Below are 144,179 nucleotides of genomic sequence, written 5' to 3' on the forward strand. Positions count from 1 at the left end.
CGTCCACCGCGAATTTGTCCATCCTCACTATTTGCCTGTCAGCCAGTCGTACTTGGACACGGTCAACATTACTATGAAAGGAGATTTGGGACAAAATATTCCATTCACCAAAGGAAAAGTCACGGTGAAACTCCATTTTCGAAAACGGTTCTCTCACGACTCGTAAGTCATGTATCCAGTGTACCGAGGGGTTGCACGACAGCGAGGACACGGTTTAGGAGATATGTTAAAATCGGCCTTTCGTTCGGTGGCCCCGGTGTTGAAACCGATGGTGACACGCGGATTGCACGCATTGAAAGATGCGGCACTGACGCAAGGCAAAGAATTTCTCCAAAATGTCATCATCGACAAACAAAACCCTAAAGAAGCCTTCATGAGGGCAGGCAAAAATGTCTTGCTGCAAACGGGCAAAGACATTCTAGGCCGACGAGACACACCTATAAATGCCCTGCACGCTACCGAGTCAGGCATTCAGCAAGGACAAGGCAGAAAGAGACGACGAGGAAAACACCCTTTCACTAGACTTCAAGCTAGAAAGGCCAAGAAAAGAAGAACCGTTCGAGACTTAGACGTTTTCGATTATTGAGAAAAGAGACAAAAAAAATGATGCACCGAGAGTCTTGAGCTTGTTTTAAGATGGAACTGGATCTGTTTGCCATGCCCCCCACCATGATGACCATGCAAGAATCCCAGTGGGTGGAATTTCACCCCGTCTCCTCATTGACAGCCTCAGCTCCCATCGAGTTTGAAATCAAAGGACAGCCCGAAGATTACATCGATCTGAATAGCGGTTACTTGTACTTGAAAGTCAAAGTTGTCGATGAGGAAAATTCGACCCTAGATGGCGATGAGGTAATAGCTCCCGTCAACAATTTCATGCATTCCTTGTTTAGCGGAGTGGACTTGTACTTGAACAACAAACTGGTCAGCAGCAGCATGGATACTTACCCTTATCGAGCGTACCTGGAAAATCTCTTGACGTACGGAATAGACGCCAAGAACACTCATCTCAATGCCTGTGTGGTATGGGAAGCTGACGAAGCAGGCCAGTTTGAAACATTCGAAACTGATGCAACCAAAACACCAAGCAATGACGGATTTATAGAATGAAGAAACAAAATCAAAAACGGACAAAGTTTAGAACTGATGGATCGTTTGTATTTGGACATGTGGTTGCAAGAGAAATATTTGCTGAACGGGGTAAATGTTCGCCTGAGACTGAATCGTAGCAGTGCCACTTTCCATTTGATCGGTAGTACCGCTTGCAAAACTGTCATCGAGGAAGCCAGGCTCTACGTACGACGCGTGGAAGTGTTACCTAAAGTGATATACGACGTCAGTCAAACGTTGAGCAGAACGACCGCCATGTATCCGATCCGTCGCGTGGAAGTGAAAACCTTCACCATTCCCAAGGGACAGCGATCCATGATCGAAGATCATCTGTTCCAAGGACAGTTACCCAAACGTTTGATCGTTGGTATCGTCGAGAATACAGCCTTCAACGGAGAATTGGGTAAAAATCCTTTCTACTTTCAAAATTTTGGCGTGTCCAAAATCAAGTCAGTCGCGATGGCAAAACCTTGTGTACCCGACCTTTTGAAGCTGACTTTGAGAAGAAGAATTACTTGAGATCGTACTTGTCCCTGTACGAAGCCACCGGTCAGTTAGGAACCAACACCAGTCACGGTATTACGTACGAGGATTATGTAGGAGGCTACGCTTTGTGGGCTTTTGATTTCACTCCAGACCAAGGCAGCGACGAGGGACATTTCCACCCTATAAAATCCGGCCAGATTCGTGTGGAAATTCAGTTTAAAGACCGAATCCCTGATGAAACGGTGAACGTCATCCTGTATGCAGAATTCGATAATACCATAGAAATCAACAGTTTGAGAGAAGTCATTCTAGGTTACTAGAAACCATGGAAGACTGTTATCCCTCTTTACCTAGTGGAGAAACTTTGGACATGAAATGTGCGGAGACTGTGAAAGAAGAAGTGATCATGATGAAGTCAAGATGGCCAGAACAAGAAGCCCATTTAGTCTGCTGTTTTGCCAAACACTTGGTGGAAAAAATGACGGAATTGATCAAGAAAAATTGTTATGGATTTCAAAACGCTCATCCCAGTCAAATTCAACACGATAAAGGCCTGATGTTGAGTCAAGAAGAAAAATTGGACGAGTATCTGGACGAGGCTTGGAGTCTCATCTCGGACGAAGACGTGTTACACCAGTGGTATAAAGACTTGCGTGAACATTCTTGTCCACCATTAACCACTCAAGAGATCCATCGTATCGAAGCTCTCCTGAATCAGAGTGAGGAGACGAAACGAAGAAACGGTTATTTGTCAGACATTTTCAAGCAAAAAGTCAGGATCGAATTGACGACTTATTATTAAATGTGAAGAAGAAAAAACAACACAAATGGATACCTGGGAACTTTATTACCTTTTGAACCAAAGTTCGTATACGTCTTCTTGGAATCCTGTTGTCTGTGCTAAAGATGAACTCCCTCATCGCAAACCTAAAGACCATCTAGCTTACGTGATCAACACGGACGACAGTCATCTCCCAGGAACCCACTGGGTAGCCGTCTACTTTCCTCAAGAAGGATGTGTGGAATATTTCGATTCGTACGGATTGCCTCCTTTGGAAGACGATATCATTGACTTTATGAGAAGAAATGCCCAGACCACCCGATTCAATAATGTGAAATTACAAGGCACAGATTCCTTGGTGTGTGGACAGTACTGTGTGTATTTTCTGCATCATCGCAGCCTAGGTTGTACCTTAGAACATTTAGTGACTCATTTTGATCCTCGTTCTTCTTCTAGAAACGATGTGAAAGTAGATCGATGGTTTTGTGACCATTATGCTTATCTTTTGTCTCAAGCTAGGAAACGTAGTGTCCATCAATGGCCTAATGACTTCCAACAGTGGAAATCACAATTTTATTCACAACGTTGTCAGCCATGTTCAAAGTAGACTGTAAATTAAAAAAAATGTTTGTAATTTGAAACAATTGATTGATGTTATATTGTTGGATTATTGTTAAAAATGTTAGAGTTGTAGTTTAGTGTTAAGTGATTATTGAATAAAAAATGTTGTGTTTTGAAAAAAAATGCCTTTGTGGTTAGTTTAGCTATAAGAATGTTGGATTCATGCTCTTTCATTTCTTGCTATCCCTCTCATGACGCTCACTGAACGTTGCGACTCGAAAACCGTGTGGGGGATGTTTTTCTTCACGTCCGCGCTTTGACTTTAAGAACCGGGTTGTTTCCAGTCTAACCATCCATTGTCGACTCATCCTCCTACGAAGATGTGCTCCAAACTAGCTAAGCTCAACGAAGCCTACGTGAATTTGCATCGGGTCAGACAGTCTGATACCGAAGCCAGAAGAAATATGTTGTTGTTGTTGTGGGGTTTAACGCCATTTTTCAGCACACGATAGGCTATACATGGCGGCCAGTATTAATGGTGGAGGAAGAACCCGGGAAAGCCCCGGAAAGAACCACCGACCCTCGAGAAGCTACTGGCAAGCTTTCTCACATACCCACATTGGCCGAATCTTAGACTCGAACCGCCGCAGACAGAGGTGAGATGGCAGTGATCCGTAACGAAGAGCGCTTTAGACCACTCGGCCACTCGGGGCCCCCCAGAAGAAATAGAGAACGTGAGAATGTTAAAAGTCACTGAAGACCTGATAGAAGAGCTCTTCAGAGAAGAAGTGAACAGGGAGAAAGAAGAATGGACAGAGAAGTACAGACTTCAGAGACAGCAGCAACAACAACAGCAGCAGCAACCTGAACCTGACAGAGGCTTTGTCGATTGTCGTATCGACACCAAAGAGTTCTTCTTCTCTTTCCGAAGAAGCAGACCTATCGCCAGAAAGTCTATCCTCAGAGGACATCGCATTCTTAGAAACTAAAAAAGATTGCCATATCAAACAAAAAAAGACAAAAAAAACCCAGCCCTTTTCAGGGCTACCCGAATAGTCTAGAAAAGAAATAACTATCAATTTGCCAATGTGTGTGAGTAGGTAGAGTAGTGTGAATATAAACACTAACTCTTTTTTAAAAAATGTGAAGGTATGTGTTGGTGTATAAGATTGTGTGTTTGTAAGTGCTCAAGTACGTAGGTATGGATAGTAGATTAATATGATGTTTTTTTTCTGTTTGAGGTGTGGGGAGAGTAGATTTGGGGGTTGGATTGGATTGCTTTGCGTATTTGGATAGTCTATTGAAGTGATTAATGAAAAAAAAAATTAGAATAGGAATGGGTAGCATAAAAAAGTGAGTGAGTGTTTCTTTTAGGTCCGCGCGTTGTTTCTTTGGTCATGATCTAGGTAAGATCAATTTTATGTTTTTAGGGGGATGTTTTCCTTCACGTCCGCGCTTTCACTATAAATTGAAACTCGCTGGGCAGTCTAGCTACCCTTGTTGATTGATCAACACAAGAATGAATAGCAGAATAAGCAAACTTCTTGAACTCCAGATACATCTGGAATATGTCAGGCGCCTGTTAAATGAACTGGCCGCGGAGGCTATAGTAGAAGAGGAAAGAATAAAGAAGGAAGAGGAGGAGAGAAGACAGAGGGAAGAGGAGGAAAAGAAAATAGAAGAGAGGATGTCGTACAATATTCCCGAGACAGAGGATTGGGGTGCTGAAGCGAATCATCCTCCCTCTGCGCTCCCCAGAAGAAAGGTGAAAGGAGACTGGGGAAGAAGATGCGTGTGTGGCGCCAGGCCAGGAAGGTGCCATCATTAGATAGGTGAATCTGGAGTTAAAAAAAAAACAGCCCTTTTAAGGGCTACCCCAATCTCTAGAAAAGAAATAACCATCAATTTGCCAATGTGTGTAGGTAGAGTAGTGTGAATATAAACACTAACTCTTTATTCATAGTGAGAGTGTATGTGTTTGCGTGTTTGTGTTTGTGTTTGTAAATGCTCAAGTAAGTTTGTGTGAATAGTAGTTTCTTTATTGTTTCTTAGCGTATGTGGAGAATATAGTTTGGGTTTTATTACATGAAATGAGAAAAAGTGGGGATGTTTTCCTTCACGTTCGCGCGTTGTTGGGTCATGATCTAGGTAAGATTAATTTTATTTTTTTAGGGGGATGTTTTCCATCACGTCCGCGCTTTGACTATAAGAACCCACAAAGTTTGATGTTGGAACCATTCTAAGGAATAACTGAGACAAAATGACTCAAGTATCAGTTCTATTTAATCTATTGAGAGACATCTATTTCTGGATAATGGATGTAGAATATGTTTTAGGAAGAATAGAAGAGGAATGGAGGCATGGAGATATGAAAGACTTTGTAAAGAGTCAAGTTCAAGGCCTAAAGACAGCAAGAGATATCATAGCAGGGATGATTGAAGAAGAAGTCAATAAGTCAAGAGGCTTCATTAACCCACCTTACTTCAGAGTGGGAAGTTTGAAGGAAGCACTGGATAATGTCATCAAAGTCCGGTGCTTCCTAGAAAAAAATATTGTACTGGACAGAGTGGAGAAATGTAAAATGGGGATTGGAAAAGGTGAAGAAAGGGGAAGATCTGATGAGAAAAGTAATGGAGGAAGAAGTAGAGAAGATTAAAGAGAAATGGAGGGAAGAAAGAAAAGATGTGGAAAACAAAAAGAAACAGGCAGAGTTTGAGAGGTTGAATCAGAATTGGATAAAAGTTCAGGAAGAGTTTAGAGCTCTAGGTCATCCTGACTGGATGCCAGAAAAGGAGAAAAAGAAGACAGGAATAGTGACAAAAGTGAGAAGATGGTTGAAGAAGTGGAAGTGTTAGAAGAAACCCAAAGGCCCTTTTCAGGGCCACGCATATTTCTCGAAAAGAGAATGACTTTTCAATTGCCTACCCTTTTTATAAATTTTTTTTCAAAAAAAAAAAAAATCCCATGTTCAATTCTCCTTGTCCCTAAACAAGCCCAAACTCTATTCCCATGTTAAATTCGCCTTGTACGTAAAGTGGCCCACGATTTATTCCCATGTTAATTCCCCTTGTACGTAGATTTGCCCACGATTTTTCGCCATGTTAAATTTCCATTGTACGTAGATTTGCCCAGGGGGGTCTGTAATGCTAATTCCCATTGTACGTAGGGTGCCCCTATTCACTACTAACAAGGTAGCAGCTGAATAAAAACCATTCATGTCGATTGCTAGATTCGTTAGAATGTCACCGAAATGAGGGTTCAAGCTTACCCCTTTGTCATTTTATAAGCATAAATGCAAGAATGTTAATGCCATTACAAATATATATAATCAAATCACACATCACATTATTACTATATGTCAGAATAAGAGTAGGTTCAATACTTTCAGCAGAGATGTACTCGTATTTACGCGATCATGATAAAAGAAACAGACGACAACGACAATCAGCCTTCTTCTTTAAAATAATACGCGCCGTTTTACAAGGGCGACCTCTAGCGTGGAACTTCGCAGTAATTCTCGACCTGTACATGGTAACTTTCAAACTGTGTAAATGCATAAAAGGTAATGGCGCCTCACGACTGAATACACGAATTATAAATCTTACTACTCGATATTATTTTGAAATGTTCAGGCATACCATTTAACAATAAAAAATACGAATTCTGAGTAGCACTATGAAAGGTCCAACCACCGCTGTGTAATGTAACAGATACAATCTAAACTCACGACTTACGACATGGAACTTGCATCACAAAGAATGTGAATCAAGATGGTACATTGAAATTATCGACATACGACTTTAACATTTCAACAACCGCTGTGTTTTTCGATATACAGAATCTAAAAACTCGACATTGGACATCGAAATTTCAACAAACGCTGTGTAATCCAACAGATAAAATCTAAATGTCGATATATGAAATGGAACTTTCAACACAAACAGTTTAATTCAAGACGTGAATTCAAAATTCTCGACAAAGACACTGAAAGTTTAACTACCGCGGTGTAATTAAAATTATAAAATCTGAAACTTCGACAATGTACGTGTAACGTTCAACCATAAGTGTGTAATTTTCGATATAGAAACTGAAATGAAACTTTAATGACAAGCAGTTTGACGCAACACGTAAAATTTGAAGTCTCCACACATGACATTAACATTTCAAAAAACACTGGGTAATTCAAAAGATACAATACAAAAACTCGACACTGGACATCAAACTTTCAACAATTGCTGTGTAAATGAATCAACGAAATTTCAATATTCAACATAAAAAATGGAACTTTCAACACAAACAGTTAGATTCAACAAGTAGTATGAAAACTCTCGACATATGACATAAATTTCAACCGCTGCTGTGTAATTCAGACAACACAATCTAAAACCTCGAAAATGAAATACAATAATAAGGACAAGTGATTTGATTAAATAAATTAAATTAAGTGTATTTCTCGATATATGATAATAACATATAAACTCCAACGTTCTAGTTGGACCAGCTTTAGTCCGCTACGGCGTTGTAACTTAGTCTATTCAGTTACAACACAATTTAGTCTCCTTCTTTAGAATAGAGGACGGTTCCATCAAAGCAAGGCCTCGAGGATAAACTTCCTTAAACTTATATGACACTATATTAGGTTACTCAGAACATAGCAAACACTTACCACAAACGGATATTTAAGAAAATATATCCGGAAATTGTCAAAGGCACGAGATTTCATCCATAAAGGCATCCACCAACAACGCATATTTCACGATCTATATCTATGGTCCGATATATTACATATGTTATTATTAAAGTCAACATCAAAATCAGTGTTACTGGCCTTTAACAATACCGACTAATATAGTATGTCCTGCTATCAAATTATGGGATATATCTTTTGACACAAAATTACAGCATATGCAAAGAACATATTCATCCCCGCACACTAGCATTATGACACTAAAGAAAATAAATAGACAAATAACACCTGAAATCTTTCAAACTGTTCCTAGCTATATGTAAAACGCAACAATCCTTTTATATACACGTAGCTCTGACAACGTTTGGTATCAAACTGGTAGTTTCGGGATATTTAGGGGTCTAAGAATACCTGCTTCCTGCATGTACAGATGGATAAGCAGTGTTACGCAAAATAGTACATCCCTGGCGAGATTCGAACCCCCGACCTCTGGATTAGAAGTCCAGCGCACTATCCACTGCTCTACAGGGACGTTACATCCTACGTTTCTTCGTTCATTTATAGTTTATTTAGCGCCATAAAGATGAAGTAATAGAAAGTGACATGGTTAAAAGATGATTAGAGAGTTAAATCAATTTATACAACAAACTGAACTCATTTTTTTCCATCGAATGACTGTACGCTGGACCAGCTTTTGTCCGCTACTGAACTATAACTCAGTCTACTCAGTTGAAAGACAATTTAGTCTCCTTTATTAGAATAGAAGACGGTTCCATCAAAGCATGGCCTCAAGGATAAAACTTCTTAAACTTATATGACGCTATATTAGGTTACTAAGAACATAGCGGGCCCTGAGTGGCCGAGTGGTCTAAAGCGCTCACCGTTCCGGATCACTGCCATCTCACCTCTGTCTGCGTGGGTTCGAGTCCAAGGCTCGGCTAGCGTGGGAACGTGGGAAAGCCTGCCAGTAGCTTCTCGTGGGTCCGTGGTTCTTCCATGGGTTTTCCAGGATTCTTCTTCCACCAGTTATACTGGCCGCCATGTATAGCCCATCATGTGCTGAAAAATGGCGTTAAACCCAAGAACAACTAAGAACATAATAAACACTTATCACAAACGGATATTTAACAAAATATATCCGGAAATTGTTAAAGGCACGAGATTTTATTAATGAAAGCATCCGCAAACTACGCATATTTCACCATATATATATATATATATATATATATATATATATATATATATATATATATATATATATATATATATATAAGATATGTAAAACGTATTACATATCTTATTATTACAATCAACATCAAAATTAGTGTACTGGCCCGTAACAATATCGACAGCTACGATATGTCCTGCCTTACATATGCGTTATCTTGCGATCAAATTAAGGGATATACCTTTTGACGCAAAATTACAGCATAGGGAAAGAGGTGTATACACCCTCGCGTCACTAGCATCATGACACTGAAAAAGGAAATTGACAAATAACATCTGAAATCTTTCAAGCTGTTCCTAACTATGTGTAAAACACAACAATCCTTTCATACAAACGTAGCACTGACAACGTTTGGTATCCAACTGGTAGTTTCGGGAGATTTAGGGGCTTAAGAATACCTGCTTCCTGCATGCACAGATGGATATGTAGTGTGACGCAAAATGGTACATCCCTGGCGGGATTCGAAACCGCGACCTCTGGATTAGAAGTCCAGCGCGTTATCCACTGCACTACAGGGACGTTACAGCCAACGTGGATAAGATCATTTATAGTTTGTTTAGCGGCATAAACATGAAGTAATATCAAGTGACATGATGATTAGAGACATAAGACAATTTATAGAACTGATCCCTTATCATGTAATGGAGCAAGAAAAATCATGAATAAAGTCAGAAAAACAACTAGTGTAGAAATCTGCTACATCGGTATAATTATGTTGTGAAAGATGTTTGCTTATTTTGAATTTATTAAGCCCTTACACGATAAAATAAATTGGCATGGTTACACTAAACTCACCGTGTCCGCCATGACAGATAACACGAGACTGTCGTCGTGACCCCTTTGTAAGACCATATTTGGATATTCTATGCTATGTTATTATCAATCAAGAGGCGAATAATGGCTTCTTTTTGGAATTTCAAATTTCCCCGATCAACCGTATTAACTTTTAATGTGCAGAATGTTTGACTCAAACCGCGCCATATGTTCACAACGATTTGAATGCGTTTAAAAAATAAGGCCTCAATGTAATTATATGGCACACAAACAAACGAGGCTGACAATGGAAGTAATCATTATTTGAACGAATATTGCGGACGATCTCAACAAAAATATCGGATGAAAAGTTAAACGAGATTTTATAACTATTTATACAATGATTCACGATGCTTCCTATATTAAAAACGATAACTACTAAATTTATTGCATTATATGCAAAGAATATGTTCAAATTCTCGATATTAGGCTACAAGAGCGACGGGTGTGAATCACACCCAGCTTGCTCCATTGACACAAATGTATGCTCATGTAGGTACCCCGTCCATGAGGAAGGGGTAGTTGTACTACTATTAGTACTTGAAGTCACTGAATTCAAAGCACTCGGAGAAATCAAATCAAAACCATTCTCAAAGACACAACCCACACTCAAAAACAACATAAACACCAGACCAGGGATCGGCAACCTGTTTTACATAGCGTGCCACATTTTTCCGGATTAATTACAAAATAAACGAGTGCGTGCCACCAGTACGAGAGTAACACCGTTAAAATCGAGATTTCTGGCTGCCCTTTGCGTGCCACACCAAACCTCTTGACGTGCCATGTTGTGACACGAGTGACGTAGGTTTCCTACATCTGCATTATAATTTAACGTCAGTCTACAAAAATATCTTACACATATTTCAACAGCCCTTGAATTGAATTGCCCACTGAACATAGACACAAAGACAAAGTGATCACATTCAAGAGGGCTCTCAAAACTCACTTATTTCGACTGGAAGAACGAACTTAAAGACCTAATAATGTTTCCTACCTTAAATATTATCAGCATGTTTTTTTAATGTTTTCTAATTTCATGGTGTTTGTTTTTGTAATCATATCATTATATGTTTTTTTTTTATCTTATAGGCGTTGTCTAATGTTGTAAAGCGCTTAGAGCTTCTAAAGATTACGCGCTATACAAAGTCCTCATTATTATTATTGATATTGACTGTATCCACAGTGAGAGAAAGAGATTATAGCTTATTGTTCTTGAATCGAAGCTTTGTCAGAGATGTTTTTGAAAATGAAACTCACCATTTTGTACTACTGAAGAAGACATGCGCACTCTCTCATTCTATCTCTGTCTGTCTGTCTGTCTGTCTCTCTCTCTCTCTCTCTCTCTCTCTCTCTCTCTCGCTACCATTCTCCATGTAATGGGCGCATTTTTAAACCACGGCCGTCAAATATGGTATGACTAAGCTTCTATGTAAATTTTGAACATCAAAACGTTCACAATTGTCGTAAAAATTGAACATAAACAATAATCGATGACAGGATTGTTCCTCAGTTGCGATAATCGATTGACTTAAAATTATCTCGTTCAGCGCATGATCTCCAATGAAATTTCGTTCGTTAAACCGTTCACAGCTGAATTGCTTGTGCTTTGGGCCTCATTTTCTGGATATCAATCTTTCAACAAACGCTGTGTAAATGAATACAAAGATGTCAATACTCGGCATATATAATGAAATTTTCAACACAAACACAGAGATTCAAGAAGTGAATTAAGAATTCTAGACATATGACATTGAAATGTTAACGGCTCCTGTGTACTTCAAACAACACAATCTAGCACCTCGACCAGGAAAATGAAATAGAATTTTAAGGACAAGTAATTGGACTCAACACGTGAAAGTGGAATTTTCGACACATGACAATATAATTTCAACTGTAAGGTTCTCGTTGGACCATGGTTTGTCCGCTACGGAACTATAATTCAGTCTATTCCGTTTTAAGACAATTTAGTCACCTTTGTTACAATAGAGGACGGTTCCATCAAAGCAAGACCTCGAGGATAAACTTTCTTAAACTTATATGACGCTATATCAGGTTAGTAAGAAGTAAACACTTATCACAAACGGATATTTAACAAAATATAACCGGAAATTGTTAAAAACACGAGATATCATCAATGAAGGAATCCGCAAACTACGCATATTTCACCATATATATATATATATATATATATATATATATATATATATATATATATATATATATATATTTGACGCAAAAATTACAGCATACGCAAAAGGGATGTATTCATCCTCGCGTCATTAGCATCATTACACTGAAAAAAGAAATAGACAAATAACACCTGAAATCTTTCAAGCTGTTCCCAGCTATATGTAAAACACAACAATCCTTTCATATAAACTTCGAGGAGAATTGGACAAGGGGTCACTTAGCTACAATTTGGTAGCCTCAACGTGCTTTGTTGTGGTTGAGGCTACGAACTGATCCCATATCATCTAATATATCAAAAAAAATAAAATCATCAGTAAAGTAAGAAAGAGTAAAAGTGTAAAATTCTACTATATAAGTATAATCATACTGCGAAAGATGTTCGGCTTATTTTGAAATTATTAACCCATTAAACGAAAGGATAAATTTGCGTGGTTATACTAACATCACCGTGTCCGCCATGACAGAAAACGCGAGAATCTCGCCGTGACCCCTTTTCTATATAAGGCTTGCCATACAATATTTGGATATTCTACGCTATGTCATTATAAATCAAGTGGCGAATAAGGGCTTCTTAGTGGAATTTCAATGTTGCCGATAAAATGTATTTACTTTAAATGCGCTGAATTTCTGACTCACACCACGTTATATTCTGTAATGCGATTTGTTTACGTTTCAAAACAAGGCCTCAATGGTCTTGAAGGGCACACAAACAAGAGAGGCTGAGAACGGATGCAATTAGTTTTTGAACTAATATGGCGGACGATCTAAACGAAAATATATAATATATTAGGTAAACGACATTTTACAAATATTTCTAGAATGATTTGCCGTACTTTCGGCATTATAGAAGGGAACTACTCAACTTATTGCATCATATGCAAGAAATATCTTTAAAATCTTGCCTACCCCTACATTAAAATTTAACGTCTCTTCAAACGTATGTTACACATATTTCAACAATCCTTGACTCCATCCAGAGAGAGAGAGAGAAATGTCTTGAAATGAAGCTTTGACAGTTTTATGTTATTGAAAATAGAACTCACCATTTGTACTATTGAAGAAGACTTTCTCTCTCTCTCTCTCTCTCTCTCTCTCTGTGTTTTTGTGTGACAAACACATTTTAAAGTATAGCCGTCAAATTGAATATGACTGAGTTTCAATGTTATTTCTGAACATTTTAACGTTACAATATTGTCGTAAAAAATGAACATAAACCGTTACCGCTGACAGGATCATTCCCATTTCGATTGAATTAAATCGATTGACTTTCTATTATCTCCATCACCGCATGATCTCCAACGAAATTTCGTTCTAGTTCACAGCTAAATTGCTTGTGTTTTGGGCCTCAATCTCTGGGTATCGAACTTTCAACAAACGTTCTGCCAAATGAATAAACGAAATCTCAGTAATCGACATATAAAATGGAACTTGCAGCACAAAGAGTTAGATTCAAGAAGTGAATTAAGAATTCTCGACATACGACATTGAAATGTCAAACGCTGCTGTGTAATTCAAACAACATAATCTAAAATCTCGACCAGGAAAATGAAATAGAATTTTAAGGACAAGTAACTTGATTGAGCACGTGAAAGTGGAATTCTCGACATATGACAATACAATTTCAACTGCAACGTTCCCGTCAGACCATCGCTTTTCCGCTACGGCACTGTACCTCAGTCTATTCAGTCGAAAGACAATTTAGCCTCCTTTATTAGAATAGATGTCGGTTCCATCAAAGCAAGGCCTCGAGGATTAACTTTCCTAAAATTATATGACACTATATTAGGTTACTCAGAACATATCAAACACTTACCACAAACGGATATCTACATCAATATATCCTGAAATTGTTAAAGGCACGATATTTCATCCATGAAGGCATCCTCAAACTACGCATATTTCACCATATCTATACTAAAAAGTATTACATATCTTAGTGTTAAAATCAAGATCAAAATGAGTGCTACTGGCCCGTAACAATATCGACAGCCACGGTATGTCCTGCCTTATATATGCGTTATCTTGCGAAAAAAATTATTTGATATATCTTTTGACGCAAAATTACAGCATAGGGAAAGAGGTGTATACACCCTCGCGTCACTAGCATCATGACACTGAGAAAAGAAATTGACAAATAACATCTGAAATCTTTCAAGCTGTTCCTAACTATATGTAAAACACAACAATCCCTTCATACAAACGTAGCACTGACAACGTTTGGTATCCAACTGGTAGTTTCGGGAGATTTAGGGGCTTAAGAATACCTGTTTCCTGCATGCACAGATGGATATGTAGTGTGACGCAAAATGGTACATCCCTGGCGGGATTCGAACCCGCGACCTCTTCATTAGAAGTCCAGCGCGCTTTTTTTTCTTTCTTTATTTAAAAAACGTTTTGTACAGTATATAATTTAAAAGTATACAGTCAGTATGTACATAGTAGTTTGTAATGCTATTTTACAAAATAATGGTTCTTCAATATTATTTTGTAATGCTATATGACAAAGCAATGATTCCACAATAGTATTTTGTTAAGCTATATTACAGAACAATGATTCTAAAATAATATTTTGTAATGCTATAGTACAAAACAATGATTCTACAATGTAATAAACAGTTTATCCTCTTCTATTCTCATTAAAGGATTATCTTTTACAAAATACTGCGTAATCAAAGTCTGATTTTTGTCTTTGTAATGTTGATACGCATATAATATATATTTTCTAGTCAAATATTGGAACAATCTTTCGATGTCTATTTGTTTCCCTAATAACGACATAATGTTTCTTCTTTTGCAAATGCACAATCGAGCAATGCTCAGAATGTAGTTCAAAAAATAACTATTTACTGATTTTGTTTCTTTGTTATATCCTATCATGAGCATTTGTTCAAAAGAAGTGCTATTGAGAACACCAACTCTACAATTTTTAAAAAGAATCTCAACTATATATACAATATAATTCTTAAAAGAGCTTAATTCAGGACATTTCAAAAACATGTGAAATAAATCCTCTGTTTCCAACTGGCACACTGGACATAAGTCATTATCAATTTTGCCATAGTATTTTAGTCTCTCTTTTGTAAATATTCGATTGTGCATTATTCTGTAATCCAAATCTACACAATCTGGGGTCTTGAAAGGTAGGTGTATCAATTTCCAGTATTTATGCTTTTCCAAACTAAATATCTTACTCCAAAAGGAAACAGAAGCTGGTTCTTGAAAAATCAACGTACATAAAAGCTTGTAAAATAGTTGTGTTGTACATAAACAGAGGTCATATAATTTTGTATCAACTCTGAGAAACATATTATTTCTCCCATTGGTTACAGTGGGTTTTGATTCTGTTACAACAATATTTCTCCAGCCTAATGGTATACTTTCTATTATGCAATTATAGTCTTTTTTTATCTTATCTGTTTTGATCTCAGAATTTGTTTTGTATATCATTTCTTGAATAGCTCTATAAGGTAGTATTCCAGGTACAAATTCATATGTAATATCCTGAACACGAACAATTCCTGCTTCTATAAATTCTGCGAAAAACAACGTTTTACCAGCACATGTAATATTAGGATTTAAAAAGAGAGGTTGTTCAAAAACATTCCTCACATCAATATTTGTATCGATATTATTTCTAAGTTTTTTCCCATGCCTGAAACATTTCTCTGTAAAATATAGGTAGGGTATTCAATTGTTGCTTATTTAAAGACATGAGAAACAACTCTTTGGTCAACCTCATGTTCAGAACAGTAGATAAAAAGTGATCAAAGGTAGTTTTCCATATAGTATGGCAATTCACATCAAAGTATTTTTTTAAAAATTTTAGTCTGAATGCATACATTTTCATCTTTATATCAGTTAACTGTAGTCCGCCATTTCGCTTATCACCAATTATTGTATAATAGTGAACCAAATGGGACTTTCCTGACCAGATAAATCTGAGAAATGATTGCTTCAATTCATCAGCAATCATATCAGGAAGAGGCTGAACTGACACTATGTACAATACTCTAGAAACTAATAAGTTATTAACAGCTGTTACTTTTCCTTGTATTGTCAAATATCTCTGTGACCACAGTTGCAATAAGTTTTTAATTTTAGACAATCTATCATTCCAGTTAAGTTGCTCACATAACTTTGCACATTTTCCAACATAAGCTCCCAAAATTAAGATGACTTGATCACACATTTGAATTTGTAATTGTATGCAATAATCATCAGTAAGTTTACTAGATCCAATACACAGAAGTTCTGTCTTTTCCTTGTTCACCTTTGCACCAGATCCTTTACAATACAAGTCAAGTACATTAAAAGATTGATTAATGGATTGTGTGTCCGCTAATGTCAAGGTTGTATCATCTGCATGTTGAAAGACTTTACTTGTATTACTAGACAGTGGGAGTGGAATACCTTTGATAGTGGGATTTGCTTTGATAGCGAGACCTAAGGGTTCTGCTGCTAATACATATAACATTGCTGATATAGGACAACCTTGTCTGACTGAATTTTTAATTAAAAAGGGTTTCGTTAGATGACCATTGCATTTAACACTACTTTTAATTTCACTATAAAATATCTTTATCCACTGAATAAAATTGTCACCAAACCCGAACTTTCGTAAAACAGAAATCAAATATGAGTGGCAAACTCTGTCAAACGCTTTTTCTTGATCAATTTTTAAGATATATCCCTCAAGACTGTCTCTCTCAACCATATCTATAATATCTCTTACAGTGACTATAGTATCAGCAATATCTCTCCAAACTATACAACATGTCTGAGTTTGAGAAATAATTTTGGGTAATACCATTTTTAAACGTGTAGACAAAATCCTTGCCAAAATTTTATAATCTACATTAAGTAAACTGATAGGGCGCCAATTTTGCAACCTTCTATTATCCCCCTTATTTTTATAAATAAGTGATATAACCCCAAATCTCATTGATCTCGACATAATATTGTCATTCTTAACACTCTGAAAGATGTGCAACAGAATATCATATATACAATCATAAAATTAACAATACCACTCTACTGTCAATCCGTCCGGGCTGGGGCTTTTATTTTTAGCCATCCCTTTTATAGCTGTATGTATTTCATCAACTGCTATTATGGCATCACACATATCTTTATCCTCATCAGATACAGAACAGTTTACAAAATTTAAAAGTGAATCAGTACAATTATCATCAACAGTTACCGAAGAATATAAATGACTATAAAACTGATGTATTTCATCTAAGATTCCAGTTGTATTTGAAATAATTACACCATCATCATCTATCAATTCATTGATTACATTTTTGTTGTGTCGATATTTCTCAAGATTTAGAAAGTATTTAGTATTTCTATCGCTTTCAATTGCCCATTTCGCCTTAGATCTCAATATAGCACCCCGACAAAAATCAGTTTCATAGTCACTTAGCTGATGTTTTAGTTCTTCATATTTGTTAATGTCATATGATTCTTTATTTGCGACTTTTTCTGAAAATGATTTTAATTTATTTTGCAATGTAAAGTATTCTTGTAATCTTTCCTTATTTCTTCTTGTACAGTATACTTGGGAAAATTTTTTAATTTTGTATTTTACATTATCCCACCAAATGAGTGGTTCACTGAAATACATTTCGTCAGTTTTTCCTTCGGTAAGAATTGATTTCACTCTTTGTACATTTTTCCTCAAAAAGAACATTGTTATTTAGTATCCATAATCCGCGCCCTGTTTCCACTTTGCAGGTATTTAGTTTAAGGTATACAAAAGAATGATCACTAAAGGATGTATCTGCATAATAAATATTTTGCACATTGGAATGCAATTTTGAGGAAATCAAAAAATAATCTATTCTACTCTGCTTCATTTAGCCTAGTACAACTTGTTTTCTGGAGAAACTACGAGTACTAGGATTTCGTGATCTCCATAAATCGGTAATATTCCTATCATGAATAATTTTATAAAGTTCACGCACTGCTACATCATCAATATGTAAGGCTTTGTTATGTCGATCAATACCTGCTAAAGCTGTATTAAAATCACCAGCCAGGATAGTGCTATCACTAGTACTGTTATGCAAATATGTCTTTAGCTTCATGAAAAAGTTATACCTTTCCTTCACAACATTTGGAGCATAAATATTGATTAAATCAATCACTTTATCATCAATAGCTATTTTAATATGTAAAATCCTACCCTTTTCAATCATTTCTTGTGTCAATTTGTTGATTTCTCAATTCTCTCACTACTAAAACAGCAACACCTGCCCTCCTATTGTCAGCATTACTATAGAATATGTCACCATTCCAAATCTCATTTTCTCTAATACTTTCAGCAAACTCATCATCCCAAAAGGTTTCTTGCAATAATAAAATATGGCCTCTTTTCTCTTTAAATATTTCTAAAACAGACTTTAGTTTATTCAAATTACGCAAGCCGTTTACATTTAGAGATACAATATTTAAAGCCATGATTATGATGAGTGTATTGAAAGTATTAAAAAATGTTGAGTGTTCGATCATTTCTTAATAGGTGTTCGTCGCATACTATTCATTTTCAGGTTAGGTACTGGATTAAACCTTCTCCTCCTCCTTTGTACTACCTTGAAATTTTCGATATTAGTACCGTTTTCTTGACACGTACGTGATTCGTTTGATCTTTCAACAACTTCTGCAGCCATCTTCCTGTCATCATCTGAATCTGTCCCCGATCCATCACCAATTGTATGATTGTTGTTTACTTCCTCCTCAGATTCTATTTCTACATTGGTCATATCAACTCCGCTTCTTTCATTTTCTTCCCCACTTTCTCCACTCTCGTTATATTGTTTTACATTCTCAATTTCTTCCTTATCATCTTCGTCACTCGGTAACTCCAATATGTCTTCCCTCGTAGCATCATCAACTTGCGAATGAATGCCTGCAATGGCCTCTCTGTAACACATACATGTTTGCGCCTCTTTGTGGCATTTGTCGCATATCCTGCATGTACACATCAGAGGAAAACTTCCACAACTGTCACATCTTTGCCTTGTGCAATTTTTTGCTACATGGCCTTGCTCCCCACACTTGTAGCATACAAAATCAGGGCAGTCTTTCATAACATGTCCCGGATCTAGACATCTAGAAAATACCTTAACTTGGTTATCGTATAATACTCTAAAGTATTGTTGACCATTGACAGTCTGAAATTTCAGACTGTAAGGCAAGGATTTTACCTGCTGTGGAAATTTACATTTTACATAACGAGTCCCATCAGCCACACTAGTCCCAGGATAATATCTCCGTTGAATGGGAGAAAGAAGTTCTACTCCGTATTCACCGAGCTTCATACTTATATCATCATCGGTGATGTATGCTGGTAAATGAAGAATTGACACAATAATAGTGTCTGAATATAAGATAGTACAATCAAAGTGTTCACTTCCAATATCAATTCCACACAAGATATTATATGCTACTTCCTTGCTCGGTAGTGTGACGTCATACAAATTTGCACCTTTGGGCACAACTGCATAGACCGACATATCTCCGGTTAATTCTTCTACACTTCTAATAATATCACTTGCCTTTATTTTCTTCACATCCTTTACATCAATCACCACGGTACATTCTTTCCCAAAACGACGAGAAGCTCCTTTCTTTCTATCGATGTTACTCGACATGCCATTCTTATTGCTAGCTATTGAACTGGTGTCATTAGAATTTGAGTCCCCTCCCTGTGCTGCTCGTGCAGCACGACCAGGCTTTGAATTCATTGTCACAGAAAATAGTATTTTGTGTGGTGGATAAAGTTATCCACACACACAAAATATATCTAACTTCTATATGAATGCGATCACACGAATCTAAAAAACGTACCTGTAACAACTTAAAACAGAAAAAATGTCTTTTAAAGGAATACAACTTGAAAATTCACGGAGCGATCATCAAACGTGTTTTCCATCTGATGTCATAACCGGAAGTCCTCTGGATTAGAAGTCCAGCGCGCTGTCCACTGCGCTACAGGGACGTTACATCCTACGTTTCTTCGTTCATTTCTAGTTTATTTAGCTCCATAATGATGAAGTAATATGAAGTGACATGGTTAAAAGATGATGAGATAGTTAAGTCAATTTATAGAATAACACTGAACTCAATTTTTCATCGAATGACTGTACGCTGGAACATGATCACGGTAACGAGGGTTATAGGGATAAATGGGTACATATCATGTTGTCATATCGCTAGCATACACTGTATAAGGAGTAATGGAAATTAAAAAAGTGATTACAAATCTATAACTAAAGAAGCATTTCATGTGTAGGCAAGACTGGGAAAATAAATAGAGGTATAACTTTGGGTATAAAGGCATCCTACTGCTTCATGATCCGAAAGCCCCACCCAAGGACACAACACAGGGGTATGAGTGCCAATAGGACTATTAGAGAATATAAGTATATTATATTGTGAATCAGAGGTGAATTGGACAAGGGGTCACTTAGCTACGATGTCGTAGCATCAACTTGATTTATTATGGTTGAGGGTACGAACTGATCCCATATCATCTAATATATCAAAAAAATAAAATCATCAGTTCAGAAAGAGTAAAAGTGTAAAATTCTACTACATAGGTATAATTATGTTGTGAAAGATGTTTGGCTTATTTTGAATTTATTACGACCTTACACGATAAGGTAAATTGGCATGGTTATACTAACATCACCGTCTCCGCCATGACAGATAACGCGAGACTCTCGCCGTGACCCCTTTTCTATATAATGCGTTCCAGACAATATATGGATATTCTACGCTATGTTATGATAAATCAAGTGGCGAGTAATGGCTTCTTGGTGGAATTTCAATGTTGCCGATCAACTGTATTTACTTTAAATGCGCTGAATTTCTCACTCACACCACGTTATATTTTGTAATGCGATTCGTTTACGTTTCAAAACAAGGCCTCAATGGTCTTTAAGGGCACACAAACAAGAGAGGCTGAGAATGGATGTAATTGTTTTTTGAACTAATATGGCGGACGATCTAAACGAAAATATCGGATAAATAAGGTAAACGATATTTTACAAATATTTTTAGAATGATTTGCCTTGCTTTCGGTATTATATAAAAGAACTACTCAATTTATTACATCATATGCAAGAAATATGTTTAAAATCTTGCCTACCCCTACATTAAAATTTCACGTCTGTCTTCAAACGTATGTTCCAAATATTTCAAAATTCCTTGACTCAATTGACAGAGAGAGAGAGAGATATTATCACTTGTTTGTCTTGAAATGATCCTTTGACAGTTTTATGTTATTGAAAATAGAACTAACCATTTGTACTATTGAAGAAGACTCTCTCTCTCTCTCTCCCTCTCTCTCTCTCTGTTTTTGTGTGACGGACACATTTTAAAGTACAGCCGTCAAATGGAATATTACTGAGTTTCAATGTTATTTCTGAACATTTTAACTTTACAAAATTATCGTAAAATATGGACATAAACCGTAACCGCTGACAGGATCGTTCCCGTTTCGATTGAATTAAATCGACTGACTTTAAATTATCTCCATCACCGCATGATCTCCAATGAAATTTCGTTCTTTAAACAGTTCACAGCTAAATTGCTTGTGTTTTGTTCCTCAGTCTCTGGATATCGAACTTTCAACAAACGTTCTGCCAAATGAATAAACGAAATCTCAGTAATCGACATATAAAATGGAACTTGCAGCATAAAGAGTTAGATTCAAGAAGTGAATTAAGAATTCTCGACATACGACATTGAAATGTCAAACGCTGCTGTGTAATTCAAACAACATAATGTAAAAATTCGACCAGGAAAATGAAATAGAATTTTAAGGACAAGTAACTGGATTGAGCTCGTGAAAGTGGAATTCTCGACATATGACAATACAATTTCAACTGCAACGTTCCCGTCAGACCATCGTTTTTCCGCTACGGCACTGTACCTCAGTCTATTCAGTTGAAAGACAATTTAGCCTCCTTTATTAGAATAGATGTCGGTTCCATCAACGCAATTCCTCGCGGATAAACTTTCTTAAAATTATATGACATTATATTAGGTTACTCAGAACATATTAAACACTTACCACAAACGGATATCTACATCAATATATCCTGAAATTGTTAAAGGCACGATATTTCATGCATGAAGGCATCCTCAAACTACGCATATTTCACCATATATATACTAAAAACTATTACATATCTTAGAATTAAAATCAACATCAAAATTAGTGTTACTGGCCCGTAACAATATCGACAGCCACGGTATGTCCTGCCTTATATATGCGTTATCTTGCGAAAAAATTATTTGATATATCTTTTGACGCAAAATTACAGCATAGGGAAAGAGGTGTATACACCCTCGCGTCACTAGCATCATGACACTGAAAAAGGAAATTGACAAATAACATCTGAAATCTTTCAAGCTGTTCCTAACTATATGTAAAACACAACAATCCTTTCATACAAACGTAGCACTGACAACGTTTGGTATCCAACTGGTAGTTTCGGGAGATTTAGGGGCTTAAGAATACCTGCTTCCTGCATGCACAGATGGATATGTAGTGTGACGCAAAATGGTACATCCCTGGCGGGATTCGAACCCGCGACCTCTGGATTAGAAGTCCAGCGCGCTATCCACTGCGCTACAGGGACGTTACATCCTACTTTTCTTCGTTCATTTCTAGTTTATTTAGCGCCATAAAGATGAAGTAATATGAAGTGACATGGTTAAAAGATGATGAGAGAGTTAAGTCAATTTATAGAATAACACTGAACTCAATTTTTCCATCGAATGACTGTACGCTGGAACATGATCACGGTAACGAGGGTTATAGGGATAAATGGGTACATATCATGTTGTCATATCGCTAGCATACACTGTATAAGGAGTAATGGAAATTAAAAAAGTGATTACAAATCTATAACTAAAGAAGCATTTCATGTGTAGGCAAGACTGGGAAAATAAATAGAGGTATAACTTTGGATATAAAGGCATCCTACGGCTTCATGTTCCGAAAGCCCCACCCAAGGACACAACACAGGGGTATGAGTGCCAATAGGACTAGTAGAGAATATAAGTATATTATATTGTGAATCAGAGGTGAATTGGACAAGGGGTCACTTAGCTACGATGTCGTAGCATCAACTTGATTTATTATGGTTGAGGGTACGAACTGATCCCATATCATCTAATATATCAAAACAATAAAATCATCAGTAAATTCAGAAAGAGTCAAAGTGTAAAATTCTACTACATAGGTATAATCATGTTGTGACAGATGTTTGGCTTATTTTGAATTTATTACTACCTTACACGATAAGGTAAATTGGCATGGTTATACTAACATCACCGTGTCCGCCATGACAGATAACGCGAGACTCTCGCCGTGACCCCTTTTCTATATAATGCGTTCCAGACAATATATGGATATTCTACGCTATGTTATGATAAATTAAGTGGCGAGTAATGGCTTCTTGGTGGAATTTCAATGTTGCCGATCAACTGTATTTACTTTAAATGCGCTGAATTTCTCACTCACACCACGTTATATTTTGTAATGCGATTCGTTTACGTTTCAAAACAAGGCCTCAATGGTCTTTAAGGGCACACAAACAAGAGAGGCTGAGAATGGATGTAATTGTTTTTTGAACTAATATGGCGGACGATCTAAACGAAAATATCGGATAAATAAGGTAAACGATATTTTACAAATATTTTTAGAATGATTTGCCTTGCTTTCGGTATTATATAAAAGAACTACTCAATTTATTACATCATATGCAAGAAATATGTTTAAAATCTTGCCTACCCCTACATTAAAATTTCACGTCTGTCTTCAAACGTATGTTCCAAATATTTCAAAAATCCTTGACTAAATCGAGAGAGAGAGAGAGAGAGAGAGAGAGAGAGAGATATTATGACTGGTATGTCTTGAAATGAAGCTTTGACAGTTTTATGTTATTGAAAATAGAACTCACCATTTGTACTATTGAAGAATACTCTCTCTCTCTCTCTCTCTCTCTCTCTCTGTGTTTTTGTGTGACGGACACATTTTAAAGTACAGCCCTCAAATGGAATATGACTGAGTTTCAATGTTATTTCTGAACATTTTAGCGTTTCAAAATTATCGTAAAAGATGGACATAAACCGTAACCGCTGACAGGATCGTTCCCGTTTCGATTGAATTAAATCGACTGACTTTAAATTATCTCCATCACCGCATGATCTCCAATGAAATTTCGTTCTTTAAACAGTTCACAGCTAAATTGCTTGTGTTTTGTTCCTCAATCTCTGGATATCGAACTTTCAACAAACGTTCTGCCAAATGAATAAACGAAATCTCAGTAATCGACATATAAAATAGAACTTGCTGCATAAAGAGTTAGATTCAAGAAGTGAATTAAGAATTCTCGACATACGACATTGAAATGTCAAACGCTGCTGTGTAATTCAAACAACATAATGTAAAAATTCGACCAGGAAAATGAAATAGAATTTTAAGGACAAGTAACTGGATTGAGCTCGTGAAAGTGGAATTCTCGACATATGACAATACAATTTCAACTGCAACGTTCCCGTCAGACCATCGTTTTTCCGCTACGGCACTGTACCTCAGTCTATTCAGTCGAAAGACAATTTAGCCTCCTCTATTAGAATAGATGTCGGTTCCATCAACGCAATTCCTCGCGGATAAACTTTCTTAAAATTATATGACATTATATTAGGTTACTCAGAACATATTAAACACTTACCACAAACGGATATCTACATCAATATATCCTGAAATTGTTAAAGGCACGATATTTCATGCATGAAGGCATCCTCAAACTACGCATATTTCACCATATATATACTAAAAACTATTACATATCTTAGAATTAAAATCAACATCAAAATTAGTGTTACTGGCCCGTAACAATATCGACAGCCACGGTATGTCCTGCCTTATATATGCGTTATCTTGCGAAAAAATTATTTGATATATCTTTTGACGCAAAATTACAGCATAGGGAAAGAGGTGTATACACCCTCGCGTCACTAGCATCATGACACTGAAAAAGGAAATTGACAAATAACATCTGAAATCTTTCAAGCTGTTCCTAACTATATGTAAAACACAACAATCCTTTCATACAAACGTAGCACTGACAACGTTTGGTATCCAACTGGTAGTTTCGGGAGATTTAGGGGCTTAAGAATACCTACTTCCTGCATGCACAGATGGATATGTAGTGTGACGCAAAATGGTACATCCCTGGCGGGACTCGAACCCGCGACCTCTGGATTAGAAGTCCAGCGCGCTATCCACTGCGCTACAGGGACGTTACATCCTACTTTTCTTCGTTCATTTCTAGTTTATTTAGCGCCATAAAGATGAAGTAATATGAAGTGACATGGTTAAAAGATGATGAGAGAGTTAAGTCAATTTATAGAATAACACTGAACTCAATTTTTCCATCGAATGACTGTACGCTGGAACATGATCACGGTAACGAGGGTTATAGGGATAAATGGGTACATATCATGTTGTCATATCGCTAGCATACACTGTATAAGGAGTAATGGAAATTAAAAAAGTGATTACAAATCTATAACTAAAGAAGCATTTCATGTGTAGGCAAGACTGGGAAAATAAATAGAGGTATAACTTTGGATATAAAGGCATCCTACGGCTTCATGTTCCGAAAGCCCCACCCAAGGACACAACACAGGGGTATGAGTGCCAATAGGACTAGTAGAGAATATAAGTATATTATATTGTGAATCAGAGGTGAATTGGACAAGGGGTCACTTAGCTACGATGTCGTAGCATCAACTTGATTTATTATGGTTGAGGGTACGAATTGATCCCATATCATCTAATATATCAAAAAAATAAAATCATCAGTTCAGAAAGAGTAAAAGTGTAAAATTCTACTACATAGGTATAATCATGTTGTGAAAGATGTTTGGCTTATTTTGAATTTATTACGACCTTACACGATAAGGTAAATTGGCATGGTTATACTAACATCACCGTGTCCGCCATGACAGATAACGCGAGACTCTCGCCGTGACCCCTTTTCTATATAATGCGTTCCAGACAATATATGGATATTCTACGCTATGTTATGATAAATCAAGTGGCGAGTAATGGCTTCTTGGTGGAATTTCAATGTTGCCGATCAACTGTATTTACTTTAAATGCGCTGAATTTCTCACTCACACCACGTTATATTTTGTAATGCGATTCGTTTACGTTTCAAAACAAGGCCTCAATGGTCTTTAAGGGCACACAAACAAGAGAGGCTGAGAATGGATGTAATTGTTTTTTGAACTAATATGGCGGACGATCTAAACGAAAATATCGGATAAATAAGGTAAACGATATTTTACAAATATTTCTAGAATGATTTGCCTTGCTTTCGGTATTATATAAAAGAACTACTCAATTTATTACATCATATGCAAGAAATATGTTTAAAATGTTGCCGACCCCTACATTACAATTTCACGTCTGTCTTCAAACGTATGTTCCAAATATTTCAAAATTCCTTGACTCAATTGACAGAGAGAGAGAGAGATATTATGACTTGTTTGTCTTGAAATGATGCTTTGACAGTTTTATGTTATTGAAAATAGAACTCACCATTTGTACTATTGAAGAGGACTCTCTCTCTCTCTCGCCCTCTCTCTCTCTCTCTGTTTTTGTGTGACGGACACATTTTAAAGTACAGCCCTCAAATGGAATATTACTGAGTTTCAATGTTATTTCTGAACATTTTAACGTTACAAAATTATCGTAAAATATGGACATAAACCGTAACCGCTGACAGGATCGTTCCCGTTTCGATTGAATTAAATCGACTGACTTTAAATTATCTCCATCACCGCATGATCTCCAATGAAATTTCGTTCTTTAAACAGTTCACAGCTAAATTGCTTGTGTTTTGTTCCTCAGTCTCTGGATATCGAACTTTCAACAAACGTTCTGCCAAATGAATAAACGAAATCTCAGTAATCGACATATAAAATGGAACTTGCAGCATAAAGAGTTAGATTCAAGAAGTGAATTAAGAATTCTCGACATACGACATTGAAATGTCAAACGCTGCTGTGTAATTCAAACAACATAATGTAAAAATTCGACCAGGAAAATGAAATAGAATTTTAAGGACAAGTAACTGGATTGAGCTCGTGAAAGTGGAATTCTCGACATATGACAATACAATTTCAACTGCAACGTTCCCGTCAGACCATCGTTTTTCCGCTACGGCACTGTACCTCAGTCTATTCAGTTGAAAGACAATTTAGCCTCCTTTATTAGAATAGATGTCGGTTCCATCAACGCAATTCCTCGCGGATAAACTTTCTTAAAATTATATGACATTATATTAGGTTACTCAGAACATATTAAACACTTACCACAAACGGATATCTACATCAATATATCCTGAAATTGTTAAAGGCACGATATTTCATGCATGAAGGCATCCTCAAACTACGCATATTTCACCATATATATACTAAAAACTATTACATATCTTAGAATTAAAATCAACATCAAAATTAGTGTTACTGGCCCGTAACAATATCGACAGCCACTGTATGTCCTGCCTTATATATGCGTTATCTTGCGAAAAAATTATTTGATATATCTTTTGACGCAAAATGACAGCATAGGGAAAGAGGTGTATACACCCTCGCGTCACTAGCATCATGACACTGAAAAAGGAAATTGACAAATAACATCTGAAATCTTTCAAGCTGTTCCTAACTATATGTAAAACACAACAATCCTTTCATACAAACGTAGCACTGACAACGTTTGGTATCCAACTGGTAGTTTCGGGAGATTTAGGGGCTTAAGAATACCTACTTCCTGCATGCACAGATGGATATGTAGTGTGACGCAAAATGGTACATCCCTGGCGGGATTCGAACCCGCGACCTCTGGATTAGAAGTCCAGCGCGCTATCCACTGCGCTACAGGGACGTTACATCCTACTTTTCTTCGTTCATTTCTAGTTTATTTAGCGCCATAAAGATGAAGTAATATGAAGTGACATGGTTAAAAGATGATGAGAGAGTTAAGTCAATTTATAGAATAACACTGAACTCAATTTTTCCATCGAATGACTGTACGCTGGAACATGATCACGGTAACGAGGGTTATAGGGATAAATGGGTACATATCATGTTGTCATATCGCTAGCATACACTGTATAAGGAGTAATGGAAATTAAAAAAGTGATTACAAATCTATAACTAAAGAAGCATTTCATGTGTAGGCAAGACTGGGAAAATAAATAGAGGTATAACTTTGGATATAAAGGCATCCTACTGCTTCATGTTCCGAAAGCCCCACCCAAGGACACAACACAGGGGTATGAGTGCCAATAGGACTAGTAGAGAATATAAGTATATTATATTGTGAATCAGAGGTGAATTGGACAAGGGGTCACTTAGCTACGATGTCGTAGCATCAACTTGATTTATTATGGTTGAGGGTACGAACTGATCCCATATCATCTAATATATCAAAACAATAAAATCATCAGTAAATTCAGAAAGAGTCAAAGTGTAAAATTCTACTACATAGGTATAATCATGTTGTGACAGATGTTTGGCTTATTTTGAATTTATTACTACCTTACACGATAAGGTAAATTGGCATGGTTATACTAACATCACCGTGTCCGCCATGACAGATAACGCGAGACTCTCGCCGTGACCCCTTTTCTATATAATGCGTTCCAGACAATATATGGATATTCTACGCTATGTTATGATAAATTAAGTGGCGAGTAATGGCTTCTTGGTGGAATTTCAATGTTGCCGATCAACTGTATTTACTTTAAATGCGCTGAATTTCTCACTCACACCACGTTATATTTTGTAATGCGATTCGTTTACGTTTCAAAACAAGGCCTCAATGGTCTTTAAGGGCACACAAACAAGAGAGGCTGAGAATGGATGTAATTATTTTTTGAACTAATATGGCGGACGATCTAAACGAAAATATCGGATAAATAAGGTAAACGATATTTTACAAATATTTCTAGAATGATTTGCCCTGCTTTCGGTATTATATAAAAGAACTACTCAATTTATTACATCATATGCAAGAAATATGTTTAAAATCTTGCCTACCCCTACATTAAAATTTCACGTCTGTCTTCAAACGTATGTTCCAAATATTTCAAAAATCCTTGACTAAATCGAGAGAGAGAGAGAGAGAGATATCATGACTTGTATGTCTTGAAATGAAGCTTTGACAGTTTTATGTTATTCAAAATAGAACTCACCATTTGCACTATTGAAGAATACTCTCTCTCTCTCTCTCTCTGTGTTTTTGTGTGACGGATACATTTTAAAGTACATCCGTCAAATGGAATATGACTGAGTTTCAATGTTATTTCTGAACATTTTAGCGTTTCAAAATTATCGTAAAAGATGGACATAAACCGTAACCGCTGACAGGATCGTTCCCGTTTCGATTGAATTAAATCGACTGACTTTAAATTATCTCCATCACCGCATGATCTCCAATGAAATTTCGTTCTTTAAACAGTTCACAGCTAAATTGCTTGTGTTTTGTTCCTCAATCTCTGGATATCGAACTTTCAACAAACGTTCTGCCAAATGAATAAACGAAATCTCAGTAATCGACATATAAAATGGAACTTGCAGCATAAAGAGTTAGATTCAAGAAGTGAATTAAGAATTCTCGACATACGACATTGAAATGTCAAACGCTGCTGTCTAATTCAAACAACATAATGTAAAAATTCGACCAGGAAAATGAAATAGAATTTTAAGGACAAGTAACTGGATTGAGCTCGTGAAAGTGGAATTCTCGACACATGACAATACAATTTCAACTGCAACGTTCCCGTCAGACCATCGTTTTTCCGCTACGGCACTGTACCTCAGTCTATTCAGTTGAAAGACAATTTAGCCTCCTTTATTAGAATAGATGTCGGTTCCATCAACGCAATTCCTCGCGGATAAACTTTCTTAAAATTATATGACATCATATTAGGTTACTCAGAACATATTAAACATTTACCACAAAGGGATATCTACATCAATATATCCTGAAATTGTTAAAGGCACGATATTTCATGCATGAAGGCATCCTCAAACTACGCATATTTCACCATATATATACTAAAAACTATTACATATCTTAGTATTAAAATCAACATCAAAATTAGTGTTACTGGCCCGTAACAATATCGACAGCCACGGTATGTCGTGCCTTATATATGCGTTATCTTGCGAAAAAATTATTTGATATATCTTTTGACGCAAAATTACAGCATAGGGAAAGAGGTGTATACACCCTCGCGTCACTAGCATCATGACACTGAAAAAGGAAATTGACAAATAACATCTGAAATCTTTCAAGCTGTTCCTAACTATATGTAAAACACAACAATCCTTTCATACAAACGTAGCACTGACAACGTTTGGTATCCAACTGGTAGTTTCGGGAGATTTAGGGGCTTAAGAATACCTGCTTCCTGCATGCACAGATGGATATGTAGTGTGACGCAAAATGGTACATCCCTGGCGGGATTCGAACCCGCGACCTGTGGATTAGAAGTCCAGCGCGCTATCCACTGCGCTAAAGGGACGTTACATCCTACTTTTCTTCGTTCATTTCTGGTTTATTTAGCGCCATAAAGATGAAGTAATATGAAGTGACATGGTTAAAAGATGATGAGAGAGTTAAGTCAATTTATAGAATAACACTGAACTCAATTTTTCCATCGAATGACTGTACGCTGGAACATGATCACGGTAACGAGGGTTATAGGGATAAATGGGTACATATCATGTTGTCATATCGCTAGCATACACTGTATAAGGAGTAATGGAAATTAAAAAAGTGATTACAAATCTATAACTAAAGAAGCATTTCATGTGTAGGCAAGACTGGGAAAATAAATAGAGGTATAACTTTGGATATAAAGGCATCCTACGGCTTCATGTTCCGAAAGCCCCACCCAAGGACACAACACAGGGGTATGAGTGCCAATAGGACTAGTAGAGAATATAAGTATATTATATTGTGAATCAGAGGTGAATTGGACAAGGGGTCACTTAGCTACGATGTCGTAGCATCAACTTGATTTATTATGGTTGAGGGTACGAACTGATCCCATATCATCTAATATATCAAAAAAATAAAATCATCAGTAAATTCAGAAAGAGTCAAAGTGTAAACTTCTACTACATAGGTATAATCATGTTGTGACAGATGTTTGGCTTATTTTGAATTTATTACGACCTTACACGATAAGGTAAATTGGCATGGTTATACTAACATAACCGTGTCCGCCATGACAGATAACGCGAGACTCTCGCCGTGACCCCTTTTCTATATAATGCGTTCCAGACAATATATGGATATTCTACGCTATGTTATGATAAATTAAGTGGCGAGTAATGGCTTCTTGGTGGAATTTCAATGTTGCCGATCAACTGTATTTACTTTAAATGCGCTGAATTTCTCACTCACACCACGTTATATTTTGTAATGCGATTCGTTTACGTTTCAAAACAAGGCCTCAATGGTCTTTAAGGGCACACAAACAAGAGAGGCTGAGAATGGATGTAATTATTTTTTGAACTAATATGGCGGACGATCTAAACGAAAATATCGGATAAATAAGGTAAACGATATTTTACAAATATTTCTAGAATGATTTGCCCTGCTTTCGGTATTATATAAAAGAACTACTCAATTTATTACATCATATGCAAGAAATATGTTTAAAATCTTGCCTACCCCTACATTAAAATTTCACGTCTGTCTTCAAACGTATGTTCCAAATATTTCAAAAATCCTTGACTAAATCGAGAGAAAGAGAGAGAGAGAGATATTATGACTTGTATGTCTTGAAATGAAGCTTTGACAGTTTTATGTTATTGAAAATAGAACTCACCATTTGTACTATTGAAGAATACTCTCTCTCTCTCTCTCTCTCTCTCTGTCTCTCTCTCTCTCTCTGTGTGTGTTTTTGTGTGACGGACACATTTTAAAGTACAGCCCTCAAATGGAATATGACTGAGTTTCAATGTTATTTCTGAACATTTTAGCGTTTCAAAATTATCGTAAAAGATGGACATAAACCGTAACCGCTGACAGGATCGTTCCCGTTTCGATTGAATTAAATCGACTGACTTTAAATTATCTCCATCACCGCATGATCTCCAATGAAATTTCGTTCTTTGAACAGTTCACAGCTAAATTGCCTGTGTTTTGTTCCTCAATCTCTGGATATCGAACTTTCAACAAACGTTCTGCCAAATGAATAAACGAAATCTCAGTAATCGACATATAAAATGGAACTTGCAGCATAAAGAGTTAGATTCAAGAAGTGAATTAAGAATTCTCGACATACGACATTGAAATGTCAAACGCTGCTGTGTAATTCAAACAACATAATGTAAAAATTCGACCAGGAAAATGAAATAGAATTTTAAGGACAAGTAACTGGATTGAGCTCGTGAAAGTGGAATTCTCGACACATGACAATACAATTTCAACTGCAACGTTCCCGTCAGACCATCGTTTTTCCGCTACGGCACTGTACCTCAGTCTATTCAGTTGAAAGACAATTTAGCCTCCTTTATTAGAATAGATGTCGGTTCCATCAACGTAATTCCTCGCGGATAAACTTTCTTAAAATTATATGACATTATATTAGGTTACTCAGAACATATTAAACATTTACCACAAAGGGATATCTACATCAATATATCCTGAAATTGTTAAAGGCACGATATTTCATGCATGAAGGCATCCTAAAACTACGCATATTTCACCATATATATACTAAAAAGTATTACATATCTTAGTATTAAAATCAACATCAAAATTAGTGTTACTGGCCCGTAACAATATCGACAGCCACGGTATGTCCTGCCTTATATATGCGTTATCTTGCGAAAAAATTATTTGATATATCTTTTGACGCAAAATGACAGCATAGGGAAAGAGGTGTATACACCCTCGCGTCACTAGCATCATGACACTGAAAAAGGAAATTGACAAATAACATCTGAAATCTTTCAAGCTGTTCCTAACTATGTGTAAAACACAACAATCCTTTCATACAAACGTAGCACTGACAACGTTTGGTATCCAACTGGTAGTTTCGGGAGATTTAGGGGCTTAAGAATACCTGCTTCCTGCATGCACAGATGGATATGTAGTGTGACGCAAAATGGCACATCCCTGGCGGGATTCGAACCCGCGACCTCTGGATTAGAAGTCCAGCGCGCTATCCACTGCGCTACAGGGACGTTACATCCTACTTTTCTTCGTTCATTTCTAGTTTGTTTAGCGCCATAAAGATGAAGTAATATGAAGTGACATGGTTAAAAGATGATGAGAGAGTTAAGTCAATTTATAGAATAACACTGAAGTCAATTCTTCCATCGAATGACTGTACGCTGGAACATGATCACGGTAACGAGGGTTATAGGGATAAATGGGTACATATGATGTTGTCATATAGCTAGCATACACTGTATAAGGAGTAATGGAAATTAAAAAAGTGATTACAAATCTATAACTAAAGAAGCATTTCATGTGTAGGCAAGACTGGGAAAATAAATAGAGGTATAACTTTGGATATAAAGGCATCCTACGGCTTCATGTTCCGAAAGCCCCACCCAAGGACACAACACAGGGGTATGAGTGCCAATAGGACTAGTAGAGAATATAAGTATATTATATTGTGAATCAGAGGTGAATTGGACAAGGGGTCACTTAGCTACGATGTCGTAGCATCAACTTGATTTATTATGGTTGAGGGTACGAACTGATCCCATATCATCTAATATATCAAAAAAATAAAATCATCAGTTCAGAAAGAGTAAAAGTGTAAAATTCTACTACATAGGTATAATCATGTTGTGAAAGATGTTTGGCTTATTTTGAATTTATTACGACCTTACACGATAAGGTAAATTGGCATGGTTATACTAACATCACCGTGTCCGCCATGACAGATAACGCGAGACTCTCGCCGTGACCCCTTTTCTATATAATGCGTTCCAGACAATATATGGATATTCTACGCTATGTTATGATAAATCAAGTGGCGAGTAATGGCTTCTTGGTGGAATTTCAATGTTGCCGATCAACTGTATTTACTTTAAATGCGCTGAATTTCTCACTCACACCACGTTATATTTTGTAATGCGATTCGTTTACGTTTCAAAACAAGGCCTCAATGGTCTTTAAGGGCACACAAACAAGAGAGGCTGAGAATGGATGTAATTGTTTTTTGAACTAATATGGCGGACGATCTAAACGAAAATATCGGATAAATAAGGTAAACGATATTTTACAAATATTTCTAGAATGATTTGCCTTGCTTTCGGTATTATATAAAAGAACTACTCAATTTATTACATCATATGCAAGAAATATGTTTAAAATCTTGCCTACCCCTACATTAAAATTTCACGTCTGTCTTCAAACGTATGTTCCAAATATTTCAAAAATCCTTGACTCAATTGACAGAGAGAGAGAGAGATATTATGACTTGTTTGTCTTGAAATGATTCTTCGACAGTTTTATGTTATTGAAAATAGAACTCACCATTTGTACTATTGAAGAAGACTCTCTCTCTCTCTCTCCCTCTCTCTCTCTCTCTGTTTTTGTGTGACGGACACATTTTAAAGTACAGCCCTCAAATCGAATATGACTGAGTTTCAATGTTATTTCTGAACATTTTAACGTTACAAAATTATCGTAAAATATGGACATAAACCGTAACCGCTGACAGGATCGTTCCCGTTTCGATTGAATTAAATCGAGTGACTTTAAATTATCTCCATCACCGCATGATCTCCAATGAAATTTCGTTCTTTAAACAGTTCACAGCTAAATTGCTTGTGTTTTGTTCCTCAATCTCTGGATATCGAACTTTCAACAAACGTTCTGCCAAATGAATAAACGAAATCTCAGTAATCGACATATAAAATGGAACTTGCAGCATAAAGAGTTAGATTCAAGAAGTGAATTAAGAATTCTCGACATACGACATTGAAATGTCAAATGCTGCTGTGTAATTCAAACAACATAATGTAAAAATTCGACCAGGAAAATGAAATAGAATTTTAAGGACAAGTAACTGGATTGAGCTCGTGAAAGTGGAATTCTCGACACATGACAATACAATTTCAACTGCAACGTTCCCGTCAGACCATCGTTTTTCCGCTACGGCACTGTACCTCAGTCTATTCAGTTGAAAGACAATTTAGCCTCCTTTATTAGAATAGATGTCGGTTCCATCAACGCAATTCCTCGCGGATAAACTTTCTTAAAATTATATGACATTATATTAGGTTACTCAGAACATATTAAACACTTACCACAAACGGATATCTACATCAATATATCCTGAAATTGTTAAAGGCACGATATTTCATGCATGAAGGCATCCTCAAACTACGCATATTTCACCATATATATACTAAAAGCTATTACATATCTTAGAATTAAAATCAACATCAAAATTAGTGTTACTGGCCCGTAACAATATCGACAGCCACGGTATGTCCTGCCTTATATATGCGTTATCTTGCGAAAAAATTATTTGATATATCTTTTGACGCAAAATGACAGCATAGGGAAAGAGGTGTATACACCCTCGCGTCACTAGCATCATGACACTGAAAAAGGAAATTGACAAATAACATCTGAAATCTTTCAAGCTGTTCCTAACTATATGTAAAACACAACAATCCTTTCATACAAACGTAGCACTGACAACGTTTGGTATCCAACTGGTAGTTTCGGGAGATTTAGGGGCTTAAGAATACCTACTTCCTGCATGCACAGATGGATATGTAGTGTGACGCAAAATGGTACATCCCTGGCGGGATTCGAACCCGCGACCTCTGGATTAGAAGTCCAGCGCGCTATCCACTGCGCTACAGGGACGTTACATCCTACTTTTCTTCGTTCATTTCTAGTTTATTTAGCGCCATAAAGATGAAGTAATATGAAGTGACATGGTTAAAAGATGATGAGAGAGTTAAGTCAATTTATAGAATAACACTGAACTCAATTTTTCCATCGAATGACTGTACGCTGGAACATGATCACGGTAACGAGGGTTATAGGGATAAATGGGTACATATCATGTTGTCATATCGCTAGCATACACTGTATAAGGAGTAATGGAAATTAAAAAAGTGATTACAAATCTATAACTAAAGAAGCATTTCATGTGTAGGCAAGACTGGGAAAATAAATAGAGGTATAACTTTGGATATAAAGGCATCCTACTGCTTCATGTTCCGAAAGCCCCACCCAAGGACACAACACAGGGGTATGAGTGCCAATAGGACTAGTAGAGAATATAAGTATATTATATTGTGAATCAGAGGTGAATTGGACAAGGGGTCACTTAGCTACGATGTCGTAGCATCAACTTGATTTATTATGGTTGAGGGTACGAACTGATCCCATATCATCTAATATATCAAAACAATAAAATCATCAGTAAATTCAGAAAGAGTCAAAGTGTAAAATTCTACTACATAGGTATAATCATGTTGTGACAGATGTTTGGCTTATTTTGAATTTATTACTACCTTACACGATAAGGTAAATTGGCATGGTTATACTAACATCACCGTGTCCGCCATGACAGATAACGCGAGACTCTCGCCGTGACCCCTTTTCTATATAATGCGTTCCAGACAATATATGGATATTCTACGCTATGTTATGATAAATTAAGTGGCGAGTAATGGCTTCTTGGTGGAATTTCAATGTTGCCGATCAACTGTATTTACTTTAAATGCGCTGAATTTCTCACTCACACCACGTTATATTTTGTAATGCGATTCGTTTACGTTTCAAAACAAGGCCTCAATGGTCTTTAAGGGCACACAAACAAGAGAGGCTGAGAATGGATGTAATTATTTTTTGAACTAATATGGCGGACGATCTAAACGAAAATATCGGATAAATAAGGTAAACGATATTTTACAAATATTTCTAGAATGATTTGCCCTGCTTTCGGTATTATATAAAAGAACTACTCAATTTATTACATCATATGCAAGAAATATGTTTAAAATCTTGCCTACCCCTACATTAAAATTTCACGTCTGTCTTCAAACGTATGTTCCAAATATTTCAAAAATCCTTGACTAAATCGAGAGAGAGAGAGAGAGAGATATCATGACTTGTATGTCTTGAAATGAAGCTTTGACAGTTTTATGTTATTCAAAATAGAACTCACCATTTGCACTATTGAAGAATACTCTCTCTCTCTCTCTCTCTGTGTTTTTGTGTGACGGATACATTTTAAAGTACATCCGTCAAATGGAATATGACTGAGTTTCAATGTTATTTCTGAACATTTTAGCGTTTCAAAATTATCGTAAAAGATGGACATAAACCGTAACCGCTGACAGGATCGTTCCCGTTTCGATTGAATTAAATCGACTGACTTTAAATTATCTCCATCACCGCATGATCTCCAATGAAATTTCGTTCTTTAAACAGTTCACAGCTAAATTGCTTGTGTTTTGTTCCTCAATCTCTGGATATCGAACTTTCAACAAACGTTCTGCCAAATGAATAAACGAAATCTCAGTAATCGACATATAAAATGGAACTTGCAGCATAAAGAGTTAGATTCAAGAAGTGAATTAAGAATTCTCGACATACGACATTGAAATGTCAAACGCTGCTGTCTAATTCAAACAACATAATGTAAAAATTCGACCAGGAAAATGAAATAGAATTTTAAGGACAAGTAACTGGATTGAGCTCGTGAAAGTGGAATTCTCGACACATGACAATACAATTTCAACTGCAACGTTCCCGTCAGACCATCGTTTTTCCGCTACGGCACTGTACCTCAGTCTATTCAGTCGAAAGACAATTTAGCCTCCTTTATTAGAATAGATGTCGGTTCCATCAACGCAATTCCTCGCGGATAAACTTTCTTAAAATTATATGACATCATATTAGGTTACTCAGAACATATTAAACATTTACCACAAAGGGATATCTACATCAATATATCCTGAAATTGTTAAAGGCACGATATTTCATGCATGAAGGCATCCTCAAACTACGCATATTTCACCATATATATACTAAAAACTATTACATATCTTAGTATTAAAATCAACATCAAAATTAGTGTTACTGGCCCGTAACAATATCGACAGCCACGGTATGTCGTGCCTTATATATGCGTTATCTTGCGAAAAAATTATTTGATATATCTTTTGACGCAAAATTACAGCATAGGGAAAGAGGTGTATACACCCTCGCGTCACTAGCATCATGACACTGAAAAAGGAAATTGACAAATAACATCTGAAATCTTTCAAGCTGTTCCTAACTATATGTAAAACACAACAATCCTTTCATACAAACGTAGCACTGACAACGTTTGGTATCCAACTGGTAGTTTCGGGAGATTTAGGGGCTTAAGAATACCTGCTTCCTGCATGCACAGATGGATATGTAGTGTGACGCAAAATGGTACATCCCTGGCGGGATTCGAACCCGCGACCTGTGGATTAGAAGTCCAGCGCGCTATCCACTGCGCTAAAGGGACGTTACATCCTACTTTTCTTCGTTCATTTCTGGTTTATTTAGCGCCATAAAGATGAAGTAATATGAAGTGACATGGTTAAAAGATGATGAGAGAGTTAAGTCAATTTATAGAATAACACTGAACTCAATTTTTCCATCGAATGACTGTACGCTGGAACATGATCACGGTAACGAGGGTTATAGGGATAAATGGGTACATATCATGTTGTCATATCGCTAGCATACACTGTATAAGGAGTAATGGAAATTAAAAAAGTGATTACAAATCTATAACTAAAGAAGCATTTCATGTGTAGGCAAGACTGGGAAAATAAATAGAGGTATAACTTTGGATATAAAGGCATCCTACGGCTTCATGTTCCGAAAGCCCCACCCAAGGACACAACACAGGGGTATGAGTGCCAATAGGACTAGTAGAGAATATAAGTATATTATATTGTGAATCAGAGGTGAATTGGACAAGGGGTCACTTAGCTACGATGTCGTAGCATCAACTTGATTTATTATGGTTGAGGGTACGAACTGATCCCATATCATCTAATATATCAAAAAAATAAAATCATCAGTAAATTCAGAAAGAGTCAAAGTGTAAACTTCTACTACATAGGTATAATCATGTTGTGACAGATGTTTGGCTTATTTTGAATTTATTACGACCTTACACGATAAGGTAAATTGGCATGGTTATACTAACATAACCGTGTCCGCCATGACAGATAACGCGAGACTCTCGCCGTGACCCCTTTTCTATATAATGCGTTCCAGACAATATATGGATATTCTACGCTATGTTATGATAAATTAAGTGGCGAGTAATGGCTTCTTGGTGGAATTTCAATGTTGCCGATCAACTGTATTTACTTTAAATGCGCTGAATTTCTCACTCACACCACGTTATATTTTGTAATGCGATTCGTTTACGTTTCAAAACAAGGCCTCAATGGTCTTTAAGGGCACACAAACAAGAGAGGCTGAGAATGGATGTAATTATTTTTTGAACTAATATGGCGGACGATCTAAACGAAAATATCGGATAAATAAGGTAAACGATATTTTACAAATATTTCTAGAATGATTTGCCCTGCTTTCGGTATTATATAAAAGAACTACTCAATTTATTACATCATATGCAAGAAATATGTTTAAAATCTTGCCTACCCCTACATTAAAATTTCACGTCTGTCTTCAAACGTATGTTCCAAATATTTCAAAAATCCTTGACTAAATCGAGAGAAAGAGAGAGAGAGAGATATTATGACTTGTATGTCTTGAAATGAAGCTTTGACAGTTTTATGTTATTGAAAATAGAACTCACCATTTGTACTATTGAAGAATACTCTCTCTCTCTCTCTCTCTCTCTCTGTCTCTCTCTCTCTCTCTGTGTGTGTTTTTGTGTGACGGACACATTTTAAAGTACAGCCCTCAAATGGAATATGACTGAGTTTCAATGTTATTTCTGAACATTTTAGCGTTTCAAAATTATCGTAAAAGATGGACATAAACCGTAACCGCTGACAGGATCGTTCCCGTTTCGATTGAATTAAATCGACTGACTTTAAATTATCTCCATCACCGCATGATCTCCAATGAAATTTCGTTCTTTGAACAGTTCACAGCTAAATTGCCTGTGTTTTGTTCCTCAATCTCTGGATATCGAACTTTCAACAAACGTTCTGCCAAATGAATAAACGAAATCTCAGTAATCGACATATAAAATGGAACTTGCAGCATAAAGAGTTAGATTCAAGAAGTGAATTAAGAATTCTCGACATACGACATTGAAATGTCAAACGCTGCTGTGTAATTCAAACAACATAATGTAAAAATTCGACCAGGAAAATGAAATAGAATTTTAAGGACAAGTAACTGGATTGAGCTCGTGAAAGTGGAATTCTCGACACATGACAATACAATTTCAACTGCAACGTTCCCGTCAGACCATCGTTTTTCCGCTACGGCACTGTACCTCAGTCTATTCAGTTGAAAGACAATTTAGCCTCCTTTATTAGAATAGATGTCGGTTCCATCAACGTAATTCCTCGCGGATAAACTTTCTTAAAATTATATGACATTATATTAGGTTACTCAGAACATATTAAACATTTACCACAAAGGGATATCTACATCAATATATCCTGAAATTGTTAAAGGCACGATATTTCATGCATGAAGGCATCCTAAAACTACGCATATTTCACCATATATATACTAAAAAGTATTACATATCTTAGTATTAAAATCAACATCAAAATTAGTGTTACTGGCCCGTAACAATATCGACAGCCACGGTATGTCCTGCCTTATATATGCGTTATCTTGCGAAAAAATTATTTGATATATCTTTTGACGCAAAATGACAGCATAGGGAAAGAGGTGTATACACCCTCGCGTCACTAGCATCATGACACTGAAAAAGGAAATTGACAAATAACATCTGAAATCTTTCAAGCTGTTCCTAACTATGTGTAAAACACAACAATCCTTTCATACAAACGTAGCACTGACAACGTTTGGTATCCAACTGGTAGTTTCGGGAGATTTAGGGGCTTAAGAATACCTGCTTCCTGCATGCACAGATGGATATGTAGTGTGACGCAAAATGGCACATCCCTGGCGGGATTCGAACCCGCGACCTCTGGATTAGAAGTCCAGCGCGCTATCCACTGCGCTACAGGGACGTTACATCCTACTTTTCTTCGTTCATTTCTAGTTTGTTTAGCGCCATAAAGATGAAGTAATATGAAGTGACATGGTTAAAAGATGATGAGAGAGTTAAGTCAATTTATAGAATAACACTGAACTCAATTCTTCCATCGAATGACTGTACGCTGGAACATGATCACGGTAACGAGGGTTATAGGGATAAATGGGTACATATGATGTTGTCATATAGCTAGCATACACTGTATAAGGAGTAATGGAAATTAAAAAAGTGATTACAAATCTATAACTAAAGAAGCATTTCATGTGTAGGCAAGACTGGGAAAATAAATAGAGGTATAACTTTGGATATAAAGGCATCCTACGGCTTCATGTTCCGAAAGCCCCACCCAAGGACACAACACAGGGGTATGAGTGCCAATAGGACTAGTAGAGAATATAAGTATATTATATTGTGAATCAGAGGTGAATTGGACAAGGGGTCACTTAGCTACGATGTCGTAGCATCAACTTGATTTATTATGGTTGAGGGTACGAACTGATCCCATATCATCTAATATATCAAAAAAATAAAATCATCAGTTCAGAAAGAGTAAAAGTGTAAAATTCTACTACATAGGTATAATCATGTTGTGAAAGATGTTTGGCTTATTTTGAATTTATTACGACCTTACACGATAAGGTAAATTGGCATGGTTATACTAACATCACCGTGTCCGCCATGACAGATAACGCGAGACTCTCGCCGTGACCCCTTTTCTATATAATGCGTTCCAGACAATATATGGATATTCTACGCTATGTTATGATAAATCAAGTGGCGAGTAATGGCTTCTTGGTGGAATTTCAATGTTGCCGATCAACTGTATTTACTTTAAATGCGCTGAATTTCTCACTCACACCACGTTATATTTTGTAATGCGATTCGTTTACGTTTCAAAACAAGGCCTCAATGGTCTTTAAGGGCACACAAACAAGAGAGGCTGAGAATGGATGTAATTGTTTTTTGAACTAATATGGCGGACGATCTAAACGAAAATATCGGATAAATAAGGTAAACGATATTTTACAAATATTTCTAGAATGATTTGCCTTGCTTTCGGTATTATATAAAAGAACTACTCAATTTATTACATCATATGCAAGAAATATGTTTAAAATCTTGCCTACCCCTACATTAAAATTTCACGTCTGTCTTCAAACGTATGTTCCAAATATTTCAAAAATCCTTGACTCAATTGACAGAGAGAGAGAGAGATATTATGACTTGTTTGTCTTGAAATGATTCTTCGACAGTTTTATGTTATTGAAAATAGAACTCACCATTTGTACTATTGAAGAAGACTCTCTCTCTCTCTCTCCCTCTCTCTCTCTCTCTGTTTTTGTGTGACGGACACATTTTAAAGTACAGCCCTCAAATCGAATATGACTGAGTTTCAATGTTATTTCTGAACATTTTAACGTTACAAAATTATCGTAAAATATGGACATAAACCGTAACCGCTGACAGGATCGTTCCCGTTTCGATTGAATTAAATCGAGTGACTTTAAATTATCTCCATCACCGCATGATCTCCAATGAAATTTCGTTCTTTAAACAGTTCACAGCTAAATTGCTTGTGTTTTGTTCCTCAATCTCTGGATATCGAACTTTCAACAAACGTTCTGCCAAATGAATAAACGAAATCTCAGTAATCGACATATAAAATGGAACTTGCAGCATAAAGAGTTAGATTCAAGAAGTGAATTAAGAATTCTCGACATACGACATTGAAATGTCAAATGCTGCTGTGTAATTCAAACAACATAATGTAAAAATTCGACCAGGAAAATGAAATAGAATTTTAAGGACAAGTAACTGGATTGAGCTCGTGAAAGTGGAATTCTCGACACATGACAATACAATTTCAACTGCAACGTTCCCGTCAGACCATCGTTTTTCCGCTACGGCACTGTACCTCAGTCTATTCAGTTGAAAGACAATTTAGCCTCCTTTATTAGAATAGATGTCGGTTCCATCAACGCAATTCCTCGCGGATAAACTTTCTTAAAATTATATGACATTATATTAGGTTACTCAGAACATATTAAACACTTACCACAAACGGATATCTACATCAATATATCCTGAAATTGTTAAAGGCACGATATTTCATGCATGAAGGCATCCTCAAACTACGCATATTTCACCATATATATACTAAAAGCTATTACATATCTTAGAATTAAAATCAACATCAAAATTAGTGTTACTGGCCCGTAACAATATCGACAGCCACGGTATGTCCTGCCTTATATATGCGTTATCTTGCGAAAAAATTATTTGATATATCTTTTGACGCAAAATGACAGCATAGGGAAAGAGGTGTATACACCCTCGCGTCACTAGCATCATGACACTGAAAAAGGAAATTGACAAATAACATCTGAAATCTTTCAAGCTGTTCCTAACTATGTGTAAAACACAACAATCCTTTCATACAAACGTAGCACTGACAACGTTTGGTATCCAACTGGTAGTTTCGGGAGATTTAGGGGCTCAAGAATACCTGCTTCCTGCATGCACAGATGGATATGTAGTGTGACGCAAAATGGTACATCCCTGGCGGGATTCGAACCCGTTACCTCTGGATTAGAAGTCCAGCGCGCTATCCACTGCGCTACAGGGACGTTACATCCTACTTTTCTTCGTTCATTTCTAGTTTATTTAGCGCCATAAAGATGAAGTAATATGAAGTGACATGGTTAAAAGATGATGAGAGAGTTAAGTCAATTTATAGAATAACACTGAACTCAATTTTTCCATCGAATGACTGTACGCTGGAACATGATCACGGTAACGAGGGTTATAGGGATAAATGGGTACATATCATGTTGTCATATCGCTAGCATACACTGTATAAGGAATAATGGAAATTAAAAAAGTGATTACAAATCTATAACTAAAGAAGCATTTCATGTGTAGGCAAGACTGGGAAAATAAATAGAGGTATAACTTTGGGTATAAAGGCATCCTACTGCTTCATGTTCCGAAAGCCCCACCCAAGGACACAACACAGGGGTATGAGTGCCAATAGGACTAGTAGAGAATATCAGTATATTATATTGTGAATCAGAGGTGAATTGGACAAGGGGTCACTTAGCTACGATGTCGTAGCATCAACTTGATTTATTATGGTTGAGGGTACGAACTGATCCCATATCATCTAATATATCAAAAAAATAAAATCATCAGTAAATTCAGAAAGAGTCAAAGTGTAAAATTCTACTACATAGGTATAATCATGTTGTGAAAGATGTTTGGCTTATTTTGAATTTATTACTACCTTACACGATAAGGTAAATTGGCATGGTTATACTAACATCACCGTGTCCGCCATGACAGATAACGCGAGACTCTCGCCGTGACCCCTTTTCTATATAATGCGTTCCAGACAATATATGGATATTCTACGCTATGTTATGATAAATTAAGTGGCGAGTAATGGCTTCTTGGTGGAATTTCAATGTTGCCGATCAACTGTATTTACTTTAAATGCGCTGAATTTCTCACTCACACCACGTTATATTTTGTAATGCGAGTCGTTTACGTTTCAAAACAAGGCCTCGATGGTCTTTAAGGGCACACAAACAAGAGAGGCTGAGAATGGATGTAATTATTTTTTGAACTAATATGGCGGACGATCTAAACGAAAATATCGGATAAATAAGGTAAACGATATTTTACAAATATTTCTAGAATGATTTGCTCTGCTTTCGGTATTATATAAAAGAACTACTCAATTTATTACATCATATGCAAGAAATATGTTTAAAATCTTGCCTACCCCTACATTAAAATTTCACGTCTGTCTTCAAACGTATGTTCCAAATATTTCAAAAATCCTTGACTAAATCGAGAGAGAGAGAGAGAGAGAGAGAGAGATAGTATGACTTGTATGTCTTGAAATGAAGCTTTGACAGTTTTATGTTATTGAAAATAGAACTCACCATTTGTACTATTGAAGAATACTCTCTCTCTCTCTCTCTCTCTCTCTCTCTCTGTGTTTTTGTGTGACGGACACATTTTAAAGTACAGCCCTCAAATGGAATATGACTGAGTTTCAATGTTATTTCTGAACATTTTAGCGTTTCAAAATTATCGTAAAAGATGGACATAAACCGTAACCGCTGACAGGATCGTTCCCGTTTCGATTGAATTAAATCGACTGACTTTAAATTATCTCCATCACCGCATGATCTCCAATGAAATTTCGTTCTTTAAACAGTTCACAGCTAAATTGCTTGTGTTTTGTTCCTCAATCTCTGGATATAGAACTTTCAACAAACGTTCTGCCAAATGAATAAACGAAATCTCAGTAATCGACATATAAAATGGAACTTGCAGCATAAAGAGTTAGATTCAAGAAGTGAATTAAGAATTCTCGACATACGACATTGAAATGTCAAACGCTGCTGTGTAATTCAAACAACATAATGTAAAAATTTGACCAGGAAAATGAAATAGAATTTTAAGGACAAGTAACTGGATTGAGCTCGTGAAAGTGGAATTCTCGACACATGACAATACAATTTCAACTGCAACGTTCCCGTCAGACCATCGTTTTTCCGCTACGGCACTGTACCTCAGTCTATTCAGTTGAAAGACAATTTAGCCTCTTTTATTAGAATAGATGTCGGTTCCATCAACGCAATTCCTCGCGGATAAACTTTCTTAAAATTATTTGACATTATATTAGGTTACTCAGAACATATTAAACATTTACCACAAAGGGATATCTACATCAATATATCCTGAAATTGTTAAAGGCACGATATTTCATGCATGAAGGCATCCTCAAACTACGCATATTTCACCATATATATACTAAAAAGTATTACATATCTTAGTATTAAAATCAACATCAAAATTAGTGTTACTGGCCCGTAACAATATCGACAGCCACGGTATGTCGTGCCTTATATATGCGTTATCTTGCGAAAAAATTATTTGATATATCTTTTGACGCAAAATGACAGCATAGGGAAAGAGGTGTATACACCCTCGCGTCACTAGCATCATGACACTGAAAAAGGAAATTGACAAATAACATCTGAAATCTTTCAAGCTGTTCCTAACTATGTGTAAAACACAACAATCCTTTCATACAAACGTAGCACTGACAACGTTTGGTATCCAACTGGTAGTTTCGGGAGATTTAGGGGCTCAAGAATACCTGCTTCCTGCATGCACAGATGGATATGTAGTGTGACGCAAAATGGTACATCCCTGGCGGGATTCGAACCCGTTACCTCTGGATTAGAAGTCCAGCGCGCTATCCACTGCGCTACAGGGACGTTACATCCTACTTTTCTTCGTTCATTTCTAGTTTATTTAGCGCCATAAAGATGAAGTAATATGAAGTGACATGGTTAAAAGATGATGAGAGAGTTAAGTCAATTTATAGAATAACACTGAACTCAATTTTTCCATCGAATGACTGTACGCTGGAACATGATCACGGTAACGAGGGTTATAGGGATAAATGGGTACATATCATGTTGTCATATCGCTAGCATACACTGTATAAGGAATAATGGAAATTAAAAAAGTGATTACAAATCTATAACTAAAGAAGCATTTCATGTGTAGGCAAGACTGGGAAAATAAATAGAGGTATAACTTTGGGTATAAAGGCATCCTACTGCTTCATGTTCCGAAAGCCCCACCCAAGGACACAACACAGGGGTATGAGTGCCAATAGGACTAGTAGAGAATATCAGTATATTATATTGTGAATCAGAGGTGAATTGGACAAGGGGTCACTTAGCTACGATGTCGTAGCATCAACTTGATTTATTATGGTTGAGGGTACGAACTGATCCCATATCATCTAATATATCAAAAAAATAAAATCATCAGTAAATTCAGAAAGAGTCAAAGTGTAAAATTCTACTACATAGGTATAATCATGTTGTGAAAGATGTTTGGCTTATTTTGAATTTATTACTACCTTACACGATAAGGTAAATTGGCATGGTTATACTAACATCACCGTGTCCGCCATGACAGATAACGCGAGACTCTCGCCGTGACCCCTTTTCTATATAATGCGTTCCAGACAATATATGGATATTCTACGCTATGTTATGATAAATTAAGTGGCGAGTAATGGCTTCTTGGTGGAATTTCAATGTTGCCGATCAACTGTATTTACTTTAAATGCGCTGAATTTCTCACTCACACCACGTTATATTTTGTAATGCGAGTCGTTTACGTTTCAAAACAAGGCCTCGATGGTCTTTAAGGGCACACAAACAAGAGAGGCTGAGAATGGATGTAATTATTTTTTGAACTAATATGGCGGACGATCTAAACGAAAATATCGGATAAATAAGGTAAACGATATTTTACAAATATTTCTAGAATGATTTGCTCTGCTTTCGGTATTATATAAAAGAACTACTCAATTTATTACATCATATGCAAGAAATATGTTTAAAATCTTGCCTACCCCTACATTAAAATTTCACGTCTGTCTTCAAACGTATGTTCCAAATATTTCAAAAATCCTTGACTAAATCGAGAGAGAGAGAGAGAGAGAGAGAGAGAGAGAGAGATAGTATGACTTGTATGTCTTGAAATGAAGCTTTGACAGTTTTATGTTATTGAAAATAGAACTCACCATTTGTACTATTGAAGAATACTCTCTCTCTCTCTCTCTCTCTCTCTCTCTCTCTCTCTCTGTGTGTTTTTGTGTGACGGACACATTTTAAAGTACAGCCCTCAAATGGAATATGACTGAGTTTCAATGTTATTTCTGAACATTTTAGCGTTTCAAAATTATCGTAAAAGATGGACATAAACCGTAACCGCTGACAGGATCGTTCCCGTTTCGATTGAATTAAATCGACTGACTTTAAATTATCTCCATCACCGCATGATCTCCAATGAAATTTCGTTCTTTAAACAGTTCACAGCTAAATTGCTTGTGTTTTGTTCCTCAATCTCTGGATATAGAACTTTCAACAAACGTTCTGCCAAATGAATAAACGAAATCTCAGTAATCGACATATAAAATGGAACTTGCAGCATAAAGAGTTAGATTCAAGAAGTGAATTAAGAATTCTCGACATACGACATTGAAATGTCAAACGCTGCTGTGTAATTCAAACAACATAATGTAAAAATTTGACCAGGAAAATGAAATAGAATTTTAAGGACAAGTAACTGGATTGAGCTCGTGAAAGTGGAATTCTCGACACATGACAATACAATTTCAACTGCAACGTTCCCGTCAGACCATCGTTTTTCCGCTACGGCACTGTACCTCAGTCTATTCAGTTGAAAGACAATTTAGCCTCTTTTATTAGAATAGATGTCGGTTCCATCAACGCAATTCCTCGCGGATAAACTTTCTTAAAATTATTTGACATTATATTAGGTTACTCAGAACATATTAAACATTTACCACAAAGGGATATCTACATCAATATATCCTGAAATTGTTAAAGGCACGATATTTCATGCATGAAGGCATCCTCAAACTACGCATATTTCACCATATATATACTAAAAAGTATTACATATCTTAGTATTAAAATCAACATCAAAATTAGTGTTACTGGCCCGTAACAATATCGACAGCCACGGTATGTCGTGCCTTATATATGCGTTATCTTGCGAAAAAATTATTTGATATATCTTTTGACGCAAAATGACAGCATAGGGAAAGAGGTGTATACACCCTCGCGTCACTAGCATCATGACACTGAAAAAGGAAATTGACAAATAACATCTGAAATCTTTCAAGCTGTTCCTAACTATATGTAAAACACAACAATCCTTTCATACAAACGTAGCACTGACAACGTTTGGTATCCAACTGGTAGTTTCGGGAGATTTAGGGGCTTAAGAATACCTGCTTCCTGCATGCACAGATGGATATGTAGTGTGACGCAAAATGGTACATCCCTGGCGGGATTCGAACCGCGACCTCTGGATTAGAAGTCCAGCGCGCTATCCACTGCGCTACAGGGACGTTACATCCTACTTTTCTTCGTTCATTTCTAGTTTATTTAGCGCCATAAAGATGAAGTAATATGAAGTGACATGGTTAAAAGATGATGAGAGAGTTAAGTCAATTTATAGAATAACACTGAACTCAATTCTTCCATCGAATGACTGTACGCTGGAACATGATCACGGTAACGAGGGTTATAGGGATAAATGGGTACATATGATGTTGTCATATAGCTAGCATACACTGTATAAGGAGTAATGGAAATTAAAAAAGTGATTACAAATCTATAACTAAAGAAGCATTTCATGTGTAGGCAAGACTGGGAAAATAAATAGAGGTATAACTTTGGATATAAAGGCATCCTACGGCTTCATGTTCCGAAAGCCCCACCCAAGGACACAACACAGGGGTATGAGTGCCAATAGGACTAGTAGAGAATATAAGTATATTATATTGTGAATCAGAGGTGAATTGGACAAGGGGTCACTTAGCTACGATGTCGTAGCATCAACTTGATTTATTATGGTTGAGGGTACGAACTGATCCCATATCATCTAATATATCAAAAAAATAAAATCATCAGTTCAGAAAGAGTAAAAGTGTAAAATTCTACTACATAGGTATAATCATGTTGTGAAAGATGTTTGGCTTATTTTGAATTTATTACGACCTTACACGATAAGGTAAATTGGCATGGTTATACTAACATCACCGTGTCCGCCATGACAGATAACGCGAGACTCTCGCCGTGACCCCTTTTCTATATAATGCGTTCCAGACAATATATGGATATTCTACGCTATGTTATGATAAATTAAGTGGCGAGTAATGGCTTCTTGGTGGAATTTCAATGTTGCCGATCAACTGTATTTACTTTAAATGCTCTGAATTTCTCACTCACACCACGTTATATTTTGTAATGCGATTCGTTTACGTTTCAAAACAAGGCCTCAATGGTCTTTAAGGGCACACAAACAAGAGAGGCTGAGAATGGATGTAATTATTTTTTGAACTAATATGGCGGACGATCTAAACGAAAATATCGGATAAATAAGGTAAACGATATTTTACAAATATTTCTAGAATGATTTGCCCTGCTTTCGGTATTATATAAAAGAACTACTCAATTTATTACATCATATGCAAGAAATATGTTTAAAATCTTGCCTACCCCTACATTAAAATTTCACGTCTGTCTTCAAACGTATGTTCCAAATATTTCAAAAATCCTTGACTAAATCGACAGAGAGAGAGAGAGAGAGAGAGATATTATGACTTGTATGTCTTGAAATGAAGCTTTGACAGTTTTATGTTATTGAAAATAGAACTCACCATTTGTACTATTGAAGAATACTCTCTCTCTCTCTCTCTCTCTCTCTCTGTGTTTTTGTGTGACGGACACATTTTAAAGTACAGCCCTCAAATGGAATATGACTGAGTTTCAATGTTATTTCTGAACATTTTAGCGTTTCAAAATTATCGTAAAAGATGGACATAAACCGTAACCGCTGACAGGATCGTTCCCGTTTCGATTGAATTAAATCGACTGACTTTAAATTATCTCCATCACCGCATGATCTCCAATGAAATTTCGTTCTTTAAACAGTTCACAGCTAAATTGCTTGTGTTTTGTTCCTCAATCTCTGGATATCGAACTTTCAACAAACGTTCTGCCAAATGAATAAACGAAATCTCAGTAATCGACATAGAAAATGGAACTTGCAGCATAAAGAGTTAGATTCAAGAAGTGAATTAAGAATTCTCGACATACGACATTGAAATGTCAAACGCTGCTGTGTAATTCAAACAACATAATGTAAAAATTCAACCAGGAAAATGAAATAGAATTTTAAGGACAAGTAACTGGATTGAGCTCGTGAAAGTGGAATTCTCGACACATGACAATACAATTTCAACTGCAACGTTCCCGTCAGACCATCGTTTTTCCGCTACGGCACTGTACCTCAGTCTATTCAGTTGAACGACAATTTAGCCTCCATTATTAGAATAGATGTCGGTTCCATCAACGCAATTCCTCGCGGATAAACTTTCTTAAAATTATTTGACATTATATTAGGTTACTCAGAACATATTAAACATTTACCACAAAGGGATATCTACATCAATATATCCTGAAATTGTTAAAGGCACGATATTTCATGCATGAAGGCATCCTCAAACTACGCATATTTCACCATATATATACTAAAAAGTATTACATATCTTAGTATTAAAATCAACATCAAAATTAGTGTTACTGGCCCGTAACAATATCGACAGCCACGGTATGTCCTGCCTTATATATGCGTTATCTTGCGAAAAAATTATTTGATATATCTTTTGACGCAAAATTACAGCATAGGGAAAGAGGTGTATACACCCTCGCGTCACTGGCATCATGACACTGAAAAAGGAAATTGACAAATAACATCTGAAATCTTTCAAGCTGTTCCTAACTATATGTAAAACACAACAATTCTTTCATACAAACGTAGCACTGACAACGTTTGGTATCCAACTGGTAGTTTCGGGAGATTTAGGGGCTTAAGAATACCTGCTTCCTGCATGCACAGATGGATATGTAGTGTGACGCAAATGGTACATCCCTGGCGGGATTCGAACCCGCGACCTCTGGATTAGAAGTCCAGCGCGCTATCCACTGCGCTACAGGGACGTTACATCCTACTTTTCTTCGTTCATTTCTAGTTTATTTAGCGCCATAAAGATGAAGTAATATGAAGTGACATGGTTAAAAGATGATGAGAGAGTTAAGTCAATTTATAGAATAACACTGAACTCAATTCTTCCATCGAATGACTGTACGCTGGAACATGATCACGGTAACGAGGGTTATAGGGATAAATGGGTACATATGATGTTGTCATATAGCTAGCATACACTGTATAAGGAGTAATGGAAATTAAAAAAGTGATTACAAATCTATAACTAAAGAAGCATTTCATGTGTAGGCAAGACTGGGAAAATAAATAGAGGTATAACTTTGGATATAAAGGCATCCTACGGCTTCATGTTCCGAAAGCCCCACCCAAGGACACAACACAGGGGTATGAGTGCCAATAGGACTAGTAGAGAATATAAGTATATTATATTGTGAATCAGAGGTGAATTGGACAAGGGGTCACTTAGCTACGATGTCGTAGCATCAACTTGATTTATTATGGTTGAGGGTACGAACTGATCCCATATCATCTAATATATCAAAAAAATAAAATCATCAGTTCAGAAAGAGTAAAAGTGTAAAATTCTACTACATAGGTATAATCATGTTGTGAAAGATGTTTGGCTTATTTTGAATTTATTACGACCTTACACGATAAGGTAAATTGGCATGGTTATACTAACATCACCGTGTCCGCCATGACAGATAACGCGAGACTCTCGCCGTGACCCCTTTTCTATATAATGCGTTCCAGACAATATATGGATATTCTACGCTATGTTATGATAAATTAAGTGGCGAGTAATGGCTTCTTGGTGGAATTTCAATGTTGCCGATCAACTGTATTTACTTTAAATGCGCTGAATTTCTCACTCACACCACGTTATATTTTGTAATGCGATTCGTTTACGTTTCAAAACAAGGCCTCAATGGTCTTTAAGGGCACACAAACAAGAGAGGCTGAGAATGGATGTAATTATTTTTTGAACTAATATGGCGGACGATCTAAACGAAAATATCGGATAAATAAGGTAAACGATATTTTACAAATATTTCTAGAATGATTTGCCCTGCTTTCGGTATTATATAAAAGAACTACTCAATTTATTACATCATATGCAAGAAATATGTTTAAAATCTTGCCTACCCCTACATTAAAATTTCACGTCTGTCTTCAAACGTATGTTCCAAATATTTCAAAAATCCTTGACTAAATCGACAGACAGAGAGAGAGAGAGAGAGAGAGAGAGAGAGAGAGAGAGAGAGAGAGAGACATTATGACTTGTATGTCTTGAAATGAAGCTTTGACAGTTTTATGTTATTGAAAATAGAACTCACCATTTGTACTATTGAAGAATACTCTCTCTCTCTCTCTCTCTCTCTCTCTGTGTTTTTGTGTGACGGACACATTTTAAAGTACAGCCCTCAAATGGAATATGACTGAGTTTCAATGTTATTTCTGAACATTTTAGCGTTTCAAAATTATCGTAAAAGATGGACATAAACCGTAACCGCTGACAGGATCGTTCCCGTTTCGATTGAATTAAATCGACTGACTTTAAATTATCTCCATCACCGCATGATCTCCAATGAAATTTCGTTCTTTAAACAGTTCACAGCTAAATTGCTTGTATTTTGTTCCTCAATCTCTGGATATCGAACTTTCAACAAACGTTCTGCCAAATGAGTAAACGAAATCTCAGTAATCGACATAGAAAATGGAACTTGCAGCATAAAGAGTTAGATTCAAGAAGTGAATTAAGAATTCTCGACATACGACATTGAAATGTCAAACGCTGCTGTGTAATTCAAACAACATAATGTAAAAATTCGACCAGGAAAATGAAATAGAATTTTAAGGACAAGTAACTGGATTGAGCTCGTGAAAGTGGAATTCTCGACACATGACAATACAATTTCAACTGCAACGTTCCCGTCAGACCATCGTTTTTCCGCTACGGCACTGTACCTCAGTCTATTCAGTTGAACGACAATTTAGCCTCTTTTATTAGAATAGATGTCGGTTCCATCAACGCAATTCCTCGCGGATAAACTTTCTTAAAATTATTTGACATTATATTAGGTTACTCAGAACATATTAAACATTTACCACAAAGGGATATCTACATCAATATATCCTGAAATTGTTAAAGGCACGATATTTCATGCATGAAGGCATCCTCAAACTACGCATATTTCACCATATATATACTAAAAAGTATTGCATATCTTAGTATTAAAATCAACATCAAAATTAGTGTTACTGGCCCGTAACAATATCGACAGCCACGGTATGTCCTGCCTTATATATGGTATCACGGTACCAATTGTTTTTCCATATACCTCAATGCTAATGTTTTGTGAAATAAATATACTTTCTGTCCTACTTGGGCATGCATGTCACACGCTGTCATATAGAACAATGCTAGATTGTCAATTTGACAATGACATAACTAGGTACTCCATTGCATTTAAGAGAGATAACTCTACTGGAACTAGACAGGGGTAAGAGTTATCTAGTCACAACAAGCACATTTTCAGTCATGTGTACCATATTTTAAAAAAATCATAAAAAATACAAAATATGATCTAGATAGAAATTAACACAAACTCACATGTTGCCAAGAGGCTCAACTTTTTTTAAAGCCAAACAGAAAGCACAAGTCTTACATAATGCACCAATCACAGCTAGTTTTGTTCTTTAATTCTGAATACAATGTTCCATACACCTTAAGCTCCGCCCACCTGGACTTGCGCAATTGGTACCGTTATACCTATAGCAAACCTTAATTTTTCCAATAATCTGTGAAATAGTTCGGGACTGTATAAGTAACAAATATACTTAGTCTCACTTGTGAAAAACAATTTGATGAGGTACTAACCTATGTCTTATATGAATGTGTATAGAAATGTCATTGAGCTGTTTGAACTATTGTTTTCATACTTTTGCTTCACCATCAAAATCATCTTTTGAAATAAAATGAATTCTTTCAACTATGAGTTCTATCTTATTCATATCAGCAATTATTGAACTTCACATAGGTGATATGGGATAAATCACATTATATCATATTATGTAATAACTAGGTCAAAGGTCAATGTACCAAATAGTATGCACCTGTCCTACTTCAAAATGTACAATTCACCTAAAAGAAAGGAATTTATATTTGTTTGGTAGGTGCAGAACTTAACATCAGAGACAGGTGGACATGACCCAATCTTATTATAAAGTATAAGCTTTGACCACTTTACACTATCTACAGATACAAGAGGTCACTAACCACCAGTCCTCACACAAAGGTCCACCTACCCATCCTCTTTGTAACACAAATAGTAAGCTTTCCTCCTTTGTAATGTGAATAAAATTGTTTCAATAAGCCAGTCAGTCACCAAATATAGTAAATCGCAGCTTCTAAGTGGTTATGTTTGGATTGGGAGGTGAAATTAGGGGAATAAAATACAGAAAAATGCCAAATATAAACACTAAGTATAGCACATCAAATGGAGTTAAAAACAGGAGGAAAGTGTTTATCTAAAAGGGAGTGGTAGCTTATGATAAAGGAATTAAAGGTGGCAAAGTCAGCAATGCGAAAAATGAGAAGTGAAAGTTTGATGACCTTACCTTGGACAAATATATGGGGCAGGGCCCAACAGGTCCAAGGACAGCCCAAAGGCAACTGTGCTATAACATCCCTTACAGGACCCAAATTTCAAGTGAAGTTGTGTTCATTTCCATCTAATATAAAAGGGTGAATAATTTAGATAATATAGATACATATAAAGTATATTTCTTCTACATAAGAATTTAATAATAATTGGCATAAGATAGAGAGAAACTTATCTCAGAGCCAAGCAGAACATACCTTATCAGTTTTTAAACTTGTAAACTTTACTGTGAGAAATTATCAAATTGCTTCTACTTACATTTGCATCAAGATTGAGGGCTAATATAATACTTCACAAATCTTCTCTTTATTTTCATAATCAGTCACTGAAAATGTGAGATTTTATTTCCTTGAAATGTTATGACTGGTGTAAGGGAGATAACTGAATGATATACATAAGGTGTGGTAACCTTGAATACATTATCCATGTAATATAGATGAGTTCATCAACAACCTGTATTAACTTCATTGCAATTAAATTATCTCAAAATACATTACTGACAAAGAGAGAACCTAACATTTAGACTCCTATGTTTAGTGGAGACCTCAAGAGTCATGTAATTTTAATTTCTAAGATGACGCAGCTCTTTCATATCACATAGTTCATATTTTCTACAATGCCGGCATGTAGAGTGCAGCCTTCCATAACCATGCAGATATCATCTCATGCCAATTTGGATTCTTGCGATGGGATGCAAAGTTTCAAGAACAGTGTGGATTTGAATGGAATGAATACGCACTGTGTGACTAAAATGGTTATCATTCTGTAATGTTGGACCAAACATGGAAATTCCACAGGAGCAGCTTGACAGAAAGAAATAGGATTAATTGAAAGTCAATAGTAGATTATAATTGGGCTTATATAAGTGCCAATGGGAAATGCTGACTTAAGGAAACTGTTCTTGTTTGTTGGTATTCACTGCTACTTCAACAAAAGGGAATGCAAGAGAACTGAACTAACTACATGAACAATTTCAAAGCAGGAGAGTGTAAAAAAAAAAAAGGGACAATTAGAGCAGGACAATTCAAATCAAAATGGGAAGGAATACCAAATCCTTAATAAATTACCTAAAACTTACTCATGCCAGAACATCCCACATGATACAAGTGATCTATTTACAAGTGTACTTAGAATGTTCTCTATCCTGGTTTATGGCATGCCTTACAAGAACAAGATAGTTGTTTTTGTACACATGATTTTTCATCTTTTGCAGGTACAATAGCCAATATTTGGCCAAAATCAACTATATTATGTTTCCATAACTTATTTTGTTGCATGCATTCCAATCTAGGAGGTAACAGCACATACATAAAGGCATCAGGTAACACAAGTCTATATCTATCATAGCTATAGTTATCAAAAGTCCCCATCCAAAGCCATCTTGTGCTATTTTCTAAAGATTTCATACATTTTATTCTTAAAGAACTTTCAATATTTGACCAAAAGTGTTCAGCATACATTTGTTTTCCTACATCAAACTAGTATAGTTCATAAATGCCGCCCACATGTATGCGTTTCTATGGAAACACTGTGAGGCTATTCTTTCCTTTAGGTATCACGGTACCAATTGTTTTTCCATATACCTCAATGCTAATGTTTTGTGAAATAAATATACTTTCTGTCCTACTTGGGCATGCATGTCACACGCTGTCATATAGAACAATGCTAGATTGTCAATTTGACAATGACATAACCAGGTACTCCATTGCATTTAAGAGAGATAACTCTACTGGAACTAGACAGGGGTAAGAGTTATCTAGTCACAACAAGCACATTTTCAGTCATGTGTACCATATTTTAAAAAAATCATAAAAAATACAAAATATGATCTAGATAGAAATTAACACAAACTCACATGTTGCCAAGAGGCTCAACTTTTTTTTAAGCCAAACAGAAAGCACAAGTCTTACATAATGCACCAATCACAGCTAGTTTTGTTCTTTAATTCTGAATACAATGTTCCATACACCTTAAGCTCCGCCCACCTGGACTTGCGCAATTGGTACCGTTATACCATATGCGTTATCTTGCGAAAAAATTATTTGATATATCTTTTGACGCAAAATTACAGCATAGGGAAAGAGGTGTATACACCCTCGCGTCACTAGCATCATGACACTGAAAAAGGAAATTGACAAATAACATCTGAAATCTTTCAAGCTGTTCCTAACTATATGTAAAACACAACAATCCTTTCATACAAACGTAGCACTGACAACGTTTGGTATCCAACTGGTAGTTTCGGGAGATTTAGGGGCTTAAGAATACCTGCTTCCTGCATGCACAGATGGATATGTAGTGTGACGCAAATGGTACATCCCTGGCGGGATTCGAACCCGCGACCTCTGGATTAGAAGTCCAGCGCGCTATCCACTGCGCTACAGGGACGTTACATCCTACTTTTCTTCGTTCATTTCTAGTTTATTTAGCGCCATAAAGATGAAGTAATATGAAGTGACATGGTTAAAAGATGATGAGAGAGTTAAGTCAATTTATAGAATAACACTGAACTCAATTCTTCCATCGAATGACTGTACGCTGGAACATGATCACGGTAACGAGGGTTATAGGGATAAATGGGTACATATGATGTTGTCATATAGCTAGCATACACTGTATAAGGAGTAATGGAAATTAAAAAAGTGATTACAAATCTATAACTAAAGAAGCATTTCATGTGTAGGCAAGACTGGGAAAATAAATAGAGGTATAACTTTGGATATAAAGGCATCCTACGGCTTCATGTTCCGAAAGCCCCACCCAAGGACACAACACAGGGGTATGAGTGCCAATAGGACTAGTAGAGAATATAAGTATATTATATTGTGAATCAGAGGTGAATTGGACAAGGGGTCACTTAGCTACGATGTCGTAGCATCAACTTGATTTATTATGGTTGAGGGTACGAACTGATCCCATATCATCTAATATATCAAAAAAATAAAATCATCAGTTCAGAAAGAGTAAAAGTGTAAAATTCTACTACATAGGTATAATCATGTTGTGAAAGATGTTTGGCTTATTTTGAATTTATTACGACCTTACACGATAAGGTAAATTGGCATGGTTATACTAACATCACCGTGTCCGCCATGACAGATAACGCGAGACTCTCGCCGTGACCCCTTTTCTATATAATGCGTTCCAGACAATATATGGATATTCTACGCTATGTTATGATAAATCAAGTGGCGAGTAATGGCTTCTTGGTGGAATTTCAATGTTGCCGATCAACTGTATTTACTTTAAATGCGCTGAATTTCTCACTCACACCACGTTATATTTTGTAATGCGATTCGTTTACGTTTCAAAACAAGGCCTCAATGGTCTTTAAGGGCACACAAACAAGAGAGGCTGAGAATGGATGTAATTATTTTTTGAACTAATATGGCGGACGATCTAAACGAAAATATCGGATAAATAAGGTAAACGATATTTTACAAATATTTCTAGAATGATTTGCCCTGCTTTCGGTATTATATAAAAGAACTACTCAATTTATTACATCATATGCAAGAAATATGTTTAAAATCTTGCCTACCCCTACATTAAAATTTCACGTCTGTCTTCAAACGTATGTTCCAAATATTTCAAAAATCCTTGACTAAATTGACAGAGAGAGAGAGAGAGATATTATGACTTGTTTGTCTTGAAATGATGCTTTGACAGTTTTATGTTATTGAAAATAGAACTCACCATTTGTACTATTGAAGAAGACTCTCTCTCTCTCTCTCCCTCTCTCTCTCTCTGTTTTTGTGTGACGGACACATTTTAAAGTACAGCCCTCAAATGGAATATGACTGAGTTTCAATGTTATTTCTGAACATTTTAACGTTACAAAATTATCGTAAAATATGGACATAAACCGTAACCGCTGACAGGATCGTTCCCGTTTCGATTGAATTAAATCGAGTGACTTTAAATTATCTCCATCACCGCATGATCTCCAATGAAATTTCGTTCTTTAAACAGTTCACAGCTAAATTGCTTGTGTTTTGTTCCTCAATCTCTGGATATCGAACTTTCAACAAACGTTCTGCCAAATGAATAAACGAAATCTCAGTAATCGACATATAAAATGGAACTTGCAGCATAAAGAGTTAGATTCAAGAAGTGAATTAAGAATTCTCGACATACGACATTGAAATGTCAAACGCTGCTGTGTAATTCAAACAACATAATGTAAAAATTCGACCAGGAAAATGAAATAGAATTTTAAGGACAAGTAACTGGATTGAGCTCGTGAAAGTGGAATTCTCGACACATGACAATACAAATTCAACTGCAACGTTCCCGTCAGACCATCGTTTTTCCGCTACGGCACTGTACCTCAGTCTATTCAGTTGAAAGACAATTTAGCCTCCTTTATTAGAATAGATGTCGGTTCCATCAACGCAATTCCTCGCGGATAAACTTTCTTAAAATTATATGACATTATATTAGGTTACTCAGAACATATTAAACACTTACCACAAACGGATATCTACATTAATATATCCTGAAATTGTTAAAGGCACGATATTTCATACATGAAGGCATCCTCAAACTACGCATATTTCACCATATATATACTAAAAAGTATTACATATCTTAGTATTAAAATCAACATCAAAATAAGTGTTACTGGCCCGTAACAATATCGACAGCCACGGTATGTCCTGCCTTATATATGCGTTATCTTGCGAAAAAATTATTTGATATATCTTTTGACGCAAAATTACAGCATAGGGAAAGAGGTGTATACACCCTCGCGTCACTAGCATCATGACACTGAAAAAGGAAATTGACAAATAACATCTGAAATCTTTCAAGCTGTTCCTAACTATATGTAAAACACAACAATCCTTTCATACAAACGTAGCACTGACAACGTTTGGTATCCAACTGGTAGTTTCGGGAGATTTAGGGGCTTAAGAATACCTGCTTCCTGCATGCACAGATGGATATGTAGTGTGACGCAAAATGGTACATCCCTGGCGGGATTCGAACCCGCGACCTCTGGATTAGAAGTCCAGCGCGCTATCCACTGCGCTACAGGGACGTTACATCCTACTTTTCTTCGTTCATTTCTAGTTTATTTAGCGCCATAAAGATGAAGTAATATGAAGTGACATGGTTAAAAGATGATGAGAGAGTTAAGTCAATTTATAGAATAACACTGAAGTCAATTCTTCCATCGAATGACTGTACGCTGGAACATGATCACGGTAACGAGGGTTATAGGGATAAATGGGTACATATGATGTTGTCATATAGCTAGCATACACTGTATAAGGAGTAATGGAAATTAAAAAAGTGATTACAAATCTATAACTAAAGAAGCATTTCATGTGTAGGCAAGACTGGGAAAATAAATAGAGGTATAACTTTGGATATAAAGGCATCCTACGGCTTCATGTTCCGAAAGCCCCACCCAAGGACACAACACAGGGGTATGAGTGCCAATAGGACTAGTAGAGAATATAAGTATATTATATTGTGAATCAGAGGTGAATTGGACAAGGGGTCACTTAGCTACGATGTCGTAGCATCAACTTGATTTATTATGGTTGAGGGTACGAACTGATCCCATATCATCTAATATATCAAAAAAATAAAATCATCAGTTCAGAAAGAGTAAAAGTGTAAAATTCTACTACATAGGTATAATCATGTTGTGAAAGATGTTTGGCTTATTTTGAATTTATTACGACCTTACACGATAAGGTAAATTGGCATGGTTATACTAACATCACCGTGTCCGCCATGACAGATAACGCGAGACTCTCGCCGTGACCCCTTTTCTATATAATGCGTTCCAGACAATATATGGATATTCTACGCTATGTTATGATAAATCAAGTGGCGAGTAATGGCTTCTTGGTGGAATTTCAATGTTGCCGATCAACTGTATTTACTTTAAATGCGCTGAATTTCTCACTCACACCACGTTATATTTTGTAATGCGATTCGTTTACGTTTCAAAACAAGGCCTCAATGGTCTTTAAGGGCACACAAACAAGAGAGGCTGAGAATGGATGTAATTATTTTTTGAACTAATATGGCGGACGATCTAAACGAAAATATCGGATAAATAAGGTAAACGATATTTTACAAATATTTCTAGAATGATTTGCCCTGCTTTCGGTATTATATAAAAGAACTACTCAATTTATTACATCATATGCAAGAAATATGTTTAAAATCTTGCCTACCCCTACATTAAAATTTCACGTCTGTCTTCAAACGTATGTTCCAAATATTTCAAAAATCCTTGACTAAATTGACAGAGAGAGAGAGAGATATTATGACTTGTTTGTCTTGAAATGATGCTTTGACAGTTTTATGTTATTGAAAATAGAACTCACCATTTGTACTATTGAAGAAGACTCTCTCTCTCTCTCTCCCTCTCTCTCTCTCTGTTTTTGTGTGACGGACACATTTTAAAGTACAGCCCTCAAATGGAATATGACTGAGTTTCAATGTTATTTCTGAACATTTTAACGTTACAAAATTATCGTAAAATATGGACATAAACCGTAACCGCTGACAGGATCGTTCCCGTTTCGATTGAATTAAATCGAGTGACTTTAAATTATCTCCATCACCGCATGATCTCCAATGAAATTTCGTTCTTTAAACAGTTCACAGCTAAATTGCTTGTGTTTTGTTCCTCAATCTCTGGATATCGAACTTTCAACAAACGTTCTGCCAAATGAATAAACGAAATCTCAGTAATCGACATATAAAATGGAACTTGCAGCATAAAGAGTTAGATTCAAGAAGTGAATTAAGAATTCTCGACATACGACATTGAAATGTCAAACGCTGCTGTGTAATTCAAACAACATAATGTAAAAATTCGACCAGGAAAATGAAATAGAATTTTAAGGACAAGTAACTGGATTGAGCTCGTGAAAGTGGAATTCTCGACACATGACAATACAAATTCAACTGCAACGTTCCCGTCAGACCATCGTTTTTCCGCTACGGCACTGTACCTCAGTCTATTCAGTTGAAAGACAATTTAGCCTCCTTTATTAGAATAGATGTCGGTTCCATCAACGCAATTCCTCGCGGATAAACTTTCTTAAAATTATATGACATTATATTAGGTTACTCAGAACATATTAAACACTTACCACAAACGGATATCTACATTAATATATCCTGAAATTGTTAAAGGCACGATATTTCATACATGAAGGCATCCTCAAACTACGCATATTTCACCATATATATACTAAAAAGTATTACATATCTTAGTATTAAAATCAACATCAAAATAAGTGTTACTGGCCCGTAACAATATCGACAGCCACGGTATGTCCTGCCTTATATATGCGTTATCTTGCGAAAAAATTATTTGATATATCTTTTGACGCAAAATTACAGCATAGGGAAAGAGGTGTATACACCCTCGCGTCACTAGCATCATGACACTGAAAAAGGAAATTGACAAATAACATCTGAAATCTTTCAAGCTGTTCCTAACTATATGTAAAACACAACAATCCTTTCATACAAACGTAGCACTGACAACGTTTGGTATCCAACTGGTAGTTTCGGGAGATTTAGGGGCTTAAGAATACCTGCTTCCTGCATGCACAGATGGATATGTAGTGTGACGCAAAATGGTACATCCCTGGCGGGATTCGAACCCGCGACCTCTGGATTAGAAGTCCAGCGCGCTATCCACTGCGCTACAGGGACGTTACATCCTACTTTTCTTCGTTCATTTCTAGTTTATTTAGCGCCATAAAGATGAAGTAATATGAAGTGACATGGTTAAAAGATGATGAGAGAGTTAAGTCAATTTATAGAATAACACTGAAGTCAATTCTTCCATCGAATGACTGTACGCTGGAACATGATCACGGTAACGAGGGTTATAGGGATAAATGGGTACATATGATGTTGTCATATAGCTAGCATACACTGTATAAGGAGTAATGGAAATTAAAAAAGTGATTACAAATCTATAACTAAAGAAGCATTTCATGTGTAGGCAAGACTGGGAAAATAAATAGAGGTATAACTTTGGATATAAAGGCATCCTACGGCTTCATGTTCCGAAAGCCCCACCCAAGGACACAACACAGGGGTATGAGTGCCAATAGGACTAGTAGAGAATATAAGTATATTATATTGTGAATCAGAGGTGAATTGGACAAGGGGTCACTTAGCTACGATGTCGTAGCATCAACTTGATTTATTATGGTTGAGGGTACGAACTGATCCCATATCATCTAATATATCAAAAAAATAAAATCATCAGTTCAGAAAGAGTAAAAGTGTAAAATTCTACTACATAGGTATAATCATGTTGTGAAAGATGTTTGGCTTATTTTGAATTTATTACGACCTTACACGATAAGGTAAATTGGTATGGTTATACTAACATCACCGTGTCCGCCATGACAGATAACGCGAGACTCTCGCCGTGACCCCTTTTCTATATAATGCGTTCCAGACAATATATGGATATTCTACGCTATGTTATGATAAATTAAGTGGCGAGTAATGGCTTCTTGGTGGAATTTCAATGTTGCCGATCAACTGTATTTACTTTAAATGCGCTGAATTTCTCACTCACACCACGTTATATTTTGTAATGCGATTCGTTTACGTTTCAAAACAAGGCCTCAATGGTCTTTAAGGGCACACAAACAAGAGAGGCTGAGAATGGATGTAATTATTTTTTGAACTAATATGGCGGACGATCTAAACGAAAATATCGGATAAATAAGGTAAACGATATTTTACAAATATTTCTAGAATGATTTGCCCTGCTTTCGGTATTATATAAAAGAACTACTCAATTTATTACATCATATGCAAGAAATATGTTTAAAATCTTGCCTACCCCTACATTAAAATTTCACGTCTGTCTTCAAACGTATGTTCCAAATATTTCAAAAATCCTTGACTAAATCGACAGAGAGAGAGAGAGAGAGAGATATTATGACTTGTATGTCTTGAAATGAAGCTTTGACAGTTTTATGTTATTGAAAATAGAACTCACCATTTGTACTATTGAAGAATACTCTCTCTCTCTCTCTCTCTCTCTCTCTCTCTCTGTGTTTTTGTGTGACGGACACATTTTAAAGTACAGCCCTCAAATGGAATATGACTGAGTTTCAATGTTATTTCTGAACATTTTAGCGTTTCAAAATTATCGTAAAAGATGGACATAAACCGTAACCGCTGACAGGATCGTTCCCGTTTCGATTGAATTAAATCGACTGACTTTAAATTATCTCCATCACCGCATGATCTCCAATGAAATTTCGTTCTTTAAACAGTTCACAGCTAAATTGCTTGTATTTTGTTCCTCAATCTCTGGATATCGAACTTTCAACAAACGTTCTGCCAAATGAATAAACGAAATCTCAGTAATCGACATATAAAATGGAACTTGCAGCATAAAGAGTTAGATTCAAGAAGTGAATTAAGAATTCTCGACATACGACATTGAAATGTCAAACGCTGCTGTCTAATTCAAACAACATAATGTAAAAATTCGACCAGGAAAATGAAATAGAATTTTAAGGACAAGTAACTGGATTGAGCTCGTGAAAGTGGAATTCTCGACACATGACAATACAATTTCAACTGCAACGTTCCCGTCAGACCATCGTTTTTCCGCTACGGCACTGTACCTCAGTCTATTCAGTTGAAAGACAATTTAGCCTCCTTTATTAGAATAGATGTCGGTTCCATCAACGCAATTCCTCGCGGATAAACTTTCTTAAAATTATATGACATTATATTAGGTTACTCAGAACATATTAAACATTTACCACAAAGGGATATCTACATCAATATATCCTGAAATTGTTAAAGGCACGATATTTCATGCATGAAGGCATCCTCAAACTACACATATTTCACCATATATATACTAAAAAGTATTACATATCTTAGTATTAAAATCAACATCAAAATTAGTGTTACTGGCCCGTAACAATATCGACAGCCACGGTATGTCCTGCCTTATATATGCGTTATCTTGCGAAAAAATTATTTGATATATCTCTTGACGCAAAATTACAGCATAGGGAAAGAGGTGTATACACCCTCGCAACACTAGCATCATGACACTGAAAAAGGAAATTGACAAATAACATCTGAAATCTTTCAAGCTGTTCCTAACTATATGTAAAACACAACAATCCTTTCATACAAACGTAGCACTGACAACGTTTGGTATCCAACTGGTAGTTTCGGGAGATTTAGGGGCTTAAGAATACCTGCTTCCTGCATGCACATATGGATATGTAGTGTGACGCAAAATGGTACATCCCTGGCGGGATTCGAACCCGCGACCTCTGGATTAGAAGTCCAGCGCGCTATCCACTGCGCTACAGGGACGTTACATCCTACTTTTCTTCGTTCATTTCTAGTTTATTTAGCGCCATAAAGATGAAGTAATATGAAGTGACATGGTTAAAAGATGATGAGAGAGTTAAGTCAATTTATAGAATAACACTGAAGTCAATTCTTCCATCGAATGACTGTACGCTGGAACATGATCACGGTAACGAGGGTTATAGGGATAAATGGGTACATATGATGTTGTCATATAGCTAGCATACACTGTATAAGGAGTAATGGAAATTAAAAAAGTGATTACAAATCTATAACTAAAGAAGCATTTCATGTGTAGGCAAGACTGGGAAAATAAATAGAGGTATAACTTTGGATATAAAGGCATCCTACGGCTTCATGTTCCGAAAGCCCCACCCAAGGACACAACACAGGGGTATGAGTGCCAATAGGACTAGTAGAGAATATAAGTATATTATATTGTGAATCAGAGGTGAATTGGACAAGGGGTCACTTAGCTACGATGTCGTAGCATCAACTTGATTTATTATGGTTGAGGGTACGAACTGATCCCATATCATCTAATATATCAAAAAAATAAAATCATCAGTTCAGAAAGAGTAAAAGTGTAAAATTCTACTACATAGGTATAATCATGTTGTGAAAGATGTTTGGCTTATTTTGAATTTATTACGACCTTACACGATAAGGTAAATTGGTATGGTTATACTAACATCACCGTGTCCGCCATGACAGATAACGCGAGACTCTCGCCGTGACCCCTTTTCTATATAATGCGTTCCAGACAATATATGGATATTCTACGCTATGTTATGATAAATTAAGTGGCGAGTAATGGCTTCTTGGTGGAATTTCAATGTTGCCGATCAACTGTATTTACTTTAAATGCGCTGAATTTCTCACTCACACCACGTTATATTTTGTAATGCGATTCGTTTACGTTTCAAAACAAGGCCTCAATGGTCTTTAAGGGCACACAAACAAGAGAGGCTGAGAATGGATGTAATTATTTTTTGAACTAATATGGCGGACGATCTAAACGAAAATATCGGATAAATAAGGTAAACGATATTTTACAAATATTTCTAGAATGATTTGCCCTGCTTTCGGTATTATATAAAAGAACTACTCAATTTATTACATCATATGCAAGAAATATGTTTAAAATCTTGCCTACCCCTACATTAAAATTTCACGTCTGTCTTCAAACGTATGTTCCAAATATTTCAAAAATCCTTGACTAAATCGACAGAGAGAGAGAGAGAGAGAGAGATATTATGACTTGTATGTCTTGAAATGAAGCTTTGACAGTTTTATGTTATTGAAAATAGAACTCACCATTTGTACTATTGAAGAATACTCTCTCTCTCTCTCTCTCTCTCTCTCTCTCTCTCTGTGTTTTTGTGTGACGGACACATTTTAAAGTACAGCCCTCAAATGGAATATGACTGAGTTTCAATGTTATTTCTGAACATTTTAGCGTTTCAAAATTATCGTAAAAGATGGACATAAACCGTAACCGCTGACAGGATCGTTCCCGTTTCGATTGAATTAAATCGACTGACTTTAAATTATCTCCATCACCGCATGATCTCCAATGAAATTTCGTTCTTTAAACAGTTCACAGCTAAATTGCTTGTATTTTGTTCCTCAATCTCTGGATATCGAACTTTCAACAAACGTTCTGCCAAATGAATAAACGAAATCTCAGTAATCGACATATAAAATGGAACTTGCAGCATAAAGAGTTAGATTCAAGAAGTGAATTAAGAATTCTCGACATACGACATTGAAATGTCAAACGCTGCTGTCTAATTCAAACAACATAATGTAAAAATTCGACCAGGAAAATGAAATAGAATTTTAAGGACAAGTAACTGGATTGAGCTCGTGAAAGTGGAATTCTCGACACATGACAATACAATTTCAACTGCAACGTTCCCGTCAGACCATCGTTTTTCCGCTACGGCACTGTACCTCAGTCTATTCAGTTGAAAGACAATTTAGCCTCCTTTATTAGAATAGATGTCGGTTCCATCAACGCAATTCCTCGCGGATAAACTTTCTTAAAATTATATGACATTATATTAGGTTACTCAGAACATATTAAACATTTACCACAAAGGGATATCTACATCAATATATCCTGAAATTGTTAAAGGCACGATATTTCATGCATGAAGGCATCCTCAAACTACACATATTTCACCATATATATACTAAAAAGTATTACATATCTTAGTATTAAAATCAACATCAAAATTAGTGTTACTGGCCCGTAACAATATCGACAGCCACGGTATGTCCTGCCTTATATATGCGTTATCTTGCGAAAAAATTATTTGATATATCTCTTGACGCAAAATTACAGCATAGGGAAAGAGGTGTATACACCCTCGCAACACTAGCATCATGACACTGAAAAAGGAAATTGACAAATAACATCTGAAATCTTTCAAGCTGTTCCTAACTATATGTAAAACACAACAATCCTTTCATACAAACGTAGCACTGACAACGTTTGGTATCCAACTGGTAGTTTCGGGAGATTTAGGGGCTTAAGAATACCTGCTTCCTGCATGCACATATGGATATGTAGTGTGACGCAAAATGGTACATCCCTGGCGGGATTCGAACCCGCGACCTCTGGATTAGAAGTCCAGCGCGCTATCCACTGCGCTACAGGGACGTTACATCCTACTTTTCTTCGTTCATTTCTAGTTTATTTAGCGCCATAAAGATGAAGTAATATGAAGTGACATGGTTAAAAGATGATGAGAGAGTTAAGTCAATTTATAGAATAACACTGAAGTCAATTCTTCCATCGAATGACTGTACGCTGGAACATGATCACGGTAACGAGGGTTATAGGGATAAATGGGTACATATGATGTTGTCATATAGCTAGCATACACTGTATAAGGAGTAATGGAAATTAAAAAAGTGATTACAAATCTATAACTAAAGAAGCATTTCATGTGTAGGCAAGACTGGGAAAATAAATAGAGGTATAACTTTGGATATAAAGGCATCCTACGGCTTCATGTTCCGAAAGCCCCACCCAAGGACACAACACAGGGGTATGAGTGCCAATAGGACTAGTAGAGAATATAAGTATATTATATTGTGAATCAGAGGTGAATTGGACAAGGGGTCACTTAGCTACGATGTCGTAGCATCAACTTGATTTATTATGGTTGAGGGTACGAACTGATCCCATATCATCTAATATATCAAAAAAATAAAATCATCAGTTCAGAAAGAGTAAAAGTGTAAAATTCTACTACATAGGTATAATCATGTTGTGAAAGATGTTTGGCTTATTTTGAATTTATTACGACCTTACACGATAAGGTAAATTGGCATGGTTATACTAACATCACCGTGTCCGCCATGACAGATAACGCGAGACTCTCGCCGTGACCCCTTTTCTATATAATGCGTTCCAGACAATATATGGATATTCTACGCTATGTTATGATAAATCAAGTGGCGAGTAATGGCTTCTTGGTGGAATTTCAATGTTGCCGATCAACTGTATTTACTTTAAATGCGCTGAATTTCTCACTCACACCACGTTATATTTTGTAATGCGATTCGTTTACGTTTCAAAACAAGGCCTCAATGGTCTTTAAGGGCACACAAACAAGAGAGGCTGAGAATGGATGTAATTGTTTTTTGAACTAATATGGCGGACGATCTAAACGAAAATATCGGATAAATAAGGTAAACGATATTTTACAAATATTTCTAGAATGATTTGCCCTGCTTTCGGTATTATATAAAAGAACTACTCAATTTATTACATCATATGCAAGAAATATGTTTAAAATCTTGCCTACCCCTACATTAAAATTTCACGTCTGTCTTCAAACGTATGTTCCAAATATTTCAAAAATCCTTGACTAAATCGACAGAGAGAGAGAGAGAGAGAGAGAGAGAGAGAGAGACATTATGACTTGTATGTCTTGAAATGAAGCTTTGACAGTTTTATGTTATTGAAAATAGAACTCACCATTTGTACTATTGAAGAATACTCTCTCTCTCTCTCTCTCTCTCTCTGTGTTTTTGTGTGACGGACACATTTTAAAGTACAGCCCTCAAATGGAATATGACTGAGTTTCAATGTTATTTCTGAACATTTTAGCGTTTCAAAATTATCGTAAAAGATGGACATAAACCGTAACCGCTGACAGGATCGTTCCCGTTTCGATTGAATTAAATCGACTGACTTTAAATTATCTCCATCACCGCATGATCTCCAATGAAATTTCGTTCTTTAAACAGTTCACAGCTAAATTGCTTGTGTTTTGTTCCTCAATCTCTGGATATCGAACTTTCAACAAACGTTCTGCCAAATGAATAAACGAAATCTCAGTAATCGACATAGAAAATGGAACTTGCAGCATAAAGAGTTAGATTCAAGAAGTGAATTAAGAATTCTCGACATACGACATTGAAATGTCAAACGCTGCTGTGTAATTCAAACAACATAATGTAAAAATTCGACCAGGAAAATGAAATAGAATTTTAAGGACAAGTAACTGGATTGAGCTCGTGAAAGTGGAATTCTCGACACATGACAATACAATTTCAACTGCAACGTTCCCGTCAGACCATCGTTTTTCCGCTACGGCACTGTACCTCAGTCTATTCAGTTGAACGACAATTTAGCCTCTTTTATTAGAATAGATGTCGGTTCCATCAACGCAATTCCTCGCGGATAAACTTTCTTAAAATTATTTGACATTATATTAGGTTACTCAGAACATATTAAACATTTACCACAAAGGGATATCTACATCAATATATCCTGAAATTGTTAAAGGCACGATATTTCATGCATGAAGGCATCCTCAAACTACGCATATTTCACCATATATATACTAAAAAGTATTGCATATCTTAGTATTAAAATCAACATCAAAATTAGTGTTACTGGCCCGTAACAATATCGACAGCCACGGTATGTCCTGCCTTATATATGGTATCACGGTACCAATTGTTTTTCCATATACCTCAATGCTAATGTTTTGTGAAATAAATATACTTTCTGTCCTACTTGGGCATGCATGTCACACGCTGTCATATAGAACAATGCTAGATTGTCAATTTGACAATGACATAACCAGGTACTCCATTGCATTTAAGAGAGATAACTCTACTGGAACTAGACAGGGGTAAGAGTTATCTAGTCACAACAAGCACATTTTCAGTCATGTGTACCATATTTTAAAAAAATCATAAAAAATACAAAATATGATCTAGATAGAAATTAACACAAACTCACATGTTGCCAAGAGGCTCAACTTTTTTTTAAGCCAAACAGAAAGCACAAGTCTTACATAATGCACCAATCACAGCTAGTTTTGTTCTTTAATTCTGAATACAATGTTCCATACACCTTAAGCTCCGCCCACCTGGACTTGCGCAATTGGTACCGTTATACCTATAGCAAACCTTAATTTTTCCAATAATCTGTGAAATAGTTCGGGACTGTATAAGTAACAAATATACTTAGTCTCACTTGTGAAAAACAATTTGATGAGGTACTAACCTATGTCTTATATGAATGTGTATAGAAATGTCATTGAGCTGTTTGAACTATTGTTTTCATACTTTTGCTTCACCATCAAAATCATCTTTTGAAATAAAATGAATTCTTTCAACTATGAGTTCTATCTTATTCATATCAGCAATTATTGAACTTCACATAGGTGATATGGGATAAATCACATTATATCATATTATGTAATAACTAGGTCAAAGGTCAATGTACCAAATAGTATGCACCTGTCCTACTTCAAAATGTACAATTCACCTAAAAGAAAGGAATTTATATTTGTTTGGTAGGTGCAGAACTTAACATCAGAGACAGGTGGACATGACCCAATCTTATTATAAAGTATAAGCTTTGACCACTTTACACTATCTACAGATACAAGAGGTCACTAACCACCAGTCCTCACACAAAGGTCCACCTACCCATCCTCTTTGTAACACAAATAGTAAGCTTTCCTCCTTTGTAATGTGAATAAAATTGTTTCAATAAGCCAGTCAGTCACCAAATATAGTAAATCGCAGCTTCTAAGTGGTTATGTTTGGATTGGGAGGTGAAATTAGGGGAATAAAATACAGAAAAATGCCAAATATAAACACTAAGTATAGCACATCAAATGGAGTTAAAAACAGGAGGAAAGTGTTTATCTAAAAGGGAGTGGTAGCTTATGATAAAGGAATTAAAGGTGGCAAAGTCAGCAATGCGAAAAATGAGAAGTGAAAGTTTGATGACCTTACCTTGGACAAATATATGGGGCAGGGCCCAACAGGTCCAAGGACAGCCCAAAGGCAACTGTGCTATAACATCCCTTACAGGACCCAAATTTCAAGTGAAGTTGTGTTCATTTCCATCTAATATAAAAGGGTGAATAATTTAGATAATATAGATACATATAAAGTATATTTCTTCTACATAAGAATTTAATAATAATTGGCATAAGATAGAGAGAAACTTATCTCAGAGCCAAGCAGAACATACCTTATCAGTTTTTAAACTTGTAAACTTTACTGTGAGAAATTATCAAATTGCTTCTACTTACATTTGCATCAAGATTGAGGGCTAATATAATACTTCACAAATCTTCTCTTTATTTTCATAATCAGTCACTGAAAATGTGAGATTTTATTTCCTTGAAATGTTATGACTGGTGTAAGGGAGATAACTGAATGATATACATAAGGTGTGGTAACCTTGAATACATTATCCATGTAATATAGATGAGTTCATCAACAACCTGTATTAACTTCATTGCAATTAAATTATCTCAAAATACATTACTGACAAAGTGAGAACCTAACATTTAGACTCCTATGTTTAGTGGAGACCTCAAGAGTCATGTAATTTTAATTTCTAAGATGACGCAGCTCTTTCATATCACATAGTTCATATTTTCTACAATGCCGGCATGTAGAGTGCAGCCTTCCATAACCATGCAGATATCATCTCATGCCAATTTGGATTCTTGCGATGGGATGCAAAGTTTCAAGAACAGTGTGGATTTGAATGGAATGAATACGCACTGTGTGACTAAAATGGTTATCATTCTGTAATGTTGGACCAAACATGGAAATTCCACAGGAGCAGCTTGACAGAAAGAAATAGGATTAATTGAAAGTCAATAGTAGATTATAATTGGGCTTATATAAGTGCCAATGGGAAATGCTGACTTAAGGAAACTGTTCTTGTTTGTTGGTATTCACTGCTACTTCAACAAAAGGGAATGCAAGAGAACTGAACTAACTACATGAACAATTTCAAAGCAGGAGAGTGTAAAAAAAAAAAAGGGACAATTAGAGCAGGACAATTCAAATCAAAATGGGAAGGAATACCAAATCCTTAATAAATTACCTAAAACTTACTCATGCCAGAACATCCCACATGATACAAGTGATCTATTTACAAGTGTACTTAGAATGTTCTCTATCCTGGTTTATGGCATGCCTTACAAGAACAAGATAGTTGTTTTTGTACACATGATTTTTCATCTTTTGCAGGTACAATAGCCAATATTTGGCCAAAATCAACTATATTATGTTTCCATAACTTATTTTGTTGCATGCATTCCAATCTAGGAGGTAACAGCACATACATAAAGGCATCAGGTAACACAAGTCTATATCTATCATAGCTATAGTTATCAAAAGTCCCCATCCAAAGCCATCTTGTGCTATTTTCTAAAGATTTCATACATTTTATTCTTAAAGAACTTTCAATATTTGACCAAAAGTGTTCAGCATACATTTGTTTTCCTACATCAAACTAGTATAGTTCATAAATGCCGCCCACATGTATGCGTTTCTATGGAAACACTGTGAGGCTATTCTTTCCTTTAGGTATCACGGTACCAATTGTTTTTCCATATACCTCAATGCTAATGTTTTGTGAAATAAATATACTTTCTGTCCTACTTGGGCATGCATGTCACACGCTGTCATATAGAACAATGCTAGATTGTCAATTTGACAATGACATAACCAGGTACTCCATTGCATTTAAGAGAGATAACTCTACTGGAACTAGACAGGGGTAAGAGTTATCTAGTCACAACAAGCACATTTTCAGTCATGTGTACCATATTTTAAAAAAATCATAAAAAATACAAAATATGATCTAGATAGAAATTAACACAAACTCACATGTTGCCAAGAGGCTCAACTTTTTTTTAAGCCAAACAGAAAGCACAAGTCTTACATAATGCACCAATCACAGCTAGTTTTGTTCTTTAATTCTGAATACAATGTTCCATACACCTTAAGCTCCGCCCACCTGGACTTGAGCAATTGGTACCGTTATACCATATGCGTTATCTTGCGAAAAAATTATTTGATATATCTTTTGACGCAAAATTACAGCATAGGGAAAGAGGTGTATACACCCTCGCGTCACTAGCATCATGACACTGAAAAAGGAAATTGACAAATAACATCTGAAATCTTTCAAGCTGTTCCTAACTATATGTAAAACACAACAATCCTTTCATACAAACGTAGCACTGACAACGTTTGGTATCCAACTGGTAGTTTCGGGAGATTTAGGGGCTTAAGAATACCTGCTTCCTGCATGCACAGATGGATATGTAGTGTGACGCAAAATGGTACATCCCTGGCGGGATTCGAACCCGCGACCTCTGGATTAGAAGTCCAGCGCGCTATCCACTGCGCTACAGGGACGTTACATCCTACTTTTCTTCGTTCATTTCTAGTTTATTTAGCGCCATAAAGATGAAGTAATATGAAGTGACATGGTTAAAAGATGATGAGAGAGTTAAGTCAATTTATAGAATAACACTGAAGTCAATTCTTCCATCGAATGACTGTACGCTGGAACATGATCACGGTAACGAGGGTTATAGGGATAAATGGGTACATATGATGTTGTCATATAGCTAGCATACACTGTATAAGGAGTAATGGAAATTAAAAAAGTGATTACAAATCTATAACTAAAGAAGCATTTCATGTGTAGGCAAGACTGGGAAAATAAATAGAGGTATAACTTTGGATATAAAGGCATCCTACGGCTTCATGTTCCGAAAGCCCCACCCAAGGACACAACACAGGGGTATGAGTGCCAATAGGACTAGTAGAGAATATAAGTATATTATATTGTGAATCAGAGGTGAATTGGACAAGGGGTCACTTAGCTACGATGTCGTAGCATCAACTTGATTTATTATGGTTGAGGGTACGAACTGATCCCATATCATCTAATATATCAAAAAAATAAAATCATCAGTTCAGAAAGAGTAAAAGTGTAAAATTCTACTACATAGGTATAATCATGTTGTGAAAGATGTTTGGCTTATTTTGAATTTATTACGACCTTACACGATAAGGTAAATTGGCATGGTTATACTAACATCACCGTGTCCGCCATGACAGATAACGCGAGACTCTCGCCGTGACCCCTTTTCTATATAATGCGTTCCAGACAATATATGGATATTCTACGCTATGTTATGATAAATCAAGTGGCGAGTAATGGCTTCTTGGTGGAATTTCAATGTTGCCGATCAACTGTATTTACTTTAAATGCGCTGAATTTCTCACTCACACCACGTTATATTTTGTAATGCGATTCGTTTACGTTTCAAAACAAGGCCTCAATGGTCTTTAAGGGCACACAAACAAGAGAGGCTGAGAATGGATGTAATTATTTTTTGAACTAATATGGCGGACGATCTAAACGAAAATATCGGATAAATAAGGTAAACGATATTTTACAAATATTTCTAGAATGATTTGCCCTGCTTTCGGTATTATATAAAAGAACTACTCAATTTATTACATCATATGCAAGAAATATGTTTAAAATCTTGCCTACCCCTACATTAAAATTTCACGTCTGTCTTCAAACGTATGTTCCAAATATTTCAAAAATCCTTGACTAAATTGACAGAGAGAGAGAGAGAGATATTATGACTTGTATGTCTTGAAATGATGCTTTGACAGTTTTATGTTATTGAAAATAGAACTCACCATTTGTACTATTGAAGAAGACTCTCTCTCTCTCTCTCCCTCTCTCTCTCTCTGTTTTTGTGTGACGGACACATTTTAAAGTACAGCCCTCAAATGGAATATGACTGAGTTTCAATGTTATTTCTGAACATTTTAACGTTACAAAATTATCGTAAAATATGGACATAAACCGTAACCGCTGACAGGATCGTTCCCGTTTCGATTGAATTAAATCGACTGACTTTAAATTATCTCCATCACCGCATGATCTCCAATGAAATTTCGTTCTTTAAACAGTTCACAGCTAAATTGCTTGTGTTTTGTTCCTCAATCTCTGGATATCGAACTTTCAACAAACGTTCTGCCAAATGAATAAACGAAATCTCAGTAATCGACATATAAAATGGAACTTGCAGCATAAAGAGTTAGATTCAAGAAGTGAATTAAGAATTCTCGACATACGACATTGAAATGTCAAACGCTGCTGTGTAATTCAAACAACATAATGTAAAAATTCGACCAGGAAAATGAAATAGAATTTTAAGGACAAGTAACTGGATTGAGCTCGTGAAAGTGGAATTCTCGACACATGACAATACAAATTCAACTGCAACGTTCCCGTCAGACCATCGTTTTTCCGCTACGGCACTGTACCTCAGTCTATTCAGTTGAAAGACAATTTAGCCTCCTTTATTAGAATAGATGTCGGTTCCATCAACGCAATTCCTCGCGGATAAACTTTCTTAAAATTATATGACATTATATTAGGTTACTCAGAACATATTAAACACTTACCACAAACGGATATCTACATTAATATATCCTGAAATTGTTAAAGGCACGATATTTCATACATGAAGGCATCCTCAAACTACGCATATTTCACCATATATATACTAAAAAGTATTACATATCTTAGTATTAAAATCAACATCAAAATAAGTGTTACTGGCCCGTAACAATATCGACAGCCACGGTATGTCCTGCCTTATATATGCGTTATCTTGCGAAAAAATTATTTGATATATCTTTTGACGCAAAATTACAGCATAGGGAAAGAGGTGTATACACCCTCGCGTCACTAGCATCATGACACTGAAAAAGGAAATTGACAAATAACATCTGAAATCTTTCAAGCTGTTCCTAACTATATGTAAAACACAACAATCCTTTCATACAAACGTAGCACTGACAACGTTTGGTATCCAACTGGTAGTTTCGGGAGATTTAGGGGCTTAAGAATACCTGCTTCCTGCATGCACAGATGGATATGTAGTGTGACGCAAATGGTACATCCCTGGCGGGATTCGAACCCGCGACCTCTGGATTAGAAGTCCAGCGCGCTATCCACTGCGCTACAGGGACGTTACATCCTACTTTTCTTCGTTCATTTCTAGTTTATTTAGCGCCATAAAGATGAAGTAATATGAAGTGACATGGTTAAAAGATGATGAGAGAGTTAAGTCAATTTATAGAATAACACTGAAGTCAATTCTTCCATCGAATGACTGTACGCTGGAACATGATCACGGTAACGAGGGTTATAGGGATAAATGGGTACATATGATGTTGTCATATAGCTAGCATACACTGTATAAGGAGTAATGGAAATTAAAAAAGTGATTACAAATCTATAACTAAAGAAGCATTTCATGTGTAGGCAAGACTGGGAAAATAAATAGAGGTATAACTTTGGATATAAAGGCATCCTACGGCTTCATGTTCCGAAAGCCCCACCCAAGGACACAACACAGGGGTATGAGTGCCAATAGGACTAGTAGAGAATATAAGTATATTATATTGTGAATCAGAGGTGAATTGGACAAGGGGTCACTTAGCTACGATGTCGTAGCATCAACTTGATTTATTATGGTTGAGGGTACGAACTGATCCCATATCATCTAATATATCAAAAAAATAAAATCATCAGTTCAGAAAGAGTAAAAGTGTAAAATTCTACTACATAGGTATAATCATGTTGTGAAAGATGTTTGGCTTATTTTGAATTTATTACGACCTTACACGATAAGGTAAATTGGCATGGTTATACTAACATCACCGTGTCCGCCATGACAGATAACGCGAGACTCTCGCCGTGACCCCTTTTCTATATAATGCGTTCCAGACAATATATGGATATTCTACGCTATGTTATGATAAATCAAGTGGCGAGTAATGGCTTCTTGGTGGAATTTCAATGTTGCCGATCAACTGTATTTACTTTAAATGCGCTGAATTTCTCACTCACACCACGTTATATTTTGTAATGCGATTCGTTTACGTTTCAAAACAAGGCCTCAATGGTCTTTAAGGGCACACAAACAAGAGAGGCTGAGAATGGATGTAATTATTTTTTGAACTAATATGGCGGACGATCTAAACGAAAATATCGGATAAATAAGGTAAACGATATTTTACAAATATTTCTAGAATGATTTGCCCTGCTTTCGGTATTATATAAAAGAACTACTCAATTTATTACATCATATGCAAGAAATATGTTTAAAATCTTGCCTACCCCTACATTAAAATTTCACGTCTGTCTTCAAACGTATGTTCCAAATATTTCAAAAATCCTTGACTAAATTGACAGAGAGAGAGAGAGAGATATTATGACTTGTATGTCTTGAAATGATGCTTTGACAGTTTTATGTTATTGAAAATAGAACTCACCATTTGTACTATTGAAGAAGACTCTCTCTCTCTCTCTCCCTCTCTCTCTCTCTGTTTTTGTGTGACGGACACATTTTAAAGTACAGCCCTCAAATGGAATATGACTGAGTTTCAATGTTATTTCTGAACATTTTAACGTTACAAAATTATCGTAAAATATGGACATAAACCGTAACCGCTGACAGGATCGTTCCCGTTTCGATTGAATTAAATCGACTGACTTTAAATTATCTCCATCACCGCATGATCTCCAATGAAATTTCGTTCTTTAAACAGTTCACAGCTAAATTGCTTGTGTTTTGTTCCTCAATCTCTGGATATCGAACTTTCAACAAACGTTCTGCCAAATGAATAAACGAAATCTCAGTAATCGACATATAAAATGGAACTTGCAGCATAAAGAGTTAGATTCAAGAAGTGAATTAAGAATTCTCGACATACGACATTGAAATGTCAAACGCTGCTGTGTAATTCAAACAACATAATGTAAAAATTCGACCAGGAAAATGAAATAGAATTTTAAGGACAAGTAACTGGATTGAGCTCGTGAAAGTGGAATTCTCGACACATGACAATACAAATTCAACTGCAACGTTCCCGTCAGACCATCGTTTTTCCGCTACGGCACTGTACCTCAGTCTATTCAGTTGAAAGACAATTTAGCCTCCTTTATTAGAATAGATGTCGGTTCCATCAACGCAATTCCTCGCGGATAAACTTTCTTAAAATTATATGACATTATATTAGGTTACTCAGAACATATTAAACACTTACCACAAACGGATATCTACATTAATATATCCTGAAATTGTTAAAGGCACGATATTTCATACATGAAGGCATCCTCAAACTACGCATATTTCACCATATATATACTAAAAAGTATTACATATCTTAGTATTAAAATCAACATCAAAATAAGTGTTACTGGCCCGTAACAATATCGACAGCCACGGTATGTCCTGCCTTATATATGCGTTATCTTGCGAAAAAATTATTTGATATATCTTTTGACGCAAAATTACAGCATAGGGAAAGAGGTGTATACACCCTCGCGTCACTAGCATCATGACACTGAAAAAGGAAATTGACAAATAACATCTGAAATCTTTCAAGCTGTTCCTAACTATATGTAAAACACAACAATCCTTTCATACAAACGTAGCACTGACAACGTTTGGTATCCAACTGGTAGTTTCGGGAGATTTAGGGGCTTAAGAATACCTGCTTCCTGCATGCACAGATGGATATGTAGTGTGACGCAAAATGGTACATCCCTGGCGGGATTCGAACCCGCGACCTCTGGATTAGAAGTCCAGCGCGCTATCCACTGCGCTACAGGGACGTTACATCCTACTTTTCTTCGTTCATTTCTAGTTTATTTAGCGCCATAAAGATGAAGTAATATGAAGTGACATGGTTAAAAGATGATGAGAGAGTTAAGTCAATTTATAGAATAACACTGAAGTCAATTCTTCCATCGAATGACTGTACGCTGGAACATGATCACGGTAACGAGGGTTATAGGGATAAATGGGTACATATGATGTTGTCATATAGCTAGCATACACTGTATAAGGAGTAATGGAAATTAAAAAAGTGATTACAAATCTATAACTAAAGAAGCATTTCATGTGTAGGCAAGACTGGGAAAATAAATAGAGGTATAACTTTGGATATAAAGGCATCCTACGGCTTCATGTTCCGAAAGCCCCACCCAAGGACACAACACAGGGGTATGAGTGCCAATAGGACTAGTAGAGAATATAAGTATATTATATTGTGAATCAGAGGTGAATTGGACAAGGGGTCACTTAGCTACGATGTCGTAGCATCAACTTGATTTATTATGGTTGAGGGTACGAACTGATCCCATATCATCTAATATATCAAAAAAATAAAATCATCAGTTCAGAAAGAGTAAAAGTGTAAAATTCTACTACATAGGTATAATCATGTTGTGAAAGATGTTTGGCTTATTTTGAATTTATTACGACCTTACACGATAAGGTAAATTGGCATGGTTATACTAACATCACCGTGTCCGCCATGACAGATAACGCGAGACTCTCGCCGTGACCCCTTTTCTATATAATGCGTTCCAGACAATATATGGATATTCTACGCTATGTTATGATAAATCAAGTGGCGAGTAATGGCTTCTTGGTGGAATTTCAATGTTGCCGATCAACTGTATTTACTTTAAATGCGCTGAATTTCTCACTCACACCACGTTATATTTTGTAATGCGATTCGTTTACGTTTCAAAACAAGGCCTCAATGGTCTTTAAGGGCACACAAACAAGAGAGGCTGAGAATGGATGTAATTATTTTTTGAACTAATATGGCGGACGATCTAAACGAAAATATCGGATAAATAAGGTAAACGATATTTTACAAATATTTCTAGAATGATTTGCCCTGCTTTCGGTATTATATAAAAGAACTACTCAATTTATTACATCATATGCAAGAAATATGTTTAAAATCTTGCCTACCCCTACATTAAAATTTCACGTCTGTCTTCAAACGTATGTTCCAAATATTTCAAAAATCCTTGACTAAATTGACAGAGAGAGAGAGAGATATTATGACTTGTTTGTCTTGAAATGATGCTTTGACAGTTTTATGTTATTGAAAATAGAACTCACCATTTGTACTATTGAAGAAGACTCTCTCTCTCTCTCTCCCTCTCTCTCTCTCTGTTTTTGTGTGACGGACACATTTTAAAGTACAGCCCTCAAATGGAATATGACTGAGTTTCAATGTTATTTCTGAACATTTTAACGTTACAAAATTATCGTAAAATATGGACATAAACCGTAACCGCTGACAGGATCGTTCCCGTTTCGATTGAATTAAATCGACTGACTTTAAATTATCTCCATCACCGCATGATCTCCAATGAAATTTCGTTCTTTAAACAGTTCACAGCTAAATTGCTTGTGTTTTGTTCCTCAATCTCTGGATATCGAACTTTCAACAAACGTTCTGCCAAATGAATAAACGAAATCTCAGTAATCGACATATAAAATGGAACTTGCAGCATAAAGAGTTAGATTCAAGAAGTGAATTAAGAATTCTCGACATACGACATTGAAATGTCAAACGCTGCTGTGTAATTCAAACAACATAATGTAAAAATTCGACCAGGAAAATGAAATAGAATTTTAAGGACAAGTAACTGGATTGAGCTCGTGAAAGTGGAATTCTCGACACATGACAATACAAATTCAACTGCAACGTTCCCGTCAGACCATCGTTTTTCCGCTACGGCACTGTACCTCAGTCCATTCAGTTGAAAGACAATTTAGCCTCCTTTATTAGAATAGATGTCGGTTCCATCAACGCAATTCCTCGCGGATAAACTTTCTTAAAATTATATGACATTATATTAGGTTACTCAGAACATATTAAACACTTACCACAAACGGATATCTACATTAATATATCCTGAAATTGTTAAAGGCACGATATTTCATACATGAAGGCATCCTCAAACTACGCATATTTCACCATATATATACTAAAAAGTATTACATATCTTAGTATTAAAATCAACATCAAAATAAGTGTTACTGGCCCGTAACAATATCGACAGCCACGGTATGTCCTGCCTTATATATGCGTTATCTTGCGAAAAAATTATTTGATATATCTTTTGACGCAAAATTACAGCATAGGGAAAGAGGTGTATACACCCTCGCGTCACTAGCATCATGACACTGAAAAAGGAAATTGACAAATAACATCTGAAATCTTTCAAGCTGTTCCTAACTATATGTAAAACACAACAATCCTTTCATACAAACGTAGCACTGACAACGTTTGGTATCCAACTGGTAGTTTCGGGAGATTTAGGGGCTTAAGAATACCTGCTTCCTGCATGCACATATGGATATGTAGTGTGACGCAAAATGGTACATCCCTGGCGGGATTCGAACCCGCGACCTCTGGATTAGAAGTCCAGCGCGCTATCCACTGCGCTACAGGGACGTTACATCCTACTTTTCTTCGTTCATTTCTAGTTTATTTAGCGCCATAAAGATGAAGTAATATGAAGTGACATGGTTAAAAGATGATGAGAGAGTTAAGTCAATTTATAGAATAACACTGAAGTCAATTCTTCCATCGAATGACTGTACGCTGGAACATGATCACGGTAACGAGGGTTATAGGGATAAATGGGTACATATGATGTTGTCATATAGCTAGCATACACTGTATAAGGAGTAATGGAAATTAAAAAAGTGATTACAAATCTATAACTAAAGAAGCATTTCATGTGTAGGCAAGACTGGGAAAATAAATAGAGGTATAACTTTGGATATAAAGGCATCCTACGGCTTCATGTTCCGAAAGCCCCACCCAAGGACACAACACAGGGGTATGAGTGCCAATAGGACTAGTAGAGAATATAAGTATATTATATTGTGAATCAGAGGTGAATTGGACAAGGGGTCACTTAGCTACGATGTCGTAGCATCAACTTGATTTATTATGGTTGAGGGTACGAACTGATCCCATATCATCTAATATATCAAAAAAATAAAATCATCAGTTCAGAAAGAGTAAAAGTGTAAAATTCTACTACATAGGTATAATCATGTTGTGAAAGATGTTTGGCTTATTTTGAATTTATTACGACCTTACACGATAAGGTAAATTGGTATGGTTATACTAACATCACCGTGTCCGCCATGACAGATAACGCGAGACTCTCGCCGTGACCCCTTTTCTATATAATGCGTTCCAGACAATATATGGATATTCTACGCTATGTTATGATAAATTAAGTGGCGAGTAATGGCTTCTTGGTGGAATTTCAATGTTGCCGATCAACTGTATTTACTTTAAATGCGCTGAATTTCTCACTCACACCACGTTATATTTTGTAATGCGATTCGTTTACGTTTCAAAACAAGGCCTCAATGGTCTTTAAGGGCACACAAACAAGAGAGGCTGAGAATGGATGTAATTATTTTTTGAACTAATATGGCGGACGATCTAAACGAAAATATCGGATAAATAAGGTAAACGATATTTTACAAATATTTCTAGAATGATTTGCCCTGCTTTCGGTATTATATAAAAGAACTACTCAATTTATTACATCATATGCAAGAAATATGTTTAAAATCTTGCCTACCCCTACATTAAAATTTCACGTCTGTCTTCAAACGTATGTTCCAAATATTTCAAAAATCCTTGACTAAATCGACAGAGAGAGAGAGAGAGAGAGATATTATGACTTGTATGTCTTGAAATGAAGCTTTGACAGTTTTATGTTATTGAAAATAGAACTCACCATTTGTACTATTGAAGAATACTCTCTCTCTCTCTCTCTCTCTCTCTCTCTCTCTGTGTGTTTTTGTGTGACGGACACATTTTAAAGTACAGCCCTCAAATGGAATATGACTGAGTTTCAATGTTATTTCTGAACATTTTAGCGTTTCAAAATTATCGTAAAAGATGGACATAAACCGTAACCGCTGACAGGATCGTTCCCGTTTCGATTGAATTAAATCGACTGACTTTAAATTATCTCCATCACCGCATGATCTCCAATGAAATTTCGTTCTTTAAACAGTTCACAGCTAAATTGCTTGTATTTTGTTCCTCAATCTCTGGATATCGAACTTTCAACAAACGTTCTGCCAAATGAATAAACGAAATCTCAGTAATCGACATATAAAATGGAACTTGCAGCATAAAGAGTTAGATTCAAGAAGTGAATTAAGAATTCTCGACATACGACATTGAAATGTCAAACGCTGCTGTCTAATTCAAACAACATAATGTAAAAATTCGACCAGGAAAATGAAATAGAATTTTAAGGACAAGTAACTGGATTGAGCTCGTGAAAGTGGAATTCTCGACACATGACAATACAATTTCAACTGCAACGTTCCCGTCAGACCATCGTTTTTCCGCTACGGCACTGTACCTCAGTCTATTCAGTTGAAAGACAATTTAGCCTCCTTTATTAGAATAGATGTCGGTTCCATCAACGCAATTCCTCGCGGATAAACTTTCTTAAAATTATATGACATTATATTAGGTTACTCAGAACATATTAAACATTTACCACAAAGGGATATCTACATCAATATATCCTGAAATTGTTAAAGGCACGATATTTCATGCATGAAGGCATCCTCAAACTACACATATTTCACCATATATATACTAAAAAGTATTACATATCTTAGTATTAAAATCAACATCAAAATTAGTGTTACTGGCCCGTAACAATATCGACAGCCACGGTATGTCCTGCCTTATATATGCGTTATCTTGCGAAAAAATTATTTGATATATCTCTTGACGCAAAATTACAGCATAGGGAAAGAGGTGTATACACCCTCGCAACACTAGCATCATGACACTGAAAAAGGAAATTGACAAATAACATCTGAAATCTTTCAAGCTGTTCCTAACTATATGTAAAACACAACAATCCTTTCATACAAACGTAGCACTGACAACGTTTGGTATCCAACTGGTAGTTTTGGGAGATTTAGGGGCTTAAGAATACCTGCTTCCTGCATGCACATATGGATATGTAGTGTGACGCAAAATGGTACATCCCTGGCGGGATTCGAACCCGCGACCTCTGGATTAGAAGTCCAGCGCGCTATCCACTGCGCTACAGGGACGTTACATCCTACTTTTCTTCGTTCATTTCTAGTTTATTTAGCGCCATAAAGATGAAGTAATATGAAGTGACATGGTTAAAAGATGATGAGAGAGTTAAGTCAATTTATAGAATAACACTGAAGTCAATTCTTCCATCGAATGACTGTACGCTGGAACATGATCACGGTAACGAGGGTTATAGGGATAAATGGGTACATATGATGTTGTCATATAGCTAGCATACACTGTATAAGGAGTAATGGAAATTAAAAAAGTGATTACAAATCTATAACTAAAGAAGCATTTCATGTGTAGGCAAGACTGGGAAAATAAATAGAGGTATAACTTTGGATATAAAGGCATCCTACGGCTTCATGTTCCGAAAGCCCCACCCAAGGACACAACACAGGGGTATGAGTGCCAATAGGACTAGTAGAGAATATAAGTATATTATATTGTGAATCAGAGGTGAATTGGACAAGGGGTCACTTAGCTACGATGTCGTAGCATCAACTTGATTTATTATGGTTGAGGGTACGAACTGATCCCATATCATCTAATATATCAAAAAAATAAAATCATCAGTTCAGAAAGAGTAAAAGTGTAAAATTCTACTACATAGGTATAATCATGTTGTGAAAGATGTTTGGCTTATTTTGAATTTATTACGACCTTACACGATAAGGTAAATTGGCATGGTTATACTAACATCACCGTGTCCGCCATGACAGATAACGCGAGACTCTCGCCGTGACCCCTTTTCTATATAATGCGTTCCAGACAATATATGGATATTCTACGCTATGTTATGATAAATCAAGTGGCGAGTAATGGCTTCTTGGTGGAATTTCAATGTTGCCGATCAACTGTATTTACTTTAAATGCGCTGAATTTCTCACTCACACCACGTTATATTTTGTAATGCGATTCGTTTACGTTTCAAAACAACGCCTCAATGGTCTTTAAGGGCACACAAACAAGAGAGGCTGAGAATGGATGTAATTGTTTTTTGAACTAATATGGCGGACGATCTAAACGAAAATACCGGATAAATAAGGTAAACGATATTTTACAAATATTTCTAGAATGATTTGCCTTGCTTTCGGTATTATATAAAAGAACTACTCAATTTATTACATCATATGCAAGAAATATGTTTAAAATCTTGCCTACCCCTACATTAAAATTTCACGTCTGTCTTCAAACGTATGTTCCAAATATTTCAAAAATCCTTGACTAAATCGACAGAGAGAGAGAGAGAGAGAGATATTATGACTTGTATGTCTTGAAATGAAGCTTTGACAGTTTTATGTTATTGAAAATAGAACTCACCATTTGTACTATTGAAGAATACTCTCTCTCTCTCTCTCTCTCTGTGTGTTTTTGTGTGACGGACACATTTTAAAGTACAGCCCTCAAATGGAATATGACTGAGTTTCAATGTTATTTCTGAACATTTTAGCGTTTCAAAATTATCGTAAAAGATGGACATAAACCGTAACCGCTGACAGGATCGTTCCCGTTTCGATTGAATTAAATCGACTGACTTTAAATTATCTCCATCACCGCATGATCTCCAATGAAATTTCGTTCTTTAAACAGTTCACAGCTAAATTGCTTGTATTTTGTTCCTCAATCTCTGGATATCGAACTTTCAACAAACGTTCTGCCAAATGAATAAACGAAATCTCAGTAATCGACATATAAAATGGAACTTGCAGCATAAAGAGTTAGATTCAAGAAGTGAATTAAGAATTCTCGACATACGACATTGAAATGTCAAACGCTGCTGTCTAATTCAAACAACATAATGTAAAAATTCGACCAGGAAAATGAAATAGAATTTTAAGGACAAGTAACTGGATTGAGCTCGTGAAAGTGGAATTCTCGACACATGACAATACAATTTCAACTGCAACGTTCCCGTCAGACCATCGTTTTTCCGCTACGGCACTGTACCTCAGTCTATTCAGTTGAAAGACAATTTAGCCTCCTTTATTAGAATAGATGTCGGTTCCATCAACGCAATTCCTCGCGGATAAACTTTCTTAAAATTATATGACATTATATTAGGTTACTCAGAACATATTAAACATTTACCACAAAGGGATATCTACATCAATATATCCTGAAATTGTTAAAGGCACGATATTTCATGCATGAAGGCATCCTCAAACTACGCATATTTCACCATATATATACTAAAAAGTATTACATATCTTAGTATTAAAATCAACATCAAAATTAGTGTTACTGGCCCGTAACAATATCGACAGCCACGGTATGTCCTGCCTTATATATGCGTTATCTTGCGAAAAAATTATTTGATATATCTCTTGACGCAAAATTACAGCATAGGGAAAGAGGTGTATACACCCTCGCAACACTAGCATCATGACACTGAAAAAGGAAATTGACAAATAACATCTGAAATCTTTCAAGCTGTTCCTAACTATATGTAAAACACAACAATCCTTTCATACAAACGTAGCACTGACAACGTTTGGTATCCAACTGGTAGTTTTGGGAGATTTAGGGGCTTAAGAATACCTGCTTCCTGCATGCACATATGGATATGTAGTGTGACGCAAAATGGTACATCCCTGGCGGGATTCGAACCCGCGACCTCTGGATTAGAAGTCCAGCGCGCTATCCACTGCGCTACAGGGACGTTACATCCTACTTTTCTTCGTTCATTTCTAGTTTATTTAGCGCCATAAAGATGAAGTAATATGAAGTGACATGGTTAAAAGATGATGAGAGAGTTAAGTCAATTTATAGAATAACACTGAAGTCAATTCTTCCATCGAATGACTGTACGCTGGAACATGATCACGGTAACGAGGGTTATAGGGATAAATGGGTACATATGATGTTGTCATATAGCTAGCATACACTGTATAAGGAGTAATGGAAATTAAAAAAGTGATTACAAATCTATAACTAAAGAAGCATTTCATGTGTAGGCAAGACTGGGAAAATAAATAGAGGTATAACTTTGGATATAAAGGCATCCTACGGCTTCATGTTCCGAAAGCCCCACCCAAGGACACAACACAGGGGTATGAGTGCCAATAGGACTAGTAGAGAATATAAGTATATTATATTGTGAATCAGAGGTGAATTGGACAAGGGGTCACTTAGCTACGATGTCGTAGCATCAACTTGATTTATTATGGTTGAGGGTACGAACTGATCCCATATCATCTAATATATCAAAAAAATAAAATCATCAGTTCAGAAAGAGTAAAAGTGTAAAATTCTACTACATAGGTATAATCATGTTGTGAAAGATGTTTGGCTTATTTTGAATTTATTACGACCTTACACGATAAGGTAAATTGGCATGGTTATACTAACATCACCGTGTCCGCCATGACAGATAACGCGAGACTCTCGCCGTGACCCCTTTTCTATATAATGCGTTCCAGACAATATATGGATATTCTACGCTATGTTATGATAAATTAAGTGGCGAGTAATGGCTTCTTGGTGGAATTTCAATGTTGCCGATCAACTGTATTTACTTTAAATGCGCTGAATTTCTCACTCACACCACGTTATATTTTGTAATGCGATTCGTTTACATTTCAAAACAAGGCCTCAATGGTCTTTAAGGGCACACAAACAAGAGAGGCTGAGAATGGATGTAATTATTTTTTGAACTAATATGGCGGACGATCTAAACGAAAATATCGGATAAATAAGGTAAACGATATTTTACAAATATTTCTAGAATGATTTGCCCTGCTTTCGGTATTATATAAAAGAACTACTCAGTTTATTACATCATATGCAAGAAATATGTTTAAAATCTTGCCTACCCCTACATTAAAATTTCACGTCTGTCTTCAAACGTATGTTCCAAATATTTCAAAAATCCTTGACTAAATCGACAGAGAGAGAGAGAGAGAGAGATATTATGACTTGTATGTCTTGAAATGAAGCTTTGACAGTTTTATGTTATTGAAAATAGAACTCACCATTTGTACTATTGAAGAATACTCTCTCTCTCTCTCTCTCTCTCTCTCTCTCTGTGTGTTTTTGTGTGACGGACACATTTTAAAGTACAGCCCTCAAATGGAATATGACTGAGTTTCAATGTTATTTCTGAACATTTTAGCGTTTCAAAATTATCGTAAAAGATGGACATAAACCGTAACCGCTGACAGGATCGTTCCCGTTTCGATTGAATTAAATCGACTGACTTTAAATTATCTCCATCACCGCATGATCTCCAATGAACTTTCGTTCTTTAAACAGTTCACAGCTAAATTGCTTGTGTTTTGTTCCTCAATCTCTGGATATCGAACTTTCAACAAACGTTCTGCCAAATGAATAAACGAAATCTCAGTAATCGACATATAAAATGGAACTTGCAGCATAAAGAGTTAGATTCAAGAAGTGAATTAAGAATTCTCGACATACGACATTGAAATGTCAAACGCTGCTGTGTAATTCAAACAACATAATGTAAAAATTCGACCAGGAAAATGAAATAGAATTTTAAGGACAAGTAACTGGATTGAGCTCGTGAAAGTGGAATTCTCGACACATGACAATACAAATTCAACTGCAACGTTCCCGTCAGACCATCGTTTTTCCGCTACGGCACTGTACCTCAGTCTATTCAGTTGAAAGACAATTTAGCCTCCTTTATTAGAATAGATGTCGGTTCCATCAACGCAATTCCTCGCGGATAAACTTTCTTAAAATTATATGACATTATATTAGGTTACTCAGAACATATTAAACACTTACCACAAACGGATATCTACATTAATATATCCTGAAATTGTTAAAGGCACGATATTTCATACATGAAGGCATCCTCAAACTACGCATATTTCACCATATATATACTAAAAAGTATTACATATCTTAGTATTAAAATCAACATCAAAATAAGTGTTACTGGCCCGTAACAATATCGACAGCCACGGTATGTCCTGCCTTATATATGCGTTATCTTGCGAAAAAATTATTTGATATATCTTTTGACGCAAAATTACAGCATAGGGAAAGAGGTGTATACACCCTCGCGTCACTAGCATCATGACACTGAAAAAGGAAATTGACAAATAACATCTGAAATCTTTCAAGCTGTTCCTAACTATATGTAAAACACAACAATCCTTTCATACAAACGTAGCACTGACAACGTTTGGTATCCAACTGGTAGTTTCGGGAGATTTAGGGGCTTAAGAATACCTGCTTCCTGCATGCACAGATGGATATGTAGTGTGACGCAAAATGGTACATCCCTGGCGGGATTCGAACCCGCGACCTCTGGATTAGAAGTCCAGCGCGCTATCCACTGCGCTACAGGGACGTTACATCCTACTTTTCTTCGTTCATTTCTAGTTTATTTAGCGCCATAAAGATGAAGTAATATGAAGTGACATGGTTAAAAGATGATGAGAGAGTTAAGTCAATTTATAGAATAACACTGAAGTCAATTCTTCCATCGAATGACTGTACGCTGGAACATGATCACGGTAACGAGGGTTATAGGGATAAATGGGTACATATGATGTTGTCATATAGCTAGCATACACTGTATAAGGAGTAATGGAAATTAAAAAAGTGATTACAAATCTATAACTAAAGAAGCATTTCATGTGTAGGCAAGACTGGGAAAATAAATAGAGGTATAACTTTGGATATAAAGGCATCCTACGGCTTCATGTTCCGAAAGCCCCACCCAAGGACACAACACAGGGGTATGAGTGCCAATAGGACTAGTAGAGAATATAAGTATATTATATTGTGAATCAGAGGTGAATTGGACAAGGGGTCACTTAGCTACGATGTCGTAGCATCAACTTGATTTATTATGGTTGAGGGTACGAACTGATCCCATATCATCTAATATATCAAAAAAATAAAATCATCAGTTCAGAAAGAGTAAAAGTGTAAAATTCTACTACATAGGTATAATCATGTTGTGAAAGATGTTTGGCTTATTTTGAATTTATTACGACCTTACACGATAAGGTAAATTGGCATGGTTATACTAACATCACCGTGTCCGCCATGACAGATAACGCGAGACTCTCGCCGTGACCCCTTTTCTATATAATGCGTTCCAGACAATATATGGATATTCTACGCTATGTTATGATAAATCAAGTGGCGAGTAATGGCTTCTTGGTGGAATTTCAATGTTGCCGATCAACTGTATTTACTTTAAATGCGCTGAATTTCTCACTCACACCACGTTATATTTTGTAATGCGATTCGTTTACGTTTCAAAACAAGGCCTCAATGGTCTTTAAGGGCACACAAACAAGAGAGGCTGAGAATGGATGTAATTATTTTTTGAACTAATATGGCGGACGATCTAAACGAAAATATCGGATAAATAAGGTAAACGATATTTTACAAATATTTCTAGAATGATTTGCCCTGCTTTCGGTATTATATAAAAGAACTACTCAATTTATTACATCATATGCAAGAAATATGTTTAAAATCTTGCCTACCCCTACATTAAAATTTCACGTCTGTCTTCAAACGTATGTTCCAAATATTTCAAAAATCCTTGACTAAATTGACAGAGAGAGAGAGAGATATTATGACTTGTTTGTCTTGAAATGATGCTTTGACAGTTTTATGTTATTGAAAATAGAACTCACCATTTGTACTATTGAAGAAGACTCTCTCTCTCTCTCTCCCTCTCTCTCTCTCTGTTTTTGTGTGACGGACACATTTTAAAGTACAGCCCTCAAATGGAATATGACTGAGTTTCAATGTTATTTCTGAACATTTTAACGTTACAAAATTATCGTAAAATATGGACATAAACCGTAACCGCTGACAGGATCGTTCCCGTTTCGATTGAATTAAATCGACTGACTTTAAATTATCTCCATCACCGCATGATCTCCAATGAAATTTCGTTCTTTAAACAGTTCACAGCTAAATTGCTTGTGTTTTGTTCCTCAATCTCTGGATATCGAACTTTCAACAAACGTTCTGCCAAATGAATAAACGAAATCTCAGTAATCGACATATAAAATGGAACTTGCAGCATAAAGAGTTAGATTCAAGAAGTGAATTAAGAATTCTCGACATACGACATTGAAATGTCAAACGCTGCTGTGTAATTCAAACAACATAATGTAAAAATTCGACCAGGAAAATGAAATAGAATTTTAAGGACAAGTAACTGGATTGAGCTCGTGAAAGTGGAATTCTCGACACATGACAATACAAATTCAACTGCAACGTTCCCGTCAGACCATCGTTTTTCCGCTACGGCACTGTACCTCAGTCCATTCAGTTGAAAGACAATTTAGCCTCCTTTATTAGAATAGATGTCGGTTCCATCAACGCAATTCCTCGCGGATAAACTTTCTTAAAATTATATGACATTATATTAGGTTACTCAGAACATATTAAACACTTACCACAAACGGATATCTACATTAATATATCCTGAAATTGTTAAAGGCACGATATTTCATACATGAAGGCATCCTCAAACTACGCATATTTCACCATATATATACTAAAAAGTATTACATATCTTAGTATTAAAATCAACATCAAAATAAGTGTTACTGGCCCGTAACAATATCGACAGCCACGGTATGTCCTGCCTTATATATGCGTTATCTTGCGAAAAAATTATTTGATATATCTTTTGACGCAAAATTACAGCATAGGGAAAGAGGTGTATACACCCTCGCGTCACTAGCATCATGACACTGAAAAAGGAAATTGACAAATAACATCTGAAATCTTTCAAGCTGTTCCTAACTATATGTAAAACACAACAATCCTTTCATACAAACGTAGCACTGACAACGTTTGGTATCCAACTGGTAGTTTCGGGAGATTTAGGGGCTTAAGAATACCTGCTTCCTGCATGCACAGATGGATATGTAGTGTGACGCAAAATGGTACATCCCTGGCGGGATTCGAACCCGCGACCTCTGGATTAGAAGTCCAGCGCGCTATCCACTGCGCTACAGGGACGTTACATCCTACTTTTCTTCGTTCATTTCTAGTTTATTTAGCGCCATAAAGATGAAGTAATATGAAGTGACATGGTTAAAAGATGATGAGAGAGTTAAGTCAATTTATAGAATAACACTGAAGTCAATTCTTCCATCGAATGACTGTACGCTGGAACATGATCACGGTAACGAGGGTTATAGGGATAAATGGGTACATATGATGTTGTCATATAGCTAGCATACACTGTATAAGGAGTAATGGAAATTAAAAAAGTGATTACAAATCTATAACTAAAGAAGCATTTCATGTGTAGGCAAGACTGGGAAAATAAATAGAGGTATAACTTTGGATATAAAGGCATCCTACGGCTTCATGTTCCGAAAGCCCCACCCAAGGACACAACACAGGGGTATGAGTGCCAATAGGACTAGTAGAGAATATAAGTATATTATATTGTGAATCAGAGGTGAATTGGACAAGGGGTCACTTAGCTACGATGTCGTAGCATCAACTTGATTTATTATGGTTGAGGGTACGAACTGATCCCATATCATCTAATATATCAAAAAAATAAAATCATCAGTTCAGAAAGAGTAAAAGTGTAAAATTCTACTACATAGGTATAATCATGTTGTGAAAGATGTTTGGCTTATTTTGAATTTATTACGACCTTACACGATAAGGTAAATTGGTATGGTTATACTAACATCACCGTGTCCGCCATGACAGATAACGCGAGACTCTCGCCGTGACCCCTTTTCTATATAATGCGTTCCAGACAATATATGGATATTCTACGCTATGTTATGATAAATTAAGTGGCGAGTAATGGCTTCTTGGTGGAATTTCAATGTTGCCGATCAACTGTATTTACTTTAAATGCGCTGAATTTCTCACTCACACCACGTTATATTTTGTAATGCGATTCGTTTACGTTTCAAAACAAGGCCTCAATGGTCTTTAAGGGCACACAAACAAGAGAGGCTGAGAATGGATGTAATTATTTTTTGAACTAATATGGCGGACGATCTAAACGAAAATATCGGATAAATAAGGTAAACGATATTTTACAAATATTTCTAGAATGATTTGCCCTGCTTTCGGTATTATATAAAAGAACTACTCAATTTATTACATCATATGCAAGAAATATGTTTAAAATCTTGCCTACCCCTACATTAAAATTTCACGTCTGTCTTCAAACGTATGTTCCAAATATTTCAAAAATCCTTGACTAAATCGACAGAGAGAGAGAGAGAGAGAGATATTATGACTTGTATGTCTTGAAATGAAGCTTTGACAGTTTTATGTTATTGAAAATAGAACTCACCATTTGTACTATTGAAGAATACTCTCTCTCTCTCTCTCTCTCTCTCTCTCTCTCTGTGTGTTTTTGTGTGACGGACACATTTTAAAGTACAGCCCTCAAATGGAATATGACTGAGTTTCAATGTTATTTCTGAACATTTTAGCGTTTCAAAATTATCGTAAAAGATGGACATAAACCGTAACCGCTGACAGGATCGTTCCCGTTTCGATTGAATTAAATCGACTGACTTTAAATTATCTCCATCACCGCATGATCTCCAATGAAATTTCGTTCTTTAAACAGTTCACAGCTAAATTGCTTGTATTTTGTTCCTCAATCTCTGGATATCGAACTTTCAACAAACGTTCTGCCAAATGAATAAACGAAATCTCAGTAATCGACATATAAAATGGAACTTGCAGCATAAAGAGTTAGATTCAAGAAGTGAATTAAGAATTCTCGACATACGACATTGAAATGTCAAACGCTGCTGTCTAATTCAAACAACATAATGTAAAAATTCGACCAGGAAAATGAAATAGAATTTTAAGGACAAGTAACTGGATTGAGCTCGTGAAAGTGGAATTCTCGACACATGACAATACAATTTCAACTGCAACGTTCCCGTCAGACCATCGTTTTTCCGCTACGGCACTGTACCTCAGTCTATTCAGTTGAAAGACAATTTAGCCTCCTTTATTAGAATAGATGTCGGTTCCATCAACGCAATTCCTCGCGGATAAACTTTCTTAAAATTATATGACATTATATTAGGTTACTCAGAACATATTAAACATTTACCACAAAGGGATATCTACATCAATATATCCTGAAATTGTTAAAGGCACGATATTTCATGCATGAAGGCATCCTCAAACTACACATATTTCACCATATATATACTAAAAAGTATTACATATCTTAGTATTAAAATCAACATCAAAATTAGTGTTACTGGCCCGTAACAATATCGACAGCCACGGTATGTCCTGCCTTATATATGCGTTATCTTGCGAAAAAATTATTTGATATATCTCTTGACGCAAAATTACAGCATAGGGAAAGAGGTGTATACACCCTCGCAACACTAGCATCATGACACTGAAAAAGGAAATTGACAAATAACATCTGAAATCTTTCAAGCTGTTCCTAACTATATGTAAAACACAACAATCCTTTCATACAAACGTAGCACTGACAACGTTTGGTATCCAACTGGTAGTTTTGGGAGATTTAGGGGCTTAAGAATACCTGCTTCCTGCATGCACATATGGATATGTAGTGTGACGCAAAATGGTACATCCCTGGCGGGATTCGAACCCGCGACCTCTGGATTAGAAGTCCAGCGCGCTATCCACTGCGCTACAGGGACGTTACATCCTACTTTTCTTCGTTCATTTCTAGTTTATTTAGCGCCATAAAGATGAAGTAATATGAAGTGACATGGTTAAAAGATGATGAGAGAGTTAAGTCAATTTATAGAATAACACTGAAGTCAATTCTTCCATCGAATGACTGTACGCTGGAACATGATCACGGTAACGAGGGTTATAGGGATAAATGGGTACATATGATGTTGTCATATAGCTAGCATACACTGTATAAGGAGTAATGGAAATTAAAAAAGTGATTACAAATCTATAACTAAAGAAGCATTTCATGTGTAGGCAAGACTGGGAAAATAAATAGAGGTATAACTTTGGATATAAAGGCATCCTACGGCTTCATGTTCCGAAAGCCCCACCCAAGGACACAACACAGGGGTATGAGTGCCAATAGGACTAGTAGAGAATATAAGTATATTATATTGTGAATCAGAGGTGAATTGGACAAGGGGTCACTTAGCTACGATGTCGTAGCATCAACTTGATTTATTATGGTTGAGGGTACGAACTGATCCCATATCATCTAATATATCAAAAAAATAAAATCATCAGTTCAGAAAGAGTAAAAGTGTAAAATTCTACTACATAGGTATAATCATGTTGTGAAAGATGTTTGGCTTATTTTGAATTTATTACGACCTTACACGATAAGGTAAATTGGCATGGTTATACTAACATCACCGTGTCCGCCATGACAGATAACGCGAGACTCTCGCCGTGACCCCTTTTCTATATAATGCGTTCCAGACAATATATGGATATTCTACGCTATGTTATGATAAATCAAGTGGCGAGTAATGGCTTCTTGGTGGAATTTCAATGTTGCCGATCAACTGTATTTACTTTAAATGCGCTGAATTTCTCACTCACACCACGTTATATTTTGTAATGCGATTCGTTTACGTTTCAAAACAACGCCTCAATGGTCTTTAAGGGCACACAAACAAGAGAGGCTGAGAATGGATGTAATTGTTTTTTGAACTAATATGGCGGACGATCTAAACGAAAATACCGGATAAATAAGGTAAACGATATTTTACAAATATTTCTAGAATGATTTGCCTTGCTTTCGGTATTATATAAAAGAACTACTCAATTTATTACATCATATGCAAGAAATATGTTTAAAATCTTGCCTACCCCTACATTAAAATTTCACGTCTGTCTTCAAACGTATGTTCCAAATATTTCAAAAATCCTTGACTAAATCGACAGAGAGAGAGAGAGAGAGAGATATTATGACTTGTATGTCTTGAAATGAAGCTTTGACAGTTTTATGTTATTGAAAATAGAACTCACCATTTGTACTATTGAAGAATACTCTCTCTCTCTCTCTCTCTCTGTGTGTTTTTGTGTGACGGACACATTTTAAAGTACAGCCCTCAAATGGAATATGACTGAGTTTCAATGTTATTTCTGAACATTTTAGCGTTTCAAAATTATCGTAAAAGATGGACATAAACCGTAACCGCTGACAGGATCGTTCCCGTTTCGATTGAATTAAATCGACTGACTTTAAATTATCTCCATCACCGCATGATCTCCAATGAAATTTCGTTCTTTAAACAGTTCACAGCTAAATTGCTTGTATTTTGTTCCTCAATCTCTGGATATCGAACTTTCAACAAACGTTCTGCCAAATGAATAAACGAAATCTCAGTAATCGACATATAAAATGGAACTTGCAGCATAAAGAGTTAGATTCAAGAAGTGAATTAAGAATTCTCGACATACGACATTGAAATGTCAAACGCTGCTGTCTAATTCAAACAACATAATGTAAAAATTCGACCAGGAAAATGAAATAGAATTTTAAGGACAAGTAACTGGATTGAGCTCGTGAAAGTGGAATTCTCGACACATGACAATACAATTTCAACTGCAACGTTCCCGTCAGACCATCGTTTTTCCGCTACGGCACTGTACCTCAGTCTATTCAGTTGAAAGACAATTTAGCCTCCTTTATTAGAATAGATGTCGGTTCCATCAACGCAATTCCTCGCGGATAAACTTTCTTAAAATTATATGACATTATATTAGGTTACTCAGAACATATTAAACATTTACCACAAAGGGATATCTACATCAATATATCCTGAAATTGTTAAAGGCACGATATTTCATGCATGAAGGCATCCTCAAACTACGCATATTTCACCATATATATACTAAAAAGTATTACATATCTTAGTATTAAAATCAACATCAAAATTAGTGTTACTGGCCCGTAACAATATCGACAGCCACGGTATGTCCTGCCTTATATATGCGTTATCTTGCGAAAAAATTATTTGATATATCTCTTGACGCAAAATTACAGCATAGGGAAAGAGGTGTATACACCCTCGCAACACTAGCATCATGACACTGAAAAAGGAAATTGACAAATAACATCTGAAATCTTTCAAGCTGTTCCTAACTATATGTAAAACACAACAATCCTTTCATACAAACGTAGCACTGACAACGTTTGGTATCCAACTGGTAGTTTTGGGAGATTTAGGGGCTTAAGAATACCTGCTTCCTGCATGCACATATGGATATGTAGTGTGACGCAAAATGGTACATCCCTGGCGGGATTCGAACCCGCGACCTCTGGATTAGAAGTCCAGCGCGCTATCCACTGCGCTACAGGGACGTTACATCCTACTTTTCTTCGTTCATTTCTAGTTTATTTAGCGCCATAAAGATGAAGTAATATGAAGTGACATGGTTAAAAGATGATGAGAGAGTTAAGTCAATTTATAGAATAACACTGAAGTCAATTCTTCCATCGAATGACTGTACGCTGGAACATGATCACGGTAACGAGGGTTATAGGGATAAATGGGTACATATGATGTTGTCATATAGCTAGCATACACTGTATAAGGAGTAATGGAAATTAAAAAAGTGATTACAAATCTATAACTAAAGAAGCATTTCATGTGTAGGCAAGACTGGGAAAATAAATAGAGGTATAACTTTGGATATAAAGGCATCCTACGGCTTCATGTTCCGAAAGCCCCACCCAAGGACACAACACAGGGGTATGAGTGCCAATAGGACTAGTAGAGAATATAAGTATATTATATTGTGAATCAGAGGTGAATTGGACAAGGGGTCACTTAGCTACGATGTCGTAGCATCAACTTGATTTATTATGGTTGAGGGTACGAACTGATCCCATATCATCTAATATATCAAAAAAATAAAATCATCAGTTCAGAAAGAGTAAAAGTGTAAAATTCTACTACATAGGTATAATCATGTTGTGAAAGATGTTTGGCTTATTTTGAATTTATTACGACCTTACACGATAAGGTAAATTGGCATGGTTATACTAACATCACCGTGTCCGCCATGACAGATAACGCGAGACTCTCGCCGTGACCCCTTTTCTATATAATGCGTTCCAGACAATATATGGATATTCTACGCTATGTTATGATAAATTAAGTGGCGAGTAATGGCTTCTTGGTGGAATTTCAATGTTGCCGATCAACTGTATTTACTTTAAATGCGCTGAATTTCTCACTCACACCACGTTATATTTTGTAATGCGATTCGTTTACATTTCAAAACAAGGCCTCAATGGTCTTTAAGGGCACACAAACAAGAGAGGCTGAGAATGGATGTAATTATTTTTTGAACTAATATGGCGGACGATCTAAACGAAAATATCGGATAAATAAGGTAAACGATATTTTACAAATATTTCTAGAATGATTTGCCCTGCTTTCGGTATTATATAAAAGAACTACTCAGTTTATTACATCATATGCAAGAAATATGTTTAAAATCTTGCCTACCCCTACATTAAAATTTCACGTCTGTCTTCAAACGTATGTTCCAAATATTTCAAAAATCCTTGACTAAATCGACAGAGAGAGAGAGAGAGAGAGATATTATGACTTGTATGTCTTGAAATGAAGCTTTGACAGTTTTATGTTATTGAAAATAGAACTCACCATTTGTACTATTGAAGAATACTCTCTCTCTCTCTCTCTCTCTCTCTCTCTCTGTGTGTTTTTGTGTGACGGACACATTTTAAAGTACAGCCCTCAAATGGAATATGACTGAGTTTCAATGTTATTTCTGAACATTTTAGCGTTTCAAAATTATCGTAAAAGATGGACATAAACCGTAACCGCTGACAGGATCGTTCCCGTTTCGATTGAATTAAATCGACTGACTTTAAATTATCTCCATCACCGCATGATCTCCAATGAACTTTCGTTCTTTAAACAGTTCACAGCTAAATTGCTTGTGTTTTGTTCCTCAATCTCTGGATATCGAACTTTCAACAAACGTTCTGCCAAATGAATAAACGAAATCTCAGTAATCGACATATAAAATGGAACTTGCAGCATAAAGAGTTAGATTCAAGAAGTGAATTAAGAATTCTCGACATACGACATTGAAATGTCAAACGCTGCTGTGTAATTCAAACAACATAATGTAAAAATTCGACCAGGAAAATGAAATAGAATTTTAAGGACAAGTAACTGGATTGAGCTCGTGAAAGTGGAATTCTCGACACATGACAATACAATTTCAACTGCAACGTTCCCGTCAGACCATCGTTTTTCCGCTACGGCACTGTACCTCAGTCTATTCAGTTGAAAGACAATTTAGCCTCCTTTATTAGAATAGATGTCGGTTCCATCAACGCAATTCCTCGCGGATAAACTTTCTTAAAATTATATGACATTATATTAGGTTACTCAGAACATATTAAACATTTACCACAAAGGGATATCTACATCAATATATCCTGAAATTGTTAAAGGCACGATATTTCATGCATGAAGGCATCCTCAAACTACGCATATTTCACCATATATATACTAAAAAGTATTACATATCTTAGAATTAAAATCAACATCAAAATTAGTGTTACTGGCCCGTAACAATATCGACAGCCACGGTATGTCCTGCCTTATAAATGCGTTATCTTGCGAAAAAATTATTTGATATATCTCTTGACGCAAAATTACAGCATAGGGAAAGAGGTGTATACACCCTCGCAACACTAGCATCATGACACTGAAAAAGGAAATTGACAAATAACATCTGAAATCTTTCAAGCTGTTCCTAACTATATGTAAAACACAACAATCCTTTCATACAAACGTAGCAATGACAACGTTTGGTATCCAACTGGTAGTTTTGGGAGATTTAGGGGCTTAAGAATACCTGCTTCCTGCATGCACATATGGATATGTAGTGTGACGCAAAATGGTACATCCCTGGCGGGATTCGAACCCGCGACCTCTGGATTAGAAGTCCAGCGCGCTATCCACTGCGCTACAGGGACGTTACATCCTACTTTTCTTCGTTCATTTCTAGTTTATTTAGCGCCATAAAGATGAAGTAATATGAAGTGACATGGTTAAAAGATGATGAGAGAGTTAAGTCAATTTATAGAATAACACTGAACTCAATTCTTCCATCGAATGACTGTACGCTGGAACATGATCACGGTAACGAGGGTTATAGGGATAAATGGGTACATATGATGTTGTCATATAGCTAGCATACACTGTATAAGGAGTAATGGAAATTAAAAAAGTGATTACAAATCTATAACTAAAGAAACATTTCATGTGTAGGCAAGACTGGGAAAATAAATAGAGGTATAACTTTGGATATAAAGGCATCCTACGGCTTCATGTTCCGAAAGCCCCACCCAAGGACACAACACAGGGGTATGAGTGCCAATAGGACTAGTAGAGAATATAAGTATATTATATTGTGAATCAGAGGTGAATTGGACAAGGGGTCACTTAGCTACGATGTCGTAGCATCAACTTGATTTATTATGGTTGAGGGTACGAACTGATCCCATATCATCTAATATATCAAAAAAATAAAATCATCAGTTCAGAAAGAGTAAAAGTGTAAAATTCTACTACATAGGTATAATCATGTTGTGAAAGATGTTTGGCTTATTTTGAATTTATTACGACCTTACACGATAAGGTAAATTGGCATGGTTATACTAACATCACCGTGTCCGCCATGACAGATAACGCGAGACTCTCGCCGTGACCCCTTTTCTATATAATGCGTTCCAGACAATATATGGATATTCTACGCTATGTTATGATAAATCAAGTGGCGAGTAATGGCTTCTTGGTGGAATTTCAATGTTGCCGATCAACTGTATTTACTTTAAATGCGCTGAATTTCTCACTCACACCACGTTATATTTTGTAATGCGATTCGTTTACGTTTCAAAACAACGCCTCAATGGTCTTTAAGGGCACACAAACAAGAGAGGCTGAGAATGGATGTAATTATTTTTTGAACTAATATGGCGGACGATCTAAACGAAAATATCGGATAAATAAGGTAAACGATATTTTACAAATATTTCTAGAATGATTTGCCCTGCTTTCGGTATTATATAAAAGAACTACTCAATTTATTACATCATATGCAAGAAATATGTTTAAAATCTTGCCTACCCCTACATTAAAATTTCACGTCTGTCTTCAAACGTATGTTCCAAATATTTCAAAAATCCTTGACTAAATCGACAGAGAGAGAGAGAGAGAGAGAGAGATATTATGACTTGTATGTCTTGAAATGAAGCTTTGACAGTTTTATGTTATTGAAAATAGAACTCACCATTTGTACTATTGAAGAATACTCTCTCTCTCTCTCTCTCTCTCTCTCTCTCTCTCTGTGTTTTTGTGTGACGGACACATTTTAAAGTACAGCCCTCAAATGGAATATGACTGAGTTTCAATGTTATTTCTGAACATTTTAGCGTTTCAAAATTATCGTAAAAGATGGACATAAACCGTAACCGCTGACAGGATCGTTCCCGTTTCGATTGAATTAAATCGACTGACTTTAAATTATCTCCATCACCGCATGATCTCCAATGAAATTTCGTTCTTTAAACAGTTCACAGCTAAATTGCTTGTGTTTTGTTCCTCAATCTCTGGATATCGAACTTTCAACAAACGTTCTGCCAAATGAATAAACGAAATCTCAGTAATCGACATATAAAATGGAACTTGCAGCATAAAGAGTTAGATTCAAGAAGTGAATTAAGAATTCTCGACATACGACATTGAAATGTCAAACGCTGCTGTGTAATTCAAACAACATAATGTAAAAATTCGACCAGGAAAATGAAATAGAATTTTAAGGACAAGTAACTGGATTGAGCTCGTGAAAGTGGAATTCTCGACACATGACAATACAATTTCAACTGCAACGTTCCCGTCAGACCATCGTTTTTCCGCTACGGCACTGTACCTCAGTCTATTCAGTTGAAAGACAATTTAGCCTCCTTTATTAGAATAGATGTCGGTTCCATCAACGCAATTCCTCGCGGATAAACTTTCTTAAAATTATATGACATTATATTAGGTTACTCAGAACATATTAAACATTTACCACAAAGGGATATCTACATCAATATATCCTGAAATTGTTAAAGGCACGATATTTCATGCATGAAGGCATCCTCAAACTACGCATATTTCACCATATATATACTAAAAAGTATTACATATCTTAGTATTAAAATCAACATCAAAATTAGTGTTACTGGCCCGTAACAATATCGACAGCCACGGTATGTCCTGCCTTATATATGCGTTATCTTGCGAAAAAATTATTTGATATATCTCTTGACGCAAAATTACAGCATAGGGAAAGAGGTGTATACACCCTCGCAACACTAGCATCATGACACTGAAAAAGGAAATTGACAAATAACATCTGAAATCTTTCAAGCTGTTCCTAACTATATGTAAAACACAACAATCCTTTCATACAAACGTAGCAATGACAACGTTTGGTATCCAACTGGTAGTTTTGGGAGATTTAGGGGCTTAAGAATACCTGCTTCCTGCATGCACATATGGATATGTAGTGTGACGCAAAATGGTACATCCCTGGCGGGATTCGAACCCGCGACCTCTGGATTAGAAGTCCAGCGCGCTATCCACTGCGCTACAGGGACGTTACATCCTACTTTTCTTCGTTCATTTCTAGTTTATTTAGCGCCATAAAGATGAAGTAATATGAAGTGACATGGTTAAAAGATGATGAGAGAGTTAAGTCAATTTATAGAATAACACTGAAGTCAATTCTTCCATCGAATGACTGTACGCTGGAACATGATCACGGTAACGAGGGTTATAGGGATAAATGGGTACATATGATGTTGTCATATAGCTAGCATACACTGTATAAGGAGTAATGGAAATTAAAAAAGTGATTACAAATCTATAACTAAAGAAGCATTTCATGTGTAGGCAAGACTGGGAAAATAAATAGAGGTATAACTTTGGATATAAAGGCATCCTACGGCTTCATGTTCCGAAAGCCCCACCCAAGGACACAACACAGGGGTATGAGTGCCAATAGGACTAGTAGAGAATATAAGTATATTATATTGTGAATCAGAGGTGAATTGGACAAGGGGTCACTTAGCTACGATGTCGTAGCATCAACTTGATTTATTATGGTTGAGGGTACGAACTGATCCCATATCATCTAATATATCAAAAAAATAAAATCATCAGTTCAGAAAGAGTAAAAGTGTAAAATTCTACTACATAGGTATAATCATGTTGTGAAAGATGTTTGGCTTATTTTGAATTTATTACGACCTTACACGATAAGGTAAATTGGCATGGTTATACTAACATCACCGTGTCCGCCATGACAGATAACGCGAGACTCTCGCCGTGACCCCTTTTCTATATAATGCGTTCCAGACAATATATGGATATTCTACGCTATGTTATGATAAATCAAGTGGCGAGTAATGGCTTCTTGGTGGAATTTCAATGTTGCCGATCAACTGTATTTACTTTAAATGCGCTGAATTTCTCACTCACACCACGTTATATTTTGTAATGCGATTCGTTTACGTTTCAAAACAAGGCCTCAATGGTCTTTAAGGGCACACAAACAAGAGAGGCTGAGAATGGATGTAATTGTTTTTTGAACTAATATGGCGGACGATCTAAACGAAAATATCGGATAAATAAGGTAAACGATATTTTACAAATATTTCTAGAATGATTTGCCTTGCTTTCGGTATTATATAAAAGAACTACTCAATTTATTACATCATATGCAAGAAATATGTTTAAAATCTTGCCTACCCCTACATTAAAATTTCACGTCTGTCTTCAAACGTATGTTCCAAATATTTCAAAAATCCTTGACTAAATTGACAGAGAGAGAGAGAGATATTATGACTTGTTTGTCTTGAAATGATGCTTTGACAGTTTTATGTTATTGAAAATAGAACTCACCATTTGTACTATTGAAGAAGACTCTCTCTCTCTCTCTCCCTCTCTCTCTCTCTGTTTTTGTGTGACGGACACATTTTAAAGTACAGCCCTCAAATGGAATATGACTGAGTTTCAATGTTATTTCTGAACATTTTAACGTTACAAAATTATCGTAAAATATGGACATAAACCGTAACCGCTGACAGGATCGTTCCCGTTTCGATTGAATTAAATCGAGTGACTTTAAATTATCTCCATCACCGCATGATCTCCAATGAAATTTCGTTCTTTAAACAGTTCACAGCTAAATTGCTTGTGTTTTGTTCCTCAATCTCTGGATATCGAACTTTCAACAAACGTTCTGCCAAATGAATAAACGAAATCTCAGTAATCGACATATAAAATGGAACTTGCAGCATAAAGAGTTAGATTCAAGAAGTGAATTAAGAATTCTCGACATACGACATTGAAATGTCAAACGCTGCTGTGTAATTCAAACAACATAATGTAAAAATTCGACCAGGAAAATGAAATAGAATTTTAAGGACAAGTAACTGGATTGAGCTCGTGAAAGTGGAATTCTCGACACATGACAATACAATTTCAACTGCAACGTTCCCGTCAGACCATCGTTTTTCCGCTACGGCACTGTACCTCAGTCTATTCAGTTGAAAGACAATTTAGCCTCCTTTATTAGAATAGATGTCGGTTCCATCAACGCAATACGTCGCGGATAAACTTTCTTAAAATTATATGACATTATATTAGGTTACTCAGAACATATTAAACACTTACCACAAACGGATATCTACATTAATATATCCTGAAATTGTTAAAGGCACGATATTTCATACATGAAGGCATCCTCAAACTACGCATATTTCACCATATATATACTAAAAAGTATTACATATCTTAGTATTAAAATCAACATCAAAATAAGTGTTACTGGCCCGTAACAATATCGACAGCCACGGTATGTCCTGCCTTATATATGCGTTATCTTGCGAAAAAATTATTTGATATATCTTTTGACGCAAAATTACAGCATAGGGAAAGAGGTGTATACACCCTCGCGTCACTAGCATCATGACACTGAAAAAGGAAATTGACAAATAACATCTGAAATCTTTCAAGCTGTTCCTAACTATATGTAAAACACAACAATCCTTTCATACAAACGTAGCACTGACAACGTTTGGTATCCAACTGGTAGTTTCGGGAGATTTAGGGGCTTAAGAATACCTGCTTCCTGCATGCACAGATGGATATGTAGTGTGACGCAAAATGGTACATCCCTGGCGGGATTCGAACCCGCGACCTCTGGATTAGAAGTCCAGCGCGCTATCCACTGCGCTACAGGGACGTTACATCCTACTTTTCTTCGTTCATTTCTAGTTTATTTAGCGCCATAAAGATGAAGTAATATGAAGTGACATGGTTAAAAGATGATGAGAGAGTTAAGTCAATTTATAGAATAACACTGAAGTCAATTCTTCCATCGAATGACTGTACGCTGGAACATGATCACGGTAACGAGGGTTATAGGGATAAATGGGTACATATGATGTTGTCATATAGCTAGCATACACTGTATAAGGAGTAATGGAAATTAAAAAAGTGATTACAAATCTATAACTAAAGAAGCATTTCATGTGTAGGCAAGACTGGGAAAATAAATAGAGGTATAACTTTGGATATAAAGGCATCCTACGGCTTCATGTTCCGAAAGCCCCACCCAAGGACACAACACAGGGGTATGAGTGCCAATAGGACTAGTAGAGAATATAAGTATATTATATTGTGAATCAGAGGTGAATTGGACAAGGGGTCACTTAGCTACGATGTCGTAGCATCAACTTGATTTATTATGGTTGAGGGTACGAACTGATCCCATATCATCTAATATATCAAAAAAATAAAATCATCAGTTCAGAAAGAGTAAAAGTGTAAAATTCTACTACATAGGTATAATCATGTTGTGAAAGATGTTTGGCTTATTTTGAATTTATTACGACCTTACACGATAAGGTAAATTGGCATGGTTATACTAACATCACCGTGTCCGCCATGACAGATAACGCGAGACTCTCGCCGTGACCCCTTTTCTATATAATGCGTTCCAGACAATATATGGATATTCTACGCTATGTTATGATAAATTAAGTGGCGAGTAATGGCTTCTTGGTGGAATTTCAATGTTGCCGATCAACTGTATTTACTTTAAATGCGCTGAATTTCTCACTCACACCACGTTATATTTTGTAATGCGATTCGTTTACGTTTCAAAACAAGGCCTCAATGGTCTTTAAGGGCACACAAACAAGAGAGGCTGAGAATGGATGTAATTATTTTTTGAACTAATATGGCGGACGATCTAAACGAAAATATCGGATAAATAAGGTAAACGATATTTTACAAATATTTCTAGAATGATTTGCCCTGCTTTCGGTATTATATAAAAGAACTACTCAATTTATTACATCATATGCAAGAAATATGTTTAAAATCTTGCCTACCCCTACATTAAAATTTCACGTCTGTCTTCAAACGTATGTTCCAAATATTTCAAAAATCCTTGACTAAATCGACAGAGAGAGAGAGAGAGAGAGAGAGATATTATGACTTGTATGTCTTGAAATGAAGCTTTGACAGTTTTATGTTATTGAAAATAGAACTCACCATTTGTACTATTGAAGAATACTCTCTCTCTCTCTCTCTCTCTCTCTCTCTCTCTGTGTTTTTGTGTGACGGACACATTTTAAAGTACAGCCCTCAAATGGAATATGACTGAGTTTCAATGTTATTTCTGAACATTTTAGCGTTTCAAAATTATCGTAAAAGATGGACATAAACCGTAACCGCTGACAGGATCGTTCCCGTTTCGATTGAATTAAATCGACTGACTTTAAATTATCTCCATCACCGCATGATCTCCAATGAAATTTCGTTCTTTAAACAGTTCACAGCTAAATTGTTTGTATTTTGTTCCTCAATCTCTGGATATCGAACTTTCAACAAACGTTCTGCCAAATGAATAAACGAAATCTCAGTAATCGACATATAAAATGGAACTTGCAGCATAAAGAGTTAGATTCAAGAAGTGAATTAAGAATTCTCGACATACGACATTGAAATGTCAAACGCTGCTGTCTAATTCAAACAACATAATGTAAAAATTCGACCAGGAAAATGAAATAGAATTTTAAGGACAAGTAACTGGATTGAGCTCGTGAAAGTGGAATTCTCGACACATGACAATACAATTTCAACTGCAACGTTCCCGTCAGACCATCGTTTTTCCGCTACGGCACTGTACCTCAGTCTATTCAGTTGAAAGACAATTTAGCCTCCTTTATTAGAATAGATGTCGGTTCCATCAACGCAATTCCTCGCGGATAAACTTTCTTAAAATTATATGACATTATATTAGGTTACTCAGAACATATTAAACATTTACCACAAAGGGATATCTACATCAATATATCCTGAAATTGTTAAAGGCACGATATTTCATGCATGAAGGCATCCTCAAACTACGCATATTTCACCATATATATACTAAAAAGTATTACATATCTTAGTATTAAAATCAACATCAAAATTAGTGTTACTGGCCCGTAACAATATCGACAGCCACGGTATGTCCTGCCTTATATATGCGTTATCTTGCGAAAAAATTATTTGATATATCTCTTGACGCAAAATTACAGCATAGGGAAAGAGGTGTATACACCCTCGCAACACTAGCATCATGACACTGAAAAAGGAAATTGACAAATAACATCTGAAATCTTTCAAGCTGTTCCTAACTATATGGAAAACACAACAATCCTTTCATACAAACGTAGCACTGACAACGTTTGGTATCCAACTGGTAGTTTTGGGAGATTTAGGGGCTTAAGAATACCTGCTTCCTGCATGCACATATGGATATGTAGTGTGACGCAAAATGGTACATCCCTGGCGGGATTCGAACCCGCGACCTCTGGATTAGAAGTCCAGCGCGCTATCCACTGCGCTACAGGGACGTTACATCCTACTTTTCTTCGTTCATTTCTAGTTTATTTAGCGCCATAAAGATGAAGTAATATGAAGTGACATGGTTAAAAGATGATGAGAGAGTTAAGTCAATTTATAGAATAACACTGAACTCAATTCTTCCATCGAATGACTGTACGCTGGAACATGATCACGGTAACGAGGGTTATAGGGATAAATGGGTACATATGATGTTGTCATATAGCTAGCATACACTGTATAAGGAGTAATGGAAATTAAAAAAGTGATTACAAATCTATAACTAAAGAAACATTTCATGTGTAGGCAAGACTGGGAAAATAAATAGAGGTATAACTTTGGATATAAAGGCATCCTACGGCTTCATGTTCCGAAAGCCCCACCCAAGGACACAACACAGGGGTATGAGTGCCAATAGGACTAGTAGAGAATATAAGTATATTATATTGTGAATCAGAGGTGAATTGGACAAGGGGTCACTTAGCTACGATGTCGTAGCATCAACTTGATTTATTATGGTTGAGGGTACGAACTGATCCCATATCATCTAATATATCAAAAAAATAAAATCATCAGTTCAGAAAGAGTAAAAGTGTAAAATTCTACTACATAGGTATAATCATGTTGTGAAAGATGTTTGGCTTATTTTGAATTTATTACGACCTTACACGATAAGGTAAATTGGCATGGTTATACTAACATCACCGTGTCCGCCATGACAGATAACGCGAGACTCTCGCCGTGACCCCTTTTCTATATAATGCGTTCCAGACAATATATGGATATTCTACGCTATGTTATGATAAATCAAGTGGCGAGTAATGGCTTCTTGGTGGAATTTCAATGTTGCCGATCAACTGTATTTACTTTAAATGCGCTGAATTTCTCACTCACACCACGTTATATTTTGTAATGCGATTCGTTTACGTTTCAAAACAACGCCTCAATGGTCTTTAAGGGCACACAAACAAGAGAGGCTGAGAATGGATGTAATTATTTTTTGAACTAATATGGCGGACGATCTAAACGAAAATATCGGATAAATAAGGTAAACGATATTTTACAAATATTTCTAGAATGATTTGCCCTGCTTTCGGTATTATATAAAAGAACTACTCAATTTATTACATCATATGCAAGAAATATGTTTAAAATCTTGCCTACCCCTACATTAAAATTTCACGTCTGTCTTCAAACGTATGTTCCAAATATTTCAAAAATCCTTGACTAAATCGACAGAGAGAGAGAGAGAGAGAGAGATATTATGACTTGTATGTCTTGAAATGAAGCTTTGACAGTTTTATGTTATTGAAAATAGAACTCACCATTTGAACTATTGAAGAATACTCTCTCTCTCTCTCTCTCTCTCTCTCTCTCTCTGTGTTTTTGTGTGACGGACACATTTTAAAGTACAGCCCTCAAATGGAATATGACTGAGTTTCAATGTTATTTCTGAACATTTTAGCGTTTCAAAATTATCGTAAAAGATGGACATAAACCGTAACCGCTGACAGGATCGTTCCCGTTTCGATTGAATTAAATCGACTGACTTTAAATTATCTCCATCACCGCATGATCTCCAATGAAATTTCGTTCTTTAAACAGTTCACAGCTAAATTGCTTGTGTTTTGTTCCTCAATCTCTGGATATCGAACTTTCAACAAACGTTCTGCCAAATGAATAAACGAAATCTCAGTAATCGACATATAAAATGGAACTTGCAGCATAAAGAGTTAGATTCAAGAAGTGAATTAAGAATTCTCGACATACGACATTGAAATGTCAAACGCTGCTGTGTAATTCAAACAACATAATGTAAAAATTCGACCAGGAAAATGAAATAGAATTTTAAGGACAAGTAACTGGATTGAGCTCGTGAAAGTGGAATTCTCGACACATGACAATACAATTTCAACTGCAACGTTCCCGTCAGACCATCGTTTTTCCGCTACGGCACTGTACCTCAGTCTATTCAGTTGAAAGACAATTTAGCCTCCTTTATTAGAATAGATGTCGGTTCCATCAACGCAATTCCTCGCGGATAAACTTTCTTAAAATTATATGACATTATATTAGGTTACTCAGAACATATTAAACATTTACCACAAAGGGATATCTACATCAATATATCCTGAAATTGTTAAAGGGACGATATTTCATGCATGAAGGCATCCTCAAACTACGCATATTTCACCATATATATACTAAAAAGTATTACATATCTTAGAATTAAAATCAACATCAAAATTAGTGTTACTGGCCCGTAACAATATCGACAGCCACGGTATGTCCTGCCTTATATATGCGTTATCTTGCGAAAAAATTATTTGATATATCTCTTGACGCAAAATTACAGCATAGGGAAAGAGGTGTATACACCCTCGCAACACTAGCATCATGACACTGAAAAAGGAAATTGACAAATAACATCTGAAATCTTTCAAGCTGTTCCTAACTATATGTAAAACACAACAATCCTTTCATACAAACGTAGCAATGACAACGTTTGGTATCCAACTGGTATTTTTTTGGAGATTTAGGGGCTTAAGAATACCTGCTTCCTGCATGCACATATGGATATGTAGTGTGACGCAAAATGGTACATCCCTGGCGGGATTCGAACCCGCGACCTCTGGATTAGAAGTCCAGCGCGCTATCCACTGCGCTACAGGGACGTTACATCCTACTTTTCTTCGTTCATTTCTAGTTTATTTAGCGCCATAAAGATGAAGTAATATGAAGTGACATGGTTAAAAGATGATGAGAGAGTTAAGTCAATTTATAGAATAACACTGAACTCAATTCTTCCATCGAATGACTGTACGCTGGAACATGATCACGGTAACGAGGGTTATAGGGATAAATGGGTACATATGATGTTGTCATATAGCTAGCATACACTGTATAAGGAGTAATGGAAATTAAAAAAGTGATTACAAATCTATAACTAAAGAAACATTTCATGTGTAGGCAAGACTGGGAAAATAAATAGAGGTATAACTTTGGATATAAAGGCATCCTACGGCTTCATGTTCCGAAAGCCCCACCCAAGGACACAACACAGGGGTATGAGTGCCAATAGGACTAGTAGAGAATATAAGTATATTATATTGTGAATCAGAGGTGAATTGGACAAGGGGTCACTTAGCTACGATGTCGTAGCATCAACTTGATTTATTATGGTTGAGGGTACGAACTGATCCCATATCATCTAATATATCAAAAAAATAAAATCATCAGTTCAGAAAGAGTAAAAGTGTAAAATTCTACTACATAGGTATAATCATGTTGTGAAAGATGTTTGGCTTATTTTGAATTTATTACGACCTTACACGATAAGGTAAATTGGCATGGTTATACTAACATCACCGTGTCCGCCATGACAGATAACGCGAGACTCTCGCCGTGACCCCTTTTCTATATAATGCGTTCCAGACAATATATGGATATTCTACGCTATGTTATGATAAATCAAGTGGCGAGTAATGGCTTCTTGGTGGAATTTCAATGTTGCCGATCAACTGTATTTACTTTAAATGCGCTGAATTTCTCACTCACACCACGTTATATTTTGTAATGCGATTCGTTTACGTTTCAAAACAACGCCTCAATGGTCTTTAAGGGCACACAAACAAGAGAGGCTGAGAATGGATGTAATTATTTTTTGAACTAATATGGCGGACGATCTAAACGAAAATATCGGATAAATAAGGTAAACGATATTTTACAAATATTTCTAGAATGATTTGCCTTGCTTTCGGTATTATATAAAAGAACTACTCAATTTATTACATCATATGCAAGAAATATGTTTAAAATCTTGCCTACCCCTACATTAAAATTTCACGTCTGTCTTCAAACGTATGTTCCAAATATTTCAAAAATCCTTGACTAAATTGACAGAGAGAGAGAGAGATATTATGACTTGTTTGTCTTGAAATGATGCTTTGACAGTTTTATGTTATTGAAAATAGAACTCACCATTTGTACTATTGAAGAAGACTCTCTCTCTCTCTCTCCCTCTCTCTCTCTCTGTTTTTGTGTGACGGACACATTTTAAAGTACAGCCCTCAAATGGAATATGACTGAGTTTCAATGTTATTTCTGAACATTTTAACGTTACAAAATTATCGTAAAATATGGACATAAACCGTAACCGCTGACAGGATCGTTCCCGTTTCGATTGAATTAAATCGACTGACTTTAAATTATCTCCATCACCGCATGATCTCCAATGAAATTTCGTTCTTTAAACAGTTCACAGCTAAATTGCTTGTGTTTTGTTCCTCAATCTCTGGATATCGAACTTTCAACAAACGTTCTGCCAAATGAATAAACGAAATCTCAGTAATCGACATATAAAATGGAACTTGCAGCATAAAGAGTTAGATTCAAGAAGTGAATTAAGAATTCTCGACATACGACATTGAAATGTCAAACGCTGCTGTGTAATTCAAACAACATAATGTAAAAATTCGACCAGGAAAATGAAATAGAATTTTAAGGACAAGTAACTGGATTGAGCTCGTGAAAGTGGAATTCTCGACACATGACAATACAAATTCAACTGCAACGTTCCCGTCAGACCATCGTTTTTCCGCTACGGCACTGTACCTCAGTCTATTCAGTTGAAAGACAATTTAGCCTCCTTTATTAGAATAGATGTCGGTTCCATCAACGCAATTCCTCGCGGATAAACTTTCTTAAAATTATATGACATTATATTAGGTTACTCAGAACATATTAAACACTTACCACAAACGGATATCTACATTAATATATCCTGAAATTGTTAAAGGCACGATATTTCATACATGAAGGCATCCTCAAACTACGCATATTTCACCATATATATACTAAAAAGTATTACATATCTTAGTATTAAAATCAACATCAAAATAAGTGTTACTGGCCCGTAACAATATCGACAGCCACGGTATGTCCTGCCTTATATATGCGTTATCTTGCGAAAAAATTATTTGATATATCTTTTGACGCAAAATTACAGCATAGGGAAAGAGGTGTATACACCCTCGCGTCACTAGCATCATGACACTGAAAAAGGAAATTGACAAATAACATCTGAAATCTTTCAAGCTGTTCCTAACTATATGCAAAACACAACAATCCTTTCATACAAACGTAGCACTGACAACGTTTGGTATCCAACTGGTAGTTTCGGGAGATTTAGGGGCTTAAGAATACCTGCTTCCTGCATGCACAGATGGATATGTAGTGTGACGCAAAATGGTACATCCCTGGCGGGATTCGAACCCGCGACCTCTGGATTAGAAGTCCAGCGCGCTATCCACTGCGCTACAGGGACGTTACATCCTACTTTTCTTCGTTCATTTCTAGTTTATTTAGCGCCATAAAGATGAAGTAATATGAAGTGACATGGTTAAAAGATGATGAGAGAGTTAAGTCAATTTATAGAATAACACTGAAGTCAATTCTTCCATCGAATGACTGTACGCTGGAACATGATCACGGTAACGAGGGTTATAGGGATAAATGGGTACATATGATGTTGTCATATAGCTAGCATACACTGTATAAGGAGTAATGGAAATTAAAAAAGTGATTACAAATCTATAACTAAAGAAGCATTTCATGTGTAGGCAAGACTGGGAAAATAAATAGAGGTATAACTTTGGATATAAAGGCATCCTACGGCTTCATGTTCCGAAAGCCCCACCCAAGGACACAACACAGGGGTAAGAGTGCCAACAGGACTAGTAGAGAATATAAGTATATTATATTGTGAATCAGAGGTGAATTGGACAAGGGGTCACTTAGCTACGATGTCGTAGCATCAACTTGATTTATTATGGTTGAGGGTACGAACTGATCCCATATCATCTAATATATCAAAAAAATAAAATCATCAGTTCAGAAAGAGTAAAAGTGTAAAATTCTACTACATAGGTATAATCATGTTGTGAAAGATGTTTGGCTTATTTTGAACTTATTACGATCTTACACGATAAGGTAAATTGGCATGGTTATACTAACATCACCGTGTCCGCCATGACAGATAACGCGAGACTCTCGCCGTGACCCCTTTTCTATATAATGCGTTCCAGACAATATATGGATATTCTACGCTATGTTATGATAAATCAAGTGGCGAGTAATGGCTTCTTGGTGGAATTTCAATGTTGCCGATCAACTGTATTTACTTTAAATGCGCTGAATTTCTCACTCACACCACGTTATATTTTGTAATGCGATTCGTTTACGTTTCAAAACAAGGCCTCAATGGTCTTTAAGGGCACACAAACAAGAGAGGCTGAGAATGGATGTAATTATTTTTTGAACTAATATGGCGGACGATCTAAACGTAAATATCGGATAAATAAGGTAAACGACATTTTACAAATATTTCTAGAATGATTTGCCCTGCTTTCGGTATTATATAAGAGAACTACTCAATTTATTACATCATATGCAAGAAATATGTTTAAAATCTTGCCTACCCCTACATTAAAATTTCACGTCTGTCTTCAAACGTATGTTCCAATTATTTCAAAAATCCTTGACACAATGGAGAGAGAGAGAGAGAGAGATATTATGACTTGTTTGTCTTGAAATGAAGCTTTGACAGTTTTATGTTATTGAAAATAGAACTCACCATTTGTACTATTGAAGAAGACCCTCTCTCTCTCTCTCTCTCTCTGTGTTTTTGTGTGACGGACACATTTTAAAGTACAGCCCTCAAATGGAATATGACTGAGTTTCAATGTTATTTCTGAACATTTTAACGTTACAAAATTATCGTAAAATATGGACATAAACCGTAACCGCTGACAGGATCGTTCCCGTTTCGATTGAATTAAATTGATTGACTTTAAATTATCTAATTCACCGCATGATCTCCAATGAAATTTCGTTCTTTAAACAGTTCACAGCTGAATTGCTTGTGTTTTGTTCCTCAATCTCTGGATATCGAACTTTCAACAAACGTTCTGCCAAATGAATAAACGAAATCTCAGTAATCGACATATAAAATGGAACCTGGAGCATAAAGAGTTAGATTCAAGAAGTGAATTAAGAATTCTCGACATACGACATTGAAATGTCAAACGCTGCTGTGTAATTCAAACAAGATAATCTCAAAATTAGACCAGCAAAATGAAATAGAATTTTAAGGACAAGTAACTTGATTAGACTCGTGAAAGTGGAATTCTCGACATATGACAAACAAATTTCAACTGCAACGTTCCCGTCAGACCATCGTTTGTCCGCTACGGCACTGTACCTCAGTCTATTCAGTTGAAAGACAATTTAGCCTCCTTTATTAGAATAGATGTCGGTTCCATCAAAGCAAGGCCTCGATGATAAACTTTCTTAAAATTATATGACATTATATTAGGTTACACAGAACATATCAAACACTTACCACAAACGGATATTAAGCATCAATATATCCTGAAATTGTTAAAGGCACGATATTTCATGCATGAAGGCATCCTCAAACTACGCATATTCACCATATATATACTAAAAAGTATTACATATCTTAGTATTAAAATCAAGATCAAAATTAGTGTTACTGGCCCGTAAGAATATCGACAGCCACGGTATGTCCTGCCTTATATATGCGTTATCTTGCGAAAAAATTATTTGATATATCTTTTGACACAAAATTACAGCATAGGGAAAGAGGTGTATACATCCTCGCGTCACTAGCATCATGACACTGAGAAAAGAAATTGATAAATAACATCTGAAATCTTTCAAGCTGTTCCTAACTATATGTAAAACACAACAATCCTTTCATACAAACGTAGCACTGACAACGTTTGGTATCCAACTGGTAGTTTCGGGAGATTTAGGGGCTTAAGTATACCTGCTTCCTGCATGCACAGATGGATATGTAGTGTGACGCAAAATGATACATCCCTGGCGGGATTCGAACCCGCGACCTCTGGATTAGAAGTCCAGCGCGCTATCCACTGCGCTACAGGGACGTTACATCCTACTTTTCTTCGTTCATTTCTAGTTTATTTAGCGCCATAAAGATGAAGTAATATGAAGTGACATGGTTAAAAGATGATGAGAGAGTTAAGTCAATTTATAGAATACACTGAACTCAATTTTTCCATCGAATGACTGTACGCTGGAACATGATCACGGTAACGAGGGTTATAGGGATAAATGGGTACATATCATGTTGTCATATCGCTAGCATACACTGTATAAGGAGTAATGGAAATTAAAAAAGTGATTACAAATCTATAACTAAAGAAGCATTTCATGTGTAGGCAAGACTTGGAAAATAAATAGAGGTATAACTTTGGGTATAAAGGCATCCTACTGCTTCATGTTCCGAAAGCCCCGCCCACGGACACAACACAGGGGTATGAGTGCCAATAGGACTAGTAGAGAATATAAGTATATTATATTGTGAATCAGAGGTGAATTGGACAAGGGGTCACTTAGCTACGATGTCGTAGCATCAACTTGATTTATTATGGTTGAGGCTACGAACTGATCCCATATCATCTAATATATCAAACAAATAAAATCATCAGTAAATTCAGAAAGAGTCAAAGTGTAAAATTCTACTACATAGGTATAATCATGCTGTGAAAGATGTTTGGCTTATTTTGAATTTATTACGACCTTACACGATAAGGTAAATTGGCATGGTTATACTAACATCGCCGTGTCCGCCATGACAGATAACGCGTGACTCTCACCGTGACCCCTTTTCTATATAATGCGTTCCAGACCATATTTGGATATTCTATGCTACGTTATTATCAATTAAGTGGCGTGTAATGGCTTCTTGGTGGAATTTCAATGTTGCCGATCAACTGTATTTACTTTAAATGTGCTGAATTTCTCACTCACACCACGTTATATTTTGTAATGCGATTTGTTTACGTTTCAAAACAAGGCCTAAATTCTCTTAAAGGGCACACAAACAAGAGAGGCTGAGAATGGATGTAATTATTTTTTGGACTAATATGGCGGACGATCTAAACGAAAATATCGGATAAATAAGGTAAACGACATTCACAAATATTTCTAGAATGATTTGCCCTGCTTTCGGTATTATATAAGAGAACTGCTCAATTTATTACATCATATGCAAGAAATATGTTTAAAATGTTGCCTACCCCTACATTAAAATTTCACGTCTGTCTTCAAACGTATGTTCCAAATATTTCAAAACTCCTTGACTCAATCGAGAGAGAGAGAGAGAGAGAGATATTATGACTTGTTTGTCTTGAAATGAAGCTTTGACAGTTTTATGTTATTGAAAATAGAACTCACCATTTGTACTATTGAAGAAGACCCTCTCTCTCTCTCTCTTTCTCTGTGTTTTTGTGTGACGGACACATTTTAAAGTACAGCCCTCAAATGGAATATGACTGAGTTTCAATGTTATTTCTGAACATTTTAACGTTACAAAATTATCGTAAAATATGGACATAAACCGTAACCGCTGACAGGATCGTTCCCGTTTCGATTGAATTAAATTGATTGACTTTAAATTATCTAATTCACCGCATGATCTCCAATGAAATTTCGTTCTTTAAACAGTTCACAGCTGAATTGCTTGTGTTTTGTTCCTCAATCTCTGGATATCGAACTTTCAACAAACGTTCTGCCAAATGAATAAACGAAATCTCAGTAATCGACATATAAAATGGAACCTGCAGCATAAAGAGTTAGATTCAAGAAGTGAATTAAGAATTCTCGACATACGACATTGAAATGTCAAACGCTGCTGTGTAATTCAAACAAGATAATCTAAAACCTCGACCAGGAAAATGAAATAGAATTTCAAGGACAAGTAACTGGATTGAGCACGTGAAAGTGGAATTCTCGACATATGACAATACAATTTCAACTGCAACGTTCCCGTCAGACCATCGTTTTTCCGTTTCGGCACTGTACCTCAGTCTATTCAGTCGAAAGACAATTTAGCCTCCTTTATTAGAATAGATGTCGGTTCCATCAAAGCATGACCTCGCGGATAAACTTTCTTAAAATTATATAACACTATATTAGGTTCCTCAGAACATATTAAACACTTACCACAAACGGATATCTACATCAATATATCCTGAAATTGTTAAAGGCACGATATTTCATCCATGAAGGCTTCCTCAAACTACGCATATTTCACGATATATATACTAAAAAGTATTACATATCTTAGTATTAAAATCAAGATCAAAATTAGTGTTACTGGCCCGTAAGAATATCGACAGCCACGGTATGTATTGCCTTATATATGCGTTATCTTGCGAAAAAATTATTTGATATATCTTTTGACACAAAATTACAGCATAGGGAAAGAGGTGTATACATCTTCGCGTCACTAGCATCATGACACTGAGAAAAGAAATTGACAAATAACATCTGAAATCTTTCAAGCTGTTCCTAACTATATGTAAAACACAACAATCCTTTCATACAAACGTAGCACTGACAACGTTTGGTATCCAACTGGTAGTTTTGGGAGATTTAGGGGCTTAAGAATACCTGCTTCCTGCATGCACAGATGGATATGTAGTGTGACGCAAAATGATACATCCCTGGCGGGATTCGAACCCGCGACCTCTGGATTAGAAGTCCAGCGCGCTATCCACTGCGCTACAGGGACGTTACATCCTACTTTTCTTCGTTCATTTCTAGTTTATTTAGCGCCATAAAGATGAAGTAATATGAAGTGACATGGTTAAAAGATGATGAGAGAGTTAAGTCAATTTATAGAATACACTGAACTCAATTTTTCCATCGAATGACTGTACGCTGGAACATGGTCACGGTAACGAGGGTTATAGGGATAAATGGGTACATATCATGTTGTCATATCGCTAGCATACACTGTATAAGGAGTAATGGAAATTAAAAAAGTGATTACAAATCTATAACTAAAGAAGCATTTCATGTGTAGGCAAGACTTGGAAAATAAAGAGAGGTATAACTTTGGGTATAAAGGCATCCTACTGCTTCATGTTCCGAAAGCCCCACCCACGGACACAACACAGGGGTATGAGTGCCAATAGGACTAGTAGAGAACATAAGTATATTATATTGTGAATCAGAGGTGAATTGGACAAGGGGTCACTTAGCTACGATGTCGTAGCATCAACTTGATTTATTATGGTTGAGGCTACGAACTGATCCCATATCATCTAATATATCAAACAAATAAAATCATCAGTAAATTCAGAAAGAGTCAAAGTGTAAAATTCTACTACATAGGTATAATCATGTTGTGAAAGATGTTTGGCTTATTTTGAATTTATTACTACCTTACACGATAAGGTAAATTGGCATGGTTATACTAACATCACCGTGTCCGCCATGACAGATAACGCGAGACTCTCGCCGTGACCCCTTTTCTATATAATGAGTTCCAGACCATATTTGGATATTCTACGCTACGTTATTATCAATTAAGTGGCGAGTAATGGCTTCTTGGTGGAATTTCAATGTTGCCGATCAACTGTATTTACTTTAAATGCGCTGAATTTCTGACTCACACCAAGTCATATTTTGTAATGCGATTTGTTTACGTTTCAAAACAAGGCCTCAATTGTCTTAAAGGGCATACAAACAAGAGAGGCTGAGAACGGATGTAATTATTTTTTGAACTAATACGGCGGACGATCTAAACGAAAATATCAGATAAATAAGGTAAACGATATTTTACAAATATTTCTAGAATGATTTGCCCTGCTTTCGGTATTATGTAAGAGAACTACTCAATTTATTGCATCATATGCAAGAAATATGTTTAAAATCTTGCCTACCCCTGCATTAAAATTTCACGTCTGTCTTCAAACGTATCTTACACACATTTGAACAATACTTGACTCTATCCAGAGAGAGAGAGAGAGAGAGAGATATTATGATTTGTTTGTCTTGAAATGAAGCTTTGTTGTTGTTGTTGTTGTAGAGTTTAAGGCCATTTTTTCAGCACACGATAGGCTATGCATTGCGGCCTGTATTAATGGTGGAGGAAGAACCCCGGGAAAACCCCGGAAAGATCCACCGACCCATGAGATGCTATTGGCAAGCTTTCTGACATGCCCACAAAATTATTGTAAAATACGGACATAAACCATAACCGCTGACACGATCGTTCCCGTTTCGATTGAATTAAATCGACTGACTTTAAATTATTTCCTTCACCGCATGACTTCCAATGTAATTTCGTTCGTTAAGCCTTTCACAGCTGAATTGCTTGTGTTTTGGGCCTCAATCTCTGGATATCGAACTTCAACAAACGCTCTGCAAAATGAATAAACGAAATCTCAGTAATCGACATATAAAATGGAACTTGCAGCACAAACAGTTAGATTGAAGAAGAATTGAATTAAGAATTCTCGACATATGACACTGAAATGTCAAATGCTGACTTGTTTGGCTTGAAATGACGCTTTGTCAGAGATGTTTTTGAAGATAGAACTCACCATTTGTACTATTGAGGAAGACACCAACTCTCTCTCTCTCTCTCTCTCTCTCTCTGAGGGACACATTTTCAAGCACAGCCGTCAAATGCGATATGACTGAGCTTCTATGTCATTTCTGAACATCAAAACTGAAATAAATCGATTGACATTAAATTATCTACTTCACCGCATGACCTCCAATGAAATTTCGTTCGTTAAACCGTTCTCAGCTGAATTTCTTGTGTTTTGGGCCTAATTCCTGCATATCAAACTTTCAACAAACTAGTTTTAAATGTATAAACGAAATCTCAATACTCGACATATAAAATGGAGCTTTCAAGAAAAACAGTTAGATTAAACAAGTGAATTTGTTTCTCTCTCTCTCTCTCTCTTTCTCTGGCTCTCTCTGTGAGGGACACATTTTTTTATTGAACATCAGTCAAAAGGGATATGACTGTGCTTCAGTGTTACTTATGAACATCAAAACGTTACAAAATTATGGTAAATCTATGAACATAAACAATAACCGCTGACAGGATTGTTCCTCAGTTTTGATTGAAATGAATCGATTGATTTTAAATTATCTCCTGTACTGCATGACCTCCAATGAAATTTTGTTCGTTAAACCGTTCACAGCTGAACTGCTTGTGTTTTGGGCCTTACTCACTCTTTAACAGTATAGAAATTGAAACATTTTGTTATTGGTGTCACGATGGACATTAAAAGTGAATCTGTAATATAAATGGTGTCTGTTACAAATTAAATTTGATTATATTTTGCAAATGGAGTCTTCTTGCACATTTAAATTAATTGTATTGTGTTTGCACAGATGTATCGTGCGACAATCAGATTTCTCAATATTGTCCCAATTTCCCGAATGTATTCGGATTGCTATGACATTACCTGCTAGAGATGTAAAATTGTCTTCTATGTTTGTGTCTCGAATATGCAGGACAGAGAAGCAATATGAAGCAATGATTTATATGATGCGTGGCGTCTATGCAACTTCGGAAGCGTTTGAAATCACAATGCTTTAATGCTGTAACGAATTTAGTCCGTCCGTCTGTGCCATATTGTATTCGTTTGAAATCGCATTACTTTAATGTTGTAACGCATTAAGTACGTCCGACTGTACGACACTGCATGAAATTGCAGTCAGTTCATGCTATAAAGATTCAAGTGATATGTCTGTCTGTGATATGCTGCATGCGTTTATGTAGTTGTGAACTAGTTATGGAGATACGCGAGACCTTTCGTGATATTTACAGTTACGTATCCATAGTTTCAAATGAGTGTGTATGGTTTGGGGTTTTCAAGTAGCTTTAACAATTTCTCAGTCATATTGCTACGATGACTACATTGTAGCAATTCATAGTGATATCTAGCACTGGGGCATCATGTCCCAGATATGTAACATGATGTCCCACCAGTCAAATTATCCTGACACCAGGCCGAACAGTCCTAACACTAACCTCTTAATGCTGAGCGCCAAGCGAGGCAAATGTTAATACCATTTTTAGAAATCTTTGGTATAACTTGGCCGGGGTGCGAACCCGCGACATCCCACATCCAAGGCGGACACTCTTACCACTTGACCACTGGAGAGGTACTTTAAAATGAGACCATAGTGTTTTGATCAACCAATGTTTGTTTCTTTTTGTTTTCTTTCTTTCTTGAATAATGATTATTGATAATGAAGATAAGGTGAAGCCAAGATTAGGAAGTCTAGGAATTTCACCGTTCATTCCACTAGACATTGAGTGGCGTTACATAATGTCGTAATTGACTTTCTGGTTAATGAAAGAAATTCAGTGAGAGCATATATCAACTCTAGCGGACATACTTCGCAAAAGTACCAGGATCGTGTCTGACTTTAGTCATGCTCATCTTTTCGTCTTCGATGATATATTATGAGAAGTTAAAGTAGAATCTAAACTTCAGTTTATACGAAAAGGACATTATCTCAACGCCAGCATCATTTACATACTCAAAATATATTTCAACAAAGCAAAGCGCGTCGTACTATCAGTCTCAACTGAATATTTTGTGGTCTCGTTTAAAGGTCACAGAAACAATCCTCAGTTACAAGTATTGGCTAAGCAACAGGGATCATTCGTAATTATATATTCGGCAATGCCATGAATTCGCTTCAGGGGCATTTACCAATTAGTCTAGAACCTACATCGGAAGGATATGTGAGAGTTCGTACTAACTTGTTTATCAGGTGGATTTACGAGGGTGATCCAGTCATTTACACATATCTCTTCTCGTTTTCGTTCGTACAAAAAGATTCCAAGACCACACACTCATTCTCTCCATCCATGACAATATTCAGCATTACCTCACTGATATATAAGCACCCCGTTAGACTGATTCGCCATTAATAGCGTTGTTTCAATAGTTAGCTTTAACGTCACGTCAAAAATTCTGCTACATCCCTCATCAAACACAACGTGTATCGTTTATTTCAAATAGCATGTTGTCATTTAAGAAGGATTGAAGCAAAGATACCAAGCAGAAAGAGGATATTTTTTTCTCCATACGTTCATACCGGATATATTTCAACGTGTGGTATCAAAAACAAGATATACATCTTTCTGCCAAAAGATGAAATATATCCAGCTTTGACGTAGAAAAGAACATTTTCATTTTATTATATCCAAAATTTGCTTCCGAATCGAAATTTAAAAGATATCGCGACCAATGATCATGCAAAGTTATTGTTATAAATCCGTATAAGGTAGCTTGTGCTTTTGAAAAGAAGTTTTTGAACCTAATCATGTACATAGCCCCTGAAAACCAAGTCTAATGAATATTTCGCAGAGTATGCGTATCGACTCCTTTAAACACAACTAAAATATCAGTGTTATCTCTGATCACTTCGGGTATAAGAGCAGATCATTGAGTAACATATATGACATCGGTGTTTTTATGCCTGCCTCTAGAAAAACAATTCTTGACGGACTTGACTGTTTATCCAACATCACATTATAAACTGCGAGATTATTAATAAATCCATCGAGGTCATCTACAGACAGGGCTTCATCAATATCGGTGATAAAATCAATAATATCATTCCCGTCCTCGTCCAACAATTTTGCATTTTTATTAAAACCTTTAATTACATCGTAGCATCACTGATCGTCTTCGGATGGTGCCACTAAATATAACGTATCCCATTTCAACCATCTCATTACTAAAGTAAGCATTAATTGCGTTTTACCCGATACGGATGGATTAATTATTATCATTCTGATGGAATTCGGGAATGCTGAAATATGTTTTACTAGTTCTTGTTTTCGTGTTGCTGAAAAATCAATGACATCCATGTTTTACAAATATAATTAATAATATGGATTTATATTGCGTTCGATGCAAAGCATTCACCCCCACAAGTGGATTAACAACAATAATAGCAACAAATAAAAACCGTCCACTTACAGGTAAATGTGTAAAAAGTGGTACAAAAGATAAAAATGTATCTCCCTGACACAGTCAGGAGAGAAAGTGTCTGGTGGTGATATCGCTGCTTCATTAGGAAAATTAGCAAGAGCTGAATGGTCTAAATACCCAGGAGAAAAACATCTTCCCGGATATAATTACTGTGGTCCTGGAACTCGACTTGATATCCGACTTGACGAAGGAGATCAGCCAAGACCTAGAGAGTATCCAATTAATGCTATTGATCAAACATATCACGTTCATGATGTAGCGTATAAAAATAAGGATTAACAAAAAAGACATATTGCAGATGTGAAGCTGATTCACTAGTTAAATTCCATAACAAATAAATCTCTCAGAGAAAAACTTGTTAGCTTCCTAGTAAATTCCGCGATGAAAGATAAACTAGTATTAAAGGCCGGTAATTAATCAACCAGTTATTATTATAATGGAATCGATTTACTACAGCCCAAGAGGATAATGGAGGGTAGAGCAGCGATTAATAAACTTGCCGATGAAGCAAATGCCACACGTTCTGTTGCTGCAAAATGGTTAGCACGACATGCAATGTTGCAAATTTATAAACCACAACCAGAGTTCATCGAGCAGATATTTTGTTTTTACCACACGATACCATTGAAATTGGCAGACGTCAGTCACGTACATACAAATATGTGTTGACTGTCGTTGACGTTGCAGGTAGGTTTAAAGAAGCAGAACCACTATCAACAAAAACAGCAGCTGATGTTGTATCTAGTTTCGAACGAATTTACCAACAAGGACCCTTGCGATGACCACAGTTGTTACAGGTTGATCCTGACAGAGGATCTCTTGGTACAGTATCATCACTGATGAAAAAACATAACGTTAAAATCAGACAAGGACATAATCGAACATTTGCTGAGAGAATGTTTGGATATCAATATGCAAAGTAAATAATTAAAAACACAAAAGATCACTCGAATGGGTTGCACGACCATCAAGTGTGATAACTGCGTTAAATAATGAAATTGCTCGTGCGATTTCTATGTAACATAACAATGCAATCACAAAAATCATATACCAGTACAACGACATGACTCTTTTAAAAAGACAACAACCAGTACTGAGTAATGTGACTGTATGATATTTATATAAACCTGGTGAACTTGAAGGTGGTAAAAAAGAGCGACTGATTTTATGTGGAGTGTGACGACACATACAATTTCCAGCGTGGTAAAATCTACGAGAAGACTTGCTATCTACAGATTAGATTCAACTGCTCCTCAACGTGGATTTATACACGAATCATTACAATTCATTAAAGAGGATACACAATTGCCACCAGTTTCACTTCTGTGAACTAGCGCCTCGACGACGAGTACACTCAATACAGGTAAGCATCACATTTCTGCCTAAGGGGCCCGAGTGGCCGAGTGGTCTAAAGCGCTCTCCGTTACGGATCACTGCCATCTCACCTCTGTCTGCGTGGGTTCGGGTCTAGGATTCGGCCAATGTGGGTATGTGAGAAAGCTTGCCAGTAGCTTTTCGTGGGTCGGTGGTTCTTTCCGGGATTTTCCCGGGTTCTTCCTCCACCATTAATACTGGCCGCTATGCATAGCCTATCGTGTGCTGAGAAATGGCGTTAAACCACACAACAACAACAACAACATCAACATTTCTGTCTACGGTAATTTTTCTTGGATTATTTTTTAAATACCTACAAAACATTACTGTGCTACAGCTTGCACAATGATTATTTACTGTTGTTTCAGTGTCATAAATAAATTCAGCATCGAGATTAAAGTCACGTTCATTTTTTGTCACATTGTTTATAACTATAAAAAAATCTTACTACGTCATTATCAATAACATTATCGCTATAACCAACAGTTTCTTTAAAGTCTATAATGTCTATAATGGATATTATTTTGACTCGAGGCACTGCGAGAGAAACTAAATTTGAATATTCTATACGATCATCAACAATCCAAATATCTGTATCAAAAATAGTTAATCCATGAGATGAATGAATAGTCATAGCATAGCTTAGAGTCCACGGAGTTTTGTCCATCGTTAACGCGCTCTCAACAGCACTGACCGGAACTAAAACAATGTCATTTAACACAAGATTTGGTTTCTCTGACGCTCCTAGCATATCACTTCAACATTTTGTCGTCGCGTATCTGCTGGTCGATAACATAATGGTACAGGTAGATTTGAAAGATTGCAGTTATGTAGCATAAATCGCTGTTGTCGAGGTGTATTTCCCCTTAATAATCTGCGAATTGTTTCAGCCATTCGTGTGGAGACAATCCAACAAAAGGTGGAGGTTGACCATGATTGCCACATATTATTACATCGTTATTGTTTGAAAACACCAAGAAATATTTGCATCGTTTCTAGCGACACTATACATATTTCATCCCAGATAATAATTTTCGGAAAATATTTTTCACCCATTCGATCAGGAGACCATGTGTATCCCTTCCATCGAAAGAAACTGCAATAAGTATGAGATATAACTCCTCGTTCGTTCATTCCTCTGGGAAGTCTATGTGTAGGTGCTAAAACAACCATATCAACATAGTCTAAAGAACTTTGACGAAAAAAAGTTCATCACACGTATTATTTTACCAAAATCCCTAGTCCATTAAGATAAATAGATTCAGAATCACTAAGCATCTTTTCTTGTTTTATTCTCCATTCGCCCCTATAAGTAATTGTTCTAGCAACCCTGCATGTGTATTATTGATATAAAATCAATATGTGGCAACTCTAACCACGGTAGCAGAAAATCTGTTTATCATCGATAATAAATTTATCGAAACATATGCAATCATTCAAGATCTTAAATGAGTAAACTACGGTGACTCACCATCAATATAACTCGAAATTGTACAAAAGTTAGTTCCATTTGGCAAGAAAACTGTACCTCGACTTATAAATATATTTCTCTTCGTTGTATCAACAATTATAAAATCTAGTTCAGCATCATCTATAATTAATATTGTACAATATCGTCTATGATCGTATGATCTTCCTTGCGATGTCCGAATCGCTCAAAATAATTAGAACACTCTCCCATTCAAAGAAAACTTCCGGGATAACATTCAGCCATATTAACTGAGATAGCTTCCTTATAATCGTACCTGGTATTCTATTTCCACCGTGTCCGTATTCGACACAACTCGATATTTTATCTTCGAGAAAATCAGACCTCGTAGGCTTCCACGATTTTTTTCTCTTTAGGAGAACGAGCCGCGACTGATGGAATCGTAAAACAATTACTGAGCAACCTTTCATGATAGTTGGTATATTTCAGCGCAAGATTTTCATTTCTTTGCGGAGAGATTCTGTTCGACAAATCTCACAATTAGGTCTCACAAACCGATAAAACTTATTTTCTTCGATAAAGATACTTCCATCAGGTTTAATTAATTCGTTGTGATTTTCATTAAAGCTCTGAAATAACCATACTGATACAGGATCATTCTTACTTATTTCATTTATAATATTAAATGTATCATCGTTATAGAACTTAACAGTTCGATTTCGTGGAAATATTGTTACAGCCGATGTCTACACATGATCATTATGATCAATAACATCTTTCGGAGCTCCTTTCGATTTATATTTCGATTCGTACACAATTTCACCTGTTATTGCTTTTACTTTTATTGGGAATTTTAATTTCTTTCCTAATTCAGCAACATCATTTATTGTATCTCCTTTATCCTTGACTGATTCAGCCGATTTTTTTTAACGTCTTGGATCCGTTAAACCAGTTCAGTGTATCGCGTTTGTAAAATATTCCATTACTCGTTCGGCTACACAATGTATTTTCGATAATTTCATTGGTTTAAGATCCCTAACGCTGGGTTTATCATTCAACGGATATATTGCATAAATAACTGCGGTCACATTATACGCTCTTTCATCATACGGTTTGTCAATACAGGTCATCATTCCTGGTTTGGAAATTTTATTTAGCGTAATAATATTTCCAGTGTGAAGACGGACAGGGTTATGTTTGTCATGGATAATCCAAGTATCGTCTAATCGCACAATACATTTTACTCTGACAAATATATTTGATGATCGAGATAATTAATAATCGTCGCCGCTCGTTGGTTATTTATTGTAGCATCAATAACACCTTTGGCGTTTTGCATAATTATGAATGTTGACTACACATGAGATGCACCAAGTCTGCTAAATTCTTTCTTTGCGTCATGAATTGTTTTAATCTGAGTTATATATATATAATTAAAACAAAGATTATATGCAGATGGCTCATGATAGGTTCCACAACTCCTTGTAACAAAGCTTGCGTAAGCGAATTATGTGAACTTCGCGTATAAAGTGTACGAGGAGGGAGTTTAGGACCAAAACCATTTTTGAAGTGTGGTATTGGTATTAGGGGAGAAATGCAGTTGTGTGTGCAATGTGGTGGTAAAAAATGCAGAGAGTTGAGACGATATTATGATTAAAAAGTGACAATAATGAAAAGGTCATTAACAATTCTCAAGGTTATCTCGCCAGAGTTTCAAAATAATTATTTAGACAAATAATATTATATAAAATGGAGCTAATTAGATTTGTAAAACATCCTATCATCAAAAATTACGAGGCATTTCGTAATGGTATCAGGCACTGTCCACTGAAAAGCCAGTCGGTACTGTTACTAATACTGGTTATCCCAAATTTACTGCTGGGGAAAATACATTTTTGTCATAGGTTTGTCCATGAATGTTTTCTCATGGTAATTAAAGAAGGTTTATTGATGGATCAAATTGATTCAGATCCGCGAACACAAAGGATTTGATTAATTTACGAGCTGTTACACAAAGTCAGAAGTGCAAATTTAGAAATACTGGGAAATATAAAACAATTATACAAAGGCTGGTTAAATCTGTAAATACAGAGACTGGCGAAGAAATAATATTTTCATCGATAAATGCAACCGGCAACATTTTCACATTTACACTTGTTCGGTACAAAATGTAGCACATAAAATATACAAATCAGCATTTTCTAAGAAATAAAAGCAAAAGCTAACATTTCAGTATTGTGAAGGGAGATAACCTTGTCAAGCAAACAGCTCCCGGGTGGAGTAATCAAGGCGTTGTTCCCCTTGTTACTGTGAATAACTAACCCGAATTATTATTTTTGTGCCATTATTTAGTAAATAATATCAGTAATATAACTAACTCACTGTGTGTAAATTAACATGAAATAGTTCAATAAAATGTTTGTCTTACCTATTCACTTCCATGAATACACTTCCTGAATGGACTACGAAAAATTGTGACTGTCTTTTATAGTCAATCAGGCCAACGCAGAATTTTCCAGAAAATCAAGGGTTTGAGTAATTCTGGAAATTTTGTAGGTTTTTTAATTCAATTAGTTTTTTAATTCAATTAGTTTTTTAATTCAGTTAGTTTAGAAACTATGTAGGTTTTGGAATTCAGTTAGTTTGGAAATTCTGTATGTTTTGGTATTAAATTAGTTTTGGAAACTCTGTCACATTTGGTGTTCAATTAGTTTGGAAACTGCCGGATTTGGAGTTCAGTTAGCTTTGGAAACTCTGTCGTTTACCTGGAACAGTCTGCGTAGGGGTTAGTGACTATAAAATGCGCACAGAAATCTTTGTGATGTCAGTCTGGAAATGCATTCGGGAGGGAACAGGTGAATAAAACATCATTTAGTAATCTAGGTATTGTGTTTGCGCTAAACTACACAACTGTATCGTCTTGATTGAGGAATATATTTTAAATGTATATTTATTATATAAAGACCCATGACAATATTAATGCAATTATTCCTGCAATTAAAAAATATAAAACATGTCGGTATAAACAAATGTGATGAATTAAATCCTGATAAATTGTTTGTGATTTTGAATCATTACAACAACGAAAATCAGAAGATATAAGAAGATATATATATATATATATATATATATATATATATATATATATATATATATATATATATATATATATATATATATATACACTACCAGCAGAATATAGGTTCATTACTCTGATTCAACAATCTATGTTCCAGATCCTTTGCGACAGTGAAAAATATAGAAGCTGAGAAAATCGTATCTCTCTCACGCGCAATTGAACAAATGAGATCATAATTATCTCACGAATAAGAAAGAAAAAATATTAATAAAAGCGTGAGACAATTGAGAAAGATTATGTTTGATCGTGAAAATGAAAGCAGTGTCAGTGACCGTATTGATTATAAAAGTGAAAGTTATGGTATAGTGAACTTGCAACTCAATTCGCCAACACTGATTTGGTTTTCGTTCTTGATAAGAATAATATTGATAATCGCGTACAGATTCATCTTTGAAAATTGGTGCGTTCATGCCGAATGCGGGAACAGATACATGTCTGAACATTTTATTATAATTGGTATCGTCCACAGGAAGACCACTTCCTGTTATTAAACTTGCAGTTATATTTTTTTCTTTTTCTGACATGGGTACACCAGCCAACTCTGCTAAGTTTTGATTTGCAGCTTGATTTATTATTTTACTGACATTTGGAGGCATAGCCTCAGTGCTGTGTAATTTTACTGGTTGTGGTTTTCTTCGTAATAATCGTGCTAGTCTATCCTTGATTGTTGAGAAAGCTTTACTAGCAACATCACCAACAGCACCAATACCTTTATCATCAGCAACGTCAATAGATCTCATTCCCAGTTGCTTTGCAATCTGTATTGCTTTTGGGGTTATCCATCTAAATAGCATCGCAGAGTCCATCTCCGTAGGTAACTTTACTCGTAGGTAATCGCGAATTTGACACTCTGACCAGTACAGGTCCAGGTTGAGCATTACGTAAAATCATCTTATTTTCTTGTCACTGATCTAATTGTATACCCTCAATCACTGTGATAAGGATCAACGATTTCATCAATAAGAGACCGATAAACAGTAATGTGTAAGATACCGCCTGTTAATAATCGTTGACAAATGTCAGTGCTTCATTAATAATTTCTGGGGAATTATTACCGGCTCGTTTTCTTCCAATCAGAATTGCTAGTCTTTCAACATCAGCAAGAACGTTGCTAGGGCATGGAGTAACAAGGCCATTCACCCTGGTACATGAACCAATACCACTTCCAATTGCTTTTTCTTCCTCAATACGAGGTGGGCTGAATAGCAAAACACCGAGTAAGAACTTTCTTTTAACCTCTTCGACTTGTTCCTCAAAATTTGCAAAATTGTCCTAGCATTTTTTATACTGATTTTGGATATATCACGGGATTTTCGAACTACAAAAGGAATCCAATTTTTTCGTGGAACGCTGGCGGTGTCTGTATCTAATAATTTATCACGATCTGGATATCCTGTTGCGGAAATCTTTACAGCATTTTCTTGAAGTTGTCTAAAACCTTCTTCATAAAATCGGGTTGGTGGTTTTGGTCCTGGCTTCGGTTTTGGTTTTGGCTTAACAAGATCCCTTACATCACCGACCTCCTCATGGACTTTGTCCATACTCTCAATTACTTACTGTATTTCTTCTTGTAGTTGAGCAGCAGCTACTCTAACTGGAACTTCTTGCAGCATCATTTTTTTAAATAATTTTTTTAGTTCTTTCTGCTATTTTTCCAGTTGCTTTAGCAGTTTGCTCCAACGTAGGAATAATATCTTTAGTAGCCTCTTTAACTCACTTTGGTAGCCTTCTTTCTCGAGATAATCTAGTTGTGCGAGATTCCATTATTGATATAGTAATAATATAATTACTCACACATTACAGCAGCAGGGTGGGTGCGACCAATAAGGAGTGTCCGAAAGGTAAACAAAAACACGCATTACAAATTTAAGAAAACACGAAGGACAAAGATGAAAAAACAAAATGAGCTAACCCAATTAGAGAAACTCTCTTTTTTAGGTAGATGTTTCGGTTTGACGTTATTACCTTGTATGGTTCATTTTTTTCGTAATACATTTTATTTTTCATAAATGGACTTTTAAGCAAGTGCTCTGTTCACCCTCCCTGCTGCTTAAATTCACCTCACTTTTATAACCTGTTCACATAAATATACCGTATAGTACAGTACACAACAAATACAAAGAATACGAAGGGTAAACAGAAGGCCAATTGTTAAAGCCACTACCCTTACAGGCAGTAGCACAGTGGCTAGAATGAGTACGTACCAGTTAAAACCTCAACCTGTGGTCATGCCGCCTTCGGCAGTTTTCATGCTTCCGTTAGCGCTGTATGATTTAAGATAGCTGTTCCCAATATGATGAAGACGAAGTCCGTACGGACAACTATCTCTGATGTTATTTATTCTACTCGTTCTCCACATCTTTCGCTAAGCGTGTTACAAAGTTAAATCGTTCTGTAGAAACAAAAGCTCAATCGATTTAGTCCGTTGAAAACCTAGTCGTTTTTATCGTCGTCCGAAGTCCATAGTAAAGCTCTTACAACGTACCGACATCAAGTGGATATGAATCCCTGCATAACATAATACGTTTGAAATATCCCGTCTAATTGTTTTTGACAAAATGCTCTCCACCAAGGGTGTACAAAAACTGCTGTCGAAAGAGTTCTTAACAAGTTCAAACCACCTTCGTTTAGCCATTGGGGCTTGTAGGTGTTAACCAAAACGAATGCAGTCTTACGAAGCAGAGTTCTCTACGTGATTCTGAATAAACCATTGCTACTCTGTGTGAATGAGGTCTGAATACATTAATGTCCTAATAAGGATATCTTCACATCCTTCACAATATGGTGAAAAAGAAAACTTCAGCCATCCACTGAAATTAAGCTTGTTCTGCGAGGAGTATTAGTGACGAAGTAGATCTTCTTTTGTTATCTTATAGTCGCTACTCTCATATTAATAACTCTACCAGGTCGTCTTTTCATTGAAATAAAACACTGTGTGTACATACTTCGCTGGATTCGAACCTGCGACCTCTGGATTAGAAGTCCAGCGCGCTATCAACAGCGCTACAGGGATAGATCCGTTCGTGCAGTATGATTCGTTTCTATAAAAGTTTTCTTATTTATGCTAAGATGATGTATGTGATACATTTGCTGATTGTTGTTGTTGTTGTTGTTGTTGTTGTGGCGGCCAGTATTAATGGTGGAGGAAGAACCCGGGAAAACACTGGAAAGAACCACCGACCCACGAGAAGCTATCAGCAAGCTTTCTCACATACCCACACTGGCTGAATCCGAGACTCGAACCGGCGCAGACAGAGGTGAGATGGCAGTGATCCATAACGGAGAGCGCTTTAGGCCACTCGGTCACTCGGGGCCCCCATTTGCTGATTGTAAATACAGGCAAATATGTACACATAATATCTAAGAACGCACCTTCATTGTTATCCCCACATTTACTTAAAATAATTTGGGTATAGTGTTATAACTCTTGCCTGTCCTTCCTTTTGTCCGTCCGTCCGTGTTTCCTCCCAAGCAAATGCGTGGAAATTCACGAACGTTTCGAGTTGGTTTGCCTGTACGGTAACCATACACTTAGCTTCTACCTTTGGGGTCGATGGGAGAAAGTCAAAAGGTCAAACTATAAAAATTTGAATTGTACTCGAAGATTATGGAATAATTTTGGATGAACCATTTTTTATGCATTCCTAGCCGGAAGACGCATCATATATGTGACGGGTTTTGATACCTGAGTCACCGAGGGGGATAAAGGGTGGGTGGGGGAGAATGGGGTAGATTTATCTATAGAACATAAAGATTTGCGATGGCGAGAGCAGCAGGGAAGTCGTACAGACCAGGTGGCTCAGATAAATTTAACTCTCCCACCAAACATTTCTCCGTAGAAGCCTCAGATTTCAAAAATAAACCTTCCTACGTAAATTAATCCGCAAAATTTCAACCCAAAGTGCATTTTCAGACATAAAAAAAAAACAGCATTTTTTGGGGGGGATATTGTAAAATTTATTTGTGATTGCAAATTCCGGTTGCAATTTTATGAGTAAATCTGATCAAGACCGACTCGATACCTACTACGTGGATCATGAAGATTAATCGTGACAAAACCGTGTGGTGTTGCCTGAGCGTGACTGAAGAAATTTTTAAACTTATTTATATCCATGTCGCCGTTGCACCAAGTTTGATGAATATTCCTTAGCGTGTGAGTATCAACGCCATTAAATACCGATAAAATATTACAATTATCTCTAATCACCTTTGGAATTTGCGTATATCGCTGCGTCACGTAAATCACATCGGTGTTCTTATGTCGGCCACGCGAGAATATCCTAGCTGGGTTAGTTTGCTTATCCAGCATCACATCATCGAAAACAACAAGATTATTAGCATCACCGTCTAAACTTTCCACTGATGGAGCTTCATTGATATCCGTTATAAATTCTATTGTGCCATCTTCAGTATTATCACTAAATTCTTTTAATACTTGATAACATCGCTGATCATCAACGGACGGTGCAACCAAATACAATTTATCCCATTTTAGCCATCTCATTATCAAATTTAGCAACAATTGCGTTTTTCCAGAACCAGATGGTCCAATGATTATCATTCTAATCGAATTTGGTAATGCCTCGGTGTGCTTTACTTGCTCGCGTTTTTTTGTGGCTGAAAAATCAATTACATTCATGTTATTAGAATATTATGGATTCATATTGTGTTAAGTGTCGTACTCGAACTGCCACGCTAAATCCAATCGAAGTTGTCACGCGCAACAACAGGAATGCAATCAAGGGAGAATGTGCGGTTTGTAAGACAATTAAGTTTAGATTTGTAAAAAAAAAAGTAGAACCGGAGGAGACATCGCAACCTCCTTAACAAATCTACCTGGAACTCCCTGGGCAAAATATCCCGGAGAGAAACATTTACCAGGATATAATTACTGCGGACCTGGTACAAGGCTAGATATAAGACTTAACGATAATAATCAACCAAATCCTGGCGAGGATCCAGTAAACGCTATCGATAACGCATGCTACTATCACGATCTTGCATATCGCAGCGGAGATTTACAACAAAGACATCTCGCTGATATTAAATTAATTCACGCAATAGATGCTATTCCTGATAAAAATTTCAAAGAGAAATTGGCAACTTGGTTGATAAAAGGAGCAATGAAAGGTAAATTAGTACTAGGTGCTGGTAATTTATAATGGAGCAAATATATTATTCTCCGCGAGGATTTTGGCGAGGAAAATCAGCAATAGCCAAACTTGCTAAGGCAGCAAAAGTAAAGCAATCTGTCGCTGAATCGTGGCTATCGAGGCAAGCAGTCTGGCAAATTTATCTTCCTCCGCCTAAGAAAATATCATATGCGAGTTTCTCTGTCAGTGTCCCTAATGAAGTCCATCAGGCTGATCTTATGTTTCTTCCTTACGATACCGTTGACGGAGTTATATACAAATATGTTCTGACGGTTGTTGATATTGCTAGCAGATACAAGGAAGCGGAACCGTTATCGAATAAAACAGCAACAGATATTGCTAAGGCGTTTAGCGAAATTTATTCACGATCTCCATTAACATGGCCGAAGCTTCTCCAGGTTGATCCAGGTCGAGAATTTCTTGGCGCGGTTACTTCACTGATGAAAAAGAATAATGTTAAAATCCGTCGCGGTATTGTAGGTGTTCATCACAATCAAGCTATCGTTGAGAGATTCAATAAAACTCTTGCAGAACGATTATTCGGATATCAGTACGCGAGAGAATTTATCCAAGATAAACGATCTCACGATTGGGTAACAAGATTACCTCACGTGATTAACGCACTAAATAACGAAGTAACACGAACAATATCAATGAAACCCGCAATTGCAATTACAAAGACAAAAATACCACTAAAGCGAGATTCTACTATTCCACCTGTGCTAGGTAGCGTTATTGTAAGGTATTTGTATAAGGAGGGAGAAGCCGAGGGTGGCAGAAAAAGAGCAACTGATCCAAACTGGAGTGTTACGACACATAAAATATCAGCTGTAACAAGATCATCAGGAAGGCCAGCGATTTATTTTCTAGATTCACTAGCGCCACAACGCGGATTTACCAAAGAAGAATTACAAATAATACCAAAGGATACTCAATTACCACCATCGTCGTTAATGTGAAATTTAATTCTACCTAACTGAGATAATTTTCTTACTCGAGACACGGCCAGATAAACTAAATTTGACCAGGAAATTCTATCATCGACGATCCAGACCTGGCCATCTACTGTTAATCCCTGTGATGAATGTATCGTTGCTGCGTATCCGAGTTTCCATGGCGATCTTTCTGCGTTTATTGCATCATTGACAAGATTAATATCAACGAAAATAATATCATTCAAAACTAATATTTTTTCTTCTCCACATGGCAAAATAACATTGATATTTTGTTTCCTAGTATCAGTTGGCCTATAACACAACGGCACCTGCAATGTTGGAAATTTATCACAATGAAGTTTGAATAATATTTCCTGAATAACATCGCGAACAATTTTTCTGCTAGCAACAATCAGATGATCTGGACGCCACAAAGTTAGAAAATTATCCATCGAAGTTTCGTCGATTATTTTTCTCATCACATCGCATTGAAACTTATTAGGTTGCAGCCGAATCATTTTTTTAAACTCAGTCAATAAATTATCATTAGATCTATAATCAGCATCAATCTCTTCATAATAATCTACAAAGTTTCTAAGCCACCTGTGAGGAGATTCACCATCAATAGGATCAGGTTGCCCATGATCGCCGCACATTATTACTGCAGTATTTTTTTCTTCCAACCAACCCAGGAATAATTTTAACACAACTAAATTTACTGTGCAAATTTCATCAAATATTATAATCTTATTAACGTACTTGTTTCCCATTCGAGCCGGATCCCACAATCCACCACTATATTTGAAATAACTGTGATAAGTACAAGAATTAACGCCACGTTGTTTTATTTCTCGCGCTAATCTATGAGTTGGAGTCAACACGATCATATCAGATTTTGAAAATAAGTTTATCGCTCGTGTTGTTTTACCACTGCCGCCAGGACCATTTAGATAAACGAATTTGTTTCGTGAAATTGGATCGAACACTGATACTGCTGTTGATACTTCATCACATTTATCTTTATGAAACTTATCGCAATCTTCTACATCCGCGTCCTCACAATAATCTAGAATATCCTCGTTTTTTATTCTCCAAGTTCCCCAGGAACCATCGGTGATTAAATTTTCCAATCTACATTGAAATTTCTTATTGATATAAAATGAATCCGTTGCAACCCTTACCGCGATATCAGAAAATTTATTTATCATTGACAGCAAATTGATACTTACATAAGCGAGCATTGACGACCGCAAATGAGTATACTGTGCTGACTCTCCATCGAGATAAGTTATCACTGTTCCTAATTTTTCTCCATCAATAATAATATTTTCTCTGTTGCAAAATATTCCACGCGACACTGTATCAGCAATAATAAAATCCATCTCAGCATCATTGATAAATAACCTAGCGTGTCTGTGTTTATGATCAACTGATCCTCCTTGAGTAAATTTACCAATTATTTTTCTTCCAATATCTTTCGCGTTCTCACAATCTGTCGGCAACCACACCTCGGTCTGCTTTCTATACGATATAATTGCTTCACTTACCGTCAGTGATATTAACATCGACGAATCCAACATATACCTCAATAATACCGTAGGGACCCATCTTCGCTGAGATAAATGCCGACCAAACCAAATATAACAAATTTTATGCAAATTTTCAGCAAGTTCGAATGAAGTAACATAAGCGAATCCTGTCATAACAAAATCAGGTAACGGTCCGTTAATTGCCACTCTCGTCATCTCGTTAGTAGGATGACCGAATTTAGCAAAGTAATTTGCACAATCGCCATACCCAAGGAAACTTCCAGGATAGCATGCGCTCATATCAACGGAAATCATATCTTCGAAATAGTATTTGGTATTCCATAATCCTCCATGGCCGTATTCGATACAGCTAAGTTGAATATCATTAAGAAATTCATTTCTTGTAGGTTTCCACGAATTTCTTTCTCTAGCAGCATGAGCAGCAACAGACGAAATGGTAAAGCAATTTGTCAGTAATCGATCTGGATTTGACGAATACTTCTCCGCGATATTTTTCATCAATTCATGTAATATTTCATCTCGGTAAATATCTCCGCGTGGTAAGATAAATTGATCGTATCTTTCTTCGCTAGAAAATAACCAAATCGATATTGGATCGGACTTGGCTAATAGTTTGATATATCTAAACATTGCATCGGAACTATCTTTGGATTCCACGGGATAAAACTTAACAACACGATCTCGCGGGAATATCATTACCGACTGACTCCACGCATGTGAATTATGATCAACAATTTCGATTGGTGTTCCTCGAGAATTATACGGCGATGAATATAATATTTCACCCGATAGTGTTTTAACCGTAATAGGAAATTTAAGTTTCTTACTTAACGCAGCAACATCATCGATTGATGCGCCATCAACAACTGTCTTTGCCCATAAATTAATTTTATCCAATCTCAATTGAGTTAGACCAGATCCGCGACGGGCATTCCTCATATGTTCGATAACTCGCTCAGCAACGCAATTTATTATCGGAGATTCCCTCATCGCAGGTAGATTTTTCACATCAGGATTATTATTCAGCCGATAAATTCCATAAACAACAGCACTAGAAGGATACGCCCTAGCATAATAAGGACCATCAATCCCCAGCAGCAATCCCGGTTTCGAATTTTTATCAAGAACAACATTTTTCTTACCGCCGCGTACCGGATCTCGTTTATCACGAATAATCCAAATGTCATCGGGCATTTGTGCAATAAATTTTATTCCGAAAATAAATCTCTCTTCTTTGTGTGAGTTTTTTATATGTTCGATTATCTTCTTCGCTCGTTCCAAATTCATCGTAGCATCAACGAAATTAGTTTTCCATGTCGACCAAACATGAATCGCTCCATCATCAAAAAATTCCTTCTTCGCACTATCAACTTCAGGTATGATATATTCTGCCTCATCAAGATCAAATAAATCCATTATTATATTTTAGACAAATATCTAAATATAATGAAGCAATGCGCGTGGATAACAGTTGGATCAACAAAATCATGTAACAAATCCTGCAGAGGTGAATATTGTGGCGCTCACATATACGAAATTCGACGAGGTAACAAAGGACCACAACGATGTTTAGTTTGCCAAGTTGGCATTCGAGGAAGGACTCGATTATGTTTCTCCTGTGGAGGGAAAAAATATCGTGAGTTACGGAGATATTATGAAAAAAGATCCTCCTCGGTAATAAAATGCGAAGAAGATTATATTAATCGTTTCAAAGCAAATTTCGATTTAAACAAAGAGAATATCATATATGGAAATGAAATCAACGATTCCCATGAGTGAATATAAATCGCATCCCATCATCGAAGGTTACGAAGCATCTGAGGATGGTAATGTCAGAAACATCAAAACAAAGAAACGTGTTGGTAGTATTTGTAATTCGGGATATCTCAAATTTACAGTCCATAAAAGAAATGAAAGAACAGAATGTTATTCGAATCATAGATTTGTGTTCGAATGCTACAAAGGACCAATAGAGATCGGACTTGTTATCGACCACATTGACGGTAATAAACTTAACAATAAACTTTCCAATCTGCGCGCGGTAACCCAGAGTGAAAATTCAAGATTTGGTAATAACCGTGGATTTCCTAATTATTCGAAGACTGTTAAATCAGTGAATCAAGCAACAGGTGAGGAAATCGCGTTTACATCGATGTCTGCAGCAGCAAAACATTTCTTTATTGACTCGCATTCAGTAAAACGAGTGGCAGAAGGAAAATACAACGCAACATTTTCTTATGATGCTGATTCATGGATCAAATTCTCCTATGTACCAATAATATTTGATTCGGAGAGTGACGAAGAATAATTGAATATCTCCGCAAAACAAAAAAAAAGATTAATTTTTTGAAAATTCTCCTGGGTTTTATTTATTTTTTTCGCCCATTTTTCCCCCAGAAATATTTCTGGGATACAGATTTGGAAAATCTCACTTGCGATTTAAAAATCAGAGATTCTCACGATTTCACCAAAAGATTGATACTTACAGTTTCTCCTCGTATATCAAGTAAATTTCCTTTCTGATCCGTTAGTTTGAAATTTATTCTTGACAAAAATCGATTATGACATCGCAGGTAAAACGGATTCATTGGCTCCTTGATTATCAAATAACCGGGAGATGCGCTAGGTGAAAATGAATACAATACAAATCCCTGATTCGCTTGATTCGACACTGACGAATCAACATTATAGCTACCCTCGACAACATCCGCGTGAAGATAAATCGCGATAACATCCGTTATATTAACGATACCCGGCGAGATATGTCGTCCAAGTTTGGAAGGATCATTGTTGTGTTTAAGAATCAATTCTGAATATATTTTTTTGGTCCATGAAGCATGTAATTTTGGAAATAAATCATCGATGGTATCAGTGACGGATTTTCTCATCGCATCAAAATCAGAATTGGGAAATTTGAAATTTGGCAGTGTTTCCTCGGTTAATTCAAATACTCTCATGAATTTTTGTTTTTCACCCGAGTTCTTGATCAACTCGAATTTGCTAATAGGAAGAACATAGTCGGCAATTGATATATCGTCGACTATCGCCCGAATAAACATATCATGATAATATTCAATATCATTCGCAAGTTGATTTAAAATTTTCACGTGCTTTATAATTTCGCTACATGAACCAGATTTATTTAGGATGCATTCATGAAATGATCCTCGCAATAAATTTAATTGTAATTCGTGTTCTTGAATAAACTCGTCTAGAGTTCTTCTTACCAAGATACCGTCTATGGGGGCTATTATCCTGTTAATGTGGGTAGCGTCGAAGATTTTCACATCTGGGGGGATTTTAGGAAGAGGCAACCATGAGAGAATTCTTTCGTTAATAAAAGTGAAAGCGAACATTACCAGGTTAAATTTGTGGTTATTCATGAGATTGATGGCGCTGTGGATCAGAGGTTTGTGTTTGATATCTCCATACCATCCTTCGTCGGTTGTAAAATCTTCCTTTTTTGGTTCCGGTATTTCTGGAAGGGTTTCATCATACCAACCTGGAATAATAACATCCGATTTCTTTGGTTCTGCTAGAGGTGCAACCTCGGGCCAACCTAATACGGTTCTAATCGACGATTGGTAAATATCAACAATATACGGCGATTTTACTTCGATGATCGATGACAATGTTGGATCATGTGAAGATATCTTTATTCCCGGATTAGCATCGCCGGTTAAATTTGATATTCTAGTGGTAAACTCATTATTCAGCTGATCAATTTCATAACTGCCCGTTGGTATACCAACAACGATCCAATCCGGTGTTCCATCGGGTTTATTCTTATTTGCAAAAACTAGTGAATTATTTGACATCAAATTACCGAATGATTTTGATCTAACATTTGGCCAGCTGTTGTAGACACGCAACTGTGTTAATGCAATTTCGCTAACGTTAATTGGTGTTGAGAAATTAATACTAAACTCTGGTTTCGTTGAACTTAGCGATATTAACGTTGTTGTTGGCGGTGTCGTGTTTGTCACGATCTGGGCTAACTCGGACATTATTAATATTCATTTGTTCAATCTCCGAGTAAATACTAATCATTGTAGAAAATTCTAGATCGGATATAATACCATCGTTGAGACTTTCAGAAAGTAACAATGATAACTTCGAGTACGCGTCACTAACTTTAGTTAGTTTACTTTTGTACGAAGATAACTTTTCACTTGTGCACGATGATATTTTTTTCGCGATGATATTAAGAACACCGGCAATTGCTGTTGTTGACGAGATTATTATTGTTGCTACGATTGGCGCTATCATTGTTACCGCGGATAGAATTATTCCTGCACCAGCGACCACAGCTGATACCGTGTACACTGCAACGTCAATGATAACCAATTTGCGCTGGTATTTATTTATTTTTGTTTGATAATCGTCAAGTTGTTTTCGCAACGAATCCTGCCATGATCGCGCCTGATTGTAACGGTAATCAGATGCGTTCATTTATTAGTTATTTATCATTCCAAATCAACAGGGAAAAATAACCTTTCATAATCCGAAATATCTTCGGCTAAATATTCGAAAACTATACTATAACCAATTGGTCCCATATTGGTTCTATCTGGTGGTTCCAGCACAAATGTATTCTCGTAACCTGTGTACATAATATAATTAAAAAATTCACCAAAAATTTTACCACCTGCGGCTATTATTTTAAAACCTATCGGAGATTGAATAAATATTCGATAATATCCACTAATTGGCGGTTTAAATTTAAATTTGTTATTCACGGGTGTCCACCATGCCTCTTTTCGTACCTCTACCACAAGTGGCACACTACAGGTAAGATTTTTTGTTTCTACTTCCTTTGGTATCGAAATTCGCGATAATCTTCCAAGGTTCATTGACGATATTTTTGTGGTTATTTCGATAATTTCCTTACCTAATTGCTTTACGTCAGTGGCGTGACCAGTTTTATCGTCGGATTGGTCAATCTTTGCTATTGTAGCGAGAAGTTTTGTGTTTAAATCTCGAATTTTTTCGTCGTACATTGATGTATCTAACTTTTGACGCGCCAATTCACGTACCGCGTTAATTTCATCGTTGATGGATTTTATTTGTCCTTGCATCACGTTAATCCCCCTGGTAAATTCAGGAACAACAACATTACCGAGTTTAATAATTTCCTCGTTGATTTTTTTGTTGAGATCGTCGATCGATGGTTTCTGGCTCATCAAGATATTTACTTCGTTAATTTCGGCAAGAATACCAGTAATTTCCTCGTTGATTTTTTTTATTTTCTCGCTGAGATCGTCATCGGCTTTCTTATTTGCTAGTTCGTTTGCGGCGGAGGAAGTATCAGTTGATGTTTTTATATTCTCGTCAAATTTTTTGCTAAATTTATCTAAAGCATCGTCAAGTTTTTTAAGGTCGTTATTTAGCCTATTAAGTCTTTTTGTCATTCTATCTTGAAGTTCGTCGTGTAATGCTTTATCGGCCTTCAGGGATAATTTTGCTATAATATCGGCGATATCAGCAATAGATTTTAATACCATCTCCGATTGGCGAGTAAATTGACTAATGTGATCGCGGTATTCGTCTCGCTTGATTATATCAGTTATTTTAACGTTACTAGTTTGTAATCGCCCTTCTGCATTTTGAAATACAGCAACTTCGCCAGGATCAACTTCTGACAGCGATAAAAGATTGTTAATATCGC

At 36.2% G+C, this 144,179-nt stretch overlaps 36 non-coding genes across 36 annotated transcripts; all 36 read right to left on the minus strand.

Moving 5' to 3' along the window:
- Window positions 1-9,299: 9,299 nt before the first annotated feature.
- On the minus strand, window positions 9,300-9,372 carry Trnar-ucu (transfer RNA arginine (anticodon UCU)). Its single transcript has one exon. It is a non-coding gene; the product is annotated as a tRNA-Arg (tRNA).
- A 13,066-nt stretch (window positions 9,373-22,438) lies between these two features.
- Trnar-ucu (transfer RNA arginine (anticodon UCU)) lies at window positions 22,439-22,511 on the minus strand. Its single transcript has one exon. It is a non-coding gene; the product is annotated as a tRNA-Arg (tRNA).
- Window positions 22,512-25,109: 2,598 nt separating this feature from the next.
- Trnar-ucu (transfer RNA arginine (anticodon UCU)) lies at window positions 25,110-25,182 on the minus strand. Its single transcript has one exon. It is a non-coding gene; the product is annotated as a tRNA-Arg (tRNA).
- A 2,580-nt stretch (window positions 25,183-27,762) lies between these two features.
- Window positions 27,763-27,835, minus strand: Trnar-ucu (transfer RNA arginine (anticodon UCU)). The gene has a single exon. It is a non-coding gene; the product is annotated as a tRNA-Arg (tRNA).
- A 2,574-nt stretch (window positions 27,836-30,409) lies between these two features.
- Window positions 30,410-30,482, minus strand: Trnar-ucu (transfer RNA arginine (anticodon UCU)). Its single transcript has one exon. It is a non-coding gene; the product is annotated as a tRNA-Arg (tRNA).
- Window positions 30,483-33,086: 2,604 nt separating this feature from the next.
- On the minus strand, window positions 33,087-33,159 carry Trnar-ucu (transfer RNA arginine (anticodon UCU)). The gene has a single exon. It is a non-coding gene; the product is annotated as a tRNA-Arg (tRNA).
- Window positions 33,160-35,739: 2,580 nt separating this feature from the next.
- Window positions 35,740-35,812, minus strand: Trnar-ucu (transfer RNA arginine (anticodon UCU)). The gene has a single exon. It is a non-coding gene; the product is annotated as a tRNA-Arg (tRNA).
- A 2,574-nt stretch (window positions 35,813-38,386) lies between these two features.
- Window positions 38,387-38,459, minus strand: Trnar-ucu (transfer RNA arginine (anticodon UCU)). Its single transcript has one exon. It is a non-coding gene; the product is annotated as a tRNA-Arg (tRNA).
- A 2,604-nt stretch (window positions 38,460-41,063) lies between these two features.
- Window positions 41,064-41,136, minus strand: Trnar-ucu (transfer RNA arginine (anticodon UCU)). The gene has a single exon. It is a non-coding gene; the product is annotated as a tRNA-Arg (tRNA).
- A 2,580-nt stretch (window positions 41,137-43,716) lies between these two features.
- Trnar-ucu (transfer RNA arginine (anticodon UCU)) lies at window positions 43,717-43,789 on the minus strand. The gene has a single exon. It is a non-coding gene; the product is annotated as a tRNA-Arg (tRNA).
- Window positions 43,790-46,383: 2,594 nt separating this feature from the next.
- Trnar-ucu (transfer RNA arginine (anticodon UCU)) lies at window positions 46,384-46,456 on the minus strand. The gene has a single exon. It is a non-coding gene; the product is annotated as a tRNA-Arg (tRNA).
- A 2,612-nt stretch (window positions 46,457-49,068) lies between these two features.
- On the minus strand, window positions 49,069-49,140 carry Trnar-ucu (transfer RNA arginine (anticodon UCU)). The gene has a single exon. It is a non-coding gene; the product is annotated as a tRNA-Arg (tRNA).
- A 2,583-nt stretch (window positions 49,141-51,723) lies between these two features.
- Trnar-ucu (transfer RNA arginine (anticodon UCU)) lies at window positions 51,724-51,796 on the minus strand. Its single transcript has one exon. It is a non-coding gene; the product is annotated as a tRNA-Arg (tRNA).
- A 5,987-nt stretch (window positions 51,797-57,783) lies between these two features.
- Trnar-ucu (transfer RNA arginine (anticodon UCU)) lies at window positions 57,784-57,856 on the minus strand. Its single transcript has one exon. It is a non-coding gene; the product is annotated as a tRNA-Arg (tRNA).
- A 2,580-nt stretch (window positions 57,857-60,436) lies between these two features.
- Trnar-ucu (transfer RNA arginine (anticodon UCU)) lies at window positions 60,437-60,509 on the minus strand. The gene has a single exon. It is a non-coding gene; the product is annotated as a tRNA-Arg (tRNA).
- A 2,578-nt stretch (window positions 60,510-63,087) lies between these two features.
- Window positions 63,088-63,160, minus strand: Trnar-ucu (transfer RNA arginine (anticodon UCU)). Its single transcript has one exon. It is a non-coding gene; the product is annotated as a tRNA-Arg (tRNA).
- A 2,588-nt stretch (window positions 63,161-65,748) lies between these two features.
- Window positions 65,749-65,821, minus strand: Trnar-ucu (transfer RNA arginine (anticodon UCU)). The gene has a single exon. It is a non-coding gene; the product is annotated as a tRNA-Arg (tRNA).
- A 2,592-nt stretch (window positions 65,822-68,413) lies between these two features.
- Trnar-ucu (transfer RNA arginine (anticodon UCU)) lies at window positions 68,414-68,486 on the minus strand. The gene has a single exon. It is a non-coding gene; the product is annotated as a tRNA-Arg (tRNA).
- A 5,968-nt stretch (window positions 68,487-74,454) lies between these two features.
- Window positions 74,455-74,527, minus strand: Trnar-ucu (transfer RNA arginine (anticodon UCU)). The gene has a single exon. It is a non-coding gene; the product is annotated as a tRNA-Arg (tRNA).
- A 2,579-nt stretch (window positions 74,528-77,106) lies between these two features.
- On the minus strand, window positions 77,107-77,179 carry Trnar-ucu (transfer RNA arginine (anticodon UCU)). The gene has a single exon. It is a non-coding gene; the product is annotated as a tRNA-Arg (tRNA).
- A 2,580-nt stretch (window positions 77,180-79,759) lies between these two features.
- Window positions 79,760-79,832, minus strand: Trnar-ucu (transfer RNA arginine (anticodon UCU)). Its single transcript has one exon. It is a non-coding gene; the product is annotated as a tRNA-Arg (tRNA).
- A 2,578-nt stretch (window positions 79,833-82,410) lies between these two features.
- Trnar-ucu (transfer RNA arginine (anticodon UCU)) lies at window positions 82,411-82,483 on the minus strand. The gene has a single exon. It is a non-coding gene; the product is annotated as a tRNA-Arg (tRNA).
- Window positions 82,484-85,073: 2,590 nt separating this feature from the next.
- Trnar-ucu (transfer RNA arginine (anticodon UCU)) lies at window positions 85,074-85,146 on the minus strand. Its single transcript has one exon. It is a non-coding gene; the product is annotated as a tRNA-Arg (tRNA).
- Window positions 85,147-87,724: 2,578 nt separating this feature from the next.
- On the minus strand, window positions 87,725-87,797 carry Trnar-ucu (transfer RNA arginine (anticodon UCU)). The gene has a single exon. It is a non-coding gene; the product is annotated as a tRNA-Arg (tRNA).
- Window positions 87,798-90,385: 2,588 nt separating this feature from the next.
- Window positions 90,386-90,458, minus strand: Trnar-ucu (transfer RNA arginine (anticodon UCU)). The gene has a single exon. It is a non-coding gene; the product is annotated as a tRNA-Arg (tRNA).
- A 2,578-nt stretch (window positions 90,459-93,036) lies between these two features.
- Trnar-ucu (transfer RNA arginine (anticodon UCU)) lies at window positions 93,037-93,109 on the minus strand. The gene has a single exon. It is a non-coding gene; the product is annotated as a tRNA-Arg (tRNA).
- A 2,590-nt stretch (window positions 93,110-95,699) lies between these two features.
- Trnar-ucu (transfer RNA arginine (anticodon UCU)) lies at window positions 95,700-95,772 on the minus strand. Its single transcript has one exon. It is a non-coding gene; the product is annotated as a tRNA-Arg (tRNA).
- A 2,578-nt stretch (window positions 95,773-98,350) lies between these two features.
- Trnar-ucu (transfer RNA arginine (anticodon UCU)) lies at window positions 98,351-98,423 on the minus strand. Its single transcript has one exon. It is a non-coding gene; the product is annotated as a tRNA-Arg (tRNA).
- Window positions 98,424-101,011: 2,588 nt separating this feature from the next.
- On the minus strand, window positions 101,012-101,084 carry Trnar-ucu (transfer RNA arginine (anticodon UCU)). The gene has a single exon. It is a non-coding gene; the product is annotated as a tRNA-Arg (tRNA).
- Window positions 101,085-103,678: 2,594 nt separating this feature from the next.
- On the minus strand, window positions 103,679-103,751 carry Trnar-ucu (transfer RNA arginine (anticodon UCU)). The gene has a single exon. It is a non-coding gene; the product is annotated as a tRNA-Arg (tRNA).
- A 2,578-nt stretch (window positions 103,752-106,329) lies between these two features.
- Trnar-ucu (transfer RNA arginine (anticodon UCU)) lies at window positions 106,330-106,402 on the minus strand. The gene has a single exon. It is a non-coding gene; the product is annotated as a tRNA-Arg (tRNA).
- A 2,592-nt stretch (window positions 106,403-108,994) lies between these two features.
- Window positions 108,995-109,067, minus strand: Trnar-ucu (transfer RNA arginine (anticodon UCU)). Its single transcript has one exon. It is a non-coding gene; the product is annotated as a tRNA-Arg (tRNA).
- A 2,591-nt stretch (window positions 109,068-111,658) lies between these two features.
- Trnar-ucu (transfer RNA arginine (anticodon UCU)) lies at window positions 111,659-111,731 on the minus strand. The gene has a single exon. It is a non-coding gene; the product is annotated as a tRNA-Arg (tRNA).
- Window positions 111,732-114,309: 2,578 nt separating this feature from the next.
- Window positions 114,310-114,382, minus strand: Trnar-ucu (transfer RNA arginine (anticodon UCU)). Its single transcript has one exon. It is a non-coding gene; the product is annotated as a tRNA-Arg (tRNA).
- Window positions 114,383-116,956: 2,574 nt separating this feature from the next.
- Window positions 116,957-117,029, minus strand: Trnar-ucu (transfer RNA arginine (anticodon UCU)). Its single transcript has one exon. It is a non-coding gene; the product is annotated as a tRNA-Arg (tRNA).
- Window positions 117,030-119,607: 2,578 nt separating this feature from the next.
- Trnar-ucu (transfer RNA arginine (anticodon UCU)) lies at window positions 119,608-119,680 on the minus strand. Its single transcript has one exon. It is a non-coding gene; the product is annotated as a tRNA-Arg (tRNA).
- Window positions 119,681-144,179: the final 24,499 nt, after the last annotated feature.

The sequence above is a fragment of the Sinohyriopsis cumingii genome, chromosome 11 (genome assembly GCF_028554795.1).
Source record: "Sinohyriopsis cumingii isolate HCF-2022 chromosome 11, ASM2855479v2, whole genome shotgun sequence".
Taxonomy (NCBI): domain Eukaryota; kingdom Metazoa; phylum Mollusca; class Bivalvia; order Unionida; family Unionidae; genus Sinohyriopsis; species Sinohyriopsis cumingii.